General features: G+C 41.9%; 1 protein-coding gene across 4 annotated transcripts; it reads right to left on the bottom strand.

Moving 5' to 3' along the window:
• Positions 1-27,983: 27,983 nt before the first annotated feature.
• Positions 27,984-86,723, bottom strand: TLE1 (TLE family member 1, transcriptional corepressor). 4 transcript variants are annotated; one of them, XM_044273798.1, is made up of 20 exons: positions 86,145-86,723; positions 84,910-85,010; positions 74,952-75,015; positions 74,823-74,867; positions 61,010-61,072; positions 59,901-60,005; positions 52,435-52,639; positions 51,775-51,791; positions 49,494-49,610; positions 47,515-47,568; positions 47,247-47,399; positions 45,585-45,729; positions 44,694-44,887; positions 44,165-44,241; positions 41,589-41,838; positions 40,498-40,745; positions 37,374-37,521; positions 35,438-35,588; positions 29,672-29,748; positions 27,984-29,572 (listed from the first exon to the last, which is right to left on the bottom strand). In XM_044273798.1, the coding sequence occupies exons 1-20, from the start codon at positions 86,166-86,168 to the stop codon at positions 29,465-29,467; spliced, it is 2,346 nt and encodes a 781-aa protein (XP_044129733.1). In that variant the 5' UTR covers positions 86,169-86,723; the 3' UTR covers positions 27,984-29,464. The 4 variants fall into 4 exon arrangements, with proteins under 4 accessions (XP_044129733.1, XP_044129740.1, XP_044129745.1 ...); XM_044273805.1 differs by having other exon boundaries at positions 52,435-52,636; XM_044273810.1 differs by having other exon boundaries at positions 59,931-60,005.
• Positions 86,724-144,179: the final 57,456 nt, after the last annotated feature.

The following is a 144,179-nucleotide window of genomic DNA, read 5'->3' as shown; positions in this document are numbered from 1 at the left end:
CTATTAAAAAAAAAATTAGACTTCATTCACACAACTGTATTTTTCGTCCGTGTGCTATCAGCATTTCTTTGCAGACTGCACACTGACCAATTAATTTCTATGAGACCAGGCAGACGTCCATACTAATTCCAAGCTTTCAGACAATACCAGAATGACATAAATCTGTTCAGTACAGGGAAAGATATCAATGATAGAAATGCTGTGATAGGGATGCTGTGAATTAAGCTGAAAGGGAAAGTAAAAGCAGATTTTACCCACTATTATTCCCGACAGTGATTTGTCCTGTGTTAATTGGGCTAATTCTCATTTTGGTCTTGTATGAAAGCCTGGAATGTCAGCTTTCAAACAAGACCAGTTGCATGTTTCTACCATTCAGGAGATAGCAGCATCTAAAGCAACCCTCAAGACCAGTTGCATATTTCTAGCTGCTACCATTGAGAAGATATCACCATCTAAAGCAGCCCTCCCCCTTCCACTTTCTGCCTCAGCCCAGCTCCAGGCTGTCAGGGCTGTGCTTCTCCTCCCAGAGCTCATCCGTGTCTTGTTAGAATAATGAGAAGACGGACTGCACATGGCAACGTTGTGAGATGAGCGCTGCCGAGTAGGAAAGTAGCATGCATTTGTCGGGGTTATTAGCAGGTAAAACTGAAAATGATCAAATTTTAAATCACAAAAGCACTTATACAGCAGAGTGTACTATACCATTAGGGAATAAAAAATAAAACGGCAGTTACACTTTAAGGAGCATATACAGATGCCGCAGAGGGAACAGACACAGTCATAAAGCGTTAACTAGATATGATAAATTACCAAGTGTGTGTTAGATCTGCTACATCTGTAGACTTTGCACATGTGACTCGGGTCAGTCAGCACATCCCATTGCGCAGGTGCACTCTGCAAACCAAATAAAGTACCAAAAAAGTATTCTGATGCAGCATTCAACTTTACTTAATAATCATAGCATTAGAATACTTTTTTAATGGAGGCACCAAAAATGACGGTGAAAGATAAGGTGGGCCCAGCATACATGTGGAACCTACATTCCCTGAATTTTATGGTAGCCATCATGGCACATAACAGTTAGAATTTAGTGTTAGGTTCCCGTCTTACAGAGATCGCCTTGACGTGTGGCAGACGGGCCCAAATAATTTTGCACAAAATGTATTTGCCAAGAATCTCAAAATTACCTAATAATCATAGCATTATCAATAAAATACTTTTTTGTACTTTATGAAAAAAATACAATGCAACAGCAAATAAAGTATGAAGCCTCTCCAGGCAGCCACATGTGACTCCGCAAGTGGATGCCTTAAGGACTACACATTGTTAAATGAATAGGGAACATGGCTGCCTTGAGTTCTCCAGGGTGGAAGGTGCTCTAGGTAATGGAGTTCATTCTGCCATCTAACAGAGCTCGGAATTAAGTTTCCGTAGGAGAGCGAGCAAACTGCTGTGCATGCAAACACTATTGTGATTTCATATGAACATTAGCTTACAAAATCCATATTTCAATTTAGAAAAATCCTGCATATTTCTGTGATGTCATCAATATTTTCCTAAACAGTTGCTAATATGAAAACTGAAATATGCTACCATTTCCTAGTTTATTGCATATCAAAAAGCAATGCGGAATATGTCAGCATATATATTAGTATAATAATATTAATAATAATCATTACACAATGAATACATTCTACCCTTAAAATGACAATTAGGCAAATAATGCCAAAGTCTGCATCATGTACAACATTGTTTGGTATAGCTTACTATTTCCAGCATTAGTCATATTCTATCTGTGTTGACTCAGTGTGCTGGTAAAGTGTGCAAATAGAGGAAATGGCACACATGATTACCAGTGTCACTGATCCATTGAGTGAGCATGAATAGGACATTGTGTGCTTATGTTTTCTCTTCCATTTCATACTGGCTCAATGAGATGTGTCTAGCAATATTGATAGAATATAACTGTCCTTCCTTAAGCAGTTTCTGCATTTCTATATTAGGGTTAACATCTTTCGACACTTACAATGAACTGTTTCTTCTTGCTAACAGGTTGCACTACCAGAAACAGCGATAACTACAACCGCACAAATTGTTTTCATTAGTTGAAGCAACACTTTTCTGCTTTTGTGTCTTGGATTTGTGTCATTCAGTGATGCACTAGCTCACTAGTCAGATGTGGACATAGTGCAAAATTAATCCCTCAATAATAATAAGTCAAGAAGCAGCAAAAGCTCTCCTCACCATCATGCTGCTACCACTACGATTGACTTCTGGTATGATATTTTATTAACTATGAAAGAGTTTCCATCACAGCCACAGGAGATATGGCCATCAGGGACTGGCCAAAATGAGCGTCCACCAACCAGCTTGACAGCCGTGAAAGAAGCAACTGAGCAGAAGCCTAAAACAACATTTTAGCTACTGTATATAGAAAGGCTCACGGCAAAAGGATTTAACAACTGTTACTGAGTTCACTAGGAGCTGTAGAAATCCATCAAGATCTTAGACCTTGCATTCCGTTAGTGAATTATACTTCAGACATCAGTCAGGTATGCTCCAATATCTTAGACACCTATATCTCAAAAGAAGAACATGGGACTCTATTGATTTATTGGCCACAGTCAAGCAACCAACAGCTCTCTCTTAAAGGGGTTTTCCAGGTTCAAAGCTGGACCCAGACATAACCTCTTTTGTACCATGTAGGATAGGAGCATCAGAGCATTTCTTGCCTAAGGCTGCATACCACATTGCGTGTACCCGCCTCTAAAACCGCCCAGAACATTGCAAAAGGCCGCTTGAGCCAGTGATGTCATCGGGCTCCCTGCTAGGTAGAAGTCTCCACCTAGCATAATGTTGTGAAGCCTGGAACGTCACCGACTTATGACAAAAAAGCCTTGTGCTACGCCAGGCATGCTGAACCTGCATCCCTCCAGCTGTAGTAAAACTACAACTCTCACAATGCCCTGCTGTAGGCTGATAGCTGTAGGCTGTTCGGGCATGCTAGCTGGAGGGCCGCAGGTTGAGCATGTCTGTGGTATGCGATGCAAGGTATGGGGGAGCATCGGAGCAAGAAATGCTCTGATGCTCCTATCCTACATGGTAAACCAGTACAAAGGAGGTTATATCTAGGTTCAGGTCTGAACCCAGACACACTCTTTAAAGGAGTTGTCTGGGTGTTTAACATTGATAACCTATCCTCAGGAAAGGTCAGCAATATCAGATCAGTAGGGGTCTGACATCTGGCACCTCAGCGGATTTGGTGTTTGAAGAGGTTACGGTGCTCCAGTGTGCTCCAAGACCTTCTCGCAGCTTCCTAAGCACATTGCATAGTGGCCGTGCTTGGTATTCCAGCTCAGGCCCATTCATTAGAATGGGACTGAGCTGTGCCTAGGCCATGTGACCAGTGAGCGTGACTTCATAGGCCTAGGAAGAGACCACAGTACCCATGAAGCACCAAAGTCTCTACAAACAGCTGATTGCGGCGGTGCCAAGAATGGGACCCCCACAGAACAGATATTGCTGACCCATCCTGAGGATTGGTTATCAGTATCAAACACCTGGAAAATCCCTTTAAGGCCCCTTTACATGGGTCAACGATTGGGACAGTTATTGGAAATTTCCTGCAAGGTCAGGCTGTCTAAAGGGATTTTAGGTCCTAAAGACATTTCATTCATTATAATCCATTTCTACAAATAATTACCTTCTTAATAAATGATCACATAGAATTCATCGACATGAAACATGAATATAGCCCTTTAATATATCTTCTGCATGCACATATTTGTTTATAGGCCTGTACATCTTCGAAACCACAGGGTGGCCATACATGGTATTCTTGATATCTGTATTGATATCTTTATAATGTAAAAGTTATAATGTGTCCAGGGCAAAGAATGTGAAATAAAAACCACAGATAACTGCCCGCTTTAAGATCTGAATTGTCAGATAAGATGCAAGCATTTCTGTCTGACTATGGTTACAGAGAATTGGCATAGACTTATCTGTACTAACATCTACTTAATGATATTGTATAGTTGGTTAAAAGCATCACATTGCACCCACAAAATTCATCCCCTTTCTTCTGTGCAGACAGGATGTCACACTTGTCTTGGGGCTAGAATAGCAGTGCAAACAGTGTCAACCAGTCCATCACATAGCACTAAAAAAGTAAGAGGAAGTGGTTGTGGTCAGTGCATGTCTGAGTTTCATTCTGAGTAAAAGTTGTCAGGCACTGGCTTCATGAACCTTAGTCAAGCAAGACGAGACGTTCTGCAGTATGTATTTCTTTATTATTAAAGGGGCCATCTGCTTTAAGGTGGTGCATAGACCTATTTGTGAAGCAAATGTGTCAAAAAGCAAAATTCACTGCACCAAGGTCACCTGTTATGCATCTCAATAAGGGTTGCGGCTTAGCAAAATGGAGGTGTCGTTTAAGATACGCCAACAATTTTGGCCAAAATAAGCCATTTAATATGCACCATAATTATACAGTGTGAGCAACGTACATAAATATAAATATCAAGTCAAGCTTAACAGGGTTGTCAAGAAATGGCTTGCAAATTCATGAAACAAATATGCAAATGTTTTTTAATTCCATCATAGATGATGCAGAGACAGGGAAGGGGGCTGGCCTAGCTAATAAACTGAGGCAGAACGTCAACCTCTTCAGCAACACAGAAAGGGGTAGAAAATTCTCTGTGCATGCCAGAGCACCACTTTTCAACAGGAGAAGCCCTACATGAAGGGGTTTAAAATTGGGCCATCTGTACAGTTTTTAAAAGTATAGGGTTTGCCTCGGGCAGCCACTGTAAATTGTTAAAAATAAGAAAATGATAATTACTCTTACCGGTAATTTGATTTTCCAGAGTCCATGATAGCACCAGGAGGGAGGATCCTCCACCCAGGACAGGAAACCCACAGATATTTAAGAAGGAGGGACCTCTCCATTCCTCAGTAGTCTTCAGAGACGAAGAGAGCATCCCTGATAATCATCCTTCTGATTCATCTAAATCCATTTTGTTTAATTCATTGAACTTTTTTTATTTTATTTGTGCACCCTGTGTAACATAACCACCATGACCCATCACCAACACCAAACTAAGGGAGGGAATATAAGGGTGCTGTCATGGACTCTGGAAAATCAAATTACCGGTAAGAGTAATTATAATTTTTCCCTTCATCCTATGACAGCACCAGGAGAGATCTCAGAGATAGAGAGCTAGGGTGGGATAACAGCCTGCAAGACCTTACGCCCAAAGGAAAGGTCAGAGACAGAGGAGAGGTCCAGTCTATACTGCCTATAGAAGCTTAGAGCAAAAGACTAGGTGGCCGCCTTGCAAATGTCGTGAATAGACGCATCTGCTCTCTCTGCCCACAAAGTAGATACCGCTCTTGTGGAGTGCGCCGTCCAACCAATAGGTACTGGTTTCTGTAAGGAAACATAAGCTAGACAGATAGCTTGCTTAATCCACCTGGCTATGGAACTTTTGCTAGCAGCCTTTCCTTTATTAATACCTGAATATTGAACAAACAAGGCATCTGACCTCCTCCATTCCCTAGTAGCATCCAGGTAAGCTAGAATACATCTCCTAACATCCAAGCAGCTAAACTCCAACTGCTTCTTACACCTGGGATTGGTACCAAAGGACGGAAGAACCACTTCCTGAGATTTATGGAAGTTTGACACTACTTTGGGAAGAAAAGCTGTGTCTGGTCTAAGGACAATTCTAGCATCCTGGATGGAAGTATATGGGGGATTGATGGACAAGGCCTGGATCTCCCCTATCCTTCTAGCTGACGTGATTGATACTAAAAAGGCACATTTAGGGTCCATTCACACGTTGTGGATCCGCAAAACACTGACACCTGCAATGTGCGATCCGCAATTTGCGGACCGCACATCACAGACACTATAATAGAAAATGCCTTTTCTGGTCCGCAATTGCGGACAAGAATAGGACATGTTCTATTTTTTTCAGGAACGAAATTGCGGATCCCGAAAAAGCGGATCCCGAAAAAACTGATGCGGATCCCGAAATTGCGGATGCGGATCCAGGAAATGTAGATTTGCATCTGTTCCAACCCCATTAAAAGTGAATGGGTCTGCAAATTGCGGAAAAAATGCGGACCCAAATTACGGACGTGTGAATGGACCCTTAGGCCTCTTTCACACGGCCGTTGCGGAAACATGTGCGGGTGCGTTGCGGGAACACCCGCGATTTTTACGCGCGAGTGAAAAACATTGTCATGCGTTTGCACTCGCGTGAGAAAAATTGTGCATGTTTGGTACCCAAACCTGAACTTCTTCACAGAAGTTCAGGCTTGGGATCGTTATTCTGTAGATTGCATTATTTTCCCTTATAACATGGTTATAAGGGAAAATAATAGCATTCTGAATACAGAATGCATAGTAAAAAAGCGCTGGAGGGGTTAAAAAAAATAAAAAATAATTTAACTCACCTTAGTCCACTTGTTCGCGTAGCCGACATCTCCTTCTGTCTTCATCTTAGCTTTTTGTAGCAACAAGGACCTTTGGTGACATCACAGTCATCACATGATCCATCTATGAACTCTATGAACCTGGTCCCTCCCTGGTGATTCAGATAAGCTACAATGGAATGGAACCATTGTCTGACAAAACTTTTAGATGACGGTTCTCGAGCAAGGGTAAAATCTTCTGCAAGGCTAGAAGAACTGCCATCAACTCTTTTACATTTGAAGAAGCTGCACATATCGATTCGTCCCAAGGGCCCTGCAGAACCCTGCCCTGGACGTGAGCTCCCCAGCCAACTGGACTGGCATCTGTAGTTACTACTATTGGGTACACAATCCTCCAGGGAACCCCCCGGACAAGATTGACTGGATCCAACCACCATTTTAGGGAACTGCATGTCTGACTAGAAATAGACATTTTTCTGTCCAACTCTTCTCCCTTTCCTGACCAAGTCTGGAGAATCTCCCATTGAAGGCTTCTGGAGTGAGCCTGAGCCCACGGAACAGCCGGCATGCAGGAGGTTAAAGTTCCCAGAGCTGACATGCCCTTTCTCATAGACAGAGTAGGATTCTGAATAAGTTGATGTATCACTGACCTTAGTCTCTGGACTTTCTCTGGAGGCAGAAAAGATTTCTGAGATGTAGAGTCCAGTAATATGCCCAGGAACTGTTGAACCTCCTGAGGAACCATTCTGGATTTTTCTGCATTTATTATCCACCCCAGAGAGTTCAGAATGCAGATCACCTCTTTCATCTGGGTGAGAAAGGCCTGTTCGGATTGGGTTATGATCAGGAAATCATCCAGATATGGCAGAAACAGGATGTCTTTTTCTCTTATATGGGCTGCCATTTCTGCTACGAGCTTTGCGAAGATCCGCAGTGCCATGAAGATTCCGAAGGAAAGCACCTGGAACTGAAAATGTCTCAGACATCCCTGCATCTTCAGTGCCACTCTTAAGAATTTCTGATGAGCTGGGTATATTGGGAGATGATAATATGCGTCCCTGATGTCCAGGACCACCATATAACAGTCCCTGTATAGGAGGTCCACTACTGACTTCATCGTCTCCATTTTGAATTTTCTGTATACTAAGAACTTGTTTAATACCTTTAAATGTATGATGGTTCTGAACTCTCTAATGGAGTAGAACCTCATGCCTTCTTCTGATGGAGAAAAAGTGCCCCTTTTAGAATATGTTTCTCTACCTCCCTTTCTAGAGCCTCCCGAGCCCTCGGGACTACCTCTGTTACCAAAAATGTTTCTGGGGAAGACTCTTGAATTCTAGTCTCAATCCCTCCTGCAAGCACTGAAGAATCCAAGTACTGTTGGAAATCAGTATTAAGTTTAAATAATTTACATGTGCAAACCTCTTGAGGACTTTTTAATCCACCTGACAATTCTTTCAACAACTTCCTGTATATTACAGCTCAAGGATAGTAAAGTAATTGGAGCCACGCCTTTGGCATTAATAAGAGGTGTCATAGGCTCTAGTCAATAACCATTATGGGTTGGCTTTTGGCTATGGCAGCCAGAGGCTTTAGACAGTAGCTAGCATAACAATGTACCACTAATAAGCATAATATTTTGAAATACATAAGTATTTCAAAATATTATCAAAATGATCAGCAGATCTCACATTAAAATATGTTAGTGGTATAGTGGTAGACAAAGTTTTTAATAATGTAAAAGGTTAAAAAAAAAAAATGAAAAAAAAAGTAATGCAGTCATACTGCAAACTGAAGCCAATGAAAACTACAACTTGTCCCATAATATACATTCAGGGGTGCACCACCAATGAGGCGAGGTGAGGCTATCGTCTCAGGCAGCACCAAGTGGGGTAAGAGGCGGACAGCAAAAGGTTAATGGGAAATGAGCGCTTTCATTGTAGCAAAGGGATTAGGTTAAGAAATTGGCATTGGGGGAGGGGCGCCATTTCAGTTTTCACCTGAGGCAGCGAAAGGCTAGATGCACCCCTGTATACATGCCCCTATAAACATGAAAAACGAAGTACATCCTCCTTGAATTCTATGGTTTTTACGCATAAGGACACAATAAAAACATCTAGTCCTCAGAAGGTCTTAAAATTAGGTAACTACTACTTCAGATGAACAACCAAACATGACAAATTACACCATGTCCTTATTTAACTAGGCCACAATTCAGAAGCTGTATGATTAAGCTTCCATAGGGATTAAGAGGGCAAGTAGCAAACAAGTCCTGTTAATCAACTCTCCTTGATTAATTGATCATTAGCAATTGTGACCACCTCTATAAAAGCATAATTTTAGCAGATTACTGGTCTGTGTTAAAATAATGCCAAGGAGTGAAAACATCAGCAATGATATGCCCATCAATCTGAGAAGGGTTATAAGGCCATTTCCAAACTATTTGAAGTCATCATTCTAGAGTGAGAAAGAATGGAAATGGAAAACAGCTAACAGTCTTCCCAAGAGTGGATGTCCCAGCAAATTTAACCCGAGGTCAGACCATGCAATGCTCAGAGAAGTTACAAAAACTCCAAGAGCTACATATAATACTCAGTTTGCATGTTACATGATCAAGTTCATGACAGTACAATTAGAGAAACACTGAACAGGTATAGCTTGTTTGGAAGGGTTGCCAGGAGAAAGCATCTTCTTTCTAAAAAGAACATAGTAGCATAGCTTAAGTTTGCCATGTTGCATCTGAACAAACTTCAAAACCTCTGCAACAATGTTCTTTGGACAGACAAAGTAATGCACAGAATCAAATTTGCCAAAAAACAAACATGGCATAGCAGCACAAACACCACATATCAACTGTTAAGCTGGAGAGGTGATGATTTGGGCTTGTTTATAGCCAGAGTACCTGGGCACTTTCCAGTCACCGAGTCAACTGTGAATTCCTCTGTATACCATTCCAGAGTCAAATGTGAGGCCATCTATCCAACACCTAAAGCTTGGCCAAATCGAAGTCATTTAACAGGACAATGATCTCACTCACAACACCATTCTTCAACAGAATGCTTAAAAAAAATAAAAGAATCAAGGTATTCCAAAGACCCAAGTCAAAATCCAGAGCTCAGCCTATGGTAGGACCTTAGAATGCATTCCCACAAATCTCAATGAACTGAAACAATGTTGTAAAGAAGAGTTTCCCAAAAGTCCTCCAGAACAATGTGAGAGGCTAATAAAGTCATACAGAAAATGATTTCTCCAAGTTACTGCTGCTAAAGGTTGTTCTAAAAGAAGTTGATTCATAGCTTTTCATGGCTTTTCAATTTTAGCTTCAATTTTGTAGAATAAATAATGAAATGGTGGAAACTGGTTTGTGCTCTAAGGTTCTATTTACCAAATTTTAAGACCTTCTAAGGACTATATTATGTCCTGGTATGTAAAACCACAGAATTCAAAAAGGGTGTATTTTGTTTTCGCTTGACTTCACATCTACGGAAATATAAAAAGTTATGTTTTTTGGGGGATTACGACATTGCAAACTACACTTTTTATATTAAATAGAAATGCTGTAGTAAAAAGAGTACAAAAGTACACTATTTGGTATTCATCTAATATATAAAGCTGAGTGTATGTGTGTATGTATGTCCGCTAAAGGAATCCGCACTGTCGCTATTACAATCATTAAATTTGGCACACAGGTACATCATGTGTCCGGGAAGGTTTTAGACCGGGTCTCAGCTCTCTAGCACGTACAGTTCCTTAATATTCCCATAAAATGCAAATATAGCACATCACATGACCTAAATTATCCAATAGAAGCCTGCAGGTCTTTCTCTTCAGATCCCAACTTCATATCCCAACTGCTATACACACGGTCACATGTCCCTTATCGGCCAATAGAAGCTCGCAGGTCCTTTATATACACACAGTTTTACACCAGGTTTTCATAACAACCCAGCCATTTTTCTTCACTTCTGCAGGTCAGCTTTAAAGGGGCAGGGAGCTGTGGATGAAACTGTTAAGTGAGCAGAGTGCTGTGGAGGTCTAAATTCAGAGGGCAGGTAGGGTGGCCATTCAGGCCAGCCTCAAAAAGTGGACTTAAAACCCCGCCCCTAGGTCCTGCTAAGCCACGCCTCCGATCCAGTTAGGCCACACGCCTTCCCACTCAGCTGATGGGGATTAAAAAAATGAAATTAAAAATCAACAGCCACGCCCCTGATCCGGCTAGACAACGTCCCCTTCCACATCGCCAACAGGGATTGAAAAAAATTAAGTTAAAAATCAACTTCTGTAAGCTGCAGGGGTGGGAGTAAGGGTGACTTTCTCCCTGCAGCTCAAGCTCAGACAGCACTGTGCTGCTGTCTGAGAGTGAGCTGTTCAAAAGGACATCCCGGTGTCCGTCCAGCCCCACCCCAGATGGAGGACATGGAGTGTGAAAGCTGGACTGTCCGGCCTAAAACTGGACCTCTGGCCACACTATGGGCAGGCTACTGTGGAGGTCATAGTTAAGGGGATGGTCCGCTATGGAGGTCAGTTTAAGGGGCAGATTAACAGTAAAGGCTACTGTTAAGGGGGCGGGCCCCTGTGGAGGCCATTGTCAAGGGGGTGGTGTGCTGTGAAACTCACTGTTAAAGGGGCAGGCTGCTGTGAAGGTTAAAGTGCAGGGGGTGGGCTGCTGTGGAGGTCCCATTTTAAGGAGACAGGGCACTGTGGGGGGGGGGGGGTGTCAGTGTTAAGGGGTGGGGGCTGTGGAGATCACTGTTAAGGCGGCGGGGTACTGTAGATGTCACTGTTATGGGGAGATACTGTCGATATCTTTTAACAATACACACAAACATTAATTGAAATAGATTAAATATACCAGAGTGAAGCTGGGTCCTTCAGTTACACACTTCAGGACAAGAACTGTAATGTGTAATTAACTAATTAATGTGTTATTAAATGTGGAGGTCACCTCAAACATTGTACTGGTATGTACTAATGCTTGTTCTTCTCCCACAGCATCTCCACAAGGATTTCCACTTTCATAGACTGAATGGAATATGTCACTATTAGCGAATATTGAACAATGTGTATTGGTGTTCTAAGTATATATACATAAAGGAAAGAAATCTGAAAAGAAGTTTGGTTCCATGCATTGCTTCTTTATACAAGAGGAAAATGAAACACAGCTCGCTTGAATGGGGCAGAGTTATCGTGAGCTGCAGTATCTGATACAGTCATGATCAAACATAAATGAGGTCATTTATCAAACTGGTCTAAAGTAGAATTGGCTTAGTTCGCCATAGAAAACAATCAGATTCCACCTTTAATTTTTTTTACTGCTCCTTTGGAAAATGAAATGTGGAATCTGATTGGTTGTTATGAGCCAATTCTACTTTACACCAGTTTGATAAATGACCCCAAAAGTGCTGAGCCTTATATATATATATATATATATATATATATACCTAAAGAATTATTAGGAACACCTGTTCTATTTCTCATTAATGCGATTATCTAGTCAACCAATTACATGGCAGTTGCTTCAATGCATGTAGGGTTGTGGTCCTGGTCAAGACAATCTCCTGAAATCCAAAATGAATGTCAGAATGGGAACGAAAGGTGGGCTACAACAGCAGAAGACCCCACCGGGTACCACTCATCTCCACTACAAATCGGAAAAAGAGGCTACAATTTGCCCGAGCTCACCAAAATTGGACTGTTGAAGACTGGAAAAATGTTGCCTGGTCTGATGAGTCTCGATTTCTGTTGAGACATTCAAATGGTAGAGTCCGAATTTGGCGTAAACAGAATGAAAACATGTATCCATCATGCCTTGTTACCACTGTGCAGGCTGGTGGTGGTGGTGTAATGGTGTGGGGGATGTTTTCTGGGCACACTTTAGGCCCCTTAGTGCCAATTGGCCATCATTAAAATGCCACGGGCTACCTGAGCATTGTTTCTGACCATGTCCATCCCTTCATGACCACCATGTACCCATCCTCTGATGGCTACTTCCAGTAGGATAATGCACCATGTCGCAAAGCTCGAACATGACAATGAGTTCACTGTACTAAAATGGCCCCCACAGTCACCAGATCTCAACCCAATAAAGCATCTTTGGGATGTGGTGGAACGGGAGATTTGTGCCCTGGATGTGCATCCCTCAAATCTCCATCAACTGCAAGATGCTATCCTATCAATATGGGCCAACATTTCTAAAGAATGCTATCAGCACCTTGTTAAATCAATGCCACGTAGAATTAAGGCTGTTCTAAAGGCAAAAGGGGGTCCAACACCATATTAGTATGGTGTTCCTAATAATTCTTTAGGTGAGTGTATATACACACAGACACATTAAAGGGGTTGTCTGAATTATATTTATTGATGACCTATGCTCAGGATAGGTCATCAATATCAGATCGGCGGGGGTCTGACACCCGGCACCCCCGCCGATCAGCTGTTTGAAGAGGAGGCGCGCGCCGTGCCAGCACTGCCTCCTCTTCACTGTTTACACCCACTTCTATACAGCGATCCATACTATTGAAATGAATGGGTTGGCTTGGGTGTAATTACACCTGCTCACCACTGCAGATGCAACGGCGAGAAGGTAAACAGTGAAGAGGAGGCAGTGCTGGCACGGCGCGCGCCTCCTCTTTAAACAGCTGATCGGCGGGGATGCCGGGTGTCAGACCCCTGCCGATCTCATATCGATGACCTATCCTGAGGATAGGTCATCAATAAATATAACTCGGACAACCCCTTTAATAAAATGTGACAAGTAGGTGAGCTAGCAAGCTGCAGACAAAGCCAAAATAAGAAAACTGCATCTTAAGTGAATCATACATAAATGTTCAAGATTATGAAATGGACAGGCTAGATAAATGTACAGTTGGAGAGAAAGACTGATACATTCTGTAGACTGATGAGATTGTTGCAGATTTTTTTTAGCTCTTTAATATGATTATGGGGGCTGCTATCTTGAGATGTTCTTAACAGTTTTTAGAGATATGTTATGCAGAAGCCATCATGTGCCATAGACACAATAGACAGACACTGACTTATATGGGAGAGTTTTCTAGGCATGGTCTGTGACCTGTGCAGAGGTCAGGAGGGAGGGAGCAGAAAAGCTGTGATATCACCTATTGTGAAAGGAGGATCCTGTGTTTTCTATACATAGGTTATATCAGTCATTCGGATCCTGTCCATAATAATAAGCAGATAAATGAAGTCAAGTGATCTGTACAGACCTAGAAGTGGCACCTATTATTAGGCTATATGTTGGCCAGTGTAAAAACGGCAGGGTTTTATAGTTTGTGTTTAAATCTAGATATTGACATAGAAAATTGAATATAACCACCAAAAATTCTTTAAAATGTTCAATATAAAAACCTGATTTAAACAATAGGTCATGTTCTATTTAAAGGGTTTCTATCACTTCGCTGCACATATTTAGCTGTCAGACACTAGCGATCCGCTAGTGTCTGCTCTGCCCAACCATCCTAATATAATTGCTTTTGGGGCAGCCGTTTTGCTAAAAAAGAACTTTTATTAATATGCTAATGAGCCTCTAGGTGCTATGGGGGCGTCATTAGCACCTAGAGGCTCCGTCTACCTCCAGAAACTGCCGCCGCCCATCTCCTCCTGAATGCGATCCTCCTTGTGAGCGTATGAATTCTGCGCATGCGCAGTGAATGTCTGACCGCTTCCTTGCTCAGACATCTCCACTGCGCCTGCGCGATGACGCCATAGTGCTCCGAGGAAGATGTCTGAGCAGGGAAGCTGTCAGACATTCACTGCGCATGCGCCAAATACAGGTGCTCACAAGGAGGATCGCATTCAGGAGGAGATGGGCGGGCTGGAGGCAGTTTCTGAAGGTAGACGGAGCCTCTAGGTGCTAATGACGCCCCCATAGCACCTAGAGGCTTATTAGCATATTAATAAAAGTTCTTTTTTTAGCAAAACGGCTGCCCCAAAAGCAATTATATTAGGATGGTTGGGCAGAGCAGACACTAGCGGATCGCTAGTGTCTGACAGCTAAATATGTGCAACGAAGTGGTAGAAACCCTTTAAAGCAAAACGGACTTCAAAAAAATCCCATCATGATATATTTCCCCCCACATGTATTAGAGTACACTTCCATTATATAATTTGTGATCTAACACTACACGACCAGAAGTGCTTTCCGTGAATATTTCTACACATACAGTTATACCTTTGGCACACATGGTCATGTGAATGAGCCCTAAAGCTTTCATATTAAATTGGAGTTATATACGGAGGTGTAGTATGACCCTCCACAACCTGAGATGTATGGAGCCATAATAAAGCCATTCGCAAGAGGCAGCTTATGAGTGTGCTCGTACTTTTTTTTTTCCACATTCGATCACCTCTTGACATCTGGTATAATAAGCTCTTTAAACTGAATCAGAATGATGCCTTAGAAATGTGTCCAGAGAAACCTGCAGAATTGTGAATGCAGCTCTGACTGCACTACATGTTCAAATGTGTTGAGTATACAGTGCAGAATGTTACAGGTTGTCTTTTTTAAGTGAATAGGATTGGAGTGCAATACCCAACACAGAAAAGATTTGAGCTAAAGGAAACCACAGCGTGTAATTCAGCTTACTGCACTCCACTGTGCTTGGCAGCAGGTATCACTGAAGCATGAAAAGGTATGTTCCTGATGGTTTCAATTACAGGACAGATTTAACATACATTTATTAGTGCATATTATCTATTTTTTTTTGCTACGTCTGTTCACATTGTGTGTGATGACTGCACATATTATTTATCTTGTATTATTTTGTTGATAGTATATGCAAGTTATTGCATTTTCTGTAAACGGCTGCTTGTCATTTGTTGTATGTCGCATTGTTGGTTATATCTGGTGTATTGAGCAAGTGTCTCAACCAGGCGGAGGTTCTATTATTTGTCCTTTATATAACTAACAATTTTAGACATATTTATAGTCTATGATTAACGGGGTCCGAAACGCGTAAGAAAATCCATGCATATGCACTTTGTTTTCAAGAAGAATTGATACACTGGATTTTAGCTATCCTTTTTTGATACGGATACTTGATTATTTTTTTTATGTACCTTTTCATACTACAGACAAGAGTGCTGCTGTACCTTGTAATCTACAGATTATCACTTGATTTTCCTTATAATGCTGTATTCGCCTGATTCCGTCACATGACAACCATACTGTGATTTTTGCCGCAGTTTTCCAAAAGCACTGCATAGCCATAGCATAGTTGCTGCAATTTCAGAAAACCAAGGCGAAAACCTCACCTTGAGTCAATATTTGTAAGCCAAAAGGAGAAGTGGTGCAAATCTTTCCATTAAACGCTGGCAACCTTTCTCTGCCCCGCCATTTGCTATGGGTCTGTGTGTCTGTCTGGTGTGTATCTGTGAATACATGCTTAGTTCAGTGTATCTCCCCTCAGGTTCAGCAAGGCAGGGGTTACACCCATTCTCTCATTACTCTGTGTTGCTGTCCAGCTGCTGACTAACTAGTTTATCAGCAACCCTATAAGTACTTGGTTGTCTCCCTCACTCTTTGGCCGAATGCACACGGGGCCATGTGCATTCGGCCTTTGCCAGATCAACACAAATCCTGCAAGGTTTTGCTAGTCTGCTTTAGGCCTCATGTACACGACCGTTCCGTTTTTTTGCAGTCCGCAAAAATAACTGAAGCCGTCTGTGTGCCTTCCGCAATTTGCAGAACAGAACAGGCGGCCCATTGTAGAAATGCCTATTCTTGTCCGGAAAACGAACAAGAATAGGACATGGTCTATTTTTTTTGCGGAGCAACGGATGCGGACAGCTTGAATGAAGGAAGAGACCGGCACTCCTTGGTACTGCAATTATATCGGGTTTATTCGCCACTCATAGAAGAGGTGACGTGCGTTTCGACACATGCAAGTGCCTTTATCAAAGCAATGTGAGCAGCCTGCACTTGCATGTGTCAAAACGCGCATCACCTCTTCTATGAGTGCCGAATAAACCCGATATAATAGCAGTACCCAGGAGTGCCTGTCTCTTCCTTCATTTAAGCATCCGGAGTGACGTCCGCTAACCGCGCACCCATACCGTCACGCAGTGCCGCCCGACTATTCGTTACCAGCACACGGAGTGCTGTCCGCATCTTTTACGGCCCCAAACACAGCCGTGTGCATGCATGAGGCCTTACCTTGATATCTGAGCTAGAATACATACCCCCGTCAGTATACTGACCACAGCCTGTTCCTGACTAGGAGTCAGCCCGATCCCTCTGCTACTACAGTCAGGTCTCCTTAATCCCTGTGGATCAGCTGCCTACCACTCCTGGGTGGTTGACAGAGTGAATCCCCATCCACGGATCATAACAATGGCAAATAGTGAATGTGTGAAAGTGGTATAAAAGGGGAGGGAGTCCAAACAAGACTTGCCATTACTATGTTATGAAGTACTAATAAGCCAGTAATCAGCCATGCTCCCCATCCAGTCCTAGGGTCCGATTTGTATGCGTCTTGAATCACTTGGAACATAGGTTTCCCTACAATTTTCTTAAGGTCATCTCTTTCACAAGCACATCATATTCTCCACACAAGACTATAAGCAGACCACACCACTTAGATCTTCTTTAAGAGTGGACATTGAGAACAGCACTGCAATTGATTTGTTAACTAGACCGAATTATAGATCTACCGGAGAGACGGCGCATAAACATTGTTCTGACTATTCCAGACACTTAATCTGCTTCTATTGTTCATAAGCATTGTATGTGATGACAAAATAATTCGCTCCTTTGATTCAAGCCTTCTAAACTAAACACAACACTAAAAATAGGGACAAGAGAAATGCATTGCCAAGAAAATAAACTCTATTCTGAGGAGCCAATAAAGAACATGCAAGCATCTTGCCAAAGTATAATGAGCATTTTGGCATTGGCTTGTAGATGTTATTGAGCACTAACAGCCCAGATCACACCAATACAGCCTGTTCAGATGGATGCTGCACATCAAGCAATACATCCTACAAACCAAATAAATACATAACGTCTTTTATTTCTTCCCCATACAAGGCTCGCTTTCCCAAATAGATGTTCCCCGCAGCATATGTTTGTCTTAAACCTCATTTGAAAGAATGATTACTAGTATTAAATATGAAGCTACAGAGATGTTAGAAAGAAGAAGGAAAAAAACACCTTGGTAGTTCTCCAAAAAAGCACAATGCAGTTAACCAGAAAATATGAGTTATTAGCTTATCATAATTACATCCAGTTTCTAAAGTAATGGAGCAGTCCACAGTGAATTTCTTCAGGGAAGTGTAACAAAGAGTGTGAAATGAGCAGATGGATTTAATTTTTTATGAATTTCGACTGCTAAAATGATCTCTCAAGCTATCCTTGGGTTGGCATGTATCCTGTTAGAGATTCTTAACCCTTCTGATGCTAAAATAAAGCAGATACGTTTTTCTGTATGACTTCACAGTAGGGCCAGATTGAGGTGATGTAAAACTCGTTCACGTTCTGCCTGCAAAAAAAAAATAAAAGACTACCCACATGCTGCTTTTCTCCTGGAACCATTGACCTCAATGGGCAAGCCTTGAGCGAAAATCGGAACAAAGCAGGGCATGCTGCAATTTTCTGTGCGGTGAAATGATCCATTGACTATCAAACTTGGACTAATATGAACATCGTTCATCCGATCGCTAAGATTGCGCTCACATGCTGCGTATTATGTGCCGACTCTGCAGTGTTAGGCCGAATGCACACGGCCGTGAGCGGTCCGTTGTAACAAGGCCTGGATTCCTGCTGGAGAGCAGGCGCGCACGGCGTCATTGGTTGCTATAGATCATATGAGTGTATTACTGTAGTGCATCTGCGGCATGAAGTGCACGGCGTCACAGCAACCAATGACGCCGTGCGCTTCTGCTGTCAGCAGGAATCCAGGCCGTGTTACCACGGACAGCTCACGGCCTAATAGAGTATCAGCTAAGAAAGAGATTTTCAAAATCTTATCTACACGATGCTGAGATTTTCTGTAGGTGCATTGACCTACACTGCAGATCTTAAAGCCTGCATCATGTCAATTTATATCCACAGCAGATTGCTTGCAAATATATATATATCTATATGTTCTTCATGATTTGTATTGCTGATCTGCAAATTCCACAAGTTTAGCCTTTTGCTTACTATCACATGAAACTGTTGGGGCAGTAATCTTGTCTGTATCCCAATGTATAAAATTGTCAAGTTACATTACGATCTTCCAGTGCCCTATGGCACTCTCTTACAGTCATTAGACAGCTGCAGTCACAGTAAGTATCCTGGAGACCAGCCAAAGTAGTCTCCCCTACAGGGCATCGCTTTAACAGGGTACTACAGCAATCCATCAGACTGTAAAGTCAAAATGTTGGCAGGGGCACCCCCTGCTGGCTTTAAAATTAACTGTGGGCATGCAGTATGTGAATTAAAGTGAACCTGTCACCATGAAAATGCTAAATAATCTGTAGGCAGCATGTTATAGAGCAGAAGGAGCTGAGCAAACTGATATATAGTTATGTGGGGAAAGATTCAGTATAGCTTGTATTTGATTCATCTAAATTCCTGCTCATTCTGGGCTTTGAAGTCCAGGAGGAGGTCCTATCAGTGACTGACAGCTATATCTGTAGACATAGTCATAGAGGGCAGCCTGTCAATCACTGATAGGACCGTCTCCTTGACTTCATATGCATAAATGGCAAGTTTTACTGAACCTTTCCCCCTAAAATTATATATCAATCTCCTCAGCACCTGCTCTATAACATGCTGCCTGCTGCTCAGATACTATGTTCAACATGATAGGTTTTCTTTAACCCATTCCTGCCACAGACAGGCACAGTCACTTTCTTCATACGAAAAAAAAAAGTTAAAACATTAAAATAAAATAAAAATAACTAAATAGAAATGTAATAAAAAGTCAAATAAATAAAATCAAGTTATAGCTACTAGTTTTAGTAATAGTACAGCAGACTACATACACATTTTTCATTCATATTTTTTAAATACATTTGTACATTTTAGCATAGTAGACTGGGTGTGAAATATACATTTTTTTAAATATGTATTTGTTTTAGCTATACTTTGTATAGCAGTGTTTCTTTGTGTATAAATTACACAAACTAGCTTATATTTTTCATTTTAAAAAAAGAATGTAAAAAAAAGCCAATTGCTTAACACCTTCAGGACCCTGAGATTGTCCATTTTTGCATTTTCGTTTTTCACTCCCCGCCTTCCCATAGTCCTACCTTTTTTTTATTTTTCCATTCACATAGGCTTATGAGGGCTAATTTTTTTGCAGAACAAGTTGTACTTTCTAATGGCACCATTTACAGTTGCATACCATGTAGTAGGAAGCTGGGGGAAAAAATCCAAAATGGGGTAGAATTGGGAAAAACAATTCTGATAAATGTTTTTTTTTACACTGTACACTATGTGGTAAAATTGACCTGTTATCTCCATTCTCCAGGTCAGTACGGTTACGATACCACACTTGAATAGTTTTTCTTGCGTTTTAATACTGAAAAAAAAAATTTTTTAAACCTGTCAGGAAAAATAAATAAAAATGATAACCATATTCTGACCCCTACAACCTTTTTGTAGTCATGTGTACTGGGCTGTGTGAGGGCTCATTTTTGATGGAAGATCTGTTCTTTTCATTGATACCAATTTGAAGTGTGTGCCACTTTTTATAAAAAAAATTGGGTAGCTGAAGTGACAATAAATTACAAATTGGCTGTTTATTTTTCCCGTTACGCCATTTGCCATTAATATTGTTATATTTTAATTGTATGGGCATTTTCGCAGATGGCGATGCCCATGATGTTTATTTTTTTATTGGTCAAGTATTTTTTATTTTGAGGAAAGGGGGGTGATTTAAACTTTTTTTTTTTTAATTATATTTGTAAAATAATTGTTTTCAAAGCTTGCAAAAGTTGGTTTACGGTACCTTTAAACACTGGTTTACGGTACCTTTAAATCTGTATTTCTTAGAACTCTTGCACACGACCGTATGGCTTTTTCAGTATTTTGCGGTCCACAAAAAAGATCTGCAAAAAATACAGATGACGTCTGTGTGCATACCGTTTTTGCGGAACGGAAAAGTTGCCCCTTGATAGAACAGTAATATCCTTGTCCATTATGCGGACAATAATAGGACATGTTCTATCTTTGAAAATAAAGGAAAAACGGAAACTGAAGGCATACGGAGTACCTTCTTTTTTTTGCAGATCCATTGAAAATGAATGGTTCCGTATACGGTAAGCAAAAAACGGAACAAAAAAAAAGTTTATGTGCAAGAGGCCTTACAGTAGTTTGGGGACTTTAAAATGATTCCAGATTGCCCATTGTGTTCATTGATGGCTATATAGCCATCATTGAACACTTCATTTGGAATATAACAATACAATGCTGCCACCTCGTGGCCTGTATTGGCATATTCCTGAAATAGATACCGAAGCCTGCTTGAGGCTTCGGTCTATTTCAGTCCAAACAATAAATGTATTAGTCCAGCTCACCCAATTCTTCTGTGCACAGATGGAGCCAAGGCCAGCTCTTCACATAGGCATAAGAAAAAGTTCCAGCACGGAGTAGATTATACATTACTGCATCTTTATTCCAGTATTCACATAACCGGTAAAACGTAGTGAGCTTCACCTCCCTCCACCTCAGGAGGTTCGAAACATGTTGATCTGATGGGAGGTGGAGGGAGTTAAAGCTCACTACGTTTTACTGGATAAAGATGCAGTAACATATGATCTACTCCGTGCTGGAACTTTTCTTGTTATGCCTTCGGTCTATTTCAGCAATGTAACAGGTTCCTAGATCTCAGTCGGGGAACACTGTCACCTGAGCAGAAGCGCACGACTTCCGCTTCTGGACTGATCAGATGCCGTGGTCAAATGTAACTACGGCATCTGAAGGGTAAAATGTATGCGATCAGCCTTATGGCTGATCGAATACCTGTGACATGGGTCTCTGCTATTTAAAATGTTTAGGGACCGGACTTCCACCGTACATATACAGCAGAGGTCTTTAAGGGGTTAAAATGTCCAAATTTCCCCAAGATAAATACCTCTGAGGATAAACTCTGAAAAAGGAAACCTATACAGGTACATTATCTTTTTTTTAATTTTTATATTACAAAAGATTTCAAGACTTCAGAGGACTAGAACACATTTTGGATCCTATTTTGCAGCCTATTTTCTACTGCTGGTTCTATTATATACTGCAAGTACAGATGTTGTACAGCACCAAAACATTAGAAACCCCTTTCCAAGTGACTATGTTGACCCCCTAAGGGGGTTGTCTTTTTTTTTTTATATTCATGACCTATCCTCAGGACAGGTCATCAATATCAGATCAGCAGGGCTGATTGAAGGCACCCTTGCCGATCAGCTGTTTGAAAAGAACGGAGCACTCGCACAAGCATTTATTTCTCTTCAATTGCTGCAGTTCTGAAGTCCAATCTACTAGATGGGTGTGTCTAATAAAGTGGCTATTCAGTGTGTGTAGATTGTGGACAGATTTTTATTACAATGTCCGATGATCGGGGTAAAAGGCTGAAATGTAAGGCTGACTCAACACACATAGGGACAGTTACTGTTGTAAATAACGGTCTGCAATACAGGAATATAAATGTGGCCAAATTTTGGACACCTGAATGAGAACGAATATGACAAATGTCATTTGCTGAACTGAGACCTACCTCTAATCTATCATGTAGACAGTTAATACCAGGCATTTACTAATGTATAGCGATTGTCCATATTGCTTCCTTTGCCGACTTGATTCATTCTTCCATCACATTATACACTGCTCGTTTCCAGAGGTTACGACCACCCTCCAATCCAGCAGCAGTGGTCGTGCTTGCACTCTATAGGAAAAGGTGCTGTACCCTCTCGTGGCTTGGACCACAGGAGAGCACATAGGCCAGAACCTTTTTTTTTTTTCTATAGTGTGCAAGCATCGCCATGGCTAATGGATTGCAGGGTGGTTGTAACCTCTGGAAACGAGCAGTGTATAATTTGATGGAAAAATTAATCCAGCAAAGGAGGCCATCACAATACATTAGTAAGTGGCTTGTATTAACTGTCTACATAATAAATAAAGTGACACAACCCCTTTAAGATTCAATTGCATTACACGTTTGAGAAAATGACAAATTATATTCTATATGGAATGGATAATTTTTGGATGTATTTTTCTACCGTTACATAATGCTCACAAGCTATATATTCCTGTCTGGCAATGATAAAATAAATAAAATGCTTCACACAAGCTACAGTAAAACGCATTACTTATGCACTTTATGCATTTATAACTCTGAACAAAGATTAGAAACCAGCAAAACATTTGAGACAAAAGGGAACGTGTGACTTAAAGGCCTTATTCATACATTACAAATTTCTTCAGTATTTTGCATCAGCATTTTTACACCAAAATCTGGACCAGATTCTAAATAGATAGAATAAATTGGTAACATTTACTTTTCTCAGCATCTACTCCAGACTTGGTCTGCTGATTTGGTCAGATTTTGAAGCCAGTGTTCATAAATCCTAAACCGTCAACATCCACATATCATGAGTGGAGGAGAATAGTAACCTCTCCATTAGAGAGGACTTGTCCACCCTACAGATTGTCACATGATTAGTGGCACTATTGCAGTAAATAGGACTGCAGGTAAATTTTGTCTACATCAACCATTGATCACACCTCTTTAGCAATAGAAGACAGTAATAAACTGCCTCGTATGGCAGACAAGCCAGATCCTAGAGCCAGCTATGGATCAACCATCTGCATAATTACCAAGCGGCACCATTAAAGATGGTAATGCAGACTATAGCCAGTCCACGTTGGTATACCATTTTAAGGCTTGTATATGAATATAATTTTACAGTTTAAAGAGCATCCGTCATTAGGATCAGTGTAATGCCTATTAGGATTGATACAAATTAATAAAACAATACATTCATGCATCTGTTACCCAGTCTGTGATATATAATCTTTTACCAACATGTAAATGAAGTTTCGGTGCACCAAGAAGAAAGTCCGAGCCCCTCACAGCCCCAGAGCTCCTCCGCCCCGCACCTCTTGACCTCTGACAGGGCCAGACATCTCGCATGTCATGTTCTTACCATAGTACTCTGCATCAGCACTTGCTAGCTCTGCTCCCTCCGCAGTGCAGATGCACATTCACAGGGAGGGTGCAAAGTACAAATGGTGATCAGGACTTATTTTCCATACTTTAGTACTGCAAATAGTCCTTAACCCCTTAAGGACTTGGCCCTATTTTACCTTACAGACTTGGCCATTTTTTGCAAATCTGACCAGTGTCACTTTAAGTGCTGATAACTTTAAAATGCTTTGACTTATCCAGGCCATTCTGAGATTGTTTTTCGTCACATATTGTACTTCATGACACTGGTAAAATGACGTAAAAAAAAAATTTATTTTATAAAAATACCAAAACTTTGTAAAAAAAATTGCAATTTTCCAAGTTTCAATTGCTCTACTTCTATAATACATAGTAATACCTCCAAAAATAGTTATTACTTTACATTCCCCATATGTCTACTTCATGTTTGGATCATTTTGGGAATGATATTTTATTTTTGGGGGATGTTACAAGGCTTAGAAGCAAATCTTAATTTTTCAGAAATTTTCAAAAACCCAATTTTTAGGGACCAGTTCAGGTCTGAAGTCACTTTGCGAGGCTTACATGATAGAAACCACCCAAAAATGACCCCATTTTATAAACTACCCTCTTTCAAGGTAGTCAAAACTGATTTTACAAACCTTGTTAACCCTTTAGGTGTTCCACAAGAATTTATGGAAAATAGATACAATTTCAAAATTTAACTTTTTTGGCAGATTTTCCATTAAATTTTTTTCCAGTTACAAAGTAAGGATTAACAGCCAAACCAAACAATATTTATGCCTCTGATTATGTAGTTTACAGAAACACCCCATATGTGGTCGTAAACTGCTGTACCGGCACACGGCAGGGCGTAGAAGGAAAGGAATGCCATACGGTTTTTGGAAGGCAAATTTTGCTGGACTTATTTGAAGCCCCCCTGATGCACCCCTAGAGTAGAAACTCCCAAAAAGTGGCCCCATTTTAGAAACTATGGGAGTGTGGCAGTATTGTTGGTACTAGTTTAGGGTACATATGATTTTTGGTTGCTCTATATTACACTTTGTGAGGCAAGATAACAAGAAATAGCTGTTTTGGCACAGTTTTTATTTTTTTGTTATTTACAAAATTCATCTCACAGGTTAGATCATGTGATATTTTTATAGACCAGGTTGTCACGGATGAGATGATGGTTTTATTGGCACTATTTTGGGGTGCGTGACATCTTGATCGCTTGCTATTACACTTTTTATGATGTAAGGTGACAAAAAATTGTTTATTTAGCACAGTTTTTATTTTTTATGGTGTTCATCTGAGGGGTTAGGTCATGTGATATGTTTATAGAGCCGGGCGATACGAACGCGGCGATACCGAATAGGTCTACTTTTCTATTTAAGTTTGACACAACAGCTTTTTTTGTGGGATGAGGTGACTGTTAGATTGGTACTATTTTGGTGGGCAAACGCCTTTTTGATCGCTTGCTGTTGTAACTTTTTGTGATGTAAGGTGACAAAAATATGGTTTATTTAGCACAGTTGTTATTTTTTACGGTATTCATCTGAGGGGTAGAGCCGGTCAATACAGATGCGGCGATACCCAATATGTATACTCTTCACCCCCCCCCCCCCCCATTTTTTACCTCTCTTTATTTGGGGAAAAAAGTCTGTGTTATTTTTACTTGAGACTTTTTTTTTGGGGGGGGGGGGACTTACATTTTTTTTCAACTTTTTTTGTCCCACTTTTGGGGGGTCTAATCCTTTTACAATGCATTCCAATACTTCTGTATTGGAATGCATTGGCTGTATGAATAATACTAGTGTATTACTCATACAGATTCCGGCCTGTGAGATCCAGGGGGCTGGATCTCACAGGCTCGTCACCGGAAGGCAGCGCAATGCCTTCCATAGACATCTCGCTGACTTGCATGCCATCGGGTCCCCCCAACAGCCGCATGGGGAACTGATGGCACCGTCGACCACTGCCGCCGCACCAGGTAAAAGCCACAAACCGCAGGTCTGAATTGACCTGCGGTTTGCGGCAATCGCTGATAAAGGGGGGGGGGGACCCCCAGCGTTGTGACAGGATTTCCGCTAAATTATTTCAGCGGGCATCCTGTCACAATTAACCCCCGCCGTAATCTACTTTTAAACTTGGGACGTACCGGTACGTCCTGAGTCCCTAAGGGGTTAAAGGGATTCTGTCACCTAGTTTTCGGTTATAGAGCTGCGGACATGCACGGCTAACTCGCCGCTAGCATGTTCGCAATAGGGCTATGTGCTTTTATTTTGTTTAAAAAAGGATTTTACAGATGGGCACCTTACAAGGCTCATTTACCTAAGTGGCTGTACAAACCTTCCTGGTGCCCATCCACGCCCACCCTGTGAAGGAGCCCAGTACCACCCATGTCCTCCGAATCTCCTCCTTTCGTCAGTTAGATTGCCGTAATCTCGCGATGCACGACCTCAGGCATGCGCAGTGCCGGTATAGGCGAGATTACAGCAATCTAACTAATGAAAGGAGGAGATTTGGAGGACATAGGCGGTGCTGGGCTCCTTCACAGGGGGGGGGGCGTGGCTGGGCACCAGGAAGATTTGTACAGGCCCTTGGACACCTTACAAGGCTCATTTACATATCTCTAGAATCATTTTTTTAACAAAATAAAAAAAGGACACAGCGCTATAGGACCGGTATATTGCGGACATGCTAGCGGCAATCTAGCTGTGCATGTCCGCAGCTCTATAACCGAAAACGAGGTGACAGAATCCCTTTAATACAGTTGACAGATTCCCTTTCATCCCTTCCCAACCTTCACCATACATGTACGGTAAAGCAGGAAGGGACTTCCTGACCCACACTGTACATGTACAGGAGCTGTGCTTGCCTGATCAGCAGCAGGGGCCCGCTGTATCCACCAGCATCGCTGAACATTCTTAGCCCAGTGGATTAAGCCTTTAGATGCCAGGGACAATGCTGACAGCAGAATCTAAAGGGGTTTACATAATAGGGAGGGGGGGGGGTCCCTCTCTTACCCCATCGGCTCCCTGCAATACGATCACAGGGAGCTTAGGGTTGTAATAGCAGTCCCAGGCTTTACAAAAGGTGTTACAGGGTCTGTAACAACTGGCTCTATAAAAATATCACATGATCTACACCGTCAGGTGATGCCGTTAAAAAAAAAAAAAAAAAAAAACAAAAAAAAAACAACCACACCTCAGAACAGCAAGTATAGTATCCTATCCAGCAATCAAACTCAAATGTATCCCAAAATTGTACCAGTAAAAAATAAAATAAAAAAAATCCTGCAGCCCTCATACAGCACCAAGTCTAAAATAAAAAAAATATATATCAGATGATCCAGCTGGTCAGAAGTACGTTGTAAAATGGAAAAAAAAATACAAAAAAAAAAAAGAAATTCTGTCAGGACATTTTATGGTCACCTTGCCCTCCAAAAATCATATCAAGCGGTCAAAAAGTCAGATGTACCCCAAAAATTGTATAACGTAAAGTCACCTTATCCCAGCAAAAAAACTAGCCCTTACACAAGACCATCACCATATTCAGGAGAAAATGGCTTACTAATCGTAGGGTGCTTTTTCCCCCCGTTAGCCCTTGTGGAAGTGAAAAATCTGGGGCATAGGAAAAAATTTCATCTTTCATTTTCACAGCTATGAGTCTGTAAATTCTATGAAACGCCTATGGGTTCAAAGCTCAAATTACTTGGTGTGTAGTATCATAAATGGGGTCACTTTTGGGGGGTTTCCACTGTAGGAGTAGCTCGGGGTTTCTATTATGCAAGTCCTTAAATGTCACTTCAGAACCGATTTGGTCCTACAAAAAAATTGGTTTTGGAAATTCTTAGAAAGTTAGAAGTAATTTTTTTTATTTTAAGCCTCCTTAAAAAAAAAAAAAAAAAAAATAATAATAATATATATATATATATATATATATATATATATATATATATATATTTACAAATATGAAACTATTTTAAACGGCACCACTATCCATCTTAAAAGCACACAAATTCTAAATTTAGAAAAGAGCAAATGTTTCCAAATGTTCTGTATATTTTGGATTTTTTTAATTTTTTTTTATAAACATATACATAGACTCAAATTTACCACTGACTTGAAGTACAATGTGTCATGAAGAGAAAATCTGAGAATGGCTTGGATAAGTAAAAGCGTTCTAAAGTTATTACCACAGGGTGACCTGTCAGATTTGCTAAATTAGGCAGGGTCAGGAAGGTGAAAAATGGCAGTGTCCTGAAGGGGTTAAATGTCAACACTGACTAATGAAAACAGACACACACAAAAAAACTAGAAAGTAAAAAGTAATACAGTGTATAAAGGTTTATTCAGACATACTAATGAAGTTTACACTTCATTAACAAAGACGTTACTCTTTAAAAAACCATTGGATGATTTATTTTAACTCAATGGAAGCAGAAATAGTAGTAGGATTATTGACCTCTAAAATAAGGGGGTTAATTCCAAAATAAATAAATCAGTTGAAAGACTTTGCCAGGTTTGAGGAAATGGTCATGTTCTTACCACAAAGTAACAAAATATGAAAAAAAAAAAAATTATAATTCTACCATCTTCGGTTCAGTACACAACGGATTTTGCTTGAGTAGCAGTACCACAATGGTTGTACCCTGATTGTGATCTTGCAAAGGAACACAAAGCAGCCATTGTTTCTATGCTGTAAGCCTAGAGGCTACAATGTAACAACTGCATGAGAGTCTCATACATTACTACATGTGTAGACCTAGCCTTAAAGTATACATTCCAAGATCTGCGGGTAGCCATCTATACATGCATCTACAAATTGAGGAAGATTCATTGTACAGGCATCCGTTCCTGTTCTGCATTTCAAACTAGAGCAACAGAACACAGAATTCTGCATGCCTCTATATATAACCATGAAACACTATTATATTATACGATAAAAGGGGGGGGGCGTAAGAAGTGGACTAAAAAGGTCGAGCTGATCCAACAAGATGCCACTAAATTAAAGCACCCATCTAAGTTGTCCACATCAAGTATGAACATAAAAATATGACTGTGTACAGTTCTAATCTTACAAATGCATTTAATTGTATATGTACAGACTGACTCGTCAGGAGTTCCAGCAAAGGCTGCAGTTCAGTACTGCGTCGACAGGAAGACCTCCATTGTAGGTGAAGTTAATCAAGTTACAAGTAGGTTGAGCTAGAGAAGAGGTATGAGATACAGGGTATGGGCCATTTAAGCTAGCAGCCTATGACAGATGACAATTCATTGCAGCTGCATTTTATAACATTTACAACTTCACTATACCTATTACAGTGTACCAAAGGTAAAATAAACCTTCACAACCTTACCGAGTAATTACAAATCCTATATACACCATGGGTATCAATTTACATATTTGACAATAAAAAAATGCTGTTGGTACTAAAGCCTTTACTGTAGGAAAACAAATATATTTACATTTTATACAAAAACTTTGACCTTCAACAAAAAATATTATAAAAAAGGGGGGGGGGCGACAATATTTTAGGACAGATAGGATCATGTATTTCAAGAATCTGGTAAATCACCAATCTTCAGGATATCTGTTCCTCAGCCTTGAGTCACATAGGAAGAAAGACAAACAAAAAAACGCAGACATATTAAGACATTTGATGTCCATCTTCACTTCAAATTTGTTCCAAGCCATTACTGAGCCCACAACGATGCAAGTTCCTTTGTACGCTCTGTATACACAGGTAATAGAGTTTAATATCCATGTTAAAAATCCCATTCTCCGCTTTATAAAAAAAAAAAAAAAAATCTTCCTGCTTCTAGACAAACAAGCAGATTTTGGCCCAGATAGTCTTTCTGAGAACATTTCACCAACATTCAGTAGATCACTTCATAGACTGTGGCCTTCTTGTCCCCAGATCCAGTGACAATGTACTTGTCGTCCGTGGAGATGTCACAGCTAAGAACAGATGAGGATTCTTTGGACTGTTAAGAAAGGAATCGAGATTAATTAATAAAGCTTTCAGCAGTTTTAGATATATGAAAGTTGTATTAGAAGGGCTCTAAGATCAATGTAAAACCCACCTGGAAAATACTGGCTCCATAGGGAGTTCTCCAAGCATTAAGAAGGTTGTCTTTCCCTGTACTCACAAACCATTTACCTGTATTAATAAAGCAAAAAGAAAAACCCGGCATCACTAAAACAGTCACTCATTGCAGGATATTATTTGGGTTTTTCAAAAAGAAGCACTTCACGAACTAAATTTGGCCATGCACATTAGATGAATGTCAGTTGAACCCCTTGATTTCAGATGGACTGGACGGCCATGTATAGATTCTCCCTTGACAGCAATGTCAGAAGATTAAATCACAGCTAAGACAATAACCCGTCAGAGGGTGAATATATTTCAAGGTAGTATAAATCAAATGTAGAGCATTAACCGAGTGGCACCCTAATTAAAACATAGCCTTTATTCATAAACACTAAAATTACCAAAAACAAAAGTATACAAAAAAAATAAATAAAAATCAGCAATCGAATTGGAGCGATAGAGGTAGGACCAGAGCAAGGTCTAGATTCCCCACCCGAGGGAACAATTTAGGGGAAACCAAACTAATTACTACCCTGGGAGACAATTGGACCCCCAAAATTCCCTGGCCCGAGGGGGAGAGAGTTCCAATACAAAGGGGGAACAACAACAACTGGGAAAACCATCCCCAGTGTCAGCCCCATTGGGGACATTCTCTTTAGATACCTCATCTTCCTCTACAGAAGATCTTATGCCACCTTAATTTTCTAGTGAACAAGTGAAGATCTTTCACCCATTCAGAAGAATTGAATTGTGTGGTGGGTACATACGATAGTCTTTTAGTTCAAATTCTCTGTTCCATATCTGACAAGGGTGTTCCCGACAGGTTTAAAATAACCAGCTGACTAGAGGATGATGTGAATACCTCTTATGTTGGGACGATGATTGTGCCCGGTCTGTCAAGGTGTAGGTATTCTGAGGAATCTGGCCTAAAAAAAGATGTAATATATTCTAGGCACCCATAGGTGTGAAAGATGTAAGGCATACCCCTTTAGAGCAGTGGGTGACACTTTTTCAAATAGTGCCCAAGAACGGACCTATACAGCACGTATGTTTGCCAACTGTAACACTGTAGGTTTGGTGTACCTGGCCCAATGTGAATGTGGAAGAAAGTATGTGGGTAAGACCAGCAAAGCTTTTAAAAAATGAATCTTGGAGCATGTCTGGGATGTTCGCAACAAACCGCTCTCAAGACACATAATACGATTCTCCATGATCGAGACATTCAATCAGGGGAGGAGACCGATAAAATCCTAGAACAAAATGAGTCTAAGTGGATATATGTGTTAAACACCATCTCGCCCTCTGGCCTTAACTAGAATAGATTTTTCTTGCTTTTTATAGCCGGCCATATTTAGCATCTTCCTGAGTGGGTATCACTTGTCCCAGGTTAAATTTGCATTAGCTTGGAATATGTGGCCATTCCTATAACTGGCTACGTTTACTCCCTCTATTGAATGTCCTTACCCTTTAAAATAGACTATTTATATATGGGTCTGACCAATAACTGTCAGATTATGTGGGCCAAAAAAACTATTTTTTTCTTCCCTCCCCTCCTCCCACTTTCTGGCTGCTTCATCTTTTTCTGCTATAATTTTGTCCTACTTAACCTACATAGGTGCCTTATCTTTATTTACATAATATAATGGCACACTGAGCATTTAGTCTGTGGCACCGATCCTGTGACCTCTACAGGTCACATGGCCTGTAGTGCAGGACTGCCGGTGACGTGAGCGTGCTCACGTGACCTGCGCCATGCCATAGGTACCGGCAGAGTGGTTATTCTGCTACCACGGTGAGCGTCATCTTGCATGCCGATCGCACAGCCCCTGCAATTCTGGCGGCACATTTAAAACCGTGCTAATCCATGTCCGTCTGCCACACAGATCCACTAGGTGATGCAGGTAGGCTTGCTTGGGCTTTTGAGAGCTGCGAGGCGCTTCCATTCTATGGCACCAATTTATACTGCAATGTCGTTTGATATATCTCTATTATCTCATTATAGACTTTGATTCTCAGCGGCCCGTGTACCTTATCGAACAGCATCTATATTAGCTGATAACCAAACTTGGCTTAACATATGGGGCACGCAAGTACCTGTTATCTGTACAATCGTTGATGTAGTCTTACATCTTATACGAGGATGTACATAACCTATCTGTATGTAATGTGAGGGTGTCTTCAGGCCCACTGGTCCAACGTCTTTACTGCTTTCTTTTTGCTGAATCAGTGTCTTATTAACGTTTACCCTTTATCTATAACTGGTGTCAAAAAAGTGGTGGACACCAGGTTGGGTCATGTATGCAATAATTCCTCTGATGCTTATTTAAATACTGCACTGATGTTCCCTGATGAGCCCACTTCATGCACTGGGCGAAACGCATTGGGTTAAAGGGACCTATACCTTGATTGTAATGATCTCTGGAAGCTGAAGGTGTCTTTTGGTTAATTAGTATATAACCAGATACTGGTTAGCATTTAGCATCTATCCATCACTATATAATCAGCGATGACTCACCTTGATGTACTCAGTGTTATACCTCTGTCATTATGTATTCAACATGGGTTTATTTTGATATGCTCAGTATTTGTTTGTTACTTTGATGTACTCTGCACTTATTTTTTTGTGTTTAGAGTAGGTCATTAATAGACCTGCTTCAGGACACCCTACCTAGGTGTCTAACATCTGTCTTCAGGGCCATCCAAGGGCTTTTAGGAGATTCCTGAATACGGGATCACCCTTATCGGGGTGGCTATTCAGTTTTATAGGCAAAGGTTTATAGTATTAGGGAAAGGCCCCGTATCAGACCATCACCACCCTGCCTAAAATACTGACCTATCCCGTATTGTGGAAGAGTTATGACCGTTCTGTCTACACCATTTTTGATTTAATAGCAAATGTCAGAAGAAAGATCAGTTTTTAACATGGTCCTTTGATTATACAGGAGATAAGTAGTCGGCAGAGGTGACTGGCAACTGCAAACGTATTGAGAGAACACATGCAGGGCGGATTGGGAGGTATAGCCGTCAGCCAAATATGTATGGCCATCTTTAGAGGAAGAAAATCATAAGAGCTTCAAACATTTACAGTACATGCTTGTAAAAATCTGTCCCCAGGAACAAAAGGACTGGGCATGCTGAAATCAACAATGCAATCCTTCTTTAACCCCAACATCTGACACAAAGAAAGGAGAGACAGTTCATACACAGATGGCCAGCCAGTCCCACCGAAATCAACACGTTTGGCCAACATTAATCTAATGTTGTATGGCTACCTTAAACTGGTTGTCTGGTTTCAGGAGGAAACCTGACAACACGAGGATCCGCTTGCAATAAAGAAGTGCTCATTACATACCTGAAAGACCCCGCGTCACTTCTCCGATCCTCCTGCTCAGTATCTAGTTACCTGGCTAAGTGCTGAAGTTAAATTTCCACACGTGACTGCTGCAGCTTATCACTGGCATGCACCAAAGAGGTCAGCGATTGGCTTCAACAGTGACAAGTTGACATGACGTCACCATTGCAAGCAAGTCTTGGCCTGAAGAACCAAAGCAGCGGCGTGGGATCTTGCCAGGTAAGTAATGATCACATCTTTATTGCTGGCAGATCCCCTGTTGTCTGTCCAATTTCCTCCTGAAACCAGACCATACCCTACCTAGAGGTTCTCAGAACTCAAGATCCTGTCCTCCCTACAATCATTCCATTTTCTGAACTTCCTGTGAGCAATTTAATTTCACATGAATCTGACCCTGAAATGACTGAATATAAATCAATATAAGAACAGCAGCACATTATATGATGAGGGAGAGGGAGAAATGGTAATGGGGCAAGTAACTAGCAGACTTGACGTTCTGGGGGCATTTAAACAGGGAAACGGATGCAGGAAAAAATGGACTCATTGTTTGCTTTTACGTTGGTAAGGAGGGTTTAATAGACATTTTTCATAAACTGTCTTAACACAATAAACTAAGAGGTCACTAAGGCCTGTGTCACACTTGTGTTGTGGCATTCCAGTTTTGAGATCCGGGAGAGGATCTAAAACCAGTGCCAAAAGGGTTCCGTTTTGGCCCTATTGTCAATGGGAATAAAATTGATCAGGATGAATTCCATTCTGTTTCCATTCCGCTGAAAGCTGCAGTTGTGTGTCTTGTCTGTGAAACTGAACAAACTGGATCCGGCAGCAAAATCAATGCAAGTCATTTTTAGTGCCAGATCTGGTTTGTTCTGTTTCAATGTAACACAACCGCATCCTAAAAGGAACGGATGCATCTGGATGGGTTATCAAACTGAGCTGTTTTAAGATCCTATGCCAGATCTCAAAACCGGAAACCAAAACGCAAGTGTGAAACAGGCCTAACTAGTGATCTCTTCAAGCATTCATTAAGGCCACGACAACCTTCCTATAGAACGAGCCAACACATCATACAGCATAATGCACATTTTGTTAAAGGCTTAACTTTCCTATAATAGCAACAAATAATAAAAAAAATGCCAATTCCGAGTGACTTCACACAACAGTGGAAATCACTCCGAAAATGTATTAAACTGCATTGGTTCACTTCCTAACCTCACACTAAGAAAGCAAAAGTGTGCTGGAAGGCCTCCAACACAAGCTTGGCACAGGGGTGTCCATGGCACTAATAAAATAACATTCTAACATTAAACAGGGGTGTTTGTGGCTTTCAGCACACATTCATTGTGGTCTGCTCGGCTTTTTAGAACAGCTGCTTTTTAGTCAGTGTTGCTGTGAGCTAGTTTATAGAGAAAGGCCAGAAGGGGACACCATCAGACCTTCTGCTCCATAAGGAGACATAACTGGAAACTGAAACATGGAGAGATGATCTTACCTGCTGTTGGCAGGTGCCTATTCTGCTACATATTAAAATATGGGAGAGACTTATGAAGAGAACTTTAAAGTCCATTTTGCAGGAGTCTGTATTGCTGTAAGACCACTTTCACACTGGCGTTTTGGCTTTCAGCTTGCGAGATCCGTTCAGGGCTCTCACAAGCAGTCCAAAACGGATCAGTTTCGCCGTAATGCATTCTGCATGGATAAGGATCTGTTCAGAATGCATCAGTTTGTCTCCGTTCCGCTCTGGAGGCAAACTGATGTCCGCCTGACTATGGAAGCAAACGGATTCGTCCTGACACAATTTGAGTCAATGGGGACGGATGAGTTTTCACTGACAATGCAAAACGGATCCGCCCCCCCCATTGACTTTCAATGGTGTTCAAGACTGATCCATTTGGGCAATGGTAAAGATGATACAAACGGATCCGTTCTGAATGGATGCACGTGGTTGTATTATCGGTGCGGATCCGTCTGTGCAGATACATGACGGAGACGCACCAAATGCGAGTGTGAAAGTAACCAAATGTGCACCAAATGTATCAAGGTTTGGGGCATGTATAAGTTTAACACACACTTTTTTTTTTTTAAGATGTTGCTCCAACCTTTACTGGAGTAGGATAGATAAAACCTGTCTTCAGCTCAAAAAGCTAATACCACCCATTACCCACACACTTCAAAACACGTCGCATAAAAATGCAAAACGTCACACAATTTGGGCAAATAAAGGTCACACAGCCCTATTTTGCGACTTATCAAGCCAAAATTCTAGAGTGCAGGACTTGATCATTTTGCCACCATATGTTCATTTTAACGTTAGAGCAATTGTGTATTTTTAACGAGAATATCCATTTAAAATTTGCATTACAAAAAAAACAAAAAAAAACGAACCAGTCTTCAGAAGTTACTTACCACAATATGCAAACTTTAGGGACAACACACAACTCTCATGAAGGTGCAGCTGATATTTGTCAGGCTTATTAACATGCAGAACCTCCACATTACTGCTCTCCATTCCTACTGCAAGCCATTCACCAGTTGGACAGTATCCAAGAGAGAAGATCTAAACATAATAAAAGCAAGAACATGTTTATATATTTAAAAAAAAAAAAAAAAAAAAGCCTGGTATATTCTGCCTCTTGCAGGGGGGTGTAAAGAGCCACTAGTATCCACTTCTTGGGTTTTATTGCTGAAGTTAAGAGCTTCATTTTAGGTTGAGATGGTAAATAACTTAGAGCAACTGTCCTGCCTTTACTTAGTAAAGGCCTACCTTCAAGAAAGGCCATCACTAGGCCGATTGTGGGGGTCCGCTGTTCAAGTGAAGCTTAGTCACTAAGTTGACGGAACTACACAACACCATCAATCTTGTAGTGGAGGGAGCTCGTTACCATACTACACTGACTTCAATGGGTGCAGCGCTGTAGTAACGAGCACCCTCCACTACAAGGTTGGCAGAGCTGTTTATTTCCAGCGCCAACTTCCAGCAACAAAGCTACATCCAAACAGCTGATTGGAAGCTGTGCTCAGCGTTGGATCCCAGCAGATCAGCTAGTGATGGGATATCCTGAGCATAGGCCATCACTTAATAAAGGCTGAAGAACACCTTTGAGGTCGCCACATACACCAATCCAAAGTTGATCAAAATGGAAAATTTCAAACAAAACCATCATTTGCTGGGTGAAAAGTAAAACGATCGTTTTAGCCAACCGATGACAATTATAGTCTGAAAAGAAGTAGTCGCCTATATTTAAAAATTTCATTCAATCGTCACATGAAATATATTTTGTTCGAAGAAAGATAGTCTGTGGACAAAAGATCTTTCTGTCAAAGAATGTCAGTAATCCCGGAAAGAAATATGGAGGGATCCTCATGGGATTATAATCATCCCAGAGACTTACATTTAGGGTTTTGGCAGGAATTTTTAGCCGCCAAAAATGTGAGGTGTAGGGGTTAAAAATAGTAGGGTTACTTGGCAGAGGTCATTCATTGGGTCTGGGAGGGGCCTATTAGATGCCGTTGCTCGGCAGAATGGAATAAGGATGCCCAGCAACAGGTATTGGGTGGGGAGCTTTGGGCTTGGGACCTGGTTAGGGTTTATAAGAGTGGTGTCTGTCAGCCGTGCGCTGTCAGACAAGTATCTGTGGAAGGATTGCTGCCCCGCCCTTTTGCCAATTGTCACGGCTACTTTATTAGAAGGAGGGTAAAACTCGCTCACTGATCAGGTGAGAGGACGAGTTGAGTAAGTAGTTTAGGCCGAGCTTATGGCTGGTCTAATTATTGGTTTGTTAAGATATTGATGATGATTTAATTTATGATATATTGTTAAATGACTAAGCTAATCTTTAATAAAGATGGCCATGGCCTAATTTATTCCACCCATTAAAGTGTCCACGTGTATTTTATTGGGTTAAGCTATTGGTTAGTTGGTTATATGGTTTGGGTATGATTTATAATAATTCCATGTTCCCAGCAAGATCTTTCCTCCAGCACCGTATTTCATCAACATATATTGCCAGTTTAAACAACGGCCAATATGTACTAAAATGTCTATGGCTGTGGCAAGATCATTGTTCAAACGCTGTTCAACCATCTTCTATCTAATGTGTATGGTCACCTCTAGTCATTACAAAAAAAGGGTTGCTCAGGCTGTAGAAAAAGACTGGAGAACTTCATGATGTCAAACATGGTGAAGACAAATAGATATGATTAAACCAAGAACGTTGAGCAGGTACTCAAAGCCAGATATGTAAAATTGAAGCTTTTTTGGCAAGACTAGACCTAGAAACAAACAGAAAACAAAAACTAGCTCAAAGTATAAATGCAAACCAAACAATATAAAAGCTGTTACCTGTGAAGTGAAGTCATGTTGCTGGAGCTGTCTACCTTCACGGAGATCCCAGGATCGTACAGTGTTGTCCAAACCTCCAGTCCAGAGCTTGGTACCATCATTAGAAATATCAATACAGCTGGCTCCATCTGTGTGGCCCTGGAATTGCCTGATAAGACAAACAAGATTGAATAATGATTTCCTGCCAGTAGTTAAGGTAAACATTGCTGCGTTGTTAGCTTTGGACTTTTCCTACACGTGTCATCTCTTGTAAATCCAGTGGAATGGAACACCACTCCTCCCATTCTAACAAATTTAAACTACAAGGACAGGTTCACATGACAGGCATTATTCTAGAAAGCTTAAACAGCAATGAGTCCGAGGGCTTATTTCCACTGAACAATGGATGCGAAAAATGGATAGTACACAGAAAGGCTTCCGTTTCTCTAACTGACACACATTGAAGAATCTGATCCCCAAAAACAGACCAGAATAGGACTGTTGTAGCATCCTCTAGTTGGCCATGAAGAGAGAAAGGAAAAAATAAATAAAAATATATATAAAAATAATAATATTTGTGTGAATATTGAACTGTATTGGTCAGTGTGTTGTCCAGGTTTGCACACTGAAGAGAAATGGTCATGTGATTAGGCTCTTAAAGGGGGTTATCTGTGAGGTACTGTTGATGACTTATCCAGGGGAGAGGTCATCAATATCAGATCTGCATGGACCCCGCCGATCAGCTGTTAGAAGCGGCCATGTGATCGGTAGATCGGTCACAAGGCCCAGTTGCAGCTCGGCCGCATTCCAGCCAATGGGGCTGGGCTGCAATACCAAGCACAGCCACTATACGATGGTAATTGGGATGTTCACATAGTAAAAACTTGATTTGTATCTGCTGCACAATCTGCAACAGAAATCTGAGGCTGATCCTTATTTAAAAAGGTAATGTTAATGGGAGTAAAGAACTTTTATCCAAGTCTGTCAATATTAAAGCGCTCACTTTTACTCATGTCAGACACACAAAAGCATTTAACAGATACACAGCACTTTGACCAGGGGTGTGGGGTGGGTGTAAGGGAGGTTATGCCAGGACGACACTGGCTGTGCTTGCTTAAAATTACATCTGAAGGTTGGGAGGAGAATTATCAGAGTCCCAAATCTGTCATGCGCCTGCCAAACAGCCTGTAAAGCCTCGTGGATTTATTCCAGACAGAATAGTTTGCTGGCCTTCTATACAAGCAGGTTTGCCAACCTAATAGGATTCAGAAAGATGTGAGCTACATACAACCTAGCTCTAAGAGCAATTAAATAAAAATCCCTGCTAAGCCTTGTTTAACCCTTTTGGCATTCACTGCTGGTATTAAGATATTCCAAATGTCAGGGTCATGGAGCATAAAATACAAAAGGTCAGTTCCCAAGAACTCCGTGTCAGCATTTCACTATAATGAAATGACATTACCCTCCAGGAAAGCCATCAAAATATCCATTATTTAAAGGGAAGTCTGGCTCCCCTACTACTTGCCCTCCCCTTGCAGACGTATTTAGCAGTGCAATAAAACACACTGGTAATCACAACGGAAGACCTAAAAAAAACGATTTGCTAGAAACAGGAATGTCAACACATGAAAGCCTTGGGATATGTTCACACTTCACACATAGCAGATGGGTTGCAGAAATTTCTGCAACTGAAAATTCAAACAAGTCAATGGGATTTTTCTGCATTAGGCGCTATTCAGATAAAGGGAACAGCTGCAGAAATCGAAAAAAAAAAAGCCTGTCACGTGTGAATATACCATGTTTCATCCCATTTCATTGAGTTTAGCAAGAGATAAAGCACAATTAGGCTTCATGCACACGACCGCGTCCATATTGAGGTCTGAAAAGTATGGACACCTCCCATGTGCTATCTGCATTTTTCATAACTAAAAAGGACTATTGTTTCCAAGAATAGGACTAAGGATGTGGACAGCATCCCTGTGCTTTTTTTGTCAACAAACAATGATGATTGGACATGGATACAAAACATGGTCGCGTGCATGAGGCCTTAGGGTGGAAGACTGCAAAGGATGGAAATCAGCAGAGTCATCTGCTACAATCCATCACCTGAAGATCTGTGGCCTTTGTTTTAGCCACCAAGTCAATGGGGAAGATCTGCAATAAATCAGAGCTCCTTCCGCAGTGGAAATTGACCAAGTGCAGGGTTTTTTTTTTTTTTTAACCCAAGGCATGACCGTTTCACTTTCAAAACTTCTGGAAAATCTCATCCACTTAATGCTACTGTAACACACTACATTATGTGTAGGCAACATGTGTCCTGGGCTCACCCCTACCAATTCTGTGAAGGGGGCACACTAGTTAGATGTGTAGCAGGCCATCGAGCATCAAACCAACTGGCAGAAAGCATCTGAATTTTTCAACTGTAAGGCTGAATGCACACGATCAGGATTGCGTGCGTCACTGGAGGTCATGTACATTGTATTCTATGAGAATTTGAAATCTCCATCAGATTTTAGGATTCGCAGCAAGTCAATTTATTTTTCCTGACCGGATTTTCTCTATTCACTTCAATTGGGAGAGTAAAATCCGCACCAATTGATGCGGACTGACTGCGCGGATTTGCCTGCGAACTTCAGTGCGGATTCTCCGCACATGAATCCTGAACGCGCGCATGTGCCCTAAAGTTCTGGACGTGGGTCAGTGTCTTTTCATAGTGATTTCTATGCAAAGTGTCCTGGTTCAACTGAACAGAATATGCAATGTGTTCACAAAACAAACCAAAGTAGCAGCTCATGCTGCTGTGCGTTTCCTGGGAACCAACAATCCGTATAAAAAATAAAAAAAATAAAAATAAAAACTGGTGTGAAGTAAAACTGGTTTAGTTGCCGTAGCAAACAATCAGATTCCACCTTTCGTTTCTCAGAGCTCTTTTTGACAGTGAAAGCTGGAATCTGATTGGTTGCTAGCAAATAAGCCAGCCAGTCTTTACACTGGTCTGAATACACATAAAATTCAATGGATCCGTGTGCTGTCCATGGAGAACATGCACAGCACACTGACCTGTGGATAAGCCCCAATATAAGGACTAGATTTTTAGCCCCATTAACAGAGAAGTAGCTTATCAGCAGGAGCCACAATGACTTACCTCACAAGGGTCTGGTTGTGCAAGTCCCACACTGCAATGTTGCCATCACTACAGCAGGAGAAGCAGACCTTGGAATCAGGACTGATGGCCAGAGCATAGCAGGCAGGAGCCGATGAGGTCAGCTCTGCTTTTATACGCGGGGTCGGTGCTGCCAGGTCCCATATGGATAACGTGCTGGCCTCCCCTCCAACAATGAGTGTGCATCCATCAGGGAGTAATTTACATGACCTGATATAGTTATCCCGGTTCTATAGACGTGGAGCAAAAAAAAAAATTAAAAAAAATCTTTATTATTGCATTTTTGTAGTTTTTCTGTAAACACTATAAAAAGGGTGTCTGACTACAGAGGATCTCATTTTGTGTAAATCACTGGTTCTCCAGACACAAACCAGAGAGAAAGTCCACTTGCGGAAAAATAAAATGGCCCGCGACTACTGTGCAGACTATTTTGGTGGCTATAAAAAGTTAAACACTTATTGTGATGTTATAAATAGTGCATTATTTACACAGGTACATTCCTTCAACCGAATGACAAAGGCAGTCTGTGTGTGTACGGCTGGAGAAGCCTAGGTAAACACTCCGCATAGCAACGCCAAGTCCTGAGATTATTTTTCATAACCGTCATCTAACAATTTCCAACCACCTACTTGGCAAACAAGCAGGGTAAACATACACACACACACACAGAGCGGAGACGATCGACTCTGGCTACAGCGCACGAGAATCAATTCTTTCAACCATCACACAATGAAGTGGCACTTAGAAGGAGCTGAACATGAGAAAGTGATTGTAAGCAGCCAGAACACAATATTCAGGCCGGTGCGCGACGTGCAGCTAACCATACTATACTTAGACCCAAGAACACACATGAAATACTACGCAGGAAGTGGAATATTATGCAAGGTTACAACTCAAAATACACAGAACTGTAGGAAAAATTAAAATAAACCCCAAGGCAAAATAAACGTACCCATTAGACAACCTAGAAAACTTGTTCTGGCAGTATTCAAGACATCACAAGACCAGAAAATCATTTCCTCCTTCATTCTCCAAGGAGAAATTACCTAGAACACAAGTTCCTGCTCACTTACCAAACAGTCCAGCTGAGAGACGGGGCTTTTGTTGCCAGGTTGGCTAATGTCCCAGACCTTGACGCATCCCTTTCCACCAGTGTACACGTGTCTTGTGGGGTTGCTGATGGTAACTGCACAAACTACTTCTCCGTGATTTAGTGTGTTTATCTGCCGCGCGTGCCGAGGGATTCCTGGGCCAATGAGAGCATCAGGGGGGAATGGGACTGGCTGCATCTGGCCGTCAGCAGTAACGTGAAATGAATAGGCCCTGGGGAAAAACACATTAAACAATGATGCAAGGATCACCTAGATTGCAGAACAAGCAGCTCTACAATATAATGCCACGATGGCTCAGACGCTTCTGAAGACAAACAGGAAAACACTTGACATAGATTAAATATAGTTTCCGATTCAGCCTAAAGCATGGAAAATAATTAGGCACTGAAACCCATAAAGAAAGGCGTGCTCTCTCCCCCCATCTGTGATGACTAAACCACCTAAGAAAGAACATCTGGACTTCCACTTTAATCTGTGACACTACAAGACCTTTCCTTATAGCAGGATATCCCCTCTCTTATAGGATGACTCCCATTATACTCCAATGTACTAAAGCTGCAACGCTCCGTCCAGTGTGATATAGGACACTATTTATATTAACATGACTTCATATAAAGTAAAAACTAAGACCACAAGTCACAGACCATTTCCTGTACATTCCCATGTGTTTTACTTCACTCAGAATGGGGTGGGGGAATTTGTGAAACCAGACAAAATCCCCACCAATGTCCGGTTTTTGAGGACAACCTCAACAATGAAATGCATTGGGCAGAGACCAGTCATATAGAGGGTAGGAAGAGTAACCTTTAAGACTCCATTCTTTCATATTCCAGCTCCCAAAAGGAGGTTATTTGGGTCATAGTTTTTAGCATTATTGCAATGAGAAACCTTCTTGATAAGGTCCCCTCAACACCATGTCCCACAAAGCACTTTCATATAGTGCCATCACTTGATAGATTCAAAAAGATTCAAAACAAAAGACAAATCTCTCCACATTGTATACTGCGGAAAGTATGCACCGTCCATATGAACCAGACATCCAGGGCAGCAGGGTCAGGCAATGTCTCCAGGATGTTCATGGACTGTGCAGTATAGTACAAGGTCTGGAACAACCATTACAACCAAGTAAGAGGAAGATGATACACGGGGAAAGGACAGACAGGAGCGTTAGCTGTGTAAATTACACTAAGTGGATGACAGCAGAGGAAATACTACCCAAAACTAGGCAGCAGTATCAGACAAAGTGGTCATTTTAAGCTGCACTCTATCTACCCTTAGTGTACATACAGAAATAGCAGTCGACATATAGAAGTGCCCAATGGAAAGTGGGCAGGAATTTAAAGAGCCTGTCAGCATGATCAACCCTATTAAGTCAGATATATTGCCTGGTAGGGTTGATTGTGCCGATTTAACAGATACCTTTCTTTTTAGCTTGCACCGCTGCAGAGTGTGAACTTATATTTATGGAAAGTAAGCAGTTTGAGCACCAAGGGCCTAGTTTGCGCAGCCCGGCTTCTCTTCTGTCGTCTTCTTTGCTGTCCAGGAGGAAAAGGACCTGTAGTGACGTCACTGCGCTCATCACATGATCCATCACCATGGTGATGAACCATGTGATGAGCGCTGTGACTTCACCCCAGGTCCTTTTCCTCAAAGAAGAAAGAAGCCGGGCTGCGCGAACAAGTGGATGAGGTATTATTATTTATTTTTTTACTAAGCATTCTGTATTAAGAAAAAAGAAAAGCACATTTTCCCACAACACACCCGCATCTTATCTGGCCCAAATCCATGACGCCTGTGTGAAAGAGGCCTTAGTGATTGGTGGTGCAGTGCTATTTAGGGTGTAATAACAGTCATTGGTGGCAGTGTGGGTTAGCGACTTCAGTGCTCCTGGAAGTGTAGGTGCCTGTGGCTTCACAGAGGAGAGCAACGCAGCTGCTGGGAGGATGGAAAGGTAAGTATTCCCTCCTACACGCACAGTGCTCGCTCCGGTCTGCAGAGCCTCCGCTGCCACCAATTGCATACATCTTGGCCAAATCACACTGGCAAAATAATGCAAATCATAAGTCTTTGCCAAAACACAGACACCAAAGAGTGTTTATACACCATAAACATTTGGCCACCAATGACTAAATGAGCCACAGCGCAGGCACCATTAGGCTAGGCTGTCTAGACCTGTCTATTAAATTGGAGGTGGGGTGTACCGAGCACCGAGGGGAGTAGCTGTGCCAGGTCAAACGGCCAAATTTCCATAAATTTAAAAAGTCCCTATATCCCCGCAGTGGTGAAAAAGAAAAGGTACAGTTTTAATGAGGATGATCAAATCATACCAGGCAATACGATTGGTTTAATAGGGTTGATCATACTGACAGAAGCTCTTTAAATAAATGTAAGCTACAATAATAAACCTTTTCCCCAGCTACAACCTGCTGCTGGCAGATCAGATTGTATTTCTTCACTTCCTTTTAAGCCTTAGAAGAACAGACTAACTTGACAGAACTACTCGGCAAGGTATAAAAGGTGAACAAATGTATACATACGGCTTTCCTCCAGGGATTCCAGCTAGGTTTGGAGGCATTCCTGGCACTCTCATATGGGGAGGAGTTTCAAAGCCAACCTGTACAAATTTAAAGAGGAAACTACAGTTAAAACGTCAACTTTACAGGCGACATCCATTAGTGGCAGACATTACAGTGCCTACAGAGCTATGGGCCACTCATGTCTGTGGGTATTCTTCACTGTAAATGCACAACTAATTAAAATTAATGGAGCTTTAATAAAAAGAAAATAAAAAAAAGTCTACAATGAAGCACAGTGCAATGCAAGGGATGCATGCAAGTTGTATACAGGATAGATTCATGCAGAGTATTTTGGAAGAGGGTTTGAGGCAGATTTTCCTGCAAGCATTTCAGCCAAAGCCAGAAGTAGGTCCGAGAGGAAAGGATTTATACTTCTCCTTCCTGGTGGATCCACTTCTGCTCTGGCTGAAAAACCAAGGCCTCCTCTTTACGTGCTGTCAATCAATGGATCAATTATTTTTAAGAAGATGCAATAAAATGCTGCACTCACCATTGGTGATCTGCCATAGGCCACAACAGCAGCTGCGGCCGCAGCAGCGCTCATCTGTGGAGACATATTGTGCAAGCTTGCATACGCAGCTCCTGGACTGGTAAGTTCGCCGTTCATTCCAGCATGAGGTACCATCCCAAACGGAGTAGCATAGGGGCCTGGGACTGCTAGTGGTGTCCTTAAACCTGCAGCAGCTGGAAGGAAAGAAGTGCTTACTACAGGTCATAATACACACTGCAAACTGTAGCATACACGAGGACAAGTGTACATACACCTCCAATATGGAGTAAGGGGGGGGGGGGGGGGGGGGTAAAGGAAAGGACTCCTATTGAGGCAGCACTTTTTGGCTTTACGATAATGGAATTTCACCCCCTCTTGTACAGAGCCGGAGCTTTATTTACAATATAGTTGCCTCTGCCAAGACTGAAAGATAAAGGCTGAGAGATCTGGAATTAATCTTATTCTAGGCCAAGCTCCTGAATTTTAATAGTCGCTTCACAAAGGAAAATAGATTTCTTCAAGGATTTACATGAAAGGACTTGCCTGTGAAAGTAAACATTGCTGCGATCGCTCGCTGTATGCATATAGCAAATATTAACCAACTGGAACTGGGAATTATGGGTTTGAGACCGGCATTACATTGAGAATAAGTAGATGGATATCTCCTGCCTGCCTTTCCGAAAATTGGAGTATTTGGAATTAAAATAAAGCCAAGTGTAAACAGTCTGCCTGAAAGTGGTGCAGCTGCTGAAAATGGAGTGCAAACATCTGCTATCCATCAGCCCTCTTTGATGGGAGGACCGGGGGAGAAAAACACATTTAAGATTCATAAGGTATTATGTACGAAACATATGCAAAGTAAACAGCAGAGAAGAAAAAGGGAATTCTTACCAGCTTGGTTAATCAGAGGGTCCATGGAGGGGGGCTTGCCAAGTCCCGGGCGAAGACCTGACGTAGCACTTGTGCCGGGAGTCGGTACATCACTACGAGGAGTTGGCGTGCTCGACTTCAGGACAGGCGTGCTGGCTTTTTCATGCTAGTATCATTAAACAAATTAAATGAGTATTATTTTTAATCCAGGCCATATTACACAATTTATCACAACAGCAGCTGGGATACTGGGCATCTACTACCAGCTCCTTCAGCCAATTTTCATAAATCCACACAATGTTGACAGCATTAACTTGTGAGAAAGAAACGATGACCTTTAGTTCTACTGCCAAAATGAAAACTCAGATCTGTAGACAGCGTTACACTTTTTTTTCTCTAGCCACACAGAGGAGATTGTTTAAAACTAATTTCTAAGCCTGCATATAATTTCCTCAACGTGGTCTTTTCATAAAGCTTGACAAATTAAGGACTATTTGGCACAAAATCGCTGTACACCCAATACACTTACAATTGGCCTTCTAAAATTGTGGAAAATGAAGGCCTCCTGAATTTGCCATCACTTAAAGCAGGAATCACAGCCAAACGCCATGTCCTGTGTGGTGTATTTTTCCACTGCTATGCAGTCAGCTCACGAGACGGCATATAAAATGCATTAATAAACATTCATACAGGATTTGACCACCATCATTCCCCACGAAAACAATACACCACAACACCCTAAAAATACATAACCATATTTTCAATGGATCTACTGGGAGTGTTCTCAGCTTCGGCAAAAATCTATAAAAAAAAAATAAATACACTGGCAGAGCACACATCAAGGTGCTACTGTGCCTATTTATTAAAGGGCTATTCCAATCTCAGAAGTGAAAGAACACATGACAAAACCATGCCACCCTCTACTCGCCACTGTGAGTTGTGAAAAACAGCAACGCACTGGCTCTGCTGTCTCTGGCAGTCACCGCTACGGCTGCACTTGCACGGTGCGCACTCCATTCATCGCTATGGGACTTCAGTAAAAAAAAAAAAAAAATAAATGCTCTTTGTTTATGTTGTGAACGCCAATAGCAGTGAATGAAAAGTATGCCACCCACGCATGCCTGGGGTGATCTCTCTGAAAAAGTGAAGATGAGGTCCCAGAGACAAGATACTCACATGATACTGATGCCATATTCTAGAGATATGCCATCAATGTCTGAGATGGAGCAACTCCTTTTATGGAGTTCTTCAGACTCCTTAAAGGAGTTTTGTATGTATGAAAATGGGTGACTGGTTACATGTGCTCTTGGCAACTGAAGGCATCTGTGTTGGTCCCATGTTCATATGTGTCCGCATTGTCAAGAAAGGTGATGTTTTAATATATATATGCACATGAGCCTCCAGGAGCACTGGGGGGTGTTGCTTTTACACCTAGAGGCTCTGGTCTCTGCAACTTTCAAACCCTCTCTACTTTGACAGGGCCAGGTGTGATGACGTTTAGGGTCAATGAATATTGGGAGGTCACAGGCCAGCCTCATGTTGGACCTCCTGGGTATTATGGAGACCAGCTTGTCACCTGTGTTACAGAACAGTTGGTAACACCTAACCAACACCTCTATTGCAGGTGAAGATGGACGGTAATGGGCGCCAGCATCAGTTTAGTATTTTTCTAGATTTACCCACCATGCTAATTTCTTTAGATTTTAAGGACGTCGAACTTCCTGATGATGCAGTAGACGCTGGACTGCTTGAGGCATCTTTCTTCATTAATCTGCTTTTATCAATACCATTTTCTCTGGGGGAATGAGCTGGACTTGCTCTCGGAGACGATGGGTCCTACAGACGTGAAAAACAGCTTTACATGTTGTGGTAGAGTACGAGTGTAGAATTAAAACCTAATAAGTCAAGTATTTGCAACAAATGCCTTTTCTTTATTAAAATCAAGACTCACCTCATTGGAAACATCGACAACTAAATTATCATCACTCTTGTCCCCATCACTATCCTGTAAAATAAAATAATTTGTAGTATTTCTCTATCGAATCTTGCATCACACTTCATATACTCTACATTTCTGCTTTAGACCTTGTTCACATTTGTATTAGAGGCTCAGTTCGGACCTCAGTCGCAGATTTAATAAAAAAAAAAAAAAAAAAAAAAAAAAAAAAAAAAAAAAAAAATGATTATGCATTACACAATAGTGAATATCCAGATCACTTCAAAAAAGGTCCCAAAAATGTGACCCTTGTTCCTGCACGTTTTGTCATCTGTGCTAAACTCTGAGCCTACTGGAAATGCTTGCCTTTCAAACCGGAAAACCAAGACTGTTAACGGTGTCTGGCTTTTTGAAAGACAAACAGGAAATAACTCTGCTTTGAGAGACTGGGTTATCAGAGGGCTAGAGAACATCTCCCAAGTGTGCTGCCAAGTATTTAGATTTCCTTTTGTAGCTTTAGCAAACCTCTGAAATGAAGAGTAACCAATGGCTTTCACAGCTCTTCCAAGAGGAAAAATTATAAAGCAGAAGTAATATGCATGAGCAAGCTTCACTTTCATGGGCCATCATGCAGTCAGGTTCAGATCACTTTTGGGGGTAGAAAAGTATTTCCTATTATGTTAAAATAAAATAGGACATTTGCATAAAGTGGTAGCTTAAGGAAAGAGGAGGTGTTGTCGTCCACTATATCTCAAGTATTATTTATACATAAAATTAAAATTATGTTAAATAATTGTATATTGTACATTAGTACAACACTGATTTATACAATAGCTTTCTCTGCCACTTTTTGTTCCATTAACTATTTTACTGGCTCAGTGGTCAACACTGGTGCCTCGCAGGGCTGAGGGCCTAGGTTCAAATCCAACCAAGGACCACATCTGCATGAAGCTGTATGTTCTCCCTGTGTCTATGTGGGTTTCCTTCCACACCGACCAAAGACATACTGATGTGGAACTTTGCTTGCTGTCCCCAATGGGGCGCACAATGATAAATGTCTGTACAGTGCAGCAGACTGTCAGCGCTATATAAGTGAGTAAAATAAAATAAACTTAGGTGGTGAACCACTGTTTTGGACACTTGACATTAAATACTTTTTTCAACTGAAAACACAAATACTAAATTATAATTTAAAGGGTTCTTATTTATTTTTCCTATCTTCTTACCACCTGTGGAAATTATATATATAAAAAAAAGAAAAAGGGTTCTCCACAGGAAAGCTCATTAAGATGAAATTAGCGAGATCCGACTCCCAGCACTTCCAACAAGCAGCTGTTTGAGGCTGCAGCGCTCCCATAAGCGCTATGGTCTCCTTGCACCTTACCCAACAGCTTGGTACATTGTATAGTGGTTGTCCTTGATATTGTAGCTCTGCCCCATTCACTTGGATGGCCTAGCAGCTTATGTGACTAATGAACGTGACATAAAATGGCCTAGGAAGAGGCCAAAGCGCTCACGGAGCCCTGTAGCCTCTTTGTACAGCTGATCGGCGAAGGTTCCGGGAGTTGGGACCCCATCAATCTCACACTGACGAGGATAGGTCATCAAAAAGGTAAATCCCAGAGAACCCCTTTAATAAACAGAATTCCCATGTCACAATTGAAATGAGCTCAGAAGCCCATCTAAAGGTGATCATACACATTAGATTATGCCAGGTGAAACCACCTATATCAGGACTAGCTGACCATCTAACCCATCTCTCCTGACTATTCCCAGATTGCAATTTCCATATATCCAAATCCTCCTCCTGTTCTTAGAAGGTAAGCTGTCACCAGCCGACTCCACCCACCCTATGGAAAACTTAGCTAGACATGTATGGAGAGTTGGCAAGGACTAGCTGACTACTGAACAAATGTTCGACTGACGGCTATCTAATACTTGACTTTCAACTTTCTTCCAGAAATATAACTAGTAGGAAAGGGTCATTAACTTACATAGTGGCTTGAATCTTTATCATCCACTTTCCTCTTTTTTAGGTCATTTGAATAATCTGGTCCATTTCTCCTTTTATCTGTTCCTCGCAGGCTGTCAGAAACCAACAAAGAATTACTCTGAAAAAAATAAATAAAAAAAATGTTTTCAAAGTGACTTGTCAGTGGTTAGACTGATAGAAAATGCCATAAAAATCTAAAAAACACCCACGGAATCTCCATATAGTCATAGTAGATGGTTTCAAGGAAACATTACTGCTTCCTAAACTTAAGGCAATGGTAAGCTGTGCTTTTCCAGACAAGTTGCAAATTTAACTGCAGTGGCTGCATGCCTCATTCACGATAAGGGGCAAATTAACTAGTGGAATTACTGTGCAGGTATTGCAATCATCATGTTCCCAAAGTCTCCAACGTTCACCTACGAACCTAAATTAAAAAACCTACAATGAGACTGGCTGGGTGTTTCATCCAAGCAGCAAAAAAGTCAACATTAAAGGGAACCAGTCACTGGGATTTTGTGTATAGAGCTGAGGACCTGCATTGCTAGATAGCCGCTAGCAATACCCAGTCCCCATAGCCGTGTGCTTTTACTGTATAAAACAAATATACGATATGATACACATGCAAATTAACCCGAGATGAGTCCTGTACGTGAGATGAGTCTGATGAGTCCTGTCCGTGATTCATCTCAGGTAAATTTGCACATGTATTGTTTTTTGTTCTTTTTTACACAATTGCTCTATACACAAAATCCAGGTGACAGGTTCCTCTTAAATCAAATCTGTCCAAGGGCAGAGAACTCTTCTAAAATGGCTACCATTGATTTTATAGCAGACCAATGAGGACTTCACCAATAGTGGACAGCGACAAAGCTTTTTAAGGCGAGTCAAACAAGGACAGTACTCAGTTCCCGATTAGCTATCAGCATCTATGTAATAGTTGATTAAACAGCTCAAGTAGGCTACTAATACAAGGGCAATCTCATTTTACGACCACTCAATTTGTAGCTGTCAAACTTAAAAGCTACTGCTTGAAACTAAACCTAAATAAAATAATCAAAAAAAAAATATATACATGCATATGACAATGGTCACTAGATCACTACCCTAATTGAAGAATTGTATCTCTGAAGGTACGCCCTTACAAATCCTTCACGCCTGAGACATCAAATTGTGGTATAAATGTTTTGAGGTCTCTACACATTGATCTTAGAGGTACATTTTCACTGCATACACCTAACGGATGGATGTGAGCCATCTCCCTTGGAACCATGTGTCATGTGGTCGCCAAAATCATTTGGAGGCAGATTGTGCAGTCTAAAGGCACATTGCTGCCTGCAAACAATGATTCTGTATGGGGCTGAGCAAAGGCATTAGCGATCTCTGCATGTAAACAGTGGTCTTCACTGAAGAGCAGACGTTAAGGGGCATAAAGTGGCCTAACAGAAGAATCCAGGCAATAATTATCCAAGGGAGGCCAGGTCATTTACAAGAGCAGATAAAAAGGAAAGGTCTACAGCACTTTTAGGTTGGATGCCAACCATCATAAAACAGGTAAATGAGCTTATCCATCTAGTTTTCAGACTTCAGTAGACTGAAACATGGAAGACAAAAGATTCTCCAAGTGAAAAGGAGACCAACTTCTGACGGTGGGACATGAAAGAGTAATGAAAGTGTCAGCTGCTAAAAAGACTGCTTGCAAAGCCTAATAAATTAAGTGTGCATTTCTTGTCTCATTGTTTTTGCTTTCTCACCCATCTTTAACCCAAACTCAAATTGATAATTTTATGGTAACAGTTTTAACCTTGGAATGTAGCACATGTAAGGCAATTTACCAGAACTGTGTTTTCTGTGTGAAAACAAAACTTGTACAGCATAAAATTAATTTTATATTATATAAAATTAATTTTTTCTGGAATCATTTTGCAAGTGCACAAACTTATGTTGGTGAAATTATGGGCTGAAATTGGAGCAACAAGAAAGACCTTTAGTAAACGTTTTTGCAATTCTATTGAACACAGATCACCATACAGGGATCTCATTTTTACAGATTCAAGAGGAGTCCTCTGTAAGGATGATTAAATCTAGTCCCATTATGGCCTTTGAACCTAGCCTTAGTTCTCTACTTTCCCAGGCAATCAGTCCCTCCAACAACATGCATGGATTGTATCGGTTTGTACATGACCAATAAAACCATTTTAATGCCGATACCCAGTTTAAAAACAGCCACCCAGTGATATGCAAACCCCTTTGAGGACTGCCCAAGCATGAAGCACATTACTTACTGTTCCTGGCTCTCTCTCTGCTCAGGAGGAAACACAGAAATGCGGATATGTCCATTAGGGTAAAGAAGCAAAAGCGCAAAAGAAAATAAAAAAATAAAAAATAAAGACAAATTAGAAGTCATAAAAGTTTTCAAAGCACATTTTATTTTCCATCCATAAGAAACACATTTACATTTTACAGAATCAAACAAGAATTAAAAGTGCAAACGTGCCTGTTACACTGCAGGCTACATGGTGTAGCTTCTGCTGCAGTTTAGTTTGATATTACTTGTGCTAGACAAAAAAGCTAAAGCAAAAAATTTGAAACACACATTTGCAGATTTTAAAAGTTCTATTATCAGATTGATTATACAAACTGTTCAAAGATCTATGTGATTACTACAGTCTGTACATGCACCTTCCAGTCCAAGCCACATGGCTCTTTACCCTTGAGTGCTATGGCATATTAAGCTAGGTTGGTATAGCTATAGACAATTACGACAAAGTATGACCAGAGTGCTCAGTATAATCTTCATTTTGATAATTATCTTACAAAACATAAATGGGAAGAAAAAAAATAAAAAATAGAAATACAAATTGTTGTAAAGGAAAAAATAAAAATAAAAAAGTAAAGTCTTAAATACACATTTATCCCCTACATCTGCTTGCCATGCCTCTCACCTCTATGGTGGTCTGATTCGTGATGCTTCTTGTCATCCTTTATGGCAAGGTGAGATTGCCCACCAAGTGCATTAGAGAGGGCAAGGAGGCCTGCACTGCTTCCTAGAGGTGGCATACCAGGAGGCTGGAGTCCTGACGGATGTGGAGTTAGAGGCACTGGTGGTCCATGACTATGTGACAAATGTTGAGCTTGTAACTGTTGCTGCTGTTGGAGATTTCATGTACAAACAGGGTTTCCCAAGCAGAAGGGAAAAAGAAAAGACATACAAGTTAGGTGGAAAGGACAAAAATCTATTCAGTTTCTGTTGTCTATAATATACAAGCCTTAAAATAAACCTGTCACCATAAAAATGCAATGCAAGTTACCAGCAGCAAGGTATAGAGCAGGAGGAGTAGAGCAGATTGGTACCATATATAGTTTTATGGGGAAATATTCAAAATAACTTGTAATTCATTCATTTTCCTGCTCATTCTGGACTTTGAAGTCAATGCAGCGGTCCTATCAGTGACTGACAGCTATCTCTGTATACACAGTCATAGAGGGCAGCCTGTCGATCACTGATAGGACCGTCTCCTTGTCTTCAGTCAGTGACTGACAGCTATCTCTGTATACATAGTCATAGAGGGAAGGCTGTCAGTCACTGATAGGACCATCTCCTTGTCTTCAGTCAGTGACTGACAGCTATCTCTGTATACACAGTCATAGAGGGAAGGCTGTCAGTCACTGATAGGACCGTCTCCTTGTCTTCAGTCAGTGACTGACAGCTATCTCTGTATACACAGTCATAGAGGGAAGGCTGTCAGTCACTGATAGGACCATCTCCTTGTCTTCAGTCAGTGACTGACAGCTATCTCTGTATACACAGTCATAGAGGGCAGCCTGTCAGTCACTGATAGGACCGTCTCCTTGTCTTCAGTCAGTGACTGACAGCTATCTCTGTATACACAGTCATAGAGGGCAGCCTGTCATCACTGATAGGACCGTCTCCTTGTCTTCAGTCAGTGACTGACAGCTATCTCTGTATACACAGTCATAGAGGGAAGGCTGTCAGTCACTGATAGGACCATCTCCTTGTCTTCAGTCAGTGACTGACAGCTATCTCTGTATACACAGTCATAGAGGGAAGGCTGTCAGTCACTGATAGGACCATCTCCTTGTCTTCAGTCAGTGACTGACAGCTATCTCTGTATACACAGAGAGAGGGCAGCCTGTCAGTCACTGATAGGGACAGCTCTGACTTCAAAACACAGAAATGAATAAAAATAAGTTTTACTGAATCTTATCCCACAAAAAAATTATCTGCTCAGCTCCTCCTGCTCTAACATTCTGGCTGCAGCTCAAACACCTTGTATAACATGACAGGTTCCCTTTAAGAAGCAAGGCAGAACTTATTCAATATTCTGTACAGGTTATCTGTCCCACAGCCGAGATGGGAATGGAGATTTGATAGAAGAAACATGGCTGCTTATTTCCAGAAACCGCTCAACTCTTGTCTTTGGGATGCATCAGGATTTGCAACAAAATCCCATTTGAAGAGGATCCGTCACCACAAAATGCAATCTGAAGTCACCATGTTATTGCTTTTCCACTTCCTGTGAACAGCTATCGGTGCAGGAGGGAGGAGTTATCAGTGACTGTGTGCATACAGAGATAGAGTCCATGTCATCAATAACAGATAGCACCTCCTCCCTGTACCGATTGCTGTTCACAGGAAGTAGAAAAACTATACATGTGTAAATTACAAGTTTTACTGACTCTTTTCCCACAAAACTATATATCAATCTGCTCAGCTTCAACTGCTCTACAATAGGATTGCATTTTGTGGTGGCAGGTCCTTCTCGCTGGCTCTGAGCGGTCCGCTGATTGGATCACGCTCACAGCCAGGGAGAAGGAGACGCCCACAGCAGAAGACCGTCTCCTCCCCGTTGAGTGTTTAATGTTCATTATAACAGCGGGCCAAGTCATCGGGGGGCCGGGGAGGGGGGGGGAGAAAAAAAAAAAAAAAAAAAAAAAAAAAAAAAACACATGGCATCAGTGGGGGCCGCCCTACAAGGTAATACCATAATACCATAATTAGCCCATGTCAAAACTGATAAAAAGGTCCTCTAAGTGAATGGGCCTGAGCACATACCAGACAGCCTACAGACAAGAGGGGCACTGATTCTAGAAGAAAGCAGCCAATGTTTTTAGTAAACTCTTAAAACCCCCCTTAAAAGAATAAACATTGAAAATAACTGTATGGATTATTATGCACTCAACCAGAACAGGATGAGTGGAAACTCCTAATAAGTGTAAAAAAAAAAAAAAAAAAAAAAAAAAAAAAAAACCACCAATGTGTATAGAAAAAAGCTTTTAAACCAGTCATTTGCTAAAGTAGCAGGATAACGTGGGGCATGACTAGTACACATTAATCAGCACTAAACTCAACATAATCTACAAAGTCCAACAAGCCAAACATATAAAAAAAAAAAAAAGTAATTTTCAACTATAGTGGCAAGCAGAAGGAGGCGTACAGCTCCAAGAGTATTGACACCAAATGTCTGGAACACCTAATCATCAGATAGTAGGTGCAGGGAACAGATCACCACACAGCACTATGGAACCCGTCTGCAGTGGATAGTTGATACTAAATCTAGGGATTGGAAACTAAAGCCAACAGATTACAAACTGGAGAGAAGATAAAAGCCGGCCAGGATTAATTTCACAGATGACAACATTTTCAATCCATCAATATTAACAAAAGGCCTTCAAAAAAGGCAATCTAAGGAAAAAGCCCAGACTAACACTTAGAGGGGGGGGGGGGGGGGAGTGTCCCTACACCTGCCATATAATATTCCTTGCCTCATATAGGACAATATAGGCAACCTAGTTATTTATAGGCTTTCCAAGGATTAACAAGATATTCACACAAATAAGCCCTCAAGAGGTTAACCTCATCCTCTTAAGCTTCACACACACTACAATCCTAGATGTAGCTGGCAACCACAGCCAAGGAGCGAAATAAACCAGCATCTTGCTAATCCTTGAGCCAATCGCCTCATGCAAAGCGAGCCTGTGAGGAGACAGACAACTCAATCCGCCGACGCTGGCTCAGTGCAGGCAAGCAGACTGGACAGAATGCTCCATCATAAAACATTATGTAAGAAATGATCACCGCCTGTGGAAGGTCCTGTGCCAGCAACCCTATTCCACCCTATTGCTATGCATACTGCCAGCCAAGAGGCCAGGCCATTAAAGAGCTGCAGTAAACAAGATCAATAAAAGAAAAATACATAAAGGAATTTGTGAAACAGAAAACATTCAGAATACTTTCAGTACAGAAAGGCCAGGATAGGCGACGTTTATATCTCCGTTTAGGAGATCCAGCGCAACTGCTGGATGCAAGCAAAGTTTTTTTGTCCAGACCTCACTGCAATCAACGGGGGTCCATCGGTGAAGTAGAGGAACCTTTGAGCTCCGGCAGGTTGTTCTGCGCCGGAACAGAGACATGAACGTAGCCTTAGGGCTCATGCACTTGTATATATTTTGCGGTCCACAAAAAAAAAAAAAAAAAAAAAAAAAAAAATATATGATGACATCCGTATTGCATCTTTTTTGGGATAAATTGTAACAATGCCTATCCTTGACCACAAAACGGACAGCAATAGGACATGTTCCATCTATTTTGCGGAACAGCCATACCAGACATATAGAAATGGAATGCAAATTAAGTCATTGGATGTTTCTGCATATAGGAAGAAAGAAAAAAAAAAAAAAAAAAAAAAAAACACAGGACGACATAGGAAAAATATATATGTTTGTGTGCATGAGCCCTTAGGCCGCTTTCACACAAGTGAGTTTCGTGAACATAGCAGCCGCACTGAATCCTGACCCATTCATTTCAGAAAGTGCGGATGCAATGGGTTTGTAAATCTTTGCTTTTTTTTATCACGTGCGTGAAAAACGCATCAAAACGAATTGCACTCACATGGGAAAAAAAAAAAAAAACGGACAACTTGCTTGCAAAATGGTGTGAGTTTGACTGAACGCACAACTGAAAGCATCCGGGGCCAATCCACCATGCTCGTGTGAAAGAGGCTTAGGCCTCTGGCACACAGCCGTATGGCTTTTCCAGTATTTTCAAAAAACGGATCAGCAAAAAAAAAAAAAAAAGATACGGATGACGTCCGTGTGCATTCCGTTTTTTACGGAACAGCTGGCCCCTGACAGAATCGCACTATCCTTGCCCATTATGCAGACAATAAGACATGTTCCATCTTTGAACGGAAAAACGGAAGGCATACGGGGTACCTCCCTTTTTTTGCAGATCCATTGAAATGAATGGTTCCATATATGGTCCGCATACGGAACGCAAAAAACAGAAAGTAAACGGGGAAAGAGGCCTTAGGCTGCTTTAGAGTTTCTGGTCAGTGTCAGACATTGGGGAAAAAAAGTCCTGCATATGCTCCCAAACCGAAACCCAACAGACCTCATAGTCAGTGGTGTCTGATGCAGCACTTTCACCATCTCTGTTTTTCTGCTCCTATAACTGAGCAGAAGGGAAGCCATTGGCTCAACTGTGAAAGCCCTAGCATACTGTATCACCATTTATCTATGTACATGACATATTTGGGAGAAAAAAAAAAAAAGTTAAGACTGCTTTTCAGACATATTTAGCCCACCACCATCACAAAATTAACTGCTGCCGGGAGGCTGCGCTAAACGTGATAGGAGAATTATGTCTGGCTTATTTGCATGAGAAAAAACACATGATCTTTCACACTCCTAATAGGTGTCTAAACCGTTAAATTACTATTTCTTTTTTTCTGGTGTGAAAGCGGCAGCTCCTCGGGAGCATGCCCCCCCTCTATTGTTCTGTCTACCAAGTCTGCCTGCTCAACAATACTGACAGCTGCTATCAGACCGGCCAGTGCATACTTCCAATGCAGCTGCCGCTTCTAGCAACAGACAGGGGCTCCTCGCATCCCCTCCCCTCCAGGGATACAGGTTGACACACTGCATTTTCAATGAAAGGGGGCAAAGGTCCAGCGAATTGTCAACCCAATTTTATGCTCCTGCGATTCTGCAGGATGCACAAAGGCTCCATTTAGGCAAGTGAAGCATATGCGGGAGAGCGAGACTTCTTGCACGGCCCTATAGTTATCGATCGCCCGAGAGACGATCTCTTAACATATGCAAATGGACAAATCATACTTGAGGGCAAAGATTAAAGAGATGCCCGCTGTAATGGCGGCAGATCAAGGCACTAATATACTAATGCTCATGAAAAAGAAATGAAACCGATCGTCCTGCGCAGATTGGATTACGGATATTGATTAATTTGTTCAATAGCTGCTCAAATGTAAAATAAGCTCACCATTTGGGGGAGTGGGCGATGTTAATGAAGAGCGCCGTTTAGGGGGGGGGGAGGGGGGCGCAGGGAAGAAGGTTAGGGGAGGGAATGTTTATGCAAGGCTAAGCTGTCAAGTGTAATAAAGCGGCTTGAATAAAACGTAAGCTGAAAATCCACTGAAGCTCCCCATTTCAGGGAGGAAAAAGCTATTAAAAGGAAATGAAGGTCACCCTCCCAGTTTATTTCACCTAATTGACTGCCAATGGCTTACCACAGGCAAAGCAACTGCAGATCTGCAATTGAGAAACTGATGAAAGGAGAGTTTTCAAGCTGAGACTCATTCTTTTATCAGCACTAATCCTCCCGCGTTTTTTATGAGGGTTTTTTTCCCCCTCAGTCTCCAGTTGGGATGTAATTTTAAGCACAGATGGATTAACTGGTCCCATTGTCTGCAGACGTCACTGGACTATGGCACTGTTAATCCATACAGCAGCATGTCTAATTATCATTACAAAGTGTCTGAGGGAACCATAAAGACCAGCAGGGCATCTTCTCACAAGCAATTAACATAAATTGATAAATGAGTAATCTGAATCGGCTCAAGCCGCTCACATGAATAAAATCAGAAAAGACAGCTCCTTGATTCGCCTGCGTTGGGAGGCCAGAAACGCTCTAGCCTATGTGGCGGGAATAATTGAATTCACACAGAGGGAGGAATGCATGGTTCAGCGAATTCATTAATGCGGAACAAATAACTGGTGATTGACAGTCACACGGAGGCGGCATTAGGCAATAAACAGATTAAAAACCAAGGGAGAGAGACTGGGAGGGGGAAGGGAAAAAAAAATAAAAAAATAAAAAAAAACACACACACTAGAATCTGCAAGGCACCATCATGTCAAGCAATTAAATATATAGGCTCAGACAAGCTGCTCAATCCAGAGCCATATTTCAGAAATGGACATTGATGAAGCAGCCCCTCGGGGATCCCAGAACAATTTGCACCATGCCACTGAAAAGGGGAGGGTTAACACCCTGCACGGTGTCACCTATACATAAGGGGTCGCCCAAAGACATCACTGGATAGCTCACTCAGCGTTTATTTCCTCAATTCTTGGGTGACAGCGATCATCTAGTCCCCAGTGAAGACCAGTTCTAACTCAAGCCCACAATAGTCAGGTCTTGCTATTTAATCCAAGGTTATTCAGCTATAAGTAAATCCATTTCAAGCATACATTTGAATATTAGATCGAATTATAACATTTATGGGGGTAATTTATTAAACTGGTGTAAAGTAGAACTGGCTTAGTAGCCCATAGCAACCAATCAAATTTCTCCTTTCATTTTTCAGAGCTCCTTTGGAAAACGAAAGGTGGAATCTGATTGGTTGCTATGGGCAACTAAGCCAGTTCTACTTCACACCAGTTTAATAAATGACCCCATTAGTAGTGCACGTTTCAGGTAAAAGCTCACATGATTGAATATAACAAAAAACAGAACACTCAAATGTCTATGAAGCTGACCCTGAAATCCTAGGCTCCATTCCCAAGTTACGGTACCTTTTTCTTAATATGCAAATTTGGCCTTGGGGGCAACAAGAGCAATGGTGACACCCTTGTTACAGCAAAGCTCTACTCCTTTCTGTGGCCAGCCCCTGCTTAGCTGCTTTGAATGGCAGGGCCAAACAGTGGAAAACCAGTGAGGGAGGGGAGCTTGGGTGCAACAAGAGCACTGAAGCCTTAACCTGCATATTAAGAACAGAGCCCCAGATCAACAAAAGAAAAACTGTGTTGTAATCCAGTGACCCACAGCTGTGCGTCTATGCAAACAGTTTGATAGCAGGTCGGTGATGACAGATCCCTTTAAGAGGTAGGCACCCAATGTGAGCTTGTGTTGAAGTTCATGGCAGGAAACCAGAACATACAGGTACCACCAGTCTGGAATAGCCTGAACAGTGCATGTCTATATGGAAAAATGTTCTTGGGATATTTTTTTTTTAAGATACTAATATCTTGACATGTCACGGCACTAGTCTTTCCCAGTAATTCTGGCAGCAATCATGCAAACATAATAATATCATACATTTACATTATATGATACATTAAACAAGTAAAGAAAGCTGGTTATACACACTGTAGGAGGTAGACCAGGAAGGCCACGTACCCCGATGATGGCATTCAGCTCTGCCATGGTCACTTGTTTGGCACGCTCTACAGCTTGAGCCACCTGTTGTTGATGCTGCACAGGAAAATATTAATTAATTAATATTAAATTAACCAAAGCATTAACTTCAGAGTGGTAACCTACCTAAGGTTCATCTCACAGGTTGTGGTCATACAGTGCCAATCTGTGGGAGACGTCAGCAGAGCAAGAGATCAATTCTCACTCATGCGCTATGGTTATGGAGTGCAGAGGGCAGGCATGAATGTGTCCGTGACACGATCACGTGGGTTGTAACAAGGCGAGGGTCACATGCGTACTGTAAGGCACATGATCCAGGAAGCGCCAAGAGCATATCATTTGAGGAGCTCGGGGCCACTAGGCAACTTAAGAACCAGTTGTGAATTAAAGAAAAAAGCCCCTTAGAATACCCCTTTTATTCACTTCAAGTAAACGGAAGCCGAGTTGCAGTAGCCTGGTACAAGCACTAAACAGGAGGACCGAGTTCTCAGTTTCCAGTTCATCGCACTGTTATTTTTGGGGTCTGCTGCAAGAGGTGGGCGAGGCTCAAGTGGGAGGGCTCGGGACGTGGGCAGGACCTTGTGAGCCAACGCATACACCAGAATACCACCACATTACACCTCCTGGCTGGAGAAGAAGTTTTCAGTTTCTGATGCATGGGTGGTGAAAAAATATGGAACAATCAAGGCGTGCACCTCACGTCGGCACAGGACAAATTAGGACTAGTGCACACAAGGCTTGTCTTAATAAGCCTGCCCCATAGTGTTTATAAACATCCATGCCATTCAGAATCACATCTGGCTTCTTGGTTTGTCCTATTTCGGTTTGCTTTTGCACAGTAATTAGAATTGGGTAGCCTATGATATATGAAGCCCCTGAATTCTCCATTCCCATAGTCTGCCCTGCAATCTGTTATGTAAAGAAGCAGGGGGCTCCACACACCATAACTGGAACAGATGTTCTTCGCACTTATGCAACGCAATAAAATTAACATTGTAAAGCTAACTAATTTGCAAACAGAAGTAGCATAATTGCACTTTAGCAGCCAGCATTTTACTTACTTCCTGAGAAAGAAATGGGATGACTTGTGCACAAATCGTATTCAGTCTCTTGGCAATTTCTGTCTGCAATGGAGAAAAAAAAAAAGGAGGGGGAGAAATATAAGCACGCTAGTAAACAGAAAACAAAAAACCCATATGGCTACATATCAAGCAACAGCAAGTCAAGTATGTTTAAGAATGGTTAACTTCTATAATGGTTTGCTAAGGATTAACCACATTTCAGTTTGAGACTAAGAGTGCATTCACATGGCCGTGTTTTCCGGCGGGTAAAACGTAGATCATCAAAACACCGATACCAGCTATGTGCATACCGCGTCACGGTGCAGACCCATTGACTTTAATGAGCCCATGGGCTGCATGTTGCGGTGAAGTATAGAACATGTCCTAACTTTCTGTGGCATGGGTCTCCTGGTGCTTCCGCATCCGTGCGAAACACGGCAAAAGATAGGACACGTCCTGCAGTTAACCTCAACTTCAGACCAAGGACCCATTAAATCAATGGGTCTACATCGCATTGCAGAATGCGCAAGGCTGGTGTCAGTGTTTTGGTGGATCTACGGTTGTGTGAATGCACGCCTCAAGTCAGATCACTTGTAACTTTTCCACCTCCAAGTGATTGGATGCTGTATGACCTTAAATTCTGCAGACTGCAACTTTGGTGGCCCCTCATACATACACTAGCCCATCATCCATGGTACAGTGTGTTAAAGGGAATGTGCCACAGAAAATGCCCTTTTGCTTACATTTTTTTTTTTTCCACGTTACTATTTAGATTGAAACAAAAAAATAAAATAAAAAAATATATAAAACCATGCAGTTTTCACACTAAAAATAGGTTAAGACTTCCTGTTCGTTGAGAACAGCTACGTGGATCATAAGCACAATAGACTGCAGGGGACTAATTGACTTCTAAGCATGGTCGGTGACCTGTGCAGAGGTCAGGGGAGAAGATAAGCTACGACATCACCTATTGTGAATGGTAGATCCTGTCTTATCTCTATATAGGTGTAATCTGTCATTGTAATCCTGCCTGTGATAATGAGATCGCTACTCAAAAACGATCTGTGCAACATGTAAACATGAAGTCTTGATATATTTTAGACCTAGTGACTGGTGCGAAAACACAATGCATTTAGATTTTAGTTTTTTTGAACATAGTGACATGGAAAACTAAAAATTCTATCAAAATAAGCTCAATATAAAAACGTTATTTGAACAATAGGTTATTTCCTGCTGACAAATTCCGGCAACACTCGACCCATCTTCTAACTGTTAGGGGAACTTGAATCAAATTGTCTTGCTAATAGTAGAACATGTGGAGGGGGTAGAAAGCATATTAAAACGAGCCAGCATGTGCATAGGAGACTAAATGCAGTCTGGTACAGAAAAGCAACAAATATCCTCAAGTGCAATGTTTCCAGGATATCGGCAATTATGTATCTCTGCTGCATTCTGAGGGATTTTGCAGCCAGAGTACAAATCTGTAACGTGTATATTCAGCCCTGCACTGTAAATCAAGATAAACAGGAATAAACCAAATCCTTCATGCTTCAAGCAGCTCTGGCACACAGATTAGTAATAATTGTCCAAGTTCTCTGGCACCAAGAACCACAGCCTACAATGTCAGGAAAAGGCTCTTGTATCTGTATGGCAGCTCTCAGAACATCTCAAGAGCCCTTAATTGTTTATGTTCCTAATGCCGACTCTCGAGTGTGTTCATTTTTAATAGCTTGCTCAAGTGCGCAGCAACGCAACTTCACCCATTGGTCCCCGCTACCTGAACGATGACCAGGGTTTATTTGCAAATGACAAGCTTGTAGCAGTGCCCTCCATTCAAGAGCTAAAAAAGGATCGCTGAAAGTAGTAGGAAGAAACTACAGCAGTCTGGAGACTGAGGTAGCGAGTCTCTGGCAGCAACTCTTCGCAAACAAAGCCTTAGAGACTGGCCCGTTGCGTAGCTAGTGAGAAGGTTTTCAGTTTGACACTTAGGAGATATATTTAACACAAAAAAAAAAAAGTACAATCATACGGCCATAGAGAGCATTTATTCAGTCTAGTCATTAGACCTCTAAAAATACTTTCTCCCCACCCAAGAACTATGCACATGGGCATATCATGGTTCCCATTGTTGGCACTGATTTTACGTAAAAAAGTTGCAAAGTTTGGCCAATGTTGCTCTCTCCACTTTAGAAAATTGGTAGTGGTAAATTTGGTCCAAGTTATGCAATGTGGACTTGTAAAACGGGCTTCAAAACCTCCTCATGATAAATCCCCCATCCCCCACCTCTTCCCCCAGAGTGTTTTACAGTATTTGATTTGAAAATTTCAGGGAAGAACGATTGCGGTAACCAAAGTGCGAGTCCAAAAGCGTCAAGAACTGTAAAAAGGCAAAAAAAATTATACCTCAAAAATGGAGCCCATCAAGCTTTCCTTTTTATGGCATAAAAATCTTAAATCATTTTGCCCCAATATGTCAGAGGGGCCAACCAGCTCTCCTCCAACATGCCTGAACCTTTGTGCCCCAGGAGATAGCCACAAACATTGTAATGTCTGAAGATTAATGTCTTACAATGCCATAGGATAAAGCCATCTACAGCCCACCCCCCCCCCCCCCAGTTCATTATTGGCATGGCTCCCGGATAGCAGCCAATGTCTTGAAGACATCACCTAAAGCTCATGTCAAAAGAATAAACTAAAAAAGGTTATCCAACGAAAAGTATATCGCCTGGCCACATGGATTGCTGAGAGTCCCACTGCTTAGACCTTTGGATAGGCAATAAATCATTTTAGCGGGATAACCTTTTAACAAACCATGCATTATGGTACCTTTTTAAGTATAAAGAGAAGGATCAGGCAAAACATAAAATACATAACAATCACCATTGGCACTACCTACATTTAGTAGTTTGGTTACCGACATGGGGTTAAAAGGCCTGGGTCAATAGCTCAAAAGTCCTCCTAGACATAAAAATGGACTTCCTGCCATTTATACTATGCAACATTGTAAACCACAAAGGAATAAAGGTCAATGTTGCACTTTTTGTCATTACTGAATCATTTGAGATAATCTGTGTGGCGGATGAGAGAAAAATCGAAGCCAGTGAGAACGCTGCAAATGGCTTATTGACCTCAGAGCAATTTTCATCTCCATCTGTCTAACAGCAGACATATGGAAAGGGGGGGGGGGGGGGGGGGGATGCTCTCTGTGCTGAGCATTCTTTTTTTAAATCCACGCCACTCTTCTTAAATGCTTGGCGCTCATTATGTAAACCAGGAATCCATTAATTGATTGGTTAAGAAGAAACCACACAAACACAGCACTGCCACTCCTCCCCCGGTTCTTAAAAGGCAGAGCATCAATATCAAAATTGCTGCAATTTAAACATTCCTCACAAATTTGTATTTTTTTTGGTCAAGATTTTAAACAAACTTCCATCAGCATTAGAACAAGCTTGCTGAAAAGTCGACGACATATGTGAATTAGTAAGAAATGATCCATTAAAAGTGAAGTCATATGGATCTGGAAGCCGTGGTCCCTACAGTATATCAATGTCAAAAAGCATGTCAAGCTAAGAATCAATTCAGGTATACGCCACTGCCAAATTTCTCTGATCCCAAATGAGCTTTAAAATTATTTTATTGCTTAAAATTTAATTTGTTCCAACTCAAGTCTCCATGACAACGGTGGCTAACCCCGCAAATCATTTGGGTAATTGGATATCTTATCTCTCTATTGCTCTCAAATCGAATGATTCTGCTGGAATTGTAGCAGCCAATCAAATTTACAGGTCTCCCGAGGAAAGGGCTTAGGGAAGTAGACACATTCATCTCCTCCTTACTGCCATATTAACTGGGATATGACAAACTGCAGAGGTTGCTTCTCAAAGAGCATTTGGGATTAAGAACGGTTATCAACGCACGCCCTTCCTACATACCTCAGTTTCGTTCATTTATGTACCAGAATAGCGCAGCTCTCACAGCTAGACAATGCTGAACGCCTGGACTTGCATACAAACTTCTCAGTATTTGCAGGTCCTCCAACAGTAGCATGGTTTTGTCACCAACGTAGGCATGCATCTCCCCCAAAATCAAACAGACATGAGAACTCGGCCATCTCAAGACCACCAATAAAGCCACATTATGGCTCCTTTTGAAGTCGTCCAATTAGCAAGACTATTTTTGCCATTTTGGAAGACAGCTAAACTACATATTTTCTGCCATGGAACATTGCCAATAAGACTGGGTCTCCGAGCGCTATGAAAAATGTTCTACATTTTTCAACCCAGCACCTATATCTGAATTCTTTTGTATTTGCATGTAATTAAAAATGTAGTATAGCCACTGAGCTAAATATATCTGTATAGCACCACCTGCTGTTTGTTCTTTTCCTTATTTCTTCTCCACTTCACTGAGGTGGTTGCACGTGCTCAGGTCAAATCTTCAACTGAGCTGCTGCTGAAAGGACACATCCCCTAAGCTGTCAGCTTGATATAAATCTAGCAGAGCAATGAATGGGGAGATCTCTGGATCCATGTGAGGTACAGGGCTGGTTCTAGCTTAGTTAGAAAGAGACTGTCATGTACTGATTTATTTATTTATTTTTTTAAATCAATACATGACCCCTTGAAAGGGTCTCCTCCAGTCTCCCAAAACTCTTCTTATTCAAAAGCATCTCATCCAGCCAATACCATGCTCTGTCCTGTCAAGGGTTAAAGGGGTTTTCCGAGACACTAATACTAATGACCTGTGCAGTATATGATCAGTGGGATCTGACACCCAGAACCCCCACAGATCAGCTGTTTGAGAAGGCACTGGCACTCACAGTAGCGCCACAGCCTTCTCTCAGCTTTCGCTAGGCGACGGGTTCATTAGTCATGTGGCCTAGGAGCAGCTCAGCCCCATAGAAGTGAATAGGGCTGAGCTGCAATACCTAGCACAGCCGCTACATAATGTACAGCATTGTGTTTGGAAAGGCCAGAGAAGACCGCAGCGCTCACATAGGGAACGGTGCCTTCTCAAACAGCTGATCAGCAGGGGTCCTGGGTGCCTGACTCCAACCGATCAGATACTAAAAGACCTATCCAGAAGATAGTTCATCAGCATTAAAGTTCTGAAAAACCCTTTTAAGCTGGGGTTCTGGCTTGACCAAGGCCTCTTTCACACTTCCGTTGTCCGGATCCGGCGTGTACTCCATGTGCCGGAATTACACGCCGGATCCGGAAAAACGCAAGTGAACTGAAAGCATTTGAAGACGGATCCGTCTTCAAAATGCGTTCAGTGTTACTATGGCAGCCATGCGATCACGTCATCCATGCGCGTGGGGCGCCCTGACGTCACTCTGGAGCGCCCCGGGAGCCACACGGACGGTAAGTATACTGCTCCCCACTACACTTTACCATGGCTGCCAGGACTTCAGCGTCCCGGCAGCCATGGTAACCATTCAGAAAAAGCTAAACGTCGGATCCGGCAATGCACCGAGACGACGTTTAGCTTAAGGCCGAATCCGGATCAATGCCTTTCAATGGGCATAAATTCCGGATCCGGCCTTGAGGCAAGTGTTCAGGATTTTTGGCCTGAGCAAAAAGCGCAGCATGCTGCTGTATTTTCTCCGGCCAAAAAAACGTTCCGGTCCTGAACTGAAGACATCGTGATGCATCCTGAACGAATTTCTCTCCATTCAGAATGCATTGGGATAATCCTGATCAGGATTCTTCCGGCATAGAGCCCCGACGACGGAACTCTATGTCGGAAGAAAAGAACGCAAGTGTGAAAGAGCCCTTAGGGTCCATTAACACGTCCGTGGAGTGTTGCAGACCTGCAAATTGCGGATCCACAACACGCCCGGCACCAGCTATAGAAATGCCTATTCTTGTCCACAGCTGCGGACAAGACTAGGACATGTTCCATCTTTTGCGGAGCTGCGGACCAGAAGTTCGGGGCCCGAAACCCGGAAGTTTGGGGCCGCGCTCCGCAAATGCGGAAGTGGAGAGCACATAGTGTGCTCTCCGCTTCACGTCCGGTCCCATAGATAAAGGATGGGTGCGGACCCTTTTGCGGACGTGTGAATGGACCCTAATATTTTCACTCTGGCTTGTTAAAGTGTTAAACTTCAGGACTTTGGTGGCAGCAGCGTGTTGTCCCTGTTAAAAATCAAACTTACCAGCTCCCCATCTAGTAAACTTCTGGGTGATGACATGCACTGCTGCAGCCAATGCTGGCCTCAGAGGAGACTTGTCTCAAAGCAGCGCTTCAATGCTGGGTCATGTGCCCCTTGAGGACATGTCCTCTACAAGACCAGTCATTAGCTGCAGCGGTGCATATGACACCATCCAGCTGGATGTTTACAGGACGAGGACTGGAAGACTGCCGAAAGAGCCAGGGAGCCATAACAGTGTTAGGGAGCAGATGATTATAGCAACATAGTAACAGTTTATAAGGCTGAGAAAGACCTCTGTCCACAATTTATTTTCCCCCCAAAATGTAAAACCTGCTGCTGCCATCAGTTTAGAAAGTCCTAAAGGCCAACATCCCCTTTAAGTTACAGCCTAGCTCCCTCCATCACATAGTACTAGGAAGACCATTTTCTTCCTTCTGATGAACAGATAGTTTACATAGCCCACATAAAATGATAATTTTTTTCTTAGAAACCACACCACTCTACTATGGGCTATGCTTGGTATTGCCACACAAGCTTGCAGGCGGTATTGACTGTAAGCCAACAGTGACAGTAACACATATTGGGACAATACTGATTAATTTTTTTTCTGCTGCCTTTCCATACTTCTATAAATGAAACAATATGGGAGCAAAACTATGTAGTCAGGGACAGTCACAGACCACTTGTTCCAGTGTTCTCCACAACGTACCTTCCAGCAAAGCAAATAATGTCCAGCTCACTAGCAGCTGTAACTGCTGCTGACATAAAGCCAATTGGCAGCAGAAGACCCTTGTCAAGATCTCAAGAGTTCTGCTCTTGTACATCTTTAGCATGTCAGAACTTTTAAACCTTAGTTTGAAACATGATAACCCTTGAGTGGCTGACAAGTCTGAGAGATCACACCACGTTCACGATACAGAGAACAAACTTTGAGAGGGGCGAGGGAGAAAAAAAAAAAAAAAAAAAAAAAAAAGCCAATTTGGCATTACTCAAGATACTTTCACTAACTGAGCATATGAATGTGTCAGCAATAAAGCAGGTGTCACGTTGTCACAAAGTGAACCTTTGGCTCATAGACATCAGTCATGACATAAAAATACTACAGGCTGCAATTAGCAACAGATGACATAGCATGACTACTTAAGTGAATAGCCAGAGCAAGCAAATACCAGAGCACGACCATGAGTAAGTGGCTGGCAATCAAATACCTCACTGTTGGACAGTCTCAACAAACTAGTACCGACTAGGACTTACAAAGAATGGCACCATATTAAAACCCCCTTAGGGCTCTTTCACACAAGCGGATGCAGTGCGGGTAATCTGCTGCGTGAAAGAGCCAAGCCCTGTTCCGGACAACAGAGACACGGAGCATTAACATAACAATGCTCTGTGCCTCCCAGTGATCTTTTTACTACAAAAATCAGTGAGAAAGTGGTCACCATGATTTTGTAGAAAAAAGGTCAGAGATGCAAAGAGTTTTCTTTATCATGTTAATGCTTCGTGTCTCTGCTGTCCAGAACGGGGCTTAGCTCTTTTACACGCAGCAGATTACCCGCACAGCATCCGCTCGTGTGAAAGAGCCCTTAGGCTTCACACACCCACCAACAGAGATCGCAATAACGCCAGTACAAGGGTCAGAGATGCCTGTTCAGACCATTTTACTCCCTGAAAAAAAGTCTAAGGCGTACCAATACGCCTTAGAATTTTCCCTGCCTGTCATCAGCGTATAGCACGCTGTGAACGGCACAGCCAGTGCAGCGATGCTGCCTGTGCCCATGTAACCAAGTAGCAAAGCTACAGACAGTAAGGAGATTTGCCATTTAAGTTTGGGCGGGCGCAGGGGCGATACAGGACCTGAATAAGGGGAAGCCGGCAAGCGCTGGAAGGAGGAGGGGCTGGCTCCCAGGGGATGTTTGAATATGGAGTGCCAGGAACGCAGCACAAGGACCATGGCGGCGGCGGAGCTAAAGACTGGGCCCGGACATGAAGATGGACGCAGAACAAGGTGACCGCAGTGTGTAACGCAACGATTGTGTGATGCATGTAGTGCAGTGTGTGTGATCATCACACATATGTATACATCACATGCATGTATGTGGTGCAGTATGTAGTGAATGCCGACAAACTATTAAGCCAAGTGGTAAAGTATAGGGAAGATCCGCTATATTGGACTGGACTTTATAACTTTGCTATAATAGCTTGATGTTATTTAGACCAGTAAAGGTCCCCTGCATAAATCCCCACCTCTGAGGCCCTATTTATTTCTGTTCATCAACTGGAGCAGAACAATAAAAATAACGGAACTGCTGGATCGGGCACATAAGGCTGGGTTTGTCATACGATCAACATACACAACAGATGCCACACTGACATCCATCACCATGGATTTCCATAGTTTGAGGATTCTGCAGGATGGGAAAGTGTAGTGTACAATGTTTTTCCATCCAGCAAAAAACATGTAGGAGTCCGTTCAGTTTCCATTCATGAGTCTGCCTACCAGACCAAAAAAGTGCTGCATATAAGGCTTTATTGTCTGGTCTTTAGACCGACTCTGCAACAGAGGCTCCAAAAGCAGCCTCCAACGCATAAGTGAGCAAGTGTAGAAAGATATATTTAAATTACTGCAAATTTCGTACTCCTCGGGTAAAAATACTCCTCAGAAATGGTCGGATAGTATTTTTACTCCTCTGGAAAAATTTTGTGCGACCTCTGCAAACCACCATGTCAGTTTTGCAACCTGCAGATCTGGTCTGTGCGCATGCCGCATTTTGCTGCAGACCCACTGACTTCAATGGGTCCGCACTTTGAGAAGTAGTATAGGACATGTGCCATCTTCTGCTGAATGGATGCTTCTGTATGCCTTTCGCATCCATGTGTCCGTTCCACAGAGAATAGAACATGTCCTATACTTGCCCACAAAGTGCGGACCGTGGACCCATTTAATGGGTCTGCAACAAAAAGCAGCATCCATTTTTTTTGTGGACCACAAAATGGACAAGGTAATGTGCATGAGGCCTTATGCAGATAAAAAGGTGACCAAAAAAATAAATAAAAAAAAGGTGACCAAAAAAAATAAATAAAAAAAAGGTACCCAAACATAGAAATGTGCCATAAAAAGCAAACAAACTTTTTCAAAAATGGTAGAAGTATATGATAGAACATTCATAATGTCCAAAACTGGATCCTCTAAAGACATCCCCCAACTATCCCTAGTTTAAAAACTGCCCGGGTATGGTATCGGCTGCTGATGCCTTTTGATGGCAGTTTTTCTTCTGACTTTTTGCAGATATTGGTGAAAAGTCTTTACACCAATCTGTAACAACTTTGTTTTCCGACAAGCTCTTTCGTGGAGTGTAACACATTTACGCAAGAAAACTGGCGTAAATTATAACTCAACTCAAGCTCCTGCTTGGAGTAGATTCCAGGTTCTGGAGCACAGATAGCAGTAAAGTGGTTGGATCTTCCTCCAAGTGGGTTTATATTAAGACTTAACAGTCCATAAATACGTAGAGTTAGAGATGCAAGTACACGCTAGAGATGTCATGCCCCCTTATAACTGCAAAAAATCCATACCAACTCTGTCCTTGCAACCTGCTAGACAAGCGGTATTGGAAACTTGTTCTTCAATCTATTTACTGGAAACCCTCCCTTCTTAATGCATTCATTTTTTTAGTCTTCCAAAAGCTCACCATTTTTCACCTCTTGCAGTGAACTTAGGAGTATCCTGATTGTTGAACGTTACCCCTACCCTGTGGAATGACCCTTTAATAAGGAACAAAGCACCATAAAACGACTAACTGTGGTCAATAAGAAAACACATTTAGGATAACATTTACCAGTAAGAACCTTACAGAGAATGCCAATTTGCATACCACTCCGATATATAGCAAAACCATATTTTGGAAGGGACTCTAGATGTACCTCAGCAGCCATTACCCATAAACACGTTTTCTTATTTTAGACATCTATGGCATATCTACCACTAGGACCCACAAGTATCAGACATGCCCGCTGTGGTCATAGGACCAAGTCACTTCCTGGTCCTGCAAGGACGAAAAGAGACTGGAAATAGACCATGGACATATGAGTTTTTTATGGTTAGAGCCCCAGGGGATGTTTGCTCCAAAGGCTGGACAACCCCTTCAATCTTGTGAATGCCATAAATCCATAAGATGAAAATAATCTGCCTTTTAACTCAAATTTCATCACGTCCAAGCATGCAAGTTGATGACAAACAAAACTCCATTCCTCATACAAAATTGTCCATAATATTCTACTTAGGCCCAGTTCACTCTTCAGTTATTTGATTAGTTTTCCATCAGTTATTGTGAGCCAAAACCAGTAGTGAAGCCTTCTCAAAGATCAGGTATAATGAAAAGATCTCAACCTGTTCTTTTTCACCCGCACCTGGTTTTGGCTCACAATAACCGATGGAAGTAACTGATCAAATAGCTGACGTGTGAATAAGGCCTAACAGTAGATTAAAACCGTCCCCGCCCTGCCAATACATGTCTGCAGAGGAATACAGTCTGCTACAGACAATTGGCCTAAGCTGCAGTACCAATTGCAGACCATGCACAGGAGAGATGCTGTTCCTGGTCTAAGGCCTCTCGTGCAGGACCGTTGTGTACCCCATGGCTGAATTGCGGCCCACATAGGGCGGGTCCCCAATGCACGGAACGGATGCAAGAGGCCCATTTCTGAGCAATTAACCAAGTGTAGTAGGTAAAAATGATGACCTTGCACTGGTGTGCCCACACCAGAAAACAAAACTCTAAAAAGCAGGTGGCTAGAGGGTCAAAATTACAGGGACACTTAAAACACTCATTACAGGGCAGGTCCAAACATTACCCCTATTCACAAAGGGACACATAGACCCGGGCCTATCACTTCAGCAACAGAGAATACCGTTTCCAAGGACCATTTTATGGTTCCTCAATAGGCTCTGTGATCAATCTCCTGGTGAGTTACTGGACCATAGGGCAGGGGGATCTCATCTTACACTAGAGCCTCTTTCAGCATATTACACATAATGAAAATGACAAAGGTACAATACCGCAGGCACAATCACCATATAACAGGAGAGAAATGCTAGCTGCATGTGGGTAGAGGAAAAGCTTTCTGCAACCTGCATAGCCATCATAAAGCAGTCAAATACCCAAGCAATCCAGTTGTGAAAGGGCAAAAAAAAAAAAAAACACAATACATATTAACCTAGTACATATCCCATTCACGCATCATGGTGCCAAGAGATGACAGTAGGCAGGCGGCTTTCACAAAAGTTACGTGAATCATCTACACAGCAGCCGGGGCGTAAGAATGTTAACGCTGTCTCTATGGATTTCCTCTGCCCCTCTTCCCATCTCCCAGTAACAAAGATGTTGTCAGAAGTGACATTTTTTGCGTCCCCAGATGATTCCTTGCTACCATTTGGTTATAAGCCATAAAGCAGGACTAATTTCAGCCTGTCAGGAGTCTAGCTAATGCCCAGTTTTCCCCTAGAGAGAGTTCCTGTCAAATGTAATGAGTGCTCCAAAGGCCCTCTCTACAACATAATGAGCACTTAGGCCACGCGGGTGATCAGTCAGCAAAAAGCATCAATTTGAGCCTGCCTGCACCCTGGGGTCTGCACGTCACCCGTTTTAATAAGAATTATGATTACTAGCTACCAATTTTATTTTTATTTTTATGCTAAAAAGAGGTAAAAGCTGCCACTACTGATGAGCACCAAGTCAAGCTCCTACCTGCAGAACATGCAGCCCTGTATAAATTGCAAATAAAGATGTAATGTGGAAAGAGTAGACCGCACTTTGGGAATATTCGTTATTGCACCATGCTCTGAAATAGACCTCGTGACATTACTAAACCAGGAACAGCATGGTGCTCTTTACATTTTTTTTTCCCGTAATACGTCAAGAAGCATACAACCAACATGAAACCAGCACCAGTCAAGATGTATAGCTTTCATATCGCTCTCTTAAGATGCATGCATGACCGAGCACACAATTCTTTTCCACGAGAACCCACGTGACCTTCAGCAATGAACAAAGCACCTTTCTTGGAGCCATTTACAGCAGACATGTGAATGCTTATGTCTACCCTACAGCCACATACAAGACTAAGAAAACCTTCTACAGAGGCTCAGCTCCTTACAATTGCTTGCTAAAGGTCTTTGAATATACTCAAGTCCTGAAGCCTGAACTAATCAATTTCTCTGCTTCGCCCTGGTCGGTCAGCCATGCTCTTTAATTTAATGAAACAAGAATTTTAGACGGAGTAGCACATATACATCAAGTACGAAGCGTATTGTTGCACTTTGAAATGTGTCCAACTGTGCAACTTCATCTAATGATAATCTTTTTTAAGAGCCAATCGATTTCTTAAAGACTTATTGTACCATCATCTCGATGAAAATGTGAGCGTCAGCATATCTGCTGAATACTTACACCCTGCCATTAATGCTTTCTTTGGCAGACAATACTAGCTCAATTGAGGGTCCTCTGGGTTGAGCAATCATTTAGCTGCTCTCCTCTTATGAGGCCCTTAGTGCCTTGTTCCAGTTCAATACTCTTTTTATTCACCATTATCGTGGTCATAAGTTAGAATTTTATGGGAGCACGCAAACCAAAAGCCCATACCTCAAGTTTCCAATTCCAAAGACCGATCTGTACTTCTCAAGCGCTCAGATTTTCCAAGTTAACGTGCTGAACTTGATACAGTAATGAAGCAGCAGCCAAGTAGTAACCAGGGGAGATGCTGGCAACCTTCAGTGGTCAGCACATTCACACAACATTCTACCCCCATTAAACTGAACAACCACCAACACAACATCTTTGGGCACGTGTGATTATGTTGGCTCATACTGCTTGCAGCTCTTCAGCAGTGATGCTTTCCTTGAGTTCATCCAGGAGATGTGGATTGTTAGCGGACACTTCCAGTTTTAAAAATTTCCTCACAGATAAAAATGAAGTCTGGGGAACATGGTTGCCATAACTCCTTGCTCACAGTTCTCTCCTCCGTAAACAGTTCATGAACCCATGCCAGTGAGCTCTGATGTTGGAAAAAGCAGGACATTTTTTCTTCTGCAGCATCACTGCTGAAGAGCTACAAGTAGTATCAGCCAACGTCGTTTCCAAAGATGCATAGACGTGGACAACCTTCAGCATCTTTTGTGACTTGAGTAATAAAAAAAATATAATATATAAATCCTCTTGCTTATTCATCTTGTCATACTATCGTTGGAGGCAGGCTACTTTTTCGAGGGCCACCATGAAGGACATGTCCTATTCCTGGCACTTTTGTGGACAAGAATAAGCATTTCTACAAAGAAGTTGCTGAATGCACACGGCTGGTATCTGTATTTTGTGGGCCGCATGTGCATATAGCCGAGTACTCAAGTTTCACTATGGCACATGTCCCAGGTAGGTTTAAATGTAGAGATTGTCAAGTAAGCGCACTGTTACGCCACTCAACTAGGGACTGCGTGAGATAGCCTAAGCACTGGTATGTTTGGCAGTGTCAGACTTTGCATGGAGCGTCAGTTCATTTAAACAGTGGACACAGGACCTCGTTCTACATGGTCTTGTGGATAGGTGGTGTCATTTTGGGACAACCCCTTTAAGATAAGGCTATGCCACACTAATTAAATCAACCTACCTGTTTGTGCATTTCGATGTTCAGTCCGTAGGACATCTCATAATACTGTGGAGAAAATAAGGGAAGAAATGTGACTACAAACATAGCTGCAACCCAAAAAGTAAAAAACTACAGTTGTAGGCCACGTACCATCACATAATGCCTCTGCATCTCTGTCTTTTCACTTGCCAATTTTTCACATTCTAATTTAAGGCTGTAGAACAAAAATAAATAATTAAAAATATATATACACATATAAAATAAAAGCAAGTTTTAACAAGAATGATGATATGTTTTCATTTACACTGAGTAACAGAAGTATTTGAACACCCTGCGATTTTGCAAGTTCTCGCACTTAGAAATCATGGGAGTCTGAAATTTACATTGTATGTGCATTCTCACCAGAATAAAAAAAATAAAATACAATTCTGGAAATCACATTGTATGATTTTTAAAGAATTTGTCTTACACTGCTGAACATAAGCATTTGAACACCTGAGAAAATCAGTGTTAATATTTGGTACAGAAGGCTTTGTTTGCAATTACAGAGGTCAAACGTTTCCTGTAGTTCTTGACCAGGTTTGCACACACTGCAGCAGGGATTTTGGCCCACTCCTCCACACATCTCCTCTAGATCTGTCAGGTTTCAGGGCTGTAGCTGAGCAACAGAGTTTCAGGTCCCTCCAAAGATGTTCTATTGGATTTAGGTCTGGAGACTGGCTAGGCCAGGGATGGGCAAACTGCAGCTCTCCAGCTGTTGATAAACTACAACTCCCAGTATTCCCAGTCTGCCAACAGCTATCAGCCTACAGCAGGGCACGATGGGATTTGTAGTTTTACAACAGCTGGATAGACGCAGTTTGCCCATCACTGGGCTAGGCCACTCCAGAATCTTGATATGCTTCTTACGGAGCTACTCCTTGGTTATCCTGACTGTGTGCTGTTGGAAGACCCAGCCACGACCCATCTTCAATGCTCTGACTGAGGGTAGGAGGTGGTTGCTGAAAATCTCACAATAAATGGCCCCTTTCATCCTCTACTTAATAAAGTGCAGTCCTGTCCCCTTCACAGAAAAGCACCTCCAAAGCATGATGTTATCATCCCCATGCTTCACAGTAGGGATGGTGTTCTTTGGATGCAACTCATCCTTTTTCCTCCAAACACGACGCGTGAAGTTTAGACCAAAAAGTTCTACTTTGGTCTCATCTGACCACATGACTTTCTCCCATGCCTCCTCTGGATCATCCAGAAGGTCAATGGCAAACTTCAGACGGCCCTGGACATGTGATGACTTGAGCAGGAGAACCTTCCGTGCAAGGCATGATTTGAAACCATGATGGCATAGTGTTCTACCAATAAGTGACCTTTGAAACTGTGGTCCCAGATCTCTTCATGTCATTGACCAGCTCCTCCCTTGTAGTTCTGGGCCGATTCCTCATCTTTCTTATTAGCGATACTCCATGAGGTGAGATCTTGCATGGAGCCCCAGTACGAGGGAGAACGACAGCCTCTTCCATTTTTTAACAATTGCGCCATTTTCAACAAGCTGCTTGGCAATTGCCCCGTAGTCCTTTCCAGCCTTGTGGATGTCCACAATTTTGCCTCTGGTAGTAGTTGGCACCTGACTGTGGGTGGACAGGTGTCCTTAAAGAGCTCAGACAGGTGCTATGTTAGATTAATGAGTGGAGTAGAGGTGGACTTTTTAAAAGGCACAGTAACAGGTCTTTGAGAGCCAGAATTATTGCTGTTTCTCAGGTGTTCAAACACTTATGTTCAACAGTGCAAGACAAAAATTCTTTGAAAGTCAATGTGATTTCCTGATTTTTTTATATTCTGTCTCTCAGAGAGGGAAAATGCACCTACAATGAATTTCAGACCCCTCCATGATTTCTAAGTGGGAGAACTTGCAAAATTGCAGGGTGTTTAAATAATTCTGTTCCTCGCTGTACATACATAAGACATCCTGAAAGTTACAGTATTTTATAGAAGCCAACATGCTCTTGAAGGAGGCCTCATCCCTACTATCACTGATGAGCTACACAAGATGCTCAACTTGAAAGACTTTGTAAGTACATGATCTCACTGCCGACATGTGGTGTAGGATTGGCCGAAATCCAAAATATTACCATGATAACGATATTAAGAAATGTATCGCGATAACGGTATATATCACGTTAAAAATACACATTTATAAGAAAAAAAAAAACACACACACACACACACACACACACACTTAGGGCCACAAGGAGGAGACATTATACTGTATGTGAGCAGCCACAAGGAGACATTTTACTTTATAGGGGACTGTCTGGGACAGCCACAAGGTGACATTATACTGACATATGGTGGGCCCAAATAGAACAATATCTTGTGCCCACCGTACAATAATGTCGTCTTTAGTGGTCATGTATGGGGGAGTGAGGAGGGACTCATGACAACTCATTCCCTAATGCCTGCTATTTCAATGTGCAATAGTGCAGTACAGCTTGCAGGCAGGCAGGAGTAGACCAGAGTCAGACAGGACCACATTAGAAGATATACATGGTCACGTCATAGACAGACATTACACCTTTATTCACTCCGGTTGGGGCCGGCTGTAATATATATTAGTGTTCCAAAGATCCTGTGTGCAGATGGGAGAAACTTCCAGAAGGTAGTCAGCCATCACCACAGCACTCCACCAATCTCGGCTTTATGGCAGAGTGGCCAGAAAAAAAGCCTTTTCTCAGTAAGGCCTCTTGCACACAAACATTTTCTTTCAGTGTCCGTTCCAGACCGTATATAGAACCATTCATTTCAATGGGTCCGCAAGAAAATTAAGTTACTCCGTGTGCATTCCGTTTCCGTATGTCCGTTCTGCAAAAAAATAAATAAAAATAGAACATGTCCTATTATTGTCCACATTACAGACAAGGATAGTACTGTTCTATTAGAGGCCAGCTGTTCCGATCCATATTTTTTGCGGACGGCAAAATACATATGGTTGTGTGCAAGAGGCCTAAAAAAGACAGTAAAAAGCTCACCTGGAGTTTAAGAAATAAATAAAAAGCACTTAAAGGGGTTGTCTCACTTCAGTAAGTGGCATTTATCATGTAGAGGAAGTTATTACAAGTCACTTACTAATGTATTGCGATTGTCCATATTGCTTCCTTTGCTGACTGGATTCATTTTTCCATCACATTATACACTGCTCGTTTCCATGGTTACAGACCATAATATAAACACCAAAAATTAGCCAGTGAATGCTCACAAGAACCTCCCAACAAAAATCGAATATATATATATATATATATATATATATATATATATATATACACACACACACAGGTCCTTCTCAAATAATTAGCATATTGTGATAAAGTTCATTATTTTCTGTAATGTACTGATAAACATTAGACTTTTATATATTTTAGATTCATTACACACCAACTGAAGTAGTTCAAGCCTTTTATTGTTTTAATATTGATGATTTTGGCATACAGCTCATAAAAACCCAAATTTCCCATCTCAAAAAATTAGCATATTTCATCCGACCAATAAAAGAATAGTGTTTTTAATACAAAAAAAAGTCAACCTTCAAATAATTATGTTCAGTTATGCACTCAATACTTGGTCGGGAATCCTTTTGCAGAAATGACTGCTTCAATGCGGCGTGGCATGGAGCAAATCAGCCTGTGGCACTGCTGAGGTGTTATGGAGGCCCAGGATGCTTCGATAGCGGCCTTAAGCTCATCCAGAGTGTTGGGTCTTGTGTCTCTCAACTTACTCTTCCCAATATCCCACAGATTCTCTATGGGGTTCAGGTCAGGAGAGTTGGCAGGCCAATTGAGCACAGTAATACCATGGTCAGTAAACCATTTACCAGTGGTTTTGGCACTGTGAGCAGGTGCCAGGTCGTGCTGAAAAATGACATCTTCATCTCCATAAAGCTTTTCAGCAGATGGAAGCATGAAGTGCTCCAAAATCTCCTGATAGCTAGCTGCATTGACCCTGCCCTTGATAAAACACAGTGGACCAACACCAGCAGCTGACATGGCACCCCAGACCATCACTGACTGTGGGTACTTGACACGGGCCTTCAGGCATTTTGGCATTTCCCTCTCCCCAGTCTTCCTCCAGACTCTGGCACCTTGATTTCCGAATGACATGCAACAGTCCAGTGCTGCTTCTCTGTAGCCCAGGTCAGGCGCTTCTGCCGCTGTTTCTGGTTCAAAAGTGGCTTGACCTGGGGAATGCGGCACCTGTAGCCCATTTCCTGCACACGCCTGTACACGGTGGCTCTGGATGTTTCTACTCCAGACTCAGTCCACTGCTTCCGCAGGTCCCCCAAGGTCTGGAATCGGTCCTTCTCCACAATCTTCCTCAGGGTCCGGTCACCTCTTCTCGTTGTGCAGCGTTTTCTGCCACACTTTTTCCTTCCCACAGACTTCCCACTGAGGTGCCTTGATACAGCACTCTGGGAACAGCCTATTCGTTCAGAAATTTCTTTCTGTGTCTTACCCTCTTGCTTGAGGGTGTCAATGATGGCCTTCTGGACAGCAGTCAGGTCGGCAGTCTTACCCATGATTGCGGTTTTGAGTAATGAACCAGGCTGGGAGTTTTTAAAAGCCTCAGGAATCTTTTGCAGGTGTTTAGAGTTAATTAGTTGATTCAGATGATTAGGTTAGTAGCTCGTTTAGAGAACCTTTTCATGATATGCTAATTTTTTGAGATAGGAATTTTGGGTTTTCATGAGCTGTATGCCCAAATCATCAATATTAAAACAATAAAAGGCTAGAACTACTTCAGTTGGTGTGTAATGAATCTAAAATATATGAAAGTCTAATGTTTATCAGTACATTACAGAAAATAATGAACTTTATCACAATATGCTAATTATTTGAGAAGGACCTGTATATATATATATATATATATATATATATATATATATATATATATATATATATATACACACACATATATACACATACACACACTGCTAACCCAAAAAGGGGAAGTGAGGAAGATAAAACGTAACTTTTAATAATGATCAATAAGAAAGGTACTAGTGCGCTAGACCAAAATAACCATAATAAGTACGGAGCAACTTACTCAGCCAATAATGCAGTAGTGGATCAATCGTATGGCACAAACAGTTGAAAAAGAAATTGGAATGTTTTTACCGATCAAGACGTGCCCCATACGAAAATGGTTCAGATATAAGTACTTCTGCTGCAAATACGATTCAATTGCACGTAGTCCAGCTTCAAATTCAGGTGGCAAAAAGACATCCTGTACAGGTAGGCAATGGGAGCATCTAGCCCTAAAATCTGGCAGGGAACTATAGATGCCCTACCTCTCTATACAGAGCACCCGCCCCGAAAGGGGCGACCCTGTCCGGATACCTGACCCTAGACCAGGCAATTACCCTGTTCAGGCCTAAAAGGACTTCCCACCGGAAAGTTACGCGACCCCCGGTGAGAAGTCTTTTTAGGGCTTAACAGGGTAATTGCCTGGTCTAGGCTCAGGTATCCGGGCGGGTGCTCTACAGAGAGGTAGGGCATCTATAGTTCCCTCCCAGATTTCAGGGCTAACTAGGGCTAGATGCTCCCATTGCCTTACCTATACAGGATGTCTTTTTGCCACCTGAATTCGAAGCTGGACTACGTGCAATTGAATAGTATTTGCAGCAGAAGTACTTATATCTGAACCATTTTCGTATGAGGCACGTCTTGATAGGCAAGAACATTCCAATTTCTTTTTCAACTGTTTGTGCCCTACGATTGATCCACTACTGCATTATTGGCTTAATTCAGGGATTGGCCGAGTAAGTTGCTCCGTAATCATCATGGCTATTTTAGTGTAGCGCACTAGTACCTTTCTTACCATTGATCATTATTAAAAGTTCAGTTTTATCTTCCTTACTTCCCTTTTTGGGTTAGCTGTGTTTATATGGTTACAGACCACCCTGCAATCCATCAGTTGTCGTCTTGCTTGCACAATATAGGAAAAAGCACTAGCCTATGTGAGCTTCCAAGGTCCCGGCCACCAGAGACTGACGCTTTTTCCTATAGTGTGCAAGCACGACCACTACTGATGGAAATTGCAGGGTGGTCTGTAACCATGAAAATGATCAGTGTATAATGCGATGGAAAAATGAATCAATATGGATAATAATAATACATTAGTAAGTGCCTTGTATTAACTTGATAAGTGCCATTTGCTGAAGTGAGACAACCCCTTTAAGGGACTCGCAGTATGTGAGAAACAAGACTCTCCGGTCTGAAGACTGAACTTTTTGGTCTCAATTCTAACTGTTTTGTCCGGAGGAAATCAGGCACTGCTGATCACCTGCCCAAAACCATCCCTACAGTGAAGCTTGATGGTGGCAGCAGCATAATGTAGGGTTGTTTTTCAGGGGCTGGGACAGGGAGACTGCTTAGGGTTGAGAGAATGCTGAATGTACATCTTCAAACAAGATAATGACCCTCGTTCATTGGGTAATAGATCAGTTGTCCGGTCACAAAAATTATCATTTGCCCGCAGCAGATAGTATTGTGTAAACCACATCTGCCGCCAGCAAACTAGCAGTCTGTATGGAAACGAGCAATCGCTTCTCCACATTTATAACCAAAAGTCGCAATAAGGCCTCATGCACACGACTATGTATTTTGCGGAACGGAACAGCTGGTTACTAAGAGCGTGTCCTATTGTCTACATTACGGACAAAGATAGTAATGTTTATTCCTTTGCGGGATGGACATACGGAAATTGAATGCGCACTGTAACTTCTGTTTCTTTTGCGGACCCATTGAAAATGAATGGTTCTTCGGAAAAAGATTCGGGGAAAAAATAAATAAAAATTGAGCCCCTGGTTTCATCATATCCAGTCTGTGGCTACCTAACCCTGGTTAGATCTGGTGATTTCTCTGTTTTTGTACCTTTCTTGCCTCCCAAGTGATAACAATGACGACATTTTGGAGGAAAAGACGTCCTGGTATGACTTTTTTAGGATTATGGCAGGGTTCATTAAGTTCTCCCCTTTACGAAGGCTCTTGTATGTCAACTCCAAGATTAGGGTCCATTCACACGTCCGAATGCGTTTTGCAGATCCGCAAAACAAATATACCTGCAATGTGCGTTCCGCATTTTGACGGACTGCACATGGCATTTTCTAGAAGAGTGTCTGCTTTTTCTTGTCCGCAACTGCGGACAAGAATAGGACATGTTCTAATTTTTTGGCGGCACATTTCGGCCCCACCTGTTCCGCGGAACGGATGCAGACTCATTTTACGGACATGTAAATGGACCCTTAGGCTGATCTCTTCAGGCTCCTGCACACCAAATACCTTGGTACCAGCATTCGCCCGTGTGGATAATCGTATGGGATTCGGGGGGGGGGGGGGGGGGGGGTTATGGTCCTGCTGTTCTTTACTAGTTTTAACTTGTATTTTAGGCTAGGTTCACACCTGTGGCTAAGGTTCCATTATGGTCCTCCTTTGGAGATATTGTCGGCATTGTTCACCATGCAGTAGTGATGTTGCAAAACTGCTGGAAATATGTCACCAGAGAGCTTGTGCCATGCTTCTGCAGCACGAGCATGGATTTCAGCCCGCCCCATTCTAACTCTGCAAGGAAATGTGCCACTTGTGTATTACACACAGAAAGGGGAGGACTGACATGTAAGCAGCTCCTGCCATCAGCTTTCACCACTCGCCAGGTCTGTGAACAGTACCTAATTTGCTATTTAAACAAAGCCTCATTACGGCTAGGCAGGCTCCTGTAGGTAAACAGCTCCGACTCATCTGGTGTTTTCAAGTCAAGATTTTGTTACAAAATGAAGAGCAAATATTGACCGTTCTCAGGCAGGTAGAAAACACATCACAAGGGGCGACGAGAGAAGACTATTTGTACAGGACAAATCAATGGCAAAACAATGGTGTGGGGCGCACAAACTTCTGCTGGGCATCGCCACCTACTGGTGATGCAGAAAAACACAGCCTCTGTGTAAACATCAGGAACGAGTGGGAAAATTGTAATTCGAGTGGCAAGTTACAAACTGGTTGAAATCTGTCTCCCATCATTTTAAACTAAGATTATACTGGTGTTTTACATTGCCAAGATAAGAAGACAGGCCTGGCCATAAAACGTTTTCTGCAGTGCCACAGAAGCAGGTTAGTGGGGTTATTTATCAGACTGGTGTAAAGTAGAACTGACTTAGTTGCCCATAGCAACCAATCAGATTCCACCTTTCATTTTCCACAGGAGCTGTCAAAAATAAAGGTGGAATCTGGTTGCTATGGGCAACTAAGCCAGTTCTAATTAACACCAGTTTGATAAATTACCCCATAGGTGTACAGTAGCTTTAATTAAGGACCCCATACATATTAGGGCCGGGTCTGATTTGTATGGGGAGAGAAAGATTGGGCGAAACGGATACTTTTACCCAACCTCACTCTGGCAGAATCTTTCCTGTCTCTTCCCTCTGAATACAAATACATGTGTGGCTGAACCGAATGGGTTGTGTATGGAGGAAGCAGGAGACATAGCGGCTGGCCGAACAATGACTCTGCCGACAGCTGTTAAAGGGGTACACGGCCCTTTAAGCTGCCCAGGCACATCTAATAGCTGTCAGATGAACGACAGCCATCTCCCCCGACTCCCAATATACATAAACATTCGGCAGGGAAAACTTGTCTACGGTTTCCCTGGAAAGAGCGTAGAAAGACGCTGGAAGACTTCTTGTGGTGGCTTAACTCCCTGGAGAACAAAAGGATTGGGCAAATATACTCATTTCACCCAATTCTTGTCTCCCTTGACATCATCTGTTAAGGGTCGGCCGAACCCATAGTACTCCTCAGGTTCTGCTGACCAAAGTATAATGTGTATGGCCAGCTTTAGGTTTCTCAGGCCTACTGCAAAATCTTTACCAGGGCCACCCTCAACCTTCACTCCATATTATATAGAACGTAAAAGGGAAGTAGGCACTAGTATGGTAGGATTAGCATCACTAGGTGCCTTTACCTGCCAAGTTCCAGCACTGTTATCCTCATACTATACAGAGACCTTTGCACCCCCTCTACAGAACCAGCACCTGGGTGTTACTGACCTCTGCAACATCTACACCACTGTAGATGAGTCAGAACTGCAGAACAGCTATATAAAAAAAATATAATAAAAAAAGGCCTCATCTTTCCAGAAAGTATGGGTACATCCACACAGGATGCATTTTGAGGTGGAAAATCCGCTGCGGATATATGGCAAGAACCAGCCAACCTACGTGTGGCCGTGACCTAGAAGATGCTCTTAAAGGGGTACTACAGTCAGAAGCAATGTCACTTGACTGATGGGATACCCTCTGACCACAGCACTCTGCTACTGCCATGTCAGTCAGTGCCAAAGATACCATACTCCCCCTCTAGCTGCTCGAGAAGGCACTGCACTCGCAGTAGCGCCGTGGCCTTCTCCATACTCACCAAGCACAGCACATAGTATAGCGGCTGTGCTTGGTATCAAGCTCAGCCCCATTCACTTCCATGGGGCTGAGCTGCGCCTAGGCCATATGACTCATGAACGTGACGTCACATGACCTAGGCTAAGCTGCATGAAGGCCTACTGCGACCAGCGCTGCCTTTTCAAACAGCTGATTGGCAAGCAGGGGTACCCACCGATCAGATACGGATATCCTATCCAAAGTCTCGCAAAAAAAAATAAAAAAATATGAAAACAAAAAATACATTTATCATTCAAATTATTCCCATTCCCTACAACCCTAACCCTGTCACCCAGAGCCAGATGTATGGATCATGTGACCCTACGGTGACGTAATATCAGAGACTTCAACACCATATCATGGAAAGCCACTTATTCCAACAAGGTCTCTGGGGTCAGTTTTATTGCCACTTCCCAACTGTCCCATAAAACCTTTCCCGATTGGATCCAATGAGACCTTTGCCACCATAAATACAGTTCTCACAAGGGCCTTTCAGAGGTTCCTATGAAGCACTAAAAGGCTTCACCCTAAAATGATGCTCACTTCACAAATATAACATTAGTCCAGTGTGATCCTTGAAAGTCCATGTCAAGGTGGAAAAGTGGTCACATTGATTACACACGGTGTAACCCTCACCTGTGATACTGCGCTTGGAGAAACTGAAATTCTTCCTTGATCCGGTCCAAGGACTCTGGGATGGTGAATTTAAATGGCTGGCCTGCGGCCTGGTGCGGCGTCTGAGAAACCAAAAGACAGGAGTGAAATTAAATATTAAAACAAAACCTTCAATACAGCTTCCACTTCAATGATACTCGAGGCAAAGCAGATATAATACCCTGCAGTCTTATTCCCATAAGGGTCTCCTAGAAGCCACCAAGAAATGTTTCCATGAGACCTGCCAAGCAAAGCAGGAATGCCGATTAACTCATTCGACAGCAGAATGAATGCATTACCACCAAACACAGCCAATATTGTTCTCTGGATGGATGGAGCAGGAATAGGTGGGACACACTGTTCCAACCCCTCACCTGCAGGATATAAACAGCTGAACCCCCACCAGGCCTGGACTATCGCCCATACCCATGTGGTGTGACACGTCTAACATCTGTGACCCTCAAGCTGGGTCAATCGATATATATGGCTCACGGTGTAGCGTTCTATACCCTCCAGCTCTGGAGATCTAACAGTCAAGGATCTTGCAGGATCTAAACATCGCCATTTAAATTCATAACTGGTACGTCCACAGATTTCATGAAAGCTCCCATTGCTAATGACACGTTCTGAGGTGCCTCCTTCTCCAAGGTTGGTCACCTCACACCATATGTCTCAACGTCACGAGACAAATCTGTCCGTGTGACCAATAAGGCTAGGCCCAAGGCCTCACTAAAAGGACCATGCAGCTTTGGTATCCTTGACAGAGAGCTGGGAACGTGGTGGCACATTTCCACATCATCTCACTGCTGGTTCAGAAAGGACGTACAATTTACACATCAGAAGGATCACCAAACGTTCAATGCAGTCTATTGTTCCCTGGAAGCAGCCAGTTCAGATGGGATTTTTTCTAGGCTACCTGACCTCCCACCAGAAAGACCATGGCATGAGGCCATTAGCAAGTGTCAATGATACCGTGCCTGAACTTGTGAAGTCAGCAGCTAGGGGGCAGTAAAGAGACAAGGGGCTGTGCTCTCCCCACGTGGGGACAGAGGCTATCTTTGCCTCCCCATCTACTGAGAAAAGCATAAAGGAAGCAGGAAGTAAAGGCTGGATGGCACCCGTTAGAGTGGGTGGCAGTGAATACATGAACAGTGCCCTCCCCCCACACAGAACAGATGGCAGACATGTGGGCATGGGGCGACACCCGCCCGACTCACCGGGTGTCTGCCCTGGGGAAACATGGCTCTCCCAGCCGCCGCTTTGCTCCTTTGCAGCTCAATTCTCGGGCACTGGTGCCGACTCCGCTGGCAGCGCTGGTGAGCGGCGGGCACGGGCGGCTACACGCAGCGTGCCCCCAGCATCCTCCCGGGCGCCCTTTGTCTGCGGAGAACAAGGAGCCAGCCGGCCCGCAGCCCGGGCGACAAGCAAACTTTCCCGGCTAAGTTTCCGATAGATCCACAGGGCCCCTCAGCAGTGCACACGGCGGGAGAGGACGCAGCCCCAGCAGCAATCCGTAAACATCCAGCTGGAGGGAGGCGGCGGGAACACAAAGACTCCCGACAACAGCCCGTAGTTCCGACGGCTAATTAGCAGCTCCGCCCGCTCAGCCCCCTCCTTCCAGGGCCGCGGAAAGTTCTTCCAACACCCAGATGCCGGACACGGGATCCAGGCCTCGGCGGAGGCTCCCACTAGCAGCACCGGACTCGGGACACTGACGACTCGGGCCGTCCTCTCCTCTCCACAACTGGTTACATTAACACGCGGTTTCACACTCCTCCAGCTAACCAGAACCCAGCCCCGCCCAAACCATGCTAGGTTCGGCGGGCCTCAGCCAATCGCCGCACCGCTGGACCAACGTGGGGTCATGACGTCTCCTACACACTACAGCCAATCGGCGCTCTCCCCTTGTCGTTCCTGGGGAAGCCTTCCACCCGGACGGCAAGGTGCGACGAGCAGCCAATAGCGTGAGTGCAGGGGAGGGACTAACTGGCAGTCGGAATGGGAAGGGTGGTGAGATGGAGAAGTAGCTGCCGGGCTGTCAATCAAAGTAACGTGGGGCCGAGAGCGTCAGGCGGCGTGTGTGTGTTTATAATGCTAGAATCTATGGGAGTGCATGTCTCAAGAGTATTTCTGGGGACTGCATGCTTCCTGCGGGTAATAGAGGAAAGAGGGACGGCCAATGGGATAGCCATGTCATGTATGGCGCCTACATACTCCGATGACTTGTACAACCGTGTGGTGAAGCTCCACGCAGTCTTCCTGTTTGACACTGCTGCAGCCAATTGCTGGCCACAGCTCCCTTCCTGTCTTGACAAGCGGCCCCGTGATGCAGTGGGAGCAGGTCACCACTGCAGCCAGCAATTGGCTGCAGCGGGGTCAAACAGGAAGATTACATACATGGAGGCCAAGCACAAGTGGGGGTCTGCGCATGGACCACCCATAGGAAAACACTTCTGAGATCTCCGTCTCCACTGACGCCCATGGGTGCCACCTACTGACATGAAGCTTGGCTACAGGGTCAGATGACAGTATATGTTGTACAATTCATCGGCGTATATTGGCGCCATGCATGATATAGATATCCCGATACATAGAGGATGGTGGGGTGGGAAGAGAGCGAAGGAGCTGGGACCCCTTTACCTCGCAGTTTAACCCTCAGTTGCACAATCCCTTTAACCAACGGGTGCATACAGGCAATAAAGGCCTCGTTTTCAAACCTACTGAGGAGTAAGTATCCAGTGCATATTAAAGAGAAAATTCACGTTAACTGAGGAATGAACAGAAAACGTATCTGGTGACCTCCTTTTCATCTTTTAGTTGCCGATCCACTAATTCCCAGGCTCCTCTTCTGCCATCCAATATGGCCGCCCACCTTCTCAGACTGTCTGGTGTACATTGTGTATTTGGTAGCCCAAGACACTTCCTACTTGTCCGGCCATGCTCTTGGATTGGCCAGCATTGTTCACATGAGCAATTCTGTCCAATCCAAGGGCAGTAGGAAGTGTCTTGGGCTACCAAATGCACAGTAGGCACCATGTAGTCTGGGAAGTGGAGCAGCCATCTTGGATGGCAGAAGAGGAGCCTGAAAACTGATGAATCTGCATCTACAAAGGTGAAAAGAAGGTCGCCGGGTAATTGTTCTGTTCATTTCCCAGTTGATGTGAATTTATTGTCTCGGACTGGAGGGTCTCTTTTATATGCATTGGATTCAGACAGAAAAAATAGATGGTAGGACAGCACCACTTACTTGGAAAAACTCAAAAGATTTTGCGGCGGTGCTCGTGGCGTCAGGTCCCGGCCTCAGAGACCCCCAAGGTTGCCATGTAGAAATGAAGAAGGTCGCGGCACTCCAAAAGCTTCCTTATTCAGTGTTCTTTATTACACCAAAAATACAGCAGCAACGTTTCGACAATAAAGTCTTTATCAAGCTACATAAAAGTTTACAAGTGACTCACACTACATTTTATAGGGGTATGTATCCATACCAATTGCTTAAAGGGTGTGCTCCAAACCCGCCCCCTCACAGGTATAAACAATCATATAATCCAATGTCCATAATTAATTCAAATTAACAACCACAATGTATAACAATATAAGGCATACCAGATGTTCGTACGGAGGCTCCTATTCTGTAACAAGTCTATGGTGTTCGGCGTCTTCCGCATACAACTGCGACTGCGCGATGGTTTGGATTCAGACACCTCGGCAGGCGTGAAAGGAGCCAGTGGTCTTTATCGCCTGTATGGGTAAACTATCCTTGGATATAGGAATGAGCTAATCGATTCACTATTCCTTATTTGTTCTGTCTGTTCCCCAGTTTATGTGAATTCTTGCGCCATGTATTCTCTTTCCGCATATTGGGTAGTTTACTCTGTTTTAGTAGAATATTTGCCATTTTTTCTTTTTCCAGGCCCATAGACATCTGGGTGACAAATGCTGGAGTGGCCGAAACATGTGAACTCAGCCTTAGGGCTCTTTCACACGAGCGGATGCCGTGTGGGTAATCTGCTGCGTGAATGACGGCCAAGCCCCGTTCCGGACAGCAGATACACGGCGCATTAACATGACTAATAATGCTCCGTGCCTCTCTGTGATCTTTTCATGACAAAATCACAGAGAGATAACGTTGTCACCGTGATTTTGTAGTAAAAAGGTCACAGAGAGGCACGGAGCTTTATAAATCATGTTAATGCTCCGTGTCTACGCTGGCCGGAACGGGGCTTAACACTCTTTCACACAGCGGATTCCACGCACGGGATCTGCTCGTGTGAAAGAGCCCTTTATTCAGACCGCTGAGCAAACAATTATTGGGAAAAAACTGAATGTTCCCGATAATTGACAAGCAGCAGTCATCTCCTCTAAATAGGGGTAAGTGATCGCTACTGTGATCGCTCCTCCCCGTACAGATCCATTTTTTGTGAGCTGATCCCTGTTTACACAGTACGATCTGCTGCTCAGAAATGATGATTTTGGGCACACCATCGACGATGCTTTTACTCAATGAATGAGTGTTGGCTCACTCATCGGGTGTTGGTGACACCTTCATTACACCAATTATCAGGAACCAGAATTTGTACAAACGTTCTTTTCCGATGGGTATACACATTACATAGCCGTCGTCCGAATGCAAAAGGACCGGGCATGTTGAAATTTTAGGGTCCATATTTCAATTGTAATCACCTGCCCCATGCAGTGATCTAAGATTGGTTCTGTAGAACCGCGTGGAATTTGGGTGTTGTGGAAGCTGAGATGTGGAAATACTCCAGTGGTCTGAAATAGGACTAGACCAGAAGAAACCAACCCAAGCCTGCTGAGAACATGTGTCCCTGGTGCTGCAGTAGAGGAGTGCCAAGGGGAACCACTATATATCCATTAGCCATCATGCTGCCTGGAGATTAAGTGGATGAAGGACTTCAACATCTTTTGGGGCCTTTCAAGTGATTGCATGCACTCTGTCCGCAGGCCTTGCCAAATGCTGATGTAGTTCTCTGTAGGAAACATATCTTACCAGTATACAGCAAGCAGCCCCCATTATACGTGGCTTCTAGTTTATGTGCTTTTACATTACTGGAAAATCAGACTGACTCGTAAGAAGCCGAACATGATTAGCCCTTGTTTTTATTTTCGCTCCACATATAGAAATGCAATGAGGTTGTTACCATCAATTACAATCAAAATGAATGCAGAGCTCTTTGCTTGAAATGAGGGCATTAATTGCTTGGGAAATCCAACTTGAGCAAAAACATAACACTAAAAACATAAAGACTAATTAAACCATATTTAGCTTATAATTGTAATAATCCTCCAGAACTAAGGATAATATGGTGATTAATGCTCCTGCAGGCTTAAGGGCCTTCTGTTAGTCTTCAGTCCCTTCAGCGCCTACAGTATGGCCATTAATAATGTGAACGTGAGATCACTAGATGGCATTGGAAATGAAGCACAAGGCCTCGGCGCTGCCCCTGTTAGCGGTATGCAACGTGAGCCGCCTGTATATACTGATAGTCTTGTCGCCCCTATCGTCACAATAGCGTGTGACATTACCAAGGCTCTCGGCTGAACTAAGAGATCATGCAAACAAAGGAGTACAAAGAGCCTTTGCATTCCCAGGCCAGGCAGCTTATCAAATGGGTTAAAGATTTGCATCATGTTTATTTTAGAGGAATTTTCAGTCATGGGTTCCAGCTTATTACTAAATAACACATTTCCTCATTTCTCATTTATTACCCCCCTGGGGAGATCAGCAGTGCGTATATCTACAAAGTAAAACGTTTCCAGGTGTCTGCATAATAACACGGCATGGTCAAGATTAGAAAGAGAAATACTTATTAGGTTACAGTTATGTGAACTCGCTGCCAGGCCCCGCTCTGCTTCATTACACGCCCGAAGAATCCTAGTACCAAGGCAGATGGATTCATAGAGAGTGAGATAATAGATGGATAGACAGCTATAGATAATAGATAGATGGATGGATAGATAGACAGCTATAGATAATAGATAGATGGATGGATAGATAATGGATAGATAGATATAGATATATAGATAATGGATAGATAAACAGATATAGATAATAGATAGATGGATGGATAGATAGATAGACAGATATAGATAATAGATAGATGGATGGATAGATAATGGATAGATAGATAGATAATGGATAGATAGATAGACAGATATAGATAATAGATAGATGGATGGATAGATAGACAGATATAGATAATAGATAGATGGATGGATAGATAGACAGATATAGATAATAGATGGATGGATGGATAGATAGATAGATAATAGATAGATTGATGGATAGATAATGGATGGATAGATAGACAGATATAGATAATAGATAGATGGATGGATAGATAATGGATTGATAGATAATAGATATGGGATAGATAGATAGATAATAGATATGGGATAGATAATAGATATGAGATAGATAGATAGATAATAGATATGGGATAGATAGATAGACAGATAGATATACATCGATGATAGATATATAATGGATAGATAGACAGATAGATAGATAGATATATAATGGATAGATAGACAGATAGATAGATAGATATATAATGGATAGATAGACAGATAGATAGATAGATATAGATCGATGATAGATAGATAATGGATAGATAGATAGATATAGATCGATGATAGATAATGGATAGATAGATAGATAATATATATGGGATAGATAGAAAGAAAAATGGATAGATAGTGATGAGCGGCATAGGCAATATTCGAATTCGCAATATTTTGTGAATTTGTGTCTGAATATTCGCCATAAATTCGAGAATTTGTGATTATCATTCATTATTTACTTGATTGCGAAAATCGGCAATGTAATATACTCACGATTAGATTATTCGCGATCAACACTAAGGGGTAGGCAACTTTACTATTGGTTGCTAGGGATGTTGCTAAGTGCCGATATTCAATTCGCGATAAATTCGCTATTGGCATATTCGTGAATACGAATATATAGCACTATATTCTCAATATTCTCGAAGTGGCGATATTCGCGCTAAAAATTTAGCGATTCGAATATTCACGCTCAACACTGATAATAGAAAAATAGATAATAGGTAGATAGATTATTAAATACATAGATAGGAAATAAATCGATAGCTAGATAAATAAAAGATGATAGATAATAGATAGATGGATAAATTGATAGCTAGATACGTAGAAGATGATAGAATATAGAAAGATAGAGAAAACAAAAAAATTTCACAGCACTCCCAAAAAATTACCGTAAGTAAAAAAGAGTGTTCTTTAATCACCAGACAGCGCCGTTTTAGTGGCCCCCGTTTGAGAAAAGTCCCAGTAAGAGGACTGGAATGTCGCTGTCTGGTGATTAAAGAACACTCTTTTGACTTACTTTTTGGGAGTGCCGTGGAATTTTTTTGTTTTATACTATAGATGTTGGATTGCTTCCGGAGCCACAGGCATCCCATCACATTTAGGCCTCATGCACACAAACCTTTCTGTTTTTTGCGGTCCGCAAATTGCAGATCCGCAAAACACGGAAGCCGCCCGTGTGCCTACCGCAATATGCGGAACGGAACAGGCGGCCCATTGTAGAAATGCCTATTCTTGTCCTCAAAACGGACAAGAATAGGACATGTTATATTTTTTTAGCAGGGCCACAGAACGGAGCAACGGATGCAGACAGCACACGGAGTGCTAGAAACAAGAATGGCACCGGCAGCATCTCACATCATCCAAATTTTGTTGCGACCTCAAGACAAATACAGCTGGTGCCATTCTTGTTTCTCGTTCATCATATGGCCTGCTGGATCGTGGGTCAACGGTGAGGCTGTTGCATTGTATGTTTACATCGACCAAGGACCGTGTGGTGCTGCTTCTACCTATATTTCACAGCACACGGAGTGCTGTCCGCATCTTTTGCAGCCCCATTGAAATAAATGGGTCCGCACCCGAGACCCCAAAATTGCGGCTCGGATGCGGACCAGAACAACGGTCGTGTGCATGAGGCCTTATTCTGCAGTTCTGCTCACAACACTTGGACTTTATTAGATGGATAGATTGATAGATAGAAAGAAAGAAACATAATAGACGGGTGGGTAAATAGATAGACAGATAGAGACAGCAATCTTTCCTAATTTCCCCCCGTTCTTTTCTATACCGCTGACACGTAGATCCCATTTAATGAAGTCTATATGACCGCTAATGCACGTAGAGCACTAGCATGCCACGGCCACTTCCCCAGCATTTACACATGGGTGGCATTCTCATCTAGCCAGTGGATCAGTGTCACCTCCTGGTGCTGGAGTGTGATGGGTAACATCTGCACATACTTTGTATGCTCTTCTAACACAGGTTCCTCCTATAAAATTATCCATAGAGTGTGATAGGAAAATTAGGTGTAAATGCGGCCTGTCTAGGGCACTGGGGACTATGCCATACACATACTAGAGAATCGTCATTGTGGGTAAGTAACTCCAGCCATAGCATGAGGGAAATGCTGAATCCTCGCTTGTGGTTTTCCTGTGAGCCCATGATTGATCGGTCTATGTCCTTATAACAGACGGTCATCCCTGACCTTACAGGACCCACAAAGGGCAAAAGGTAAGAACCTACATCTTCTTATCTCCGCTGACAGTTGGACTTTTCCAGGCACACAGTTTGGTACAGCAGAGCCCTGCAACAATTATTTAGTCTGACTGTCAATTAGTTTTCACTTTGTAAATTAATCAAAGTGTAATCTACAGAGGATTCGCTGATTATCTCTTCAATCTCTCCCAAGAAGTCTGGGTTTTCTATCTCACCGGCTACAATTCACCTCTTTGATCTGGCACCGCGTGCTAATGATATTGCTGGTGTCACTTTCAGGAGGCATCTTCCATTACCGCAGTGTGCTAGTTACCTAGAAGAGCTTGGGTGGTGACATTATAGGATTACAAAGGGTTCAGACTAGGCTAGCAGGCCCATTTTAGAACAATGGCGGGTCCATTTGAATGTGTGTTCCTCATATCAACAACAGTAGCTCTGCTTGCTTGTACAGTGCTTTGAAATGCTTGTCTTGTATGATAAGGAAGGCCCCCTGGTCAATGCGATCCTGTGGGGTTGTTGACCTAATTGTTTGTGCAAACACTTGAGACTGAATGCTCATTACAATAGCAACTCAATGGGAGAAGAGCATTTTCAAATTCATCAGATGATAATCCTTGGTTAGGCCTCTTTCACACTTGCGTTGTCCGGATCCGGCGTGTACTCCACTTGCCGGAATTACATGCCGGATCCGGAAAAACGCAAGTGTACTGAAAGCATTTGAAGACGGATCCGTCTTCAAAATGCTTTCAGTGTTACTATGGCACCCAGGACGCTATTAAAGTCCTGGTTGCCATAGTAGAAGTGGGGAGCGGGGGAGCGGTATACTTACAGTCCGCGCGGCTCCCGGGGCGCTCCAGAGTGACGTCAGAGCGCCCCATGCGCATGGATGACGTGCCATGCGATCACGTCATCCATGTGCGTGGGGCGCCCTGACGTCACTCGGGAGCCACACGGACGGTAAGTATGCTGCTCCCCGATACACTTTACCATGGCTGCCAGGACTTTAGCGTCCTGGCAGCCATGGTAACCACTCTTAAAAAGCTAAACGTCGGATCCGGCAATGCGCCGAAACGACGTTTAGCTTAAGGCCGGATCCGGATCAATGCCTTTCAATGGGCATTAATTCCGGATCCGGCCTTGCGGCAAGTCTTCAGCATGCTGCGGTATTTTCTCTGGCCAAAAAACGTTCCGTTCCGGATGCATCCTGATGCATCCTGAACGGATTTCTCTCTATTCAGAATGCATTAGGATAAAACTGATCAGGATTCTTCCGGCATAGAGCCCCGATAACGGAACTTTATGCCGGAAGACAAAAACGCAAGTGTGAAAGAGCCCTAAGTTACCCTTATTAATGGGTTTGTTAATTTTATTCACAAATTCTCTTTTAATTAAAGAACAATTTCATGGAAAATCTAAGTAGGTTTCTTAAATATAAGTCCTTCACCTGTCCAGTTAAGTTCTCATCATTTTATTTTGAAAAAAGTGTTCTTCCGGCTTCTCATAAAATCCTGGGATCCATGGGAAAGATTGTTTGGTCAGTAGTGTCGATTCCACTGTCGGCTCTTTCAGTCAGATCCTCACTGGATGTGTTCCCGAGTTTTCCTGTTCAGCTGCATATACAGGAAGACTCGGAACACATCTGGTCAGGACCTGAGTAGAAGAGCCCACAGCCATTCTGAGCACAGCAGAGACAGCGGCATCCAGGGCCGGCTCCAGGTACATGTGGGCCCTTGGGCGATAAAGTCTCGGCCCCCTGTGGCATTTTGCACGGCGCTTACAGCAATGAAACCGCATGTACCGTATTTTCCGGCGTGCAAGACAACTTTCTAACACTAGAAATTCTTTTAAAAGTTGGGGGTCGTCTTATACGCCGGGTATACTCAGATCCCATGGTATATTCTAACCCCCAGGGGTTCCCTTGGTGACGGGGACGCTTGCCTGGGAGCCCACTAGGCGGCGCAAGCGCGTGATGTCAGTGAGTGAGCGCCGCCCGCACTGTTTGTTACCGGAGCTGAGAGTAAGGTACCCTAGTAAAGAGATGAGCGCTGATTTAAAGTTAAAGTTACGGATTACAGTAGATAAATGTATACTCCTGTGGGCGTCGGGGAGGGGGAACTGTGGATGGCACTGTTTAGGGGGGATCTGTGGATGGCACTGTTATGGGGAGGCGGATCTGTGGATTGCACTGTCATGGGGGATCTGTGGATGGCACTGTTATGGGGAGGCGGATCTGTGGATGGCACTGTTATGGGGGGGATCTGTGGATGGCACTGTTATGGGGAGGGGGATCTGTGGATGGCACTGTTATGGGGAGGGGGATCTGTGGATGGCACTGTTATGGGGAGGGGGATCTGTGGATGGCACTGTTCAGGGGGGGATCTGTGGCTGGCACTCTTATGGGGAGGGGGATCTGTGGATGACACTGTTATAGGGAGGGGGTGGTCTGTGGATGACACTGTTATAGGGAGGGGGATCTGTGGATGACACTGTCATGGGGTGGATCTGTGGATGACACATATAGCATAAGATATCCTCACAGTAGATATCCCAAAATATGTGCCCCCTCACAGTAGATATGCCAAGATATGTGTCCCCTTCACAGTAGATATCCTAAAATATGTGCCCCCCCACAGTTGATATGCCAAGATGTGTGCCCCCTTCACAGATATGCCAAGATATGTGCCCTCTTACAGTGCATATACCAAGATATGTGCCCAGTGCCCTCTTCACAGTGGTTATGCCCAGATGTGCACCCCCCCCCAATACTTTAAAAAAATTGTACCAGCTCACAGTAGTATTGACCTTATTGTACAACCTTTACAGTAGTTTTGTACAGAATTGTGCCCTCTCACCGTAGTTATGCCCTTTATGTGCCCCTTTCACAGTAATAATCCCCATTGTGCCCCCTTCACAGTAATAATCCCCATTGTGCCCCCTTCATAGTAGAAATCCCCATTGTGCCCCCTTCACAGTAATAATGCCCACTGTGCCCCCTCCATAGTAATAAAGACCTTTGTGCCCCCTCCATAGTATCAAATAGTATTGATCGCAAATATTCTAACCACAAGTTTTTATTGTGAATATCGGCACTTCGAGAATTCGCCAAGATGTAGAAAATAGTGCTAAGATTTTCTTTTCATCAGTACCCTCCCTTCTTGCTTGTGGACCAATGAGAAGGCTGCAATGTCGTTGTCTGAGCTTAGCAACATCCCTAGCAACCAATAGGAAAGTTGCCTACCCCTTTACTATATAAGAACCTCCCCAGCAGCCACTTTCTGCAGTTTTTTGCAGATCTGAGAGAGACAGCAGTGTTATTGCTGTGCTCTGTGCTTTACTGTTTAATTACATTAGATAGTTAGCTCATATACAGTACAGACCAAAAGTTTGGACACACCTTCTCATTCAAAGAGTTTTCTTTATTTTCATGACTATGAAAATTGTAGATTCACACTGAAGGCATCAAAACTATGAATTAACACATGTGGAATTATATACATAACAAAAAAGTGTGAAACAACTGAAAATATATCATATTCTAGGTTCTTCAAAGTAGCCACCTTTTGCTTTGATTACTGCTTTGCACACTCTTGGCATTCTCTTGATGAGCTTCATAGGTAGTCACCTGAAATGGTTTTCACTTCACAGGTGTGCCCTGTCAGGTTTAATAAGTGGGATTTCTTGCCTTATAAATGGGGTTGGGACCATCAGTTGCGTTGTGGAGAAGTCAGGTGGATACACAGCTGATAGTCCTACTGAATAGACTGTTAGAATTTGTATTATGGCAAGAAAAAATCAGCTAAGTAAAGAAAAACTAGTGGCCATCATTACTTTAAGAAATGAAGGTCAGTCAGAAAAATTGGGAAAACTTTGAAAGTGTCCCCAAGTGCAGTCACAAAAACCATCAAGCGCTACAAAGAAACTGGCTCACATGCGGACTGCCCCAGGAAAGGAAGACCAAGCGTCACCTCTGCTGCGGAGGATAAGTTCATCCGAGTCACCAGTTTCAGAAATCGCAGGTTAACAGCAGCTCAGATTAGAGACCAGGTCAATGCCACACAAAGTTCTAGCAGCAGACAGATCTCTAGAACAACTGTTAAGAGGAGAGTATGTGAATCGGGCCTTCATGGTAGAATATCTGCTAGGAAACCACTGCTAAGGACAGGCAACAAGCAGAAGAGACTTGTTTGGGCTAAAGAACACAAGGAATGGACATTAGACCAGTGGAAATCTGTGCTTTGGTCTGATGAGTCCAAATTTAAGATCTTTGGTTCCAACCACCGTGTCTTTGTGCGACGCAGAAAAGGTGAACGGATGGACTCTACATGCCTGGTTCCCACCGTGAAGCATGGAGGAGGAGGTGTGATGGTGTGGGGGTGCTTTGCTGGTGACACTGTTGGGGATTTATTCAAAATTGAAGGCATACTGAACCAGCATGGCTACCACAGCATCTTGCAGCGGCATGCTATTCCATCCGGTTTGCGTTTAGTTGGACCATCATTTATTTTTCAACAGGACAATGACCCCAAACACACCTCCAGGCTGTGTAAGGGCTATTTGACCATGAAGGAGAGTGATGGGGTGCTGCGCCAGATGACCTGGCCTCCACAGTCACCGGACCTGAATCCAATCGAGATGGTTTGAGGTGAGCTGGACCGCAGAGTGAAGGCAAAAGGGTCAACAAGTACTAAGCATCTCTGGGAACCCCTTCAAGACTGTTGGAAGACCATTTCAGGTGACTACCTCTTGAAGCTCATCAAGAGAATGCCAAGAGTGTGCAAAGCAGTAATCAAAGCAAAAGGTGGCTACTTTGAAGAACCTAGAATATGACATATTTTCAGTTGTTTCACACTTTTTTGTTATGTATATAATTCCACATGTGTTAATTCATAGTTTTGATGCCTTCAGTGTGAATCTACAATTTTCATAGTCATGAAAATAAAGAAAACTCTTTGAATGAGAAGGTGTGTCCAAACTTTTGGTCTGTACTGTATATATATATATATATATATATATATATCTATATAGCTATATATATTTATATAATACAGATAGTTAGTGGGAGATAGTCATTATAGGTTAGATAGTGATATAGTGTAGCTGATAGGTTCTGCTGTCCATACATACATGCTACAGACATAGTGCTGTGATGTCACATCAATACTTAGTGCACCAATCAGTAATCTACTCAGACCTGATAAAATGTGAAGTTGCATGTATTGAGCTAAAGATATGCGCATCATCAGTGCCGATTTGCAATAATGACTGGAGAGCACAAATTCTAGAATTCGCAAATTTATTGCAAATATTATGCGAAAAATTCATGAAATATCGTGAAAACGAATATTGCCTATACCGCTCATCACTAGTAATAAAGTCCTCTGTGCCCCCTCCATAGTAATAAAGACCTCTGTGCCCCCTCCATAGTAACAAAGACCTCTGTGCCCCCTCCATAGTAATAAAGACCTCTGTGCCCCCTCCATAGTAACAAAGACCTCTGTGCCCCCTCCATAGTAATAAAGTCCTCTGTGCCCCCTCCATATTATTAAAGACCTCTGTGCCCCCTCCATAGTAATAAAGTCCTCTGTGCCCCCTCCATAGTAATAAAGACCTCTGTGCCCCCTCCATAGTAATAAAGTCCTCTGTGCCCCCTCCATAGTAATAAAGACCTCTGTGCCCCCTCCATAGTAATAAAGACCTCTGTGCCCCCTCCATATTATTAAAGACCTCTGTGCCCCCTCCATAGTAATAAAGTCCTCTGTGCCCCCTCCATATTATTAAAGACCTCTGTGCCCCTCCATAGTAATAAAGTCCTCTGTGCCTCCTCCATATTATTAAAGACCTCTGTGCCCCCTCCATAGTAATAAAGTCCTCTGTGCCCCCTCCATAGTAACAAAGACTTCTGTGCCCCCTCTATAGTAATAAAGACCTCTGTGCCCCCTCTATAGTAATAAAGACCTCTGTGCCCCCTCTATAGTAATAAAGACCTCTGTGCCCCCTCCATATTATTAAAGACCTCTGTGCCCCCTCCATAGTAACAAAGACCTCTGTGCCCCCTCCATAGTAATAAAGACCTCTGTGCCCCCTCCATAGTAATAAAGTCCTCTGTGCCCCCTCCATAGTAACAAAGACCTCTGTGCCCCCTCCATAGTAATAAAGTCCTCTGTGCCCCCTCCATAGTAATAAAGTCCTCTGTGACCCCTCTGTATTAAAAACAAAAAAACACATTAAGGGTCCATTCCCACGTCTGCACTTTGGGTCCGGATCCGTTTGGCAATTATACGGAACGAGTGCGGACTAATTCATTTTCAATGGGGACTGAAAAGATCTGCATCTGCATTTCCGGTCTGCGGCCCCGAACTTCCAGTCCACAGCTCCGGAAAAAAATAGAACATGTCCTATTCTTGTTCGCAGCTGCGGTCAAGAATAGGCATTTCTATTGGGGTGCTGGCCCGGTGTTTTGTGGATCCGCAATGCACTACGGACGTGTGAATGGACCCTAACTGCTCACCTTGTCCCGTTCCTGAAGCTCACATACCTCTCTTCCCTGCAGGCACAGATGGGCACACTGTGTGGGCGGAGCTTATGCAGTAAACCGGGTTGCAGGCTCCACCCACACAGGCTGGCAGCGTGATCCGTGGCTTCAGGCTGAATGGTGGAGCAGGGGGAAGTCTTCCTGCTTCACTATTCAGAGCGCGGCTGGCCTGAAGAAGGGGAGGAGCACGGGAGCTGAGAGGTGAGTGACAGGACCCAGCTCCCTGCGCTTCGGCAATGAGCTCTTCCATCTGTATTGATGGAAGCGCTCATTGCCTCTGGCAGCTGTGCTGTGGGCCCCGGCACATTTCCGGGTATGCCGGGTGCTGATGCCGGCCTTGGTGGCATCGGTAGCATGACGGACAGCAAAGTATTGACTAAATTATTTTTCCTACACAGGGCAGAAGGTGCCAGAATGTTATGAAAAGCCCAGAGAACTCCTTTACAATGAATGTCCATGTCATTTTAGGTCCAAATTTTGTACTGATTCATTTCTTAATATATCTATAGTGCTTAGATCTCCATTGTCTTGTGTAATGCCATGGGCTCCTATGACCAGTTTTAAAGACAGGCAGAGACACAATAAAGTCACTTCAATACAGTTTATTGCTTGTTCCAGCCAACTTACAGTTCACTTCAGTAATCAGTTCATGTCATCCACAATGAAGTCATGCAGGCTCGGGGCTCCGTTAGAAGCGTCAACAGGCTTGTTGCCCTGCTGGGTGCCACCGGTATTTGTTTATGTTTCTTCAAAAATGATGTGCCCTTCTTCCTACATGACCGCTGCCAATCACTGGCCTCAAGACCTCTAATACCAGTGATTGGCTGCAGTGATCACATGGGCAGATGAGATTGCCATCAGTGCAGCAAGGTAAACAAAGACCAGTGGGTCAGCAGTGGATTTAACAGATAAGTATAGGTTCTTTTGCAATTTTATACCATTGCCACTGTTTAGTCTATTCCAATGTCAGAAAAACCCTTTTACAAATTAATGTTCAAGGGTGAACATCCACTATATGCAATTTTTCAAACAACCAAAAATAAATAATGGTTTGAAAAATCTTTACATATAGATGATGAATATTTCCAGCAGTTCATTCATCATACATACGTGGCCATTTTCAAACATAAGGTTAATCACTTTCTTCAGCAGTTTTGGCCATATACCGCTGAGGCCAGTGATTGGCTGCAGTGGTCACATGAAGTATACAGGCCTATCAATGCTACAGGCTTGGTGAAGGAAACAGCCGGGGATTAGCTGGTGACTATACTGTAGCTTCATTTTACATTTAGTGACTTTAGACTGTTCTTAACTTAAACAACCCTTTAAGCATAATTTGTATTGTTATAATTTGTTTCTAGGAAATCTGGGGGATTCCCAGTATGATTGCCCTTACAGCCCACTTAGGTACTTGAATGGCAGGTTTGCCTAGTTATGCAGTGATAGAGAAGTGTAGTTTGACAAGTTTGCCATTCAAGTGTCTGAAAAGCTGTTATGTTCTAAATCAGGGATGCTCAACTTGGGGCCCTCCAGCTATTGCAAAACTACAACTCCCAGCATGCTTGGGCTGCCTACAGCTACTAGGGCATGCAGGTAGTTGTAGATCTGCAACAGCTGGAGGGCCCCAAGTTGAGCATCCCTGTTCTAAATTATAATTTGTAATCGACACATGGAGTAAAGGTTAAAATAAAGGAATGGTTGAGCCCCCTACTAAGGGTGGTATTACGCTGCCCGATACTAACACATCCATCGGCGCTCGTTTACACGGGCCTGATTACACAGTAAATGCAAACCGAAGGCATTGTTGTGCTGATGATGATCAGGCATCTTTCATCCTGACTTTCTCCGGCATTTGCTGATCGAATGCTCGATTATATCAGCCAGTTATCGGGAATGAGTGTTCTCCCAATCATGTGGTCTAATAGGGGGCTTTAGTTCAGTACATTAAAACTTGGAGACTGCTATAACTATGGCTTGGAGACAGCTTTGACCCAAGGGTCAATATGTAGGGATACTACTAGATACAGCAAATCCTGCTAGCATGCACACAGATACTGACTGTCTACAGAGGTGGAATGCAGAGACAGATCAGAACTTTTCAATTTAGACCAGCAGACACAGAAAAACCACAATCTAAACAGGCATGAGAGCAGACATGTGAGTGCATCTGACAGCCCTCAGAGGATTAAAGCTTTAGTATTCCGATTTACATGGAAAAAGTTGCAGCACCATTTATAGAAAATAGGCCTTTATTCACATAAATATGTGTTGCAAAGTTTCAAACCTCAGGGGCTTTCAGAGGTCACCTGGGGTAATTGGGTCATCGTTTCAGCGCTAGTCTTGCTACAGAGATGACGTAATGGACTACCTCACGTGATTGCTGAGGTCAATGACTGACTGCAGGGATCATGTGTAGTGTTGATCGCGAATATTCTAATCGCGAATTTTTATCGCGAACATCGGCACTTCGAGAATTCGCGAAGATGCAGAATATAGTGCTATATATTCGTAATCGCGAATATTCAATTTTTTTTTTCCATCAGTAACCTCCCTTCTTGCTGTGCTCTGTGCTTTACTGTTTAATTACATTAGTTAGTTAGTTAGTTAGTTAGCTTAGATATATAATACAGATAGTTAGTGGGAGATAGTCAGTGTAGGCTAGAAGCAGTGTCATTGCTGTGCTCTGTGCTTTACTGTGTCATTACATCAGATAGTTATTTCATATATATATATAATACAGATAGTTAGTGGGAGATAGTCAGTGTAGGTTAGAAGCAGTGTCATTGCTGTGCTCTGTGCTTTACTGTGTCATTACATTAGATAGTTATTTCATATATATATATATATAATACAGATAGTTAGTGGGAGATAGTCAGTGTAGGTTAGAAGCAGTGTCATTGCTGTGCTCTGTGCTTTACTGTGTCATTACATTAGATAGTTATTTCATATATATATATATATATATATATATATATATATATATATAATACAGATAGTTAGTGGGAGATAGTCAGTGTAGGTTAGAAGCAGTGTCATTGCTGTGCTCTGTGCTTTACTGTGTCATTACATTAGATAGTTATTTCATATATATATAATACAGATAGTTAGTGGGAGATAGTCAGTGTAGGCTAGAAGCAGTGTCATTGCTGTGCTCTGTGCTTTACTGTGTCATTACATTAGATAGTTATTTCATATATATATATATATATATATATATATATATATATATAATACAGATAGTTAGTGGGAGATAGTCAGTGTAGGCTAGAAGCAGTGTCATTGCTGTGCTCTGTGCTTTACTGTGTCATTACATTAGATAGTTATTTCATATATATATATATATATATATATATATATATATACATAATACAGATAGTTAGTGGGAGATAGTCAGTGTAGGGTAGAAGCAGTGTCATTGCTGTGCTTTACTGTGTCATTACATTAGATAGTTATTTCATATATATATAATACAGATAGTTAGTGGGAGATAGTCAGTGTAGGCTAGAAGCAGTGTCATTGCTGTGCTCTGTGCTTTACTGTGTCATTACATTAGATAGTTATTTCATATATATATATAATACAGATAGTTAGTGGGAGATAGTCAGTGTAGGCTAGAAGCAGTGTCATTGCTGTGCTCTGTGCTTTACTGTGTCATTACATTAGATAGTTATTTCATATATATATATAATACAGATAGTTAGTGGGAGATAGTCAGTGTAGGCTAGAAGCAGTGTCATTGCTGTGCTCTGTGCTTTACTGTGTCATTACATTAGATAGTTAGCTCATATATATATATATATAATACAGATAGTTAGTGGGAGATAGTCAGTGTAGGTTAGAAGCAGTGTCATTGCTGTGCTCTGTGCTTTACTGTGTCATTACATTAGATAGTTATTTCATATATATATAATACAGATAGTTAGTGGGAGATAGTCAGTGTAGGTTAGAAGCAGTGTCATTGCTGTGCTCTGTGCTTTACTGTGTCATTACATTAGATAGTTATTTCATATATATATATATATATATATATATATATATATTATACAGATAGTTAGTGGGAGATAGTCAGTGTAGGTTAGAAGCAGTGTCATTGCTGTGCTCTGTGCTTTACTGTGTCATTACATTAGATAGTTATTTCATATATATATATAATACAGATAGTTAGTGGGAGATAGTCAGTGTAGGGTAGAAGCAGTGTCATTGCTGTGCTCTGTGCTTTACTGTGCCATTACATTAGATAGTTATTTCATATATATATATATATATATATATATATATATAAATACAGGTAGTTAATGGGAGATAGTCAGTCTAGGCTAGAAGCAGTGTCATTGCTGTGCTCTGTGCTTTACTGTGTCATTACATTAGATAGTTATTTCATATATATATATATATATATATATATATATATAATACAGATAGTTAGTGGGAGATAGTCAGTGTAGGTTAGAAGCAGTGTCATTGCTGTGCTCTGTGCTTTACTGTGTCATTACATTAGATAGTTATTTCATATATATATATATATATATATATATATATATATATATAATACAGATAGTTAGTGGGAGATAGTCAGTGTAGGCTAGAAGCAGTGTCATTGCTGTGCTCTGTGCTTTACTGTGTCATTACATTAGATAGTTATTTCATATATATATATATATAATACAGATAGTTAGTGGGAGATAGTCAGTGTAGGTTAGAAGCAGTGTCATTGCTGTGCTCTGTGCTTTACTGTGTAATTACATTAGATAGTTATTTCATATATATATATATATATATATATATATATATTACAGATAGTTAGTGGGAGATAGTCAGTGTAGGGTAGAAGCAGTGTCATTGCTGTGCTCTGTGCTTTACTGTGTCATTACATTAGATAGTTATTTCATATATATATAATACAGATAGTTAGTGGGAGATAGTCAGTGTAGGCTAGAAGCAGTGTCATTGCTGTGCTCTGTGCTTTACTGTGTCATTACATTAGATAGTTATTTCATATATATATATATATATATATAATACAGATAGTTAGTGGGAGATAGTCAGTGTAGGCTAGAAGCAGTGTCATTGCTGTGCTCTGTGCTTTACTGTGTCATTACATTAGATAGTTAGCTCATATATATATATATATATATATATACATAATACAGATAGTTAGTGGGAGATAGTCAGTGTAGGGTAGAAGCAGTGTCATTGCTGTGCTCTGTGCTTTACTGTGTCATTACATTAGATAGTTATTTCATATATATATAATACAGATAGTTAGTGGGAGATAGTCAGTGTAGGCTAGAAGCAGTGTCATTGCTGTGCTCTGTGCTTTACTGTGTCATTACATTAGATAGTTATTTCATATATATATATATAATACAGATAGTTAGTGGGAGATAGTCAGTGTAGGCTAGAAGCAGTGTCATTGCTGTGCTCTGTGCTTTACTGTGTCATTACATTAGATAGTTATTTCATATATATATATATAATACAGATAGTTAGTGGGAGATAGTCAGTGTAGGCTAGAAGCAGTGTCATTGCTGTGCTCTGTGCTTTACTGTGTCATTACATTAGATAGTTAGCTCATATATATATATATATAATACAGATAGTTAGTGGGAGATAGTCAGTGTAGGTTAGAAGCAGTGTCATTGCTGTGCTCTGTGCTTTACTGTGTCATTACATTAGATAGTTATTTCATATATATATATAATACAGATAGTTAGTGGGAGATAGTCAGTGTAGGTTAGAAGCAGTGTCATTGCTGTGCTCTGTGCTTTACTGTGTCATTACATTAGATAGTTATTTCATATATATATATATATATATATATATATATTATACAGATAGTTAGTGGGAGATAGTCAGTGTAGGTTAGAAGCAGTGTCATTGCTGTGCTCTGTGCTTTACTGTGCCATTACATTAGATAGTTATTTCATATATATATATATATATATATATATATATATAATACAGGTAGTTAATGGGAGATAGTCAGTCTAGGCTAGAAGCAGTGTCATTGCTGTGCTCTGTGCTTTACTGTGTCATTACATTAGATAGTTATTTCATATATATATATATATATATATATATATATATATATATATATATAATACAGATAGTTAGTGGGAGATAGTCAGTGTAGGCTAGAAGCAGTGTCATTGCTGTGCTCTGTGCTTTACTGTGTCATTACATTAGATAGTTATTTCATATATATATATATATATATATATATATAATACAGGTAGTTAATGGGAGATAGTCAGTCTAGGCTAGAAGCAGTGTCATTGCTGTGCTCTGTGCTTTACTGTGTCATTACATTAGATAGTTATTTCATATATATATATATATATATATATATATATATAATACAGATAGTTAGTGGGAGATAGTCAGTGTAGGTTAGAAGCAGTGTCATTGCTGTGCTCTGTGCTTTACTGTGCCATTACATTAGATAGTTATTTCATATATATATATATATATATATATATATATATATAATACAGGTAGTTAATGGGAGATAGTCAGTCTAGGCTAGAAGCAGTGTCATTGCTGTGCTCTGTGCTTTACTGTGTCATTACATTAGATAGTTATTTCATATATATATATATATATATATATATATATATATATAATACAGATAGTTAGTGGGAGATAGTCAGTGTAGGTTAGAAGCAGTGTCATTGCTGTGCTCTGTGCTTTACTGTGTCATTACATTAGATAGTTATTTCATATATATATATATATATATATATATATAATACAGATAGTTAGTGGGAGATAGTCAGTGTAGGCTAGAAGCAGTGTCATTGCTGTGCTCTGTGCTTTACTGTGTCATTACATTAGATAGTTATTTCATATATATATATATATAATACAGATAGTTAGTGGGAGATAGTCAGTGTAGGTTAGAAGCAGTGTCATTGCTGTGCTCTGTGCTTTACTGTGTCATTACATTAGATAGTTATTTCATATATATATATATATATATATATATATATATATTACAGATAGTTAGTGGGAGATAGTCAGTGTAGGGTAGAAGCAGTGTCATTGCTGTGCTCTGTGCTTTACTGTGTCATTACATTAGATAGTTATTTCATATATATATAATACAGATAGTTAGTGGGAGATAGTCAGTGTAGGCTAGAAGCAGTGTCATTGCTGTGCTCTGTGCTTTACTGTGTCATTACATTAGATAGTTATTTCATATATATATATAATACAGATAGTTAGTGGGAGATAGTCAGTGTAGGCTAGAAGCAGTGTCATTGCTGTGCTCTGTGCTTTACTGTGCCATTACATTAGATAGTTATTTCATATATATATATATATATATATATATATATATATATATAATACAGATAGTTAGTGGGAGATAGTCAGTGTAGGCTAGAAGCAGTGTCATTGCTGTGCTCTGTGCTTTACTGTGTCATTACATTAGATAGTTAGCTCATATATATATATATATATAATACAGATAGTTAGTGGGAGATAGTCAGTGTAGGTTAGAAGCAGTGTCATTGCTGTGCTCTGTGCTTTACTGTGTCATTACATTAGATAGTTATTTCATATATATATATATAATACAGATAGTTAGTGGGAGATAGTCAGTGTAGGTTAGAAGCAGTGTCATTGCTGTGCTCTGTGCTTTACTGTGTCATTACATTAGATAGTTATTTCATATATATATATATATATATATATATATATATTATACAGATAGTTAGTGGGAGATAGTCAGTGTAGGTTAGAAGCAGTGTCATTGCTGTGCTCTGTGCTTTACTGTGTCATTACATCAGATAGTTATTTCATATATATATATATAATACAGATAGTTAGTGGGAGATAGTCAGTGTAGGCTAGAAGCAGTGTCATTGCTGTGCTCTGTGCTTTACTGTGTCATTACATTAGATAGTTATTTCATATATATATATAATACAGATAGTTAGTGGGAGATAGTCAGTGTAGGCTAGAAGCAGTGTCATTGCTGTGCTCTGTGCTTTACTGTGTCATTACATTAGATAGTTATTTCATATATATATATAATACAGATAGTTAGTGGGAGATAGTCAGTGTAGGGTAGAAGCAGTGTCATTGCTGTGCTCTGTGCTTTACTGTGCCATTACATTAGATAGTTATTTCATATATATATATATATATATATATAATACAGGTAGTTAATGGGAGATAGTCAGTCTAGGCTAGAAGCAGTGTCATTGCTGTGCTCTGTGCTTTACTGTGTAATTACATTAGATAGTTATTTCATATATATATATAATACAGGTAGTTAATGGGAGATAGTCAGTGTAGGTTAGAAGCAGTGTCATTGCTGTGCTTTACTGTGTCATTACATTAGATAGTTATTTCATATATATATATATATATATATATATATATATAATACAGATAGTTAGTGGGAGATAGTCAGTGTAGGCTAGAAGCAGTGTCATTGCTGTGCTCTGTGCTTTACTGTGTCATTACATTAGATAGTTATTTCATATATATATATATATAATACAGATAGTTAGTGGGAGATAGTCAGTGTAGGCTAGAAGCAGTGTCATTGCTGTGCTCTGTGCTTTACTGTGTCATTACATTAGATAGTTATTTCATATATATATATAATACAGATAGTTAGTGGGAGATAGTCAGTGTAGGCTAGAAGCAGTGTCATTGCTGTGCTCTGTGCTTTACTGTGTCATTACATTAGATAGTTATTTCATATATATATATAATACAGATAGTTAGTGGGAGATAGTCAGTGTAGGCTAGAAGCAGTGTCATTGCTGTGCTCTGTGCTTTACTGTGTCATTACATTAGATAGTTAGCTCATATATATATATATAATACAGATAGTTAGTGGGAGATAGTCAGTGTAGGTTAGAAGCAGTGTCATTGCTGTGCTCTGTGCTTTACTGTGTCATTACATTAGATAGTTATTTCATATATATATATAATACAGATAGTTAGTGGGAGATAGTCAGTGTAGGTTAGAAGCAGTGTCATTGCTGTGCTCTGTGCTTTACTGTGTCATTACATTAGATAGTTATTTCATATATATATATATATATATATATATATATATATATATATATTATACAGATAGTTAGTGGGAGATAGTCAGTGTAGGTTAGAAGCAGTGTCATTGCTGTGCTCTGTGCTTTACTGTGTCATTACATCAGATAGTTATTTCATATATATATATATAATACAGATAGTTAGTGGGAGATAGTCAGTGTAGGCTAGAAGCAGTGTCATTGCTGTGCTCTGTGCTTTCCTGTGTCATTACATTAGATAGTTATTTCATATATATATATATAATACAGATAGTTAGTGGGAGATAACTATCTCCCACTAAGATAGTTATTGGGAGATAGTCAGTGTAGGGTAGAAGCAGTGTCATTGCTGTGCTCTGTGCTTTACTGTGCCATTACATTAGATAGTTATTTCATATATATATATATATATATATAATACAGGTAGTTAATGGGAGATAGTCAGTCTAGGCTAGAAGCAGTGTCATTGCTGTGCTCTGTGCTTTACTGTGTAATTACATTAGATAGTTATTTCATATATATATATAATACAGGTAGTTAATGGGAGATAGTCAGTGTAGGTTAGAAGCAGTGTCATTGCTGTGCTTTACTGTGTCATTACATTAGATAGTTATTTCATATATATATATATATATATATATATATATATATATATATATAATACAGATAGTTAGTGGGAGATAGTCAGTGTAGGCTAGAAGCAGTGTCATTGCTGTGCTCTGTGCTTTACTGTGTCATTACATTAGATAGTTATTTCATATACATATATAATACAGATAGTTAGTGGGAGATAGTCAGTGTAGGTTAGATAGTGATATAGTGTAGCTGATAGGTTCTGCTGTCCATACATACATATTACAGACATAGTGCTGTGATGCCACAACAATACTTAGTGCACCAATCAGTAATATCTACTCCGACCTGAAAAAATGTGAAGTTGCATGTGTTGCTCAAAAAATATGCGCATCATTAGTGCCGTTTTGCACAATCGCAACAATAATGACTGGAAATCGAGAATTCACGAATTTATTGCGAATATTATGCGAAAAAAGTTGCGAAATATCACGAAAACGAATACTGCCTATGCCGCTTATCACTAATCATGTGGACTAATCATTGACTTCATCACTATAGGACTGGAACTAAAGACTGCGGCAGAGCAGCGACACAGAGACTATGTAGTATTGAGCAGATGAGTTCATTTTTTTTTTTTTTATAGCATTTTGAGGTCCTAGAAAACCCATTTAAAAATCAACATAAAACAAGAAAGCTTATATGTATCCTTCCTCCATCTAATTACTCTACCAGGTAAGTGACTGTGTTAAGCTGCAACAACTGGTCCTTGTACCTAATTTTTGGTGATAGCAGAATTCCTAAGCTGAGTAACATGACAACCTGGGAGGAGGAAGTGGTGTTGGCGAGAATGGCATAGCTGGCGGTGACAAAAGTGTGAGGTGGCCTAGGACTGTATAGGTCAGTCTGCCACATGACCCAAAGCTGTCCTTGAAGGGACACAAGGTCAATTGGGAACAAAAAGTGAGGGAGCTCCTACAAGGACCATCGGCGGTAAGCTGACGGCAAATCCTAGAGAACAGACTGACTGAACTTCCATAGAGAGCAGGAGACGTCGGTGGGGAGGAGCCCAATCTGCCTGACTGGCAGGAAAGAAGGAAGCACTGGAGATGTTGGTTGGCTGGACCAGGTGGTTCCATGTGTAGTACGCCAGACCTGGGGGTACTACCATTTTATATAGTTTTGTTTTATGTATTGTATTATATATTGCTATATAATTTTATATGCTATGGCTGTATGTACCAGTAAGTTTGTGAATGGCAAAGGTTAACCAGGGACAGGGCTAACCACCCTGTTCCTCTCCTCTTGATAGGAGGGGGCTGGTCCCACTCCTTGCCAGGAGGGGGAGTTCCTGTTGAGTTACAGGAAAGGAAGGAAGTACATGTCTGAGCTGCTGCTCCTAAAGAGGATTCTCCAATTCCTTGGAAAGACAGACAGCAAAGTGAACAGCTACATCCAGCATTTGAATACAGCGCTGTGAAGTGAGGGACTACAGCTAAGACACCCACCACATAGTAACACAGTTTTTAAGGCTGAAAAAAAGACATAAGTCCATCAAGTTCAGCCAGTTATACTGAAAGTTGATCCAGAGGAAGGCAACTAACCCTATGAGGTAGAAGCCAATTTTCCTCATTTTAGGGGAAAATATTCCTTCCCGACTCCAATCAGTTAATCAGAATAACTTCTAATAACTTAAGAATAACTGGATCAACGACCCTTCTCCAGAAATCTACTAACTATAACCTGTAATATTATTACACTCCAGAAATACATCCACGCCCCTCTTGAACTCTTTTAGTGGCTTTATTGATTGCTGCATGTAAATGCAGAGGTCTCGTTCAGTGACAAGAAGGTGATTGTAGGAAAGAAACACTTCCTTCCCGGCAATCGTCTGCTCCATCAGGCAGTGTAAAGGGGCCTTACACTTCATAGTAGATCTTGTTAATATTGTTCTATTAGCATTCTGAGCTAACATTGCCATTACACCTAGAGGCCATGCCCTCTGCACTTTGATTGCAAGGGCCAGGCATTATGTTGTTTATTACCGCCTGGCCATGTCAATCAAAGTGCAGAGGACATTACAGTGTCAGAGAAAGCGGAGCCTTTAGGGGTAACGGCAACACCCCCGTTGCTCCTAGAGGCTAATTTTCATATATTAAAACATAATTTTTCTCAGCAATGCGGGCACATATTAACATGGAACCAACAGAGCTGCCTTCAGGTGCCAAGGGCACTTGAAACAGGTCAGCCAATTCCACAGATACCAAACTGCTGACAGATGCCCTTTAAAATGGATGACCTATACTTAATTGTAGCCCAGAAAACCCTTTTAAGGAGGCACCAACATGGGATCATGGTTGCCTTTATGGAAACTACAATATCCTTTCACTGTGTGGACCACCATGTGTTTTGCAATTTGTGGGCAATTACAAGGTTACTATTCATATTACCATGAGGCTGGCAGTAAGAACACATATGTAGTGCCATTATTGACTTAAGCATATGAACAGTAGTTCACTAATGTGATATAAACTCATGCAAAGCACACAACCTGGGACATGGGCAACATGGGAAAGGTATGATTATAGACATGGGTGGATGGGCCATAGACCCTACAGGCAAATTTCTCAGTGGGCTTATGTTCATAGGGCAGCCCAAGCCCTCCTCTTGACTGCCAGCCAGGTACATAAAGATCTGATGCTTTCAGCATTAATACTAGGAGCATCAGACACTTATGCACCAGTGACCCCAGGTACCCTCCTGAATTCAACTGTATTGCCGTCCTCAGGATGCTGATATATCCTGTTTCATACTGTGGTGTGGGCAGCAGTATTTTGTGCTGCACTGTAGTATTTGGTTCTGCTAGGGCAGTATTTTGTTCTGCACAACGGTATTGCTGGCTCCGCCTAGTTTTGTTGTCCCGCCTTCTGTAAATTTAGACCTGCCTACAACATAGGACTGATTTTAGTTTTTTTTTCAGTGGTGGCATTGGAAGTGGCAGAGGGGGAAATAGGTGAGTAGTATACATTCTTTATAATTTTATCACAATAACTGATTTGGGTGATTTTTTTTTTTTTTTTTTTTTTTTTTTATACGTTGGACAAACCCTCTAACCATTCTTTACTCTCCAATTGATTCAGGGGTTGGCTGGAATTAAAAAAAAATGTCTAAGTGAAGGAATTGGTATAAAACAATAATAAATAAAAAAACATTACTCACCCGTTAAATCCTGTGTCGCTCTGGTTGTCCCTGCCAGTTCTGCATTGACGACATTGCATACACCTTTCACATGACTGCTGCTTCCAGTCACTGACTATACACCTAAACATTTCCCATGAGGCCAGCAGAGCAGAAAGAGATTTAATAGGCAGTTATCTTTTTAAGCAGGACAACCCCTTTATTTATTTTGAAGTGGCTGGGTTGGGGTGGGCCCATTGCTACGCTGGGTCCGCTGGACACAGTTATGGTGTCACCATGTGTTCCTGCTCTCCGGAAGGGATTGTAAGGCATGGTGCACCCCAATGGGAAATAATTCCAGAGAGTCAGGGTCTGCAGTAAACCAGTGTGCTTCTTTACTGGAGGAATTCAGGTATAAAACAATACGAGCGAGGCATAGGGCTGGCTTCTCCAATCTCCCCCCGGCAGAAGAAGGGTTTGATGCTGAGGAAAGGCCTGGCCTAGATGTCCCTATGTCTCTCAGAAGGCTGGTACCCTGGCCAAAAGCTGAAGGCCAAGGGTCTGTAGCAGAGTATCCCTGTCTCAGCGTCATCTTCTGGTCTCTCAATAGTCTGGCAGAGTCTCCTCTTCTGAGTACTGTTCCCGTACTGCAGAACACTAGTGGATCTGACGGCTCTCCTTATACACAGCTTCTAGCTGAATTAGAATCTTCTAGTGGGAGGGGTGGAGTGGAGAAACTCAGCACAAACAGATAAATTGTTACAACTCCCGTCTGTCATAGACTTACATTAGAGATTCGATGATACTCTCTGGCAATGACACAGAAGTTTTTACAGACACAGACAGCTTTTCAGACATAACAACAGAGCTAAACCAGACATTCAAAAGGTCAATCTGTCTGGTTTTGGTGGTAAACAAGTTCGGATGTTTTCCACCAAAACTTCCCAAAAGTCTCTCAATATTCATTAACCCTTTCTACAAAGCCTTGCAAATGAACAGGATATATGCACAACATATAAAATGCAGTTACACAATATTAAATAGTGCAAGTTAACCCTATTCAAGTGAAATAAAGTAAGACGTTTTTAACTTTGCATAGGGGAAACAGGAGCAAATGTCCAGACTTCACAGTACCCCTGCTCCAGGACGCTACAATTTTACTCATTTATGTAGCTCTGACATTCCGCAGCGCTTTACAGACATTATAATCACTCATTGTCCCCAATGGAGTTTACAATCTAAATCCCCTCTCAGTATTTTTTGGGAGTGTGGAAGGAAACTATAGTACCCAGAGAAACTCAAGGAGAACATACAATCTTCATGCAGATGTTGTCCTTGGTCTTCAAACCCAGGACTCTAGTGCTGCAAGACACCAGCACCAACCACTGAGACACAGGTTACAATTCGATCATACATTTTCCTTCATTTATCTTCAGAGCTGGCTTAAACTGGCAATTCATATCAGATAGCTGTTAGAAGAATTATCATTGTGGCACCATCTCGACATTCTCCACGTAAACAGTGGGAAAGTCCACATTAGGTTGTAGTAGACATTAAGTTTTTGGCCAACCCCCTGAAAAGGATAGCATCTGCCTTTTTTAAACTAATGTGTACTAATAGTTCAACCCTGTTATTATAGACCATTTAAAACCCTTCTCCATGATTTTAGCAAATCTCTGAAATGTCACATACTTAGCAAGGTTTTACTCCTACATGGCAACTTTAATCCACAGGTGACAGGTATTTTTGAACTGTCCTGCTTTTTCTTTCCCACTCCTTCTCCATTTCTCACACGTTGCCTCCCACTTACCTTTCATTTTCTCCCATTTTCCCCTTTCTATGATATTTCCCTCCGACAGTGGGTCCTTTATTTATAAGATATACTGTACTTTTTTGCAAGATAACCAGTTCCAGTTTGACCATATTCTGAAACTAACATCAGGTAGAACATCAGGTTCCAGATCAAAAAGCAAGAGACATCTTTATCCTAATATACCATCAATCTCCATGGGAATTAATGCTTCTAGGAGAGAATACTGTACATCTATAATACAGCATATGTTGAAGCCATGTTTAATGCCATATTTTTAGGGGGGGGGGGGAATCAATTTCTTGTGAAATCCATGAAAGGAATCACTGTGTAGCTCTGTTTTAAAATCAGAGGTACACAAAAGTACATAACAGAAATTTAGATTTATGTGGGTGCCATATTTTAGACCTGTGTGATACAAATCCTGTAATTTGGGACAGTATTTACTGTATGTAAGATATTTTTAATAATACTTTTGTCCTCTTATTTTTGTGGTTACTATGTTTTTGTTTTTAGCATGTCCCTAATAGTGATAGACGAACATCTGCCAGGAAGGTTCACGAACGCAATCGCACTAACGCGATCACATGTTCGCGACCCGCAAGTTCGCAGTGGGTCCCCATTTATTTTAATGGCAGGCGAACCTGAAAAACCTTCAGCTCATATTTGCAGCCAAGAAATAATTACTAGAAGTGTACAAATAGTCCCACAACATGGACAGTGACATACCAGATGTAGTATTCGAATTTGCAATCTCCATTCATTATTTTTTTCAATGCAAAATATCAGCAATATAATTTTCGCGTATGTGCATGCCCAAATGCACTATAAAGAAAGTATATTGGTATATAACACCCCACTTCAATCAGTTTTTTTGGGGGGGCGACTGGTATATCACACCAGTTATAATTAATTTTTCCAATTCCGTTTGTCACTGTGTGTAGCAGAGGGAATGCAGCAAAACCGCAAACAAATGCTGCAGTACCCAAATGCACTATATAGTATTATTGGTATATAACACCCCACTTCTATCGTTTTTTTAGGGGGCGTGACTGGCATATCACACCAGTTATAATTATTTTTTCCTATATCTTTTGTCACTTCTTGTAGTTGTAGTATTGCTGCAGAACCGCTCACCAGTCACAATGCTGCACAGTACAAATCCACTATAATATGCTTTCTATGTTAGGAAGTATATTATAAGTGTATTACCCCCCTCTGTACTGCACACCTATCAATATTACACCTATACCAGTCCTTAGGCTACTTTCACACTTGCGTTCGGAGCGGATCCGTCTGGTGTCTGCACAGACGGATCCACTCCTATAATGCAGACGATGGGATCCGTTCAGAATTGGGTGACCTGCTGAAATCAATCAGCAGGCACCCTGGGTCAATGCTGAGGGGGGTCCTGTGACCCCCCGTATTGGCGATCACTGCGGATTAACCCCCTCTATGCCGCTATCATGGCATAGAAGGGGTTTGTGTTTGAGGGAGCCCATCGAGTCCCCGCGCTGCTGTGGAGGGGACTAGATGTCTCAGAAGGCAGCCCGATGCCGTGCAGAGGCTGCCCAATGCCTTGCATGGCATCAGGAACTGCCTTCTACGGGAGCCGAAGAGATCCAGCCTCAGGCTGGGTCTCCTAGGCAACCTGTTAGTGTACTAATCACTGTAGTACACAAACAGGCAATGCATTACAATACAAATGTATTGTAATGCATTGCAGAGGGGATCAGACCCCCAAAAATGAACATCAGAAATAAAGTTAATAAAAAAAATAAAAATAATTGTTTTTAATAAAATTAATAAAGTAATAAAATTAATAAAGTAAAAAAATAAAAAATAAAACTTTCCCTTTATTTTATAATAAAAAACAGAAAAAAAACAACCCACACATATTAGGTATCGCCGCGTTCATAATGACCGGCTCTATAAATATTTCACACGATCCACCCTGTCCGATAAGTACCATAAAAAGTAAAACCGGTGTAAAAAAAAAGCCATTTTTGTCACCTTACATCACAAAAAGTGCAACACCAACTGATCAAAAAGGTGTATGCCCCGCCAAATGGTACCAATCTAACCGTCACCTCATCCCGCAAAAAATGAGCCTCTACCTAATCCAATGGCCCAAAAAAAACAAAACTATGGCTCAGAATATGGAGACACTAAAATATAATTTTTTGTGTTTCAAAAATGCTGGTATTGTGTAAAACTCATTTTTTTTATGCTTTGTTATGTAAAACTGAAACAAATAACCAAAAAAGTAGTCATATTTGGTATTGTCGCATCCGTGACAACCTGCTCTATAAAAATACCGCATGATCTAACCTGTCAGATGAATGTTGTATATAACAAAAAAATAAAAACAAAAAACAAAAACAGCTATTTCTTGTTACCTTGCCTCACAAAAGTGTAATATAGAGCAACCAAAAATCATTTGTACCCTAAAATAGTACCAACAAAACTGCCACCCTATCCCGTAGTTTCCAAAATGGGGTCACTTTTTTTGAGTTTCTACTCTAGGGGTGCATTAGGGGGGCTTCAAATAGGACATGGTGTCAAAAAACCAGTCCAGCAAAATCTGCCTTCCAAAAACCGTATGGCATTCTTTTCCTTCTGCGCTCTGCCATGTGCCAGTACAGCAGTTTACAACCACATATGGGGTGTTTCTGTAAACTACAGAATCAGGGCCATAAATATTGAGTTTTGTTTGGCTGTTTTTTTCTGAAAAATCTAAAGATTTGCTTCTAAACTTCTAAGCCTTGTAACGTCCACAAAAAATAAAATGGCATTCCCAAAATGATCCAAACATGAAGTGGACGTATGGGGAATGTAAAATAATAACTATTTTTGGAGGTATTACTATATTATAGAAGTAGAGAAAATGAAATTAGCAAATTTGTAAATTTTTCCACATTTTTGGTAAAATTGGTATTTTTTTTATAAATAAAAATGAATTTTTTTTACTCCATTTTACCAGTGTCATGAAGTACAATATGTGATGAAAAAATAATCTCAGAATGGCCTGGATAAGTAAAAGTTATTCATACATAAAGTGACACTGGTCAGATTAGCAAAAAATTGTCTGGTCCTTAATGTGAAATATGGCCGTGTCCTTAAGGGGTTAAAGACACTTTGCAGGAGAGTTCAGGATTAGTCTTTTTCTCCAGCATGAAAACAAAAAACAAAAACAAAAAACAGATGTCAATACAATTTCAATAGATGTCAGCCAAACAAGATATTTCTCACCACCTCCATACACATACACGCTCTGCTTGGCTGAGCATGCATGGATTCTGAATGGAGAGAGAGAAGTAAGCTGCTGCCAGATGCCCTGAGAACAAAAAGATCGGCATGTTTAAATCCCATAGCCTTATCCTAATTTTCCCCAAAATCTGCTATCAGGAAAAAGATGGTATTCCCCCATACACATTAGATGATTAGCCAGTTTCGTTGAAATCTGCAGTTCATGTGGCATTAATGTAAGGTATACGGCCAGCTCAAAGGTCTCTCTAAGGCTGGTTTCAAACGGGCGTGACGGATTTGATCCGGATGCGTTCAGGGTGTGTTCAGTGAAAATGCTGCGATTTTGACACTAACGCTGGGTTCACACCTGAGCGTTTTACAGCGCGTTCCTACGCGCTGTAAAACGCACAACAGGCAAGAACCAATGATTCCCTATGGGAAGGGTTCACACCTGGGCGTTTTACAGCGCGTACAATCGTGCTGTAAAACGCCCGACGCTCAAACAAGTACAGGAGCTTTTTTTGGCGCGTTTGACGCGCGTTTGGGCCATAGACTCTTTGGACAACACTGCTGTCAATCACCCAAACGCGCGTCAAACGCGCGTTCACTATTAAAAAAAACGCGCATAAAACGCGCGACAAAAACGCGCATAGAAACGCGCGTTTGAGAAACGCCTAGGTGTGAACCCAGCGTAAAACAAGTCAGTTTTGTCTGCGATTGCGTTTAGTTGTTCAGTTTTTTCCGCGCGGGTGCAATGCGTTTTGATGCGTTTTTCACGCGCGTGATAAAAAACTGAAGGTTTACAAACAACTTCTCTTAGCAACCATCAGTGAAAAACGCATCGTACCCGCACTTGCTTGCGGATGCAATGCGTTTTTCACGCAGCCCCATTCACTTCTATGGGGCCTGTCCTGCGTTACAAACGCAGAATATAGAACATGCTGCGATTTCAAAGCATTGCAGAAGTGATGCGTGAAAAAAAACGCTCATGTACACAGCCCCATTGAAATGAATGGTGCCGGATTCAGTGCGGGTGCTATGCGTTCACGTCACGCATGGCACCCGCGCGGAAATCACACTCGTGTGAAAGGGACCTAAGGGGTTGATTCAGATGGCCGTAATGCGGACATATTCAAGTGTCCATATTAGGCTGGTTTCACACGGGCGTTGCGGATTGGGGCCGGATGCGTTCAGGGTGCGTTCAGTGAAACTCGCACTATTTTGCAAGCAAGTTCAGCCAGTTTTGTCTGCGATTGGGTTTAGTTGTTCAGTTTTTTCCGTGCGGGTGCAATGCGTTTTGATGCGTTTTTCCCGCGCGTGATAAAAAACAGAATGTTTACAAACATCATCTTTTAGCAACCATCAGTGAAAAACGCATCGCACCCGCACCTGCTTGCGGATGCAATGCGTTATTCACGCAGCCCCATTCACTTCTATGGAGCTAGGGCTACGTGAAAAACGCAGAATATAGAACATGCTGCGATTTTCACGCAACGCAGAACTGATGCGTGAAAAACAACGCTCATGTACACAGACCCATTGAAATGAATGGGTCAGGATTCAGTGTGGGTGCAATGCGTTCACGTGCAATGCGTTGATACTTTGTCTATGATACTGTGGGTCAAAAGTCCTGCAGTTGAAGTTCAAGTGTTGAAGATTTGTGATGCGGATTTTGCACCTCAAATCTGCAGCAAATTACAGGACAATAAATGTGGATGCCAATTTGAAAATGCCGTCCACATGTAGCGCAAAAATGAGCCTGCTGCAGGCTTTCAAATCCACAGCATGCTCATTCTGTATTCCACCTTTTCGATGCAGCACAATCTGAAGGTAGCAATCCACGTTTGAATTGACCCTAATGGAGAGCACTTACACATACATGGTCACCTCTTTTTCTACAAATGGGGGATGGGGCTACCGGTTTTGCTATGGATATGCCATTATTGCTTTTGGTGTCTTTCCATCTTGCTTTATCCCTCTGCACCTTCTCTAACTACAAGTCTGATTGACAAAAGTGGGACAACAACCTCTTCATTGCCTGTCTGATTTCACAATGTAAGATGGGGGCATCATGATATACTTTATTTTAATAATATAATTTGATTCAAAGGGACTCTGTCGGCCGTTTTCTTGATGCCAAACTGCTTACAGACCTAGGTAAGGGAAGGAGACAGAAGATAATGCATAACTCCATTCCTCTGTGACTGCTTTTAATCGCTATAGTACATGGTTGGACGCTAAAGCCATCATTCAAATCTGGGGCCAAGGGGATGGGGGGGGGGGGGTTGGGGGTGGCACTGCTCATACACTGAGCTTGAAGTACTGCTGCCTGCGATCTGTCCCATGCCCATGGCATTCAAAGTTTATGTTTCCAGCACTCCATTGATTAAAAGCAGTGACAAAGGTATGTATTACTCCCTGTCCTCTGCCCCTACCCATATTCACATTGACAAAACTGCTGACAGATTCCCTTTAGAGGTGTGCATATGTGCTGTTAATCTCACTTCTCATTTCATTTCGTTTTGGGGTTAGCTATACAGTGTATTTAATGATAATGAAATGACATAGCAAATGCAGCACTTTACCAAGAGCATACAGAGTTAAGAAAAATCATCCATTCTGTAAAATGTTCCTTGGTCGTCATCCAAGATCTCATTTAAAAGCTATAGATTTTATAATATTCATAACACAGACATTATGATGATGACTAAAGTTTGGGAAACATCTCTGGCTTAAGTGTTGGGGTTATAAATAAATGATGCTGACAATAATAATATGATTACATTTAACCTGCACTAGTTACAGTGAAGTGTACATGTACTTTCAGAACATTAATTGTTTATCGCCCCATGCATTTAATGTCAGGGAGATTGGGAATATATTATAGTGTTTTACTAGTTCCAAGCCAAGAAGAGAAACAAAGAAAGTTTGCTGTAGGGCTTTTTTCTTGAGTCACAGGGTAGCCTACTGCAAAGACAGACCTGCTATCTTGGCTATGATACCAGCATTTTGAGGCCCAGCTGAGGAGCATTTTGGGTTCCTCCAAATGAGATCATATTATTCTTCAATATGCATCATTTACATTAATTAAAAATCCTGAACAAGCCCTGAAATAGTCTAAAATATAAACAAAAATCATTTTATACTCCCTCCTTTCTTCACATGTGCAGTGTACGGACCGTCATGGCTGCAGCCAATCACTATCCTTAGTGTTAGACACCCATAACATTGAAAACATCTGCCTAATATTTTGTAGTTCCCTCAAACAGCTCTGAGCCATCACGGTATGGAGTCCACAAAGCCTTCTGAAGGTGTCTTGTATCTGGCACCAAGATGTTCTTTGTCATTTTTCTCATGCCATTTCTGAACTATTTTTGTAGTGTGGCAGAGCATGTTATCCTGCTGAAAGAGTCCACTACCATTAGAGAATAGTATTGCTATAAAAGTGAAATACTTGGCCCACAACAATTTTAGGTATGTGTCTTGTATCAAAGATGCCATGAATGCCTGGTTAGAATTAGTACTTAGACTTAAGTTTCCCAGCACAGAATCACACCTGCCTTTCAGTCTTCTCATAGTACATCCTGATGCCATCTCTTCCCCTGGTAACCAGTCCAGGCGTGCCCATCCATCTACATGTAGTTATGTTCATAAGTGGACTGGGGTCAACATGAGCACTCTGATTTGTCTGCGCAGAAAGGTCCCCTATGCTGAAAAGTTGTAATGTTCTATCTTTCTATCATAGTATTCTTTTTTTCCTAAATTTGTGCTGCAATAGGATTAGACCAGATGGGCTAACCTTGGCTACCCATATGATTCAGAGCACTGGGTGCCAGTGACCATACTTGGCCCCTTTTGGCAGGCACTAATTACACATACCAGGAACACTCAAATGATCTGATGTTCTGGAGATGCTCTGGTCCAGTTATCTAACCATCATGGTTAAATATATCAAAGTCACTCAGTTGCCATTCTTCCTGCTTCCAACATACCAACTCCATGAACTGACTGTTCTCAGAGACAGGGAGAAAGAGAGAGTTATTGAAGATGGACAGTTAACTGTTACACTTATGAGTGATTCATTTCTTTTTTTTACCAAATTCCTTGGAGCCTTGCCCGTCTTTGTGTTGTAGATTGCTACAGAGAGCTAGTCATAGAGTGATAGACATATCAATATTTCTACCTCTTTATCATTGAAATAAGAATGTTATGAAGCTTTAAATTTATAATTTAGAAGCTTTAAATGTTTACAGGGTGTTTTAGGTTTTTCTAAAACCAGCAAAAACTTGGAACATGCTTGTGAATAAACGTCAAATCTCTACTTCCGCCTCATCAAGCATGGGTGCTGTGATCTGATTTAGTCAGAGCTGGAGAAAGAGTCTCTAATAAAGGCTTCATCTCCCAATGTATTTAGTTACTCGGTTGTAATTGGATAATAATAGGTAATAGGGATGCCTTTGTTATTTCCTACACCCCCTACACTTCAGTAGCTGTCAGGCGAATCAAAAATTAGACTGGATACGTGTTTCCAATGCTAAAGTAAATGGGATTCAATGGGAGACCTTTTGAGCCATCACCACACAAAAGAAATGTTTATTAGCGGAATAGACACATGACATTTCTGTAAACATTTCACGGGTGATAAATGGAGAGTTTTTGTAGTGCTTTGCACTTATCATTGTTTGGTGAAACCTTCATGCGAGGATTTATTTTGAGAATGGAAGAACATGGGAATTCCACCACAGACCACATAGTATTTTTATTATGGTTTAAACATTTTATAAGCTAGGAGCCAGTCCAGGTCCAAAAGGCAGGTCAAAAAAAAAAAAAAAAAGTCAAGACATTCTGAGAGTTTCCCCTTGTTCTTGGAAATTAAAATGATACGTTTGCCAAGACCAAGAGTGTATTCACGCTTCACTGGGTTTTCACAGGAATTAAAAAAACACATAAAACCTTGAAAACCTGAGACCATTTTAATTAACAGAGCCCCACTAACTGAAAAACACAAACATCTAGAACACGGTGACCTTTCTCTGTGTTATCACATTCTGCGGCAAAGATAAGGATGAAATGGAATCCGAATTTTTCAAGCAAACATTACAATAATATTTTGAGAATTAAACAACAAGCTAATGAGCTTAGAAAATAAAAAACAAATCTGACGTTTATGGCAGTTAGCGCCCACTCTCTCTTGTCATTTAATCTAATTGATTTGACGGTGCCACTTTTATTTACAAGGAATGTGGGCAACATCGTAAAGCAGCTATCTCCATCTGGATAATTAAAATACATCAGCGTCACTGCAGCTTAGTTTATTTAGTAGCTTTTTAAATAGGAAAGGAGAAATGTTATCTAGAAGCTGACAAAACAGATCAGTAGCACATTGTAAGCAGCGAAAACCTCAAGTGAAGTTAGACCCAAAAACATCTCCTGCGGTTTCTGGTGAAATGGCCAAAACTTCAGCTTGCTGGAAGCCAAGTAAATGAATTTAGGAAAATTTGAAGAGCACGATCAGGCTACATAGCAATGACACACCGACTGGCCACGCTGCCTTTTTATCAACAATTTCTCTGTCTAAGCTTAGATCAAAAGAATCTGCATATGTTTTCTTTTCAATCTAGCCAGAAAATGACATCCAGATGTCTTCTAAGCATTCTGTTAGTTTTGCCGCATTGATTAGATATGTTGGTGCTGTTTGCTTACATGTGTAGTCGCATCATTAACGCAAAGAAATGTTTGCAATGAGTTGCTAACTAAGAGATCTGGAAAGTTTCCATATTCAAGAACATTTTGTATCACGGCCAAAGAAATAAAAAAAAAAAAAAAAAAAACTCGCTGTGCTTGATAAGTAGTTTTCCTTTGTGATCCTGGGAAAAAAAGGCGGACTCTTGCTTCTAATCTGGCTTTGCCTACAGGGGTTACAGCAGTTATCCTTAAGAGCTGGAGTGCAAAGAAATTAGTAGCATAGACCACACACACACACACATGCACACACACAGTCTGTTGGATCATTTTATTTGATTAGCAAGTATATAAAGCCTCCAATGAGCAATACTTTGAGCTTTCACACCTTGGGTTTGTTTGTACTGTTCAGAATTAATGTTCTAGGAGTGCTGAGACAAGGAGACACAGAGCAAAAGGCATGGTGTTTGTTAGCTTTTGCTGTGGGATTTGTCTATTTATTTTACGTATTTATATAGCGCTGCTATATTCTGCAGCACTTTACGGACATTAGCATCACGCTGTCCCCAGTGGGGCTCACAATCTAAGTTCCCTATCAGTATGACTTTGGAGTGTGGGAAGAAACCAGAGCACCCGGAGGAAACCCACACAGACACGGGGAGAACATACAAACTCCATGCCGATGTTGTCCTTGGTCAGATTTGAACCCAGGACCCCAGCGCTCAAGGCACCAGTGCTAACCACTGAGCTTGAAAAAGTTTTTTTTTTCAAGGTTTTTGCAGTTATATGTGTAAGCTGAACATCATTTTCTATCAGTTGTTCTCAACCTCGCAAATAAACTGTGATGTATTGGCTGATTAGCTGATTTCTTAGGGTACTTTCACACTGGCGTTAGAAGAATCCGGAAGGCAGTTCCGTTGCCCTAATGAAAACAGTGGGTCCATTTTAAAAGCCAAATAAGGGTGGGGGCTGCAATAGAATGTACATTATATACGTTTTTAGTACATTTCTTTTGAGGTAGCCATACATATTAATCTATAGTTCATCAAAATGGACAATATCCACCAAAACTAATGTTCATCGGTTGAAATTTAAATTTTGTCTCACTTCAGGGGGGCATTTATTATGTAGAGAAAGTTAATACAAGGCACTTACTAATGTATTGTGATTGTCCATATTGCTTCCTTTGCTTGCTGGATTCATTTTTCCATCCTGCAATCCATCAGCGTTGGCCGTGTTTGCACACTATAGGAAAAAGTGCCGGCCTCTCTAGTGGGTGCTTTTTACTATATATGCAAACACAACCATCGCTGATGGATTGCAGGGTGGTCGTAACCATGGCAACGAGTTAGTAAGTGGCTTGTATTAACTTTCTGTACATACTGTAATAAATGCTATTTGCTAAAGTGACACAAGCCCTTTAACTATGAACAGTCTTTTTAGTTGAGAGGTGATAGGCCAATATCGTTTGAAAAGAAGCTGGCCGTGTTTAGTATTTTTGTCCAATAGTCGGAAAAAGGATCTTTTGTTCAAAAAAATATTGTGAGCAAAAGATGTTTATTTGGAAGAATGTTCCCAGGAAGATCTTTCATCCATTGTCCAATTTCATTGAACGTGTATGGGCAGTTTGAACAACTGTAACAAGCACTATGGACTACAGTGCGTATGGTCGTGTCTGTGAGAAAAACGTTCACCAGATGATTGTTTGTTCAACTGCTTTTCAGCCATCAACCAACTTCCATCTAATGTGTGTGGCCAGCTTTAGCTGGTTGACTGAGAGGGTTAACAGGACTGGCTATGTGACATTTCTCTAAAAGATACATGTAGATATCCACATGATTTTTTTTACAGATGTTATATGTCAATTTCTGAGGAATACATTTGTCAGATTCGATTTGAGTCCAAATAAATTTGACCCAAAAAGTGCTCAAATTGCCCACAAAAGTAGTGTATGATACTCTGAGGTCTCCTAGGACTGTATCTATCCCTTTTCAAGTTTAACCCCTTAACTCATAATGCCATACATGTAGGGATGAGTGAACCTGAACTGCAAAGTTCGGGTTCGTACCGAACTTTGCAAGTTCGGGTACCCGGACCTAACCCCGGACTTATTATTATTTTCCGTTATAAAATGGTTAAATCAGAAAATAACATAATACTTAAGACGTAATACAAAAGGGACACCTCTAGAGGCATTCCATCATAATAGAAGTCTGTGGGAGCATGATATACCCGCATTTGTATGGAGCGGGCTGATGCAGTGATCTTGCTCCATACACGGCAGACACCCAGCTGCAATGACAGGGAATGATGATTGCACCATACCTTGTAATTTAACCCTTCAGATGCTGTGTTCAACACTGATCGCAGCATCTGTGGAGTTTGGCAGAGGGATGCAACTCCTTCTGCCTTCCGATTGGAGCCCCCACAGTGAAATCACGGGGCTTCAATAGGTTACCATGGCAGCCTGGATGCTTCTGAAGCCTTCCAGGCCTGCCATGGTAAGCTCTTTTCTAAACTATGCATGAGGCACAGCTCAGCAGGGATAATGTTAGACTCATCCTAAGGCCTCATGCATACAAAAACGTATTTTCATTCCGTGTCCGTTCAGGTTTTTTTTGCGGAAAGTATACGGAACCATTCATTTCAATGGGTCCGCAAAAAAAGCGGAAGGTACTCCATGTGCATTTTGTTTCCTTATGTCCGTATTTCTGTTCCACAAAAAAATAGAACATGTCCTATTATTGTCCTCATTACGGACAAGGATAGGACTGTTCTATTAGGGGTCAGCTGTTCCGTTCCGCAAAATACGGAATGCACACGGCACATAGGAATGGCTATTGGAATGTGAGGAGGATAAATCAAAAATGCAAACATGAAAATAGGCTTGGTCTGTAAGGGGTTAAGCAAGACTGTCTGCCATGCTAAAAGTCCAAACAAAGGAGGAAATGTTATGGGGGGGGCGGCAACGTGCTCCCCCTTCACAGCCCTGCCGGCATCCTGCGCAGGTAGAGGAGCGAGGACATGGCTGGCGTCCTCGTCTCTATAGTAACCAGGGGGCAGGGAGGACTCGGCCGCGCATGCCTCCTCAGCGTGGCTGGTGTCCTCCATCCCCTAGACCAGGGATGGGCAAACTGTGGCTCTCCAGCTGTTGTAAAACTCCAAATCCCATCATGCCCTGCTGTAGGCTGATAGCTGTAGGCAGACTGGGCATACTCAGAGTTGTAGTTTTACAACAGCTGGAGAGCTGTAGTTTGCCCATCCCTGCCCTAGAGAACGAGCAACTCTGGAGCTGAGCGCCGATAAGGCTGAATCGGCGCTCAGCTGTGTTTAGATGTGTGATGCGAATCACGTGACGCTGGCCACGTCACGTGACTCACCATTCGGGGCTATTTAAACAGGCAGCCTGCTGGCCACAGGTTGCCTGTGATTGGTCTTGCTACCCTCACCAGCATTTTCGCATATTGTGTCTTTCGTGTGTTTGGACCTCGGCTTTGCTTTTGACCTCGACCCTGTGACCTCCCTGGAGTTGTCGTGACATCTTGGCTTCTGACTTTGGATTGTTTTGACCTTGTTATTGTGTTGCTCCCTGTGTACCTGGGTGACCTCCCGGCTTTGACTTTGGCTTCCTTGACTCTGTTACGGTACTCCTCTTATCTTCTTTAGGTCCCTGCAAGTATCTAAGCGAGGGACTGCCGCCAAGTTGTACGCCGTCAGTTAGGACGGGCCGTACAAGTAGGTAGGGGTAGTGGTGCGGGTAGATATCAGGGCTGCAGTCTTCCCTTCCGTCCATGACAGCTAGAACAAGAAGTAAAATACATAGAGTGACTTCAAAAAATGATATCCTGAAAACCATCCACTTGTTTTTATAAGAAAAAATGACCTATGAGAATCACATATAGGTTGTATATTTGTGATAAAAAAATGTTGATTGATGTTTCCTTTTAAAGAAATCAGTGCAGTGGCCTATATTTTTAAATGGGATGTCTGTGGAGTAAATGGGGGTACTGCTGAACTGTCCATGTGATACAAAGTAAGGGCTTATTTATAGTTCATTACTGAGTGACCTTTGGAATACGTGGGTGTCCATTCTGGCCAGTAAGCTTCCAGAATTGATAGCCGCACTGAGCTCAGCTTTAGATAATAGATGTGGTCATGAGAGACTTTGTATAAGCTGTGCTTGCTCTAAATGCCATAATATCATTGTTCTTGACCCAAGTTATCAATGTCCACTTAGTCTTGAGTATTAGTATCCTCTTATTGTGTATAGATTACTATTACACTGCCATTTATCATTGAGTGTTAATATTTGTGACATAATATATTACATTGAAAATTGTAAAAATCCTGGAAATATTGCTTTGGTCACAGATTACTTTGGAGCAATTAATTCTCTATTGTAAAATGTAGAAACTCTGATATACTTTACAACTTCTACTAAAAGAGTTATACCACAAAACATATTTAGCACCTATCCACAAGACAAGTAATAAATGATCACTTTTGGGGGGGTTCCTCACCTATCACTAGAACGAGGGCTCTGAGCCCCTGTTTCAGCAAAGTTTGGATGGAGTGGTGCTGTACTCTCATAGAGATTGAATGGAGTTACAGGACACAAGTTTGACCACTACTCCATGCAAACTCCTCCAGCAAGGGTGCTCAGGTAACCTAAGCTGAAAAATAAAAGACTATTTGTATAATTCTCATTAAATATATATTCCTTTCATCCTTTGAGGATGTTGAGACTGCTATAATGACACATACTGTTCTCATTATGTATCATCACTCATCAGTCATTTGTCACGTGTGAATTAAATGCAATTGAAACATCTAAAGAGAAGCTGACTGTCAGTTGTTGAAAGTATACAAGTGGTTTGGGTGAAGAAGTACTGCAATAAAGTACTTAGAAGTTTAGGTTAAGGGTTCAAAAAAGGTAACAGAGATAATTTTAGCATCGTTAGTGTGAGGATCAAGTGTTTACATTGACAGCTTTTAACTCTGTCTATCTCCAAGATGAGGAGGGTGTCAGAGATGAAGCCCATTTACTTTGCTGCTTACGGTTGTTTTAGACTTCTTGGCTCCATAGTGATAACCTTGTAGGTGTAGTGTCACCTTTCAACAGATGTTTGACAGTGTCAATGACCTGTATAATAAAGACCACCTGTTACAAATGTTACATTTTCATGGTTTTAATGAAGTGATCTTAAGATATGTTAATGATTTGGTATGAAAAGTGAGATAAGAAACAGAAGAAAAACCTCAGTTCTCATGTTATCTACTTATATCAGACAGTGAATATTAAAGGAACTGTAGGTGGTTTAGATGATGGCATGTGGTAAGAGCTCTTGCGGGATCAAGGAGCAATGCTTCCAATTTCTAAATTATCCAGGTGATAGTCTACTACTGCAGGAAGGAACTATAGAGGACTTCACATTCCTCTGTGAGTGTGGAACTCTTGAGAGCAATCTGTAACCGAAACTGAAGAGCGCTTCATTAATGTAATTGCCAAAAAGAGTCACTACATGTATCACATTTAAGAATACTTGATATTTCATGTTTTCTATAAAAATATTTAATTACATTCTATAAAACAAACATACAGAAATGATGTTAGATGTTGACTTACCAAACTTTGACACAGCTGGCCACAGATGTTAGAGTAATTTAAGTCTAACCTGCCAATTTTGCTGAGACAGGGCGGGCATTTAATGTCTGCGTGAACTGACTGGACAGCACAGCAAATTTTTGAACTGAGCCCTTTCCCCTATACCCTTAATGCAAAAAAAAAAAAGCCTCCCCTCTCTTCTCCTCCTGCAGGCGTCTCTGCTCTTCGTGCAGCACTGTGTCTGGGCACGCATTACAGTGACCATTCTTCTATGCACACCACATCCCGTCCTGAAGATGTGGGCTGCCATTTGTCCTCCTCCTGAGTCCCTTCCTGAGTTTGGACCCATGGCAACCGATTCCTCTGCTCCTCTGGTAGCTACACCCCTGACGTGGGTGTCCTGATTTTCTTCCCCGTTGGGATATGTTGGGGGAAGAATCAGGTTTAAACTTGCATTGCAGGCACGATGCATATGTGGTGAGTGTTTTTTCTGACAGTTTTATGTCTGCAGTACATATTTTTCCACTGTCAAAACACTTCTTTTTGCGATGATTATGGAAAGCCACAGCAAAAAAATGAACTGTTGATGTAATGCTAGGCCCAACATGTAAACATGGCCTTATACAGGCCATACATTTGGCCTCAAGCAGAATTTGTGCTTTAAAACATGTTGCAAACCCATAGAAATTAATGGGCCCGTGTGCAATCTGCAAAAAATCCAGATCCAACATGGACCAAAAGTACGGTCGTGCATGAGACCGTATCCTGGGGATAGGCCATCAATATCAAAATCTTGGGCAACTCCTTTAAGTTGGCAAACAGAAGCCCCACATATTGATGATAACTTCATATTGTGTATCTAATGACAATACTAAGCAGTGTGTCTTTGTCCTTGACCCTGCTATATTTTTATGTGGTTTTAATTATATGATTAAAATTCTGGTGAGGGGGAGACCAATTATTAATGAGTTACAGTAATAGAGAGAAGAATGAATCGGGGCAGCAATGAGGTTTTGCTGTTTCCACAGTAAAAAAAAAAGCCAGATTCTGGAGATGATCGCCAAGCAATTGACTATAGGGGGTGAAGGACATAGCATCATCAAATATGACACCAGTGGTGTTTTCCTAGGAGTTATGGTAGTGTCACACACTGAGTTGTCCTTGTTTTAATGTTGGGTTGTACTTTTAACTACCGTAGTATTTTCTGGGCAGAGGCTCATTGGTTATTTTTCCTTGAAATTATAGGTAGTTATGTGGATGCTTCTCCTACCATTAAGTTCATATTGCTGACCTGATATAATCTTTAGATTCAGATTTTCTTTTTTTTACTTTGGATGTCTGGAAATATTGCCGTTTCTCAAGTTGTAATTTGTCTACAATAGTGTCTGACCATGACATGTTATCTTATGCTGATGCAAGTCTGCCTGTAACCATGGAATCATTTCATATACATATGGCTCTCACTGTGGTAGGGTGGTATTACACTGCCTGATAAACCTTCTAGGTACACCACTTTTGACTTTATCTGATGCTAAACCTGTAATTCGTGTGTGTACAGACAGTAGTTGCTGTTGACACAGGGTTGGCATTTGTAGGGTGTTCCAAGTGATTTATCTACATTGGGTTGCAGGTAAACACCTTTAAATTATCTATTGTTGGGTTTCGCTCTGGTAGATAGGGTAAGCAGGCGCAGTACAGTGTCTGTGTTTATTCACATGAGGCAATTGCACAAAACAGCACATAACTTTGCAGTCTTGGTGTTAATTCACACACAATGGAAAGTTCATATAACACAAGTCACCTTGCTGACAGTTCTGCCTCCAGTAGTCCACAGCAGACTTTAGGGGGCCAGTTTCCCCAGCATGCGGCTCTCAGCCCTGCAGCACGGCACAAAGACTCAGATCCCCAAAACAGAGACATCTCTGCTGAGCCTAGCTGCCTATTTAAGGACAGCCAGGTGCTGCCAAAACCCGGACCGGTATTTGACCTCAGCTGGCTGGAAACCAGCCCAGCCGCACATGCTCGGAGGAAAATACCTGCCTTGCCAGACACAACCTCTCACTCTGTCACATACCCCCTTCCCCTTTGTTTAACCCTGAGGGGGTGGACACACGCCAGACAATGCACCCGGGACAGGGCATCCGCGTTTCCCTGTAACCGGCCTGCTCTGTGTTCTACCGAGAACTTAAAGTTCTGCAGAGACAAAAACCATTTGGTAACCCGGGCATTCCTGCCTTTGGTCTGGCTCATCGACTTAAGAGGGGAGTGGTCGGTCACCAGGCAGAACTTTCTCCCCAACAAATAGTAGAGGAGAGACTCGAGTGCCCACTTAATAGCCAGGCACTCTCTCTCCACTATACTGTAACTGGTTTCGGCTGGGGTGAGCTTGCGGTTTATAAAGAGAACAGGATGCCCCTCTTCGTTGACTTCCTGAGACAGTACAGCACCGCTGCCTACTTCGGAAGCATCCGTTTATACCACAAACTCCCTCTTGAAGTCGGGCCCCACCAAAACCCCCGCTGGCCCTTCAGTCTCAGGTTCCCCCTGAGTCGGGCCACTCTGCTACGGTTACCCCTGTCTCATGGGTATCAGTCACAGTGCCGGGAAGTCTCTCCCTATTATAAGTTCGTAGTGTAAATTTGGGGCAACTGCCACTTCGTGAGTCCATCTGCCAGGCCCTGTGGTTAGAGACACCAGGGCGGTGGAATAGTCTTTTAAGTCTCCATGGATGCACATCACCCCGACTTTCCGGCCAGTATACTCTGCTGACCGTATCAGGCGAGCCCTTACTAGGGACATCAGACTCCCTGAGTCCAGCAGAGCCTCCGCTGGAGTGTCTCCTACCACCACCTGGCACAGGTGGTTTACATTTTTTGGGTGGGGTACCTACTGCACACAGATTCCTGGCATATAGCGACTGACGGTAGCTATAGTTAGTATCCATGGGTTCCACCTGATGGGGACAGTCAGCTCTTACATGGCCCGGCTCCTGACACCGCCAGCAGACTATCGGAGCCAGGTCCGTAGAGGATGCACCCTGGGTGGGTTTGATTGGTACAAGTCGTCATATCGGGGATGGAGATTTATGGGGTTTGACTACCCCCTCTCAAAAGAACCTCCTGTAACAGTCTTAGTAGCCTCGTAGCACTCCACCAGGTCCACCATTTCTAGGGCGTTCCAGGTCCACCTCGCCGATCCAGTGCTGGATAGGGGGTGGCAGTGTCCCCCAGAACATATCAGCCAATAGTCTATCCAGCATAGCCGTGGGACTCAGCACATCAGGCTGTAGCTACTTTTGTAAGAGGTGGAGTAAGTCATAATACTGGGTCCTCGCAGGCTCAGCTGGCTTAAAGCCCCATTGATGTACCCGCTGGGCCTGTACCAACACATTTACCCCCAGTCTTGCCAAAATCTCACTCTACTTTTTGGTAGTTGGCCGCTTGATCGTCCGGCAAGTTGAAATACACCCTCTGGCAATCGGATACCAGGAATGGAGCGGCGACCTCAGCCCACTGGTCACGGGGTAGATTTTCCCTGATGGCCACTTTCTAGTACATCGCCAGGTAGGTTTCGATGTCGTCTGTGGGGGTCATCTTAGGAATCACAGCACAAACTGCTTTCCGGACATCATGGACACTCGGGGTTGCTCCTGCTGTCTGCAAAGCCATCACCTGTTGTAGCAGCAACTGGTTAGTCTCCTGCTGCTGCTTATTAGCCTCGCGTTGCTGCAGATTAGCCTCCATGAGGGCCTTCACAACAGCCTCCACTTTGTCGTGTGGCACTGCTTGTAATACAGCTGGTTTAATGTATGACATACAACCGTGCCTGAAAAATGCAGAAACCCTAAATATCAGCGTTCTCGCCAGCCTCACTGCGTTTGCCCGTATACTCCACCAATTGTGGGGTTTCGCTCTGGCAGATAGGGTAAGCGGGCGCAGTACAGAGGCAAAATACAAGTTCTTAACTCAAAATGTCAGTGCTTATACACACTTGAGGCAATTGCAAAAAACAGCACATAACTGTGCAGTCTTGGTGTTAATTCACACACCAAGGAAAGTTAATATAACACAAGTCACCTTGCTGACAGTTCTGCCTCCAGTAGTCCACAGCAGGCTTTAGGGGTCTGTTTCCCCAGCATGCGGCTCTCGGCCCTCCAGCACGGTACAAAGCCTCATATTCCAAAAACAGAGACATCTCTGCTGAGCCCAGCTGCCTTTTTAAGGACAGCCAGGTGCTGCCAAAACCCATAACGGCACTTAAACTCCGGTCCGGTATTTGACATCACCTGGCTGGAAACCAGCCCAGCCGAACATGCTGGGAGGAATATACCTGCCTTGCCAGACACAACCCCTCACTGTGTCACACTATGTAGATTAATTTGGGAAGCTTTTTTCAGCACATTGAGATTCTTAAACTGTTAAGGTGATCATACACCTCGAATAGCTGTTGGCTGAAAGCTTGTTCTGCTGACAACTATCTTCTCTGACTCCACTATAAACATAAGTGGTCAGGGAAGGAATCTTCTTCCAGACTCATTTGGCAGTGGCTAAAGGATCGCACAGTTGATGTATCTCTCTTTACATTGGGGTGGGTAGGGGAATCGGCAGGTTTGGCTGACATACATTCAATATGTATGGCCAGTTTAAAGGGATTCTGTCACCTCCCCTAAGCCAAAAAACGATTTTAAAGCAGCCATGAAGCACAGCTTACCTGGATTAGGCTGTGCTCTTTGATCTTGAAATCCGTCCAGCAGTTACTGCAAAAAACGACTTTGATTGATATGTAAATGTGTCCTGAAGGTGCCCAGAGGGGCGTTTTTTTTCTTCTTAGAGAGCCCAGTACCGCCCCTCTTTCAGTGCCCAGCCCGCCTTCCTTGTACCTTGTACCGCCGCCTCCAGCCTGCCACAGCCTCTCCTCCCTCTCCTCCCCCTCCCTCACGCCGAACGAACTCTCGCACAGGCGCAGTACCCACTGAGGGCTGCGCCTGTGCGATCAGCAGGAGACTGAGGGCAGCAGCTTCATCTTCGTCACTGGGCATGCGCCGAGCCCAGTGACGTCCGATGCTCGCTCTTCCCTCAGTCAGCAGGCTGTGGCAGGCTGGAGGCGGCGGTTAGACAGTACAAGGAAGGCGGGCTGGGCACTGAAAGAGGGGCGGTACTGGGCTCTCTAAGAAGAAAAAAACGCCCCTCTGGGCACCTTCAGGACACATTTACATATCAATCAAAGTCGTTTTTTGCAGTAACTGCTGGACGGATTTCAAGATCAAAGAGCACAGCCTAATCCAGGTAAGCTGTGCTTCATGGCTGCTTTAAAATCGTTTTTTGGCTTAGGGGAGGTGACAGAATCCCTTTAAGGCTAGGTTTTCTTCATGCTTTGACATAATAGTCCACCAGGTGTATGCCTACATATTTTATACATCTGTTGGTGAGTCTGCAAATAGAAAATGATACCCCACAGCTTGTGAGGTTTTTTTTCTCTCTCAGTTGTATTAACCCCTTAAGGAAGTGGCCTAGTTTAGTATGAATTAGCAATTGTTTTAGTTTTTTCTCCACATTTTGAAAGTCAAAACTTTTTCATTTCTCTGTTGACATATGAAAGTTTGTTTTTTCAGGGCAAGTTATATCTTTAATGGCAAGATTTGGTGGTGTGCATATAACATTGTTTTTTGGGGTTTTATGTTTATGGCATTCACTGTGCAGTATAAATGATAAGTTTTTTGTGCAATTTATTATGATTAATTTCAGTTATTTTTATACTTTTTTTTAAATCTTCTTCTTTTTTTAAGAAAATACTTTGTTTGTGTTACACTACATTCAAAGACCCATTACATGTTGAAAGAAATGTTGGCATTGTTTTATTTTATTATTTTTAACTACGAGGGATAAATAATCTGTTAATTTTATTTTACAGGTCATTATGCAGGAAAAAAGGCGATTTTTTAACTTAAAAAAGCATTGCCACAAAAAGTGTTACTCTGTGGCTCATTAGAAGGTACTTGAGGTATATTTCAGTGAAGGTAATCTTTTTACTGTTAGCTGTATTTGTGAATTATTGAGGAATGAATAAGAAACCAACTTCCTGTCCACATATGAGGGGCATTTATGAAGATATTTTTGCCACAAGTGTCCTGAATAGGGAGAGGGAAGAATACCGCTCAGACACCTCTGACTGAGAACAAAAGGATCAAGCATTTAAAATCCAGCTCCCAATCTTGATCTCCCCCCAAAATTGTCAATATTTCTCTAATCTATTTGACTGGCTTAAGGAGGTAGCTGAACCAAACCACTTACAAATCTGGACTGCATCCTTCCACCTTGCCAAAGATGTGTCTGAATTGAACAGTATTTTCTGTACCGAACTGTTAACCCAATATAACCCAGTGAGGTTATGTTGGCTGTGGCCTGTCTTGCTTTTTTTTTGTAGGTTCTGTGCCTTACAGTTCCCTGCTGGTCAATATGTGACATATCTGCTTTTTGCAGGCACTTACACCTTTGGGCTGAGCTGGTTCTGGTCACAAGCGTGGAATATGGAGCATGACACCACACAAGTTCCATTGAAGGCATGGGTCAGATATATTCCTCATGATTGGTGAGTAGTGAGTAGTAGGGTAGTACAGTTTGTGAGGTGTAGCTGTTACAGACTTGTCAATACTGATTGAGCCGCAGCTAAGTGGTCTGGTCTGTGATAGTGGAGTTAGGTCCTGCCAACAGAGAGATCCTGGGCAGCATGGTGGCTTCGTTATTAGCACTGGTGCCTTGCAGTGCTGGGGTTCTGGGTTCGAATCCGACCAATATCTGCAAGGAGTTTTTTATGTTCTCCCTGTGTTTATACTGACATACTGATAGGGAACTTACATTGTGAGCCCCCCAGGACAGCTTGATGCTAATGTCTGTAAAGCACTGCGGAATATAATAGTGCTACTATATAGAAGTGCATTAAATAAAATAGATAGAAAATCCTGTTGGAAAGAGAACTGTCACCCTGGCCCACACTGAGCCTGAATATTTGCACATGACAAACAGTTTTTTTCGAGGTATCAAGGCAGATAATATCATTACCTTTTTATACTGTGAATTGTAAATTACCTCCATTATACTAAGTGCACTTATGTTATTAAGTGCATTTATGGTCTAGTTAGACATGTGCATTTGCACTTATTCAAAGACAATGTTACAGTGTTTACTTTTGCCCCATGTGTAATAAAATCCTTTGCACAACACAGAGTTCAAGTTGAAGGTAAAGGTGGATGTAGACGGTGCAATCATCGGGCAGATTATCGGGAATGGATGTTCCTGCGAACGATCGTTCCTGACAATCTGCCTGTCTAATGGTGCAGCCAATCAACCCATGACTGAGCGAAATGCTCGTTCATCAGGTGAAACAGTCGCTCATGTAGGCACCTAAATTATCTTTTGTGGGCAGCAGATCGTGCAGCGATCTTCTGCCCAGAAACAATGCAGCTATATGGGGACGAGCAATTGCAATAGTGATCCCTCATTCTCATACAATGGAGGTGATCTCTGCTTGTAAATGCAGCACTTCGCCTCCACTTAACGAGCAGCCGACTGTTGGGAAGGAGAGATTCCTTCCCAACAATCTGCTGCTCATCTGCCAGTGTAAATCCACCTTATATCATGATTTGTTAATGAAAGAGGTACAATTCATACAGCACAACTTGTGACCTGATTGAGCTTATTGATAATAGCTGCCCGTACATGGGATAAATGACTGATTGTGGCCGACCAGCATTTCAAAGTTTAACCAAAACAATTGTCCACAATGGCCAACTGAATGCTTCTGTCTAACGAAAGGTTGATTCATCAGGTTGGAAAATTTTGGTATACTTTTAGTTAAATCATTGATTGGATTTAGATGATAATTTTCCTCTTTCTGCAAGCCCCAGGGAGTATGATCATTCATTTTAGTCCATATTGTTGCTGGTGTAATTGTGCAAATGATCCCATGAACACGTGATTGGCCGCATTGGGGCCAATCAAAATCTCTTTTGAATAGCTCACTAAGGTTATACGGAAGTGACAGAGGAGTATTGTCTGAGTGATGTAATGTTAAAGGGCATCTGTCAGCAGATTTGTACCTATGACTGGCTGATCTGTTACACGTGCGCTTGGCAGCTGAAGACATCTGTGTTGGTCCCATGTTTATATGTGCCCACTTTACTGAGCAAAATTATGTTTTAATATATGCAAATGAGCCTCTAGGAGCAATAGGGACGTTACCATTCCACCTAAAGTCTCTTCTCTCTCTGCAACTGCTGCGCCCTCTCCACTTTAATTGACAGGACCAGGCGTTATAATTAGTGCAGAGCAAAGTGGAATTTAATTCAAATTTCAGGGAAAATTTGATTTCTGGAAAAAGCTGAATTTCCTTGTGCTTCATGGTAGCGAATTGATTTCCCTCACGGTAGCGAATTGATTTCCCCTGAATGGCAGTAAAAAATAAGCGGTGTACTTGTGTATGGTTTCAAAATCGCTATAGACACCTGTATTTCAGGTACCTATTTCGTAAGAAAACTGTAAAAAATAATAATATAACGTATATTACAAAAAAATCGTTGTATGGCATTAAGAATAGTCATTAATAAAGTTATTCAAAAGTTTAGTAAACTTTTTCCTTGGCCACATTGTTAACAATTTTGTTCATTTATGCAGCAGTAAAAGCGTAGGAAACTTACTGATGCATAAAGATTTTTTGTTCAAGAGCCTGGGAAATCGGAATGACAGCTCTTGGTTCAACAGTGTAGACTACCATAATGGTTGTCATTCCAAACTCCTTGTAAATTCTTCCCTAGCTTGTCCTGCTTCATGACTTTTCTAAAGGCCTGGGTAGACAGATTCTTATGAGTGATGTTGCCTTCTGTTTCTGACCCTAAAATTATTTTTAGACTTACTTGCTTCCCACTTATTGCAACTGGAAGGAAGTAGTAGCAAACGTTGTGGAATTATTATGCTAGCTGTTGAAAGCCGCTAGCATGAGAGAGAGAGAGAGAGAGAGAGAGAGAGAAAGTTTTCAAGGCAATCAGAGTACTTTCAATTCAGGTAGCATTTATTTTAACCCAAGTCGAGTGGGACTATTAGTTTGAATGATCACCCAGATAATCTGCCCAAATGATCGCATCGATGATTGTCCGGGCACCTACAGCAGAAGTGAAGCTTATGGTTGTAAAGAACATCATGTAAAAGGTTGCACAGTTAAATCTCTCACTGGGCACTTTATTGCCGAATAATCGGCTCCATTCAGGACTGCCATGTATACATGTCCCAAATCCAAATCCTGCATCAACTCGTGGATCAATCTCTATGCATTCCTTCAAGAACCTCTATATGACTCTCAGAGGAATGACAGAGAGAACTACCTGCACTAACTTTTACATGATGTACTTTTCAAATGGAGCAGGAACACTTTTCTTTAACTTTGTTTGGTACTTTCCCTAAATAAATGTCAAATTAAATTATTTTTTATTTAATTGTTTTTGAGACTTGTCAGGTCATTTAAACACTTTAAGCCGCCACTATACCTTCTTAGGTCTCATGCACACGACCATATCTGTTGTTCTATCTGCAAATCGCAGATCCTTAAAATACAGATGATGTCTTATGTGCATGCCTTATAGAAATGTCTATTCTTGTCCACAAAACAGCACATGTTCTCTGCCATAGATGACAGTCATGTGCTGTCTGCATAGAAATGAGTGGGTCCGTATGCGATCTGGAAAAATAAGGATTGGAGACGGACGCAAAATACAGTCATGTGCATGAGGCCTTAAGGCCTTACACTACCTGACACTACATGTCATTTAAGATGCAGCTAAATCAGTAGAATCAATTTTTAAAGTGGTGCACATTAAATATGAATTAACAGCAAGGAATCTTCCAGGCTTGATTGGCAGTCTTATGGCTGCTGTGCGTCACCACCAGCCAGTGGTTGTTGGGATGTCTGTCAAGACCATTTTATAAGGTAATGGCATACTGCTAGGCTATGGTTATGATTGGTGGGGATCCAACTTGTTACAATAACACGTTAATGGGTGGGAGCAAGTGACCAGTCAGTTCTTGACTGGAAAGCCTAGCTTCGCCTCTGCTGCAGTTTCCCAGCAAGCATAAGGATCTGACTTTCACAAGGGCTAGATAATGGGTCAGAGCACTCTAAAAGAGAGGGTGTTGTGGGGTTTTCCCAGTATGAAAGATTAGTGCCGAACAAATCACTGACAGAGTAATTGCTGATTATGATAGAAAGTAGACAGAACACACACTGCATCAGGCTGCATATACAACGGGCGCCTCCACCCAGGGCCCTTTAAGAATACTACTACTTGTTTCGTGACGCCAGTTGTAATGAAGCACCAAGGGCACAGGGCCCCTTTTAGTGATACTGTGGATGGTACCCAGGTGTAGGAATGCCAGAGTGGTGTAGGGTGGCCTAAATGTCTCTTAATGTTGGTGCACGTGTCACGGTGCTCCTACCTGGATACGCTGGACCCCAGGTGTTGGCCCCGAAGCAATGAAAGGAGGGTTGTTGATGAACGGGATGATGAAATAAATTGAGTCCAGACCTTGTGATGAAGTTCAATAACAGCTTTACTTTGCATAAACGTTTCTCCAACAGTTTCAGGCTTTGACTTGGATCCCAGCAGGCTGTAGCATTAACTCTGGCAGGCGAACAAACTCAAACCTGCTACATCTAGTGTTCTCTGGCTCTGCTGTATTGACAGGCTGACTGAATAACTTTGCTTTAGCTCTCTGCTACAACTTCTATCTGTAGTCTGACTCTAGATCTGTCCAGGGAAAACTCCTGGCTTCAGAGGCTCCAAACTGTGGCCTCCACATCCAGCAGAGCTGAAGGTGCTCTAGCTGACTTGGGATGGCATGTCCAACAGGGACGTACACCTGCTGCACACCCTCCCTTGGAAGGGGGTAAACTAGGGTAAACTAGAACTGACTCTAACTAGAACCCCATCCTCCCTGCAGCAAGTGGGACACACCCACCATACCACAATGGGAACTGGACCATAAAGCAATGGAAGATCTGATCTGATGAATCATGTTTTCTTTTAGATTATGTGGTCAGCTAGCTGTGTGTTTGTGTGTTGCTAAGGCTAGTTTCACACTAGTGCTTTTGTGTGCCAGAAACCATTGCGTTGCCTCCTGGCCCCATTAATTAGCAAATATGCAGAGAATCAGCTGGACGAAAACTGTGCGTAGTGGATTTCATCCAGCCGATTCTCAACATACTTCTTGGGTTGTGACCAGATCTCTGAAGGTCCCCATTCTAGTTAACAGGACCAGTGGGTATCAGGTAGTGTACGGCAATGCTGTATCCAGACATCTTCGGGAGGCTGCTCCCTTACTTGGGAAAGGTGGCATCTGAATTAATTATGGGAAGAAGGCAATCTGACGGAGGCAGTGCTCTGCTCTGGAAGATGTTCTGCTAAGGAAACCTTGGGTCCTGGCACTCATGTCGATTTTACTTGGACACTTACCACCTGACAAACATTGTACACCAAGTACACTGTAACAGAATTCACTAATAACAGTTCCCTCTTTTAGTAAAGTAATGTGTACTTCCAAATTGCAAAAATTGTTTAGGAATACTTGGCGGAACATGACAGAGTTCGAATTGTTGACCTGCATTCCATATTTCCTAATCTTGGTGCCAGATACCACAGGAAACCTTCATAGATCTTGTGGAGACCATATTTTGATGGGTAAAAGCTGTTTTGGCATCACAAAGGGGACCTACGCAATATTTAGCAGGTGATGTAATTGTTATAGCTAATAAGGTATATGTTCAAGAACCTGTGAAAAGCTAGTTAGGTCAGGCTGTTTTCATCACTGTGATATTTTTTGCTAGTTTTAGAAGTTATTCAAATCAGGTGGAATTTTGGGGGTTTACAGTATTGAGAGAAATTCGACCAGCATCCTATGACGCTAGTATTCTTTAGGGTCTTTTTTTATTATATAAGTTCATGTAAATCACTTTAAATATAAGTATACACAACATTCAGTTTTGAAAATGAAGATTTTCTTGAGTTCATAAACAGCTGATTTATTATCTGCTCTTATATGTTCCCATATTTCTATTCTGTTCCATCACATACTCTATTATTATCAGCTATTTTGCTTTAGGTCGAAGTTTTCTTCTCCATTCAATTGACTGATGAAGTGTTTGCATCTTCCTAGAATTCCTATAATTTACCAAAAACACTATTATAATGCAGTAGCCTCTGTTGCTAATAATATGTACTATAATACTTAGTACATTGCACCCGCACTGAATCCGGACCCATTCATTTCTATGGGGCTGTTCACATGAGCTGTGATTTTCACGCATCACTTATGCGATGTGTGAAAATCGCAGCATGTTCTATATTCTGCGTTTTTCACGTAACGCAGGCCCCATAGAAATAAATGGGGTTGCGTGAAAATCGCAAGCATCCGCAAGCAAGTGCGGATGCGGTGCGATTTTCACGCATGGTTTCTAGGTGACAGTCTATTCACTGTATTATTTTCCCTTATAACATGGTTAGAAGGGAAAATAATAGCATTCTGAATACAGAATGCATAGTATAGTTCCCGGTCTCTTGATCGCGTAGTTCCCGGTCTCTTTACTTCTTGAATGATGAGCTGTGGGCTAAAGGACCTGTAGTGACGTCAGATCACATGCTCCATCACCACTGTGATGGACCATGTGATTGGAGCATGTGATCTGACGTCACCACAGGTCTTTTAGCCCACAGCTCATCATTAAAGAAGTAAAGAGACCGGGAACTACGCGATCAAGAGGAGAAGGTGAGTTAACTTTTTTATTTTTTTTTAACCCCTCCAGCACTATTATACTTTGCATTCTGTATTCAGAATGCTATTATTTTCCCTTATAACCATGTTATAAGGGAAAATAATACAATCTTCAGAACATCAATCCCAGACCCGAACTTCTGTGAAGAAGTTCGGGTTTGGGTACCAAACATGCGCGATTTTTCTCATGCGAGTGCAAAACGCACGTGTGAAAGAGGCCTAAGAGTTGGTGGATGCGACTATTGGTTAAAAAAAATGTACATTTATGTTTTTTTGTTAGTATATGTTAAAGTTGTAAAGCAACATGAAGGCATGCCTGTGTGTTATATTTATTATACTATTAACAGAAATGTGTCACCAACATTTTTTCTGCTAGTTAGAACCAGATAGTGACACACATCCTGTTTTCTCTGTTTTAATTTTCTAATTGTAGATTTTTTTTTTATTATTCTATTTCCCGAACATGATTATGTGGACGGCCATCTTGCCTGAGCTGTTCTTAACATCTAGAAATATGCTTCACAGCAGCCTCCAGATGCAATGGTCAGGAAGGGGACCTTACTGACTTCTATGGGAGAGTTTTCGAGACATGCTTTTTGATCTGTACAGAGGTCAGGAGGGAGCTGTGATATCAATAGGCGATATCACCTATTGTGAATGTCGATCCTGTCGATCTATATATAGGTGCTATCTGCCATTTAAATCCTGTCTCTGATGATAATGAAATGATTGCAGAAAATTGATCTGTACAGACCCAGAAGTAGTGTCTATTATTAGGCCTAGAGGCCAATGCGAAAACTGCAGGATTTTGGCATTTGTTTTGATATAGCGGCATGGAAAATTAAAATTAACATCACCAAAAAATTAAAAAAATATACAGTACAGACCAAAAGTTTGGACACACCTTCTCATTCAAAGAGTTATCTTTATTTTCATGACTATGGACGCATCAAAACTATGAATTAACACATGTGGAATTATATACATAACAAAAAAGTGTGAAGCAACTGAAAATATGTCATATTCTAGGTTCTTCAAAGTAGCCACCTTTTGCTTTGATTACTGCTTTGCACACTCTTGGCATTCTCTTGATGAGCTTCAAGAGGTAGTCACCTGAAATGGTCTTCCAACAGTCTTGAAGGAGTTCCCAGAGATGCTTAGCACTTGTTGGCCCTTTTGCCTTCACTCTGCGGTCCAACTCACCCCAAACCATCTCGATTGGGTTCAGGTCCGGTGACTGTGGAGGCCAGGTCATCTGGCGCAGCACCCCATCACTCTCCTTCATGGTCAAATAGCCCTTACACAGCCTGGAGGTGTGTTTGGGGTCATTGTCCTGTTGAAAAATAAATGATGGTCCAACTAAACGCAAACCAGATGGAATAGCATGCCGCTGCAAGATGCTGTGGTAACCATGCTGGTTCAGTATGCCTTCAATTTTAAATAAATCCCCAAAAGTGTCACCAGCAAAGCACCCCCACACCATCACACCTCCTCCTCCATGCTTCATGGTGGGAACCAGGCATGTAGAGTCCATCAGTTCACCTTTTCTGCGTCACACAAAGACACGGTGGTTGGAACCAAAGATCTCAAATTTGGACTCATCAGACCAAAGCACAGATTTCCACTGGTCTAATGTCCATTCCTTGTGTTCTTTAGCCCAAACAAGTCTCTTCTGCTTGTTGCCTGTCCTTAGCAGTGGTTTCCTAGCATATATTCTACCATGAAGGCCTAATTCACACAGTCTCCTCTTAACAGTTGTTCTGGAGATGTGTCTGCTGCTAGAACTCTGTGTGGCATTGACCTGGTCTCTAATCTGAGCTGCTGTTAACCTGCGATTTCTGAGGCTGGTGACTCGGATGAACGTATCCTCCGCAGCAAAGGTGACTCTTGGTCTTCCTTTCCTGGGGCGGTCCGCATGTGAGCCAGTTTCTTTGTAGCGCTTGATGGTTTTTGTGACTGCACTTGGGGACACTTTCAAAGTTTTCCAAATTTTTCGGACTGACTGACCTTCATTTCTTAAAGTAATGATGGCCACTAGTTTTTCTTTACTTAACTGCTTTTTTCTTGCCATAATACAAATTCTAACAGTCTATTCAGTAGGACTATCAGCTGTGTATCCACCCGACTTCTCCCCAACGCAACTGATGGTCCCAACCCCATTTATAAGGCAAGAAATCCCACTTATTAA

The sequence above is a fragment of the Bufo gargarizans genome, chromosome 1, assembly GCF_014858855.1.
Source record: "Bufo gargarizans isolate SCDJY-AF-19 chromosome 1, ASM1485885v1, whole genome shotgun sequence".
NCBI classification, from domain to species: domain Eukaryota; kingdom Metazoa; phylum Chordata; class Amphibia; order Anura; family Bufonidae; genus Bufo; species Bufo gargarizans.
This window is presented reverse-complemented; position numbering and strand designations above follow the sequence as displayed.

Excerpts from the sequence above, each read along its gene's own strand:
- TLE1 (XM_044273798.1), bottom strand. The coding sequence starts at position 86,168 with ATGTTTCCCCAGGGCAGACACCCG. Across the intron at positions 52,640-59,900 it reads TTCCTGGTCTACCTCCTACA|CAGCAACAGTTACAAGCTCA; the intron begins GTGTGTATAACC and ends AATCTCCAACAG. Across the intron at positions 29,573-29,671 it reads ATGGAGCCAGTATTTTCCAG|TCCAAAGAATCCTCATCTGT; the intron begins GTGGGTTTTACA and ends CTTTCTTAACAG.